The sequence below is a fragment of the Camelus dromedarius genome, chromosome 15, assembly GCF_036321535.1.
Source record: "Camelus dromedarius isolate mCamDro1 chromosome 15, mCamDro1.pat, whole genome shotgun sequence".
Taxonomy (NCBI): Eukaryota; Metazoa; Chordata; class Mammalia; order Artiodactyla; family Camelidae; genus Camelus; species Camelus dromedarius.
In genome coordinates this window covers 17157207-17301385 of record NC_087450.1, presented here as the reverse complement: position 1 = coordinate 17301385, position 144179 = coordinate 17157207, and the positions used below count along the sequence as shown (strand labels likewise).

General features: G+C 43.3%; 3 protein-coding genes and 1 long non-coding RNA gene across 10 annotated transcripts; 2 read left to right on the top strand and 2 right to left on the bottom strand.

The window, feature by feature from the left end:
- Positions 1-11722: 11722 nt before the first annotated feature.
- LOC116157500 (uncharacterized) lies at positions 11723-25332 on the bottom strand. The gene is made up of 3 exons (XR_004141613.2): positions 25200-25332; positions 24486-24618; positions 11723-12061 (listed from the first exon to the last, which is right to left on the bottom strand). It is a non-coding gene; the product is annotated as an uncharacterized LOC116157500 (long non-coding RNA).
- A 12534-nt stretch (positions 25333-37866) lies between these two features.
- SLC1A4 (solute carrier family 1 member 4) lies at positions 37867-65798 on the top strand. The gene is made up of 8 exons (XM_010979922.3): positions 37867-38691; positions 48903-48945; positions 50756-50818; positions 52309-52475; positions 56785-57018; positions 58226-58420; positions 58683-58817; positions 60613-65798. The coding sequence occupies exons 1-8, from the start codon at positions 37874-37876 to the stop codon at positions 60839-60841; spliced, it is 1884 nt and encodes a 627-aa protein (XP_010978224.3). The 5' UTR covers positions 37867-37873; the 3' UTR covers positions 60842-65798.
- Positions 65799-71754: 5956 nt separating this feature from the next.
- CEP68 (centrosomal protein 68) lies at positions 71755-111673 on the top strand. Of its 7 annotated transcripts, XM_064494442.1 has the most exons (9): positions 71794-72065; positions 76124-76240; positions 95962-96357; positions 97353-98882; positions 100835-100957; positions 103536-103632; positions 106981-107153; positions 108100-108169; positions 110285-111673. In XM_064494442.1, exons 2-8 carry the CDS (start codon positions 76220-76222, stop codon positions 108121-108123), a joined length of 2364 nt encoding a protein of 787 aa, XP_064350512.1. In that variant the 5' UTR covers positions 71794-72065; positions 76124-76219; the 3' UTR covers positions 108124-108169; positions 110285-111673. The 7 variants fall into 7 exon arrangements, with proteins under 7 accessions (XP_064350514.1, XP_064350513.1, XP_031323009.1 ...); XM_064494443.1 differs by lacking the exon at positions 108100-108169 and having other exon boundaries at positions 71792-72065; XM_064494441.1 differs by having other exon boundaries at positions 108100-111673.
- RAB1A (RAB1A, member RAS oncogene family) lies at positions 111508-138752 on the bottom strand. The gene is made up of 6 exons (XM_031467156.2): positions 138517-138752; positions 124408-124480; positions 120113-120208; positions 115439-115534; positions 113602-113733; positions 111508-113340 (listed from the first exon to the last, which is right to left on the bottom strand). Exons 1-6 carry the CDS (start codon positions 138537-138539, stop codon positions 113143-113145), a joined length of 618 nt encoding a protein of 205 aa, XP_031323016.1. The 5' UTR covers positions 138540-138752; the 3' UTR covers positions 111508-113142.
- Between the last annotated feature and the right edge of the window lie 5427 nt (positions 138753-144179).

Here is a 144179-nt window from a genome sequence, read left to right as displayed (position 1 = left end):
AGGGATGGTGGAACAGCCTTCTGATTGGCTATAAGTGAGGTAAGGGGCTTTGGTATATGAGAGGATGGTGGATTTATGACTCCAGTAAGATGGAGACGTGGGCTGACACAAGCAAGGTAGGAGAATTTATGATTCCAATAAGGAGGAGACATGGCTTGAGACAAGTCAGCCTGAGCTGCGGTGAGACTAGCCATTTCCCAGGGCTGTTCATTCTGCTCAGGCAAACACGTTAGGAAAGGGTGTACTTTATTTTTTTGAGGGATTGCAGATGGACACCTGAGAGCCCAGGAATGGGGTCGCAGGCTTTGGCAGGCACCAGTTGGCACTACAGAGATCAGGGAAGGCTTCTTGGCAGAAGGTAACATTTGAGCGGAGTCCTGAGTCAGTGAGAGAATAAGTCATGCCTGTATTTGGGGGATGATCTTACCAGCTAGGGAAGAGCATTCCAGACAGCGGGAGGGAGGCTGCTGGGGTTTGGGAATATCAGCTCTGGGCCAGGTGCTGCTCCTATGTGCTCCTGCAGCACCCCCCGCCTCCCTGGCAGAGTACATGTGTACCAGTTAATGCATATGGGTTAACTTGTCTGCCTCCCCTGCAGGCAGTAATTCTGAGGGCAGGGCCAGCGCTTGCCAGGCTAACAGTCTAGCACTGTATCCCCCACCCTGGCCCGGTGTTGGGCACTCAGCAAGTACTGACAGCAAATGTGTCACTATGGTCATAGCTGTCAGCAGTTGAGTACTTAAGTGTGCTGGCTCTGTGCTAAAGGCTTTACTGGTATTTTTTTTTTCACTTAATATTCCTAAAAGCAAAGTAGGTGGCATTACCATCCCCGGTGAATGGGGCCACAACGGGCCCCATCACGTTTTCTTGGCAGGCATGAGGAAACAGGCACAGAGCATTTAAGTCGCCATGGCTATATGGCTGGAAATGCATAAAATATGTATTACCAAGCAGAGTGTTCAGCCAGCAGCCCTGACAGCCTCTCCCATTTATGACATGAGGCAGTGCTGGAAAAGCGCACCAAGGCACTCAGCTCGGAGGCAGGGAGCACCCCTAGCTTGGAGTGATTTCCAAGACTGGGTTCTAACCAGAGGCTCCTAGAACCACAGGATCAAGAGGAACCTTTAGAAGATCCGCCCCGCCCTTCACATACAAGGAGGCTGAACCGGAGGGCTCAAGGCCACCTTGCTGTTTGCTCTTTCTTGCTGTCTAGCCCAAGCTCAAGCTTGACAGTGAGGAATTGCAAAAGCCATTTGATCAGAGGTCTGGCGATCAGAGGCCTGGCACCACCCAACTGGGGAAACAAATTGCCGTGAAGATGGTTATGTAAAGAGAGGATGTGGTTCTTGGCCTGGCCCTGCCCTCGCCCGGCTGGAGCCCTGCCGTGGTGACTTCAGCAGCCTGTCCACACAGGCGAGCCTGGCTGGGCTTGCTTGCCCTTTGCCTCAGCATTGCTGTTCTGCTTGCTGGGATGCCAACTGGCTCCCGGGTGCCCACCACTCCCTGCCACCTTGGCAGTCTTTCTGATGCTCTTGGCGGTGCCAGGCACTCAGCCGTGGTACAAAGGACACAGAGGCCCTGCAGTGGGAGAGGCTATGTCCAGCCCTATCATTTTACAGAAGTGGAAACTGAGTCCCAAAGGGATGCTGTGACTTGCCCGCAGTCCCAAGGCTAGTTGGTGGCTGAGCCTAAGCAAGACCCCTTTGTCCGTGGTTCCTTCCTCCTTATCTGACTGCTGCCTCCTACCTGGCTCCCTTCTCCAGTGCTCTTCCATGCTGCTGCCCACTCCAGACCTGGGAGCCATGTCCCTTTGCTAAGGTCCCAGCACTAGCCCTGCCTACCCTTGCTCATGCTCAGCCACCACAGCGACCTCGCAGATGCCTCTCAGCCTCCACTCCTGCCCCCTCCAATCCATTGTCCATCCTGAAGCCAGAGGGACCTTTCCAAAAACCAAGTCAAGTTATGCCACTGCCTTATTAAAACCCCTGATAATTCCTGTGTACTTGGTGGCTAGATCCTTAGCGTGGTATCTGGTCCTCTCCAGCCCAGTCCCCACCTCCCCTGCAGAGTCGTTCCCAATGCATTCCTAATGCACACTTGCCCTCCTAGCCACACAGCTCACCTAACTCAAAGCTGCTGCGAGAATTAAATACCAGCTGGTGTGCGCAGCACCTGGAACATACGAATTGCTCAGCAAACCTGGGCTGCCCTGGTAGGCTGGGCACGTCCCCTCCAGGCTGGCTTCTAGAGCCCACCGGTGCTACTAATGGGTGAGCTCTGCTCTGCCCTGAGAGCCAGGGGCATGTCCTTGGCTGTGACCACAGCCAGGCCCTCAACTCCCCAGATCCAGGTTATACCCCACAATAAAATGGTAAAATGAGGAACTCCTGCCCTGCCAACTATTTCTCAGGGACTTTTTTTTTTTTTTGAGGGAAAAAGATGAGATGGTGCATTTGGAATGGGCATACACACACAGTTCATTATTATCTCCTATCCCCTGAGAGCAGAGGAGCCACTGTCCCCTTGGCTCAGGACCGGGGAAGGACCCTGTGCCAAGGGAAATAATCAGTAGCATGTTCTTTTTGTGTTCTAAGTACTTATTACCACATGTAGGTTCTTGTAGTCTGACAGGCAAAAGCACAAGGGCCAGGTTTCATGAGTGCATTCTATTACATCCAGAGGGGAGCAGTGAGCAGTCCAACAGCCTCAGGGGACCACCTCTGTAAGCCTTCACGATGAAGGCAGATTTCAACTTTTGCCAAGAACCTGGCAGCCATAGGTTCATTGGGTTGTCTGCCCAGCCAGCCACCCATCCATCCATCCATCCACTTACCTGGAGGACATTAATTTTGCTTCTCCCCCTTGTTTGTTGCCTAAAAAGACACTGTTGAAGAATACTATGAACTGAATGTTTGTGTCCCCCCATATGTTGAAGCCCCAATCCTCAATATGAGGGTATCAGAAGCGGGCCTTTGGGAAGTAACTAGGTTTAGAGGGGGTCATGAAGGTGGAGCCCCAAGGTAGGATTAGTGCCCTTATAAGAAGAGCTTATGGTAGGGTGGTGGCCCTCTGCAAACCAGGAGGGGGACCCTCACCAGACGAAGACACTTCTGGCACCTTGATTTTGGACTTCCCAGCCTCCAGATGGTGAGAAATAAATATTTGTTGTTTATGCCCATCAGTCTATGGTATTTTGTTATAATAGCCCAAACTAACTAAGGCAAAGAACAAGGAAAGTCAGAAAACAAACTAGCTCTCCCAAACTCATTGTGACCCTTCTTTCCTCCTTCCTTCCCCTCTTTCTTGTACCTGAAGGGTGTATAGGGAATCGCTAAGATGATAAGTTACAAATAAGGTAAACTCAGTCCTTTTTCCTTTGATTGCAGTTCATTTTTCAGCTTATGAAGTATTTCAAACATATGGAAAATTACAGAGAGTAATGTTAAGTCACCCAAGTACCCATCCCCCACTCTAATAAACATTAACCTTTCGCCGTATTTACTTTGAGATTTTTTTCTTTTTTCTTTTTTTAAGATGCCACAGATCCAATTTAAGTGTTTGGGCAGGTTTGGGGCTTTTACTATCTAGGTATAGCTCCATAAACAAGGCATAGTTTTTGTAGTTTCGGATTTTATACGGATGATATCATACTGCATGCATCCTTTTGAAATTTGCTTTTTAATTTTATTGGATTTTTAAAAAATTATATATGTAATACATGCTGGTTGTAACAAGTCAAGTAACACAGACATGGATAAAGAAGTTTAATCATCTCCATCTGCCCCCTCCCACCACACTGCTTGAGGTAACTACTGTTAATAGGTGACCGTCTTTCTGCAACTTTGCTTTCTCTCTCACAACACACACAGGGGCTCTGATGCTGAGGGAAGAGTCAGGAAAGGTTCAGGACAGGCTGGAGCAGCCAGGGGTGCCACAGGAGCGGACCCTGTGCTGTAGTGCAAGGGGAAGGCTGGCAGAGGCTGCGGAGGGAGGTGTGCAACTTCCCTGGCCGTTAGCCCACAGCCTGCTGGTTTCACCACCCACATTGTATCACGCGAGGCATCCAGGGTTGGTTAACGAGCAGTGTCTTTCTATTAAGTGTCCTTAGGCTGGGACAGGGGGAGGGTCTCCCGCTGTCCAGCTGAGTGACTAGCAAGCCGTGTAACCTCTCTGACGCAGGGATAAGACCTCTGCAGCCCTTTCCGACTGATGATGGTCACCCAGATTGCTCTAGCCCAGCACTGACCTGCCTGTGGGTCCAAGATGTTGAAGAAGCCTTTGGGAGGCCAAGCTGGCTTTCGCTGTAACCAAGAAGGCGTTCACAGATATGTGTTTTCTGACTGTTCCATGAACCTAGAATGAGGACACAGAATGCCAAGAAAGTTTCCAAGTTTTTTGTTGCTGTTGTTGTTTTTTTTTTAATCTTTTTAAAAGTAAATATTAGCAGACATGTTATGCTCAGAGCTGGACTGGAATTTTTTTTTTCCTTGCCAAAAAAAAAGAAGAAGCCCATAATTAGCGCTTACATTTTTTTGTTTTGGTTTGGTTTTCAAAATGAGTTTCATGTCACGGCAAAGCAGTAAGAGAACCCGCACATGAGACTTGACCCATCTCCATTGTGACGGCCTGCTCAGCTTTTCTGCCCTGGAGCTGCAGCAGTTTGAAGAGAGGCACAAACGTTGCTGGGGCTTATAAAGTGGGATTTGAGATTTTTTTTTTGTTCCCATTCATTCATCCAACACATTTTTCTGAGTGCCTGCTGTGTGTCAGCCATTGTTACCAGGACTGGGGTATCAGTGGGAGATCAGACAGACCCCTGTCCTCATGGAGCTCAGAGCTCCTTACGAACAACCTCAAAACACAAAGACTTCCACTCTGTGTCAGTATTCATTCACTCATCTTTCAAAGTAAATTTATTCCCACACACCCTCATGCTAGGTCTTCCCAGCCTCATTTTCCAAATGGGCAGCCCAAGCTCTGATAAATAGGAAAGAAGAGCTTCATCGTGAACACTGCAGCCTTTAAGGAAACACAGAGGTGGAACAGCCCCGATTTCACTTCCTAGAACCTCTGTCTAGCTCTTCTCACCTGCTGGGAAAACTTGAAAGTGCACATCTTCTGAATTAATCCCAAGAAGAAATCTTAGTTTCCAGACCTGACTCCAGAGCAGTTGGTGAATTCTGGAAAATGATACTTGAGTAAGAGAGGCGAGGATTCCTGACTCCCTGAGCAAAACAATGCTCCCTAACTCTGCTCCATTTCTCCAAAATGTTTGAATCCCCATTTGACATCCTAAAAGCTGGATATGACCATCTCTTTCATTCTTTTCTTTCTCTCCTTTTCCCTGGCCTCGTGTGGGCCCCAGTGACACCAACTGGCAGCACCCATCCAGGCTGGGGCACTGTGCGTCCTCAGGCCCCATGAAGGGCCATGTGGTCATGCATCCAACAGCTGAGCCAGTGTTAAATTGCCCAGTGGGGTTTTTATAGGGCACTTAACAACTTACCATGGTTCCCCTAGCTCCAGACTCCCGGCCAAGTTTTCCAAATTGTTTTCATTGGCGACGAAAGGCCTTCTTAGCCTTGCAGCGGAATACGGCGGCTCTTCTCTCTTCTCCTTGCAGGGCTGGGAAGTCCCTCTCAGGCTGCTCTTCTCTCCCAGCAGAGATCACCCATCAGAAAGTGTCCAGTCCCATTTGTGGATCTGCTGGGTGAGAGGGTGGTTCCCAACAAACTCCCCAGGAGGCTTCAAGATGATCTGAATGTATTCTGTTCCTAAAAAATGCACTAGAGATTTTAGGGTGGCAAGTGTCTATATTTCGTTAGTTAAAATGGGGAAAACGATAATGCATTCTCAGCCTAACCAAAATCCCCAACCAATAGCCTCTCAATACACAAAACACTCAAATACTTAAAAATAATCCACTGAGGAGTTCTAAATAATACAAATCAGTGCTCTCTCAAGTGCGGTCTCCGTCCAGGACTCATCGGCATCACATGGGAACTTAAAAATGTAAATTCTCAGACCCCATCCTAAACCTACCAAATCAGAAACTCTGGGATGGGGTCCAGCACTCTGAGTTTTAGGGGATTTTGATGCCTGTTAAGGTCTAGGATCCACTGGTGTGAAGCATTTAATGATGAATTATTTAACATTTAATGAACTCATCAGTGTACCTTTGTGTGCAAGACAATACTGGATTGGATTATTAATATGAATTACATTTTACCTCTTCATCACAACAAGGTAATATAAACTAATAATGAAATGACTTGTTTAAGATTCAAAATTAATGGGTCAAATGCACAGAAATAAACTGCACACATGATCGATGGGATATGTGCCTGGCTATGTTTATGTCTCTTATATTTTCACCTCTCACAATGTACTTTATCACATCTCAGCTTCTTCTAAGTTATGGGTTTTTTAGATTTCTTAGGCTCAACTACTTAATTCCCAGGCTTTTCCTTTCTTACAAGACATCTTCATAATATGTATGAACAATGCAGTCAAGAGAGTGCTTCTGCCAGGCGAAGAGCTGAGATGTGTCTGCGGCACACCCTCCACCTGGGATTCTGGAAACCTCAGCAACATTGTTGGAGCAACAATGATTATAAATGGAATAATTTTTTTTTATTCACATAGTGAATTTTGAGTAAAAATGTTGCCAAGTCTTTATTGCAAACACTTGAGATGGATAGCTTACGATGGAGAGAAACACTGGGTCTCCATTGTATACATTTACACTGGCCTCAATTCCAGTCCTGCCCGGGGTCCAACAGGCTCATTTCAGGAGCTCACGCCATACTCCCTGGAAGGGTTACAGACACTCCCAACCCATTTATTCACGGAATCTCCCTGGCAGTTGTGACACTCTATCCTCATTTCAGACACAAACATCACAAGTGCTTCCTCCCCACAGGTCTGCAGGGAAATGGCAGGCAAGGGTTTTATCTTTTATCTTGACTTGGACACTAAAATGAAGTCAATTCACCGAGTCATTATGGAGTCCTGTAGTGTCTGAGTGTGGGAGGAAAGAGGCAATTAACACTGGGGTCGCTGACATTTGTGGGCTTACACTTTTGAGAAGTTGGAATAGAAAATTTGAAAAATCAAGTCTTTTGTCTCCTGGGGAAGGCTGTACCCACTATACAATGCCTCTCATTTATTATGAGTTAAAACAAATGATAAATATGATTTAAAATTTAATCACCATAATCATTATAAAGAATGCACTGCATTCTTAGAACGCTTTTGCTTTGTCCAAAAATCTCCCACGTTCACCACTTCCCATAGGAAGCTGCATGGTGAGGAGGTCCTCACCCTGACACTGCTGCTGTCAGGAGACCTCTGGGGGTGAGGTTGTCTGTGGGCTCTCCTCATTCGCCGTCTGTGGTCTGTGATCTAAGTGGATGCCTTTCTCTCCTTTTTAGGTGGGAAAACTCTGAGAGGTTGTGCAAATGAGTGGCACATTTCTCGGCAGCTTCTCCCTCTCTCTTTTTTTTAAAATGAGGGAGCGGTAATTGGGTTTATGTATTTATTTATATGTAGAGGAGATACTGAGGATTGAACCCAGGACCCCATGCATGCTAAGCATGTGCTTCCCCACTTGAGCTATACCCTCCTGCCATTGGCAGCTTCTCTTGATAAGGAAATCAATGGTTTTCAGTTTCCAAGGCTCATTGTGGAGTAAATTGTACCCACCTTTCTGCTTGCCCCCAGCCCCATACCTACATCGTGGAGCTTTTCTTGCCTCGTGGGACAGTTAATAGGCCTTGCCTTTCTTTTCTTTTTCTCTTTTCTTTTTCTCTTTTCTTTTTCTCTTTCTTTCTTTCTTTCTTTCTTTCTCTCTTTCTCTCTCTCTCTCTTTCTTTCTTTCTTTCTTTCTTTCTTCCTTCTTTCTTTCTTTCTTTCTTTCTTTCTTTCTTTCTTTCTTTCTTTCTTTCTTTCTTTCTTTCTTTCTTTCTTTCTTTCTTCTACAGTAGATGTATTTAGAGAGATGTACACGAGGTGGGGTGTTTGCTTACAGTAAAGGTTACAGTAAAGGTAGATACACACTCCATAGACCGAGTGCGAGGTAGACCTTTATTTTCCAAAGCTCAGGGACAGGTAACAGTGGGGTGAGGTGAAGCCATAAAGATTAAAGCGGGTGGGGTGCGATTTGACCTTAACAGAGGACAGACAAGTGCTCTGGAGATGGGAGAACTCTGGGGAGGAGGGGATGCCACAGTAGTGAGGCCTGCATGCACCCCCTACAGAGCCCTGGGGACCTCAGGATCTGGGGGAGGTTCGTTGTGAGGCCCATAAGTTGTGAAAGTCTGCTGGTGCCGTGTGGAGTCTGTGAGATTCAGAGAGAGTGGGGCAAGCGGCCAGGGCTGTGGACTGACGACTTACTGAGCTCGTGAGGGTCAAACATGGAGCATCTACTGTCCCCCAGGGCTGGAGCTCGACAGAGGGCTGAGCTGGAAACAAAACACTCCAAGAAGACCACCCACTTCTTCAGACACTGTGATTGAGGTAACAGGCTCTCTCATGACCGAGAATTTGGCTGTAGAGGAGGAAGAAGTGACCCTGACTCATCTACTGACCACATAGTTCATATCACTAAACTGTTCACTAAACTGAATGTAACTGGGTGCCAAGAGCTTGAGGGAAGAAGGTTATCTGGTTTAGTGTGATGGATATTCCCAAATGTTAAGACACTGTTTGAGGTTTATGCTCAGCCCTGCTTCTCTCAGAATTAGCCATGTTTGCACCGCTCCTTGAGCACTGATTGGACTAGGGGAGGTCACCTGACCCAGGACAGGCCTATTGGCTTTCCTTTCTTGGGAATATGGAATTGGGAGTGAGAGACTGCAAGTCATTCTTAGCATGGGAGTATAACATGTCAGGTAAACATGGGAGCCATGGAGAGAGGAAGGCAGTGAACGTATTCCATCCTGCTGGCCACAGAGACAGAGAAATCGGGTTGTAGAGAGAATGAGGATGAAATAGAATCACAGAGAACAGCGGAAACAAGGGAGGGACCCAGTGACCTTCCAGTTCCTGGCTGTAGTCCTCCAAGATCTCTTAGCATTCCTGCCCTTGGGTTCTGGGATGCACCCATGCATTCCTGCAATTTTCCTTTTTTTTCCCCTGAAGCTAGCTGTTATTGGTTTTATATCTTAGACCCAAAGAGTCTTAACTAACTCTGGGAATAATACATATCAAACCAAGAATGTTATTGACTCATCATATTCTTTTTTTAAAATCATGGTCAAACATACATAAAATGTATCATTTTAGCCATTTAAGTGTATAGTTCTATGGCATTAAGTGCCTTCAGTCTGTTCTACAATTATCACCACCATCCATCTCCAGAACTTCTTGCCATTTTCTTAATCAGGGTTCTCGTGATGTAAGTGTTGATCACTGGTTGCAGTTGACAAGCATGGGCTGAGGTGGTGATATACGCCAGCACTGTGAGGTGGCTTTGAGTTTCACTCATTTCAGTTAATTCCTAATTTGAGTTTATTGCCAGGGGACTTGCTTTTCCCCATAATTTTAGAGTTTAGAAAAAAAAAATGTGATTACTTGAGGGTGCTGGATAACCTAGTGTTCATTATAAAAATTTTGGTGGTGGTTTGATAAAATTCGTTGACAATTGCTTTGATTTAATATCCTTTTGCTAAACATCATAAATAGCCTTATACCTAGATCTATACCCAAGTGACCCCCATTTTACATAATACCTTCTTTCAAAGGAGTTTATAGGCAGTCCCTTAATTTTATCCTCCTTAAAACTATGCTAAAATATACAAAATTTATGTATTTCCAGGGATTTCAAAAGTATATACAAAAATAACAAATATTCCCAAAGATTTTTAAAGTATGTCTCTTGTCTTTTGAACATAACTTTGGAGATACATTTTCACCATGTGTGATGGTTAATTTTATGTGACAACTTGGCTGGGCCATGGTGTCTGGATATGTCATCAGAAGTTGTGCTGGGCTTTTCTGTGAGGGTATTGTTGGATGAGATTAAAACTGAAATCTGTGGACTTTAAGTAAAGCAGATGTGGGTGCGCCTCATCTAATCAGTTGAAAGTCTGACTAGAACAAAAGATTGAATTTCCTTGAACAAGAGGGAATCCTGCCAGCAGATGGCCTTCAGATTTGAACTGCAATATTGGCTTTTTCCTGGGTGTCCAGCCTGACAGCCTTCAAAGTTGAACTGCAGATTTTAGACTTGCCAGTCTCCATGATCTCATTAGCCATTTCTTAAAATAAATCTCTCTCTCTCTACACACATCCCATTGGTTCTGTTTCTCTGGAGAACCCTGACTAATATACTATGTTATACATGGGGGTTTTTTTCCCCCATTTTTTTCTTTTCCTTCTCAGTTAAACCCAAAAGTTAACTACCATAAATAAAACAAATATCCAAAGCAAGGTTAACTATTCTTAGCGTTCAGCATACCTAACAATCTCCATCTTTGTTGTAACTGAATCAAGTTTGAGCTCTTCATTATTTATCAGCAGGATGAACATTTTCATTTTTCCACTTTATATTTGTGTTATAAAATAAGCATTGCAAATATAATAAAATATTTAAATAATTGTCCCCAAACTGCCATGCTGACAAAAACGGTGAAACAGCAGAATGGAGCTGTTGGCTGGGAAACAGCTTTGCTGAGTGGCAGCTGGAGATATTTTTTTTTTATCAGCTGATGCACACAGTTCTGAATTTGGCATGTAACTCTCAGTTTGGGATTGTTGGTTAGAATATAAAAAGAGTTTAAGTTGTTCTAAAACCTAGCCATTAATGTGGAGAACAACCTATGCTCTGTCGTGAAGTATAATAAGTACACCGTTAACTCTAAAGCTGAATTTGACAAGTGACCGAAAGACAAGGAAGAACAGTGAGAGGCCAGAGCAAGGTCAGCTTATGTCTGCTTTCAGGGGAGAGGTCCTAGGGGTGACGTCTGGAATGGGCCTTACAGGATGGAGGAGAAAACTTTGACCCAGATAAGGATTATTGGGGTTTTAGGAAATCAAAGAAATAATATCCCTCCCCACCCCACCAAGTTTTGAACTATTTAAGATGCTGACATAGGAGTCTGGTAGATGGAAATGAAAATAATCACTCTATAAAGCCATTAAGATAACATGGCTACGGTCTGTGGCCAGTGGGTTTACGAAGGCTTAACCTCTAAATTAGACGTATTCCCCAGTCTGGGGCCCAGTTGGGTGAATGCTTTATACTGCACAGCAGACATGTGGAGCAGAACATAGGCCTCGCCCAAAAGGGGAAGGGGTGGTGCCAGCCTCCCCAGATGTCACTTGTGAAAAGGAGGCTGAGGGAGGTAGAAAGGCTGGGAGTGTGCCTCTAGGGAGATGCTTTCATAGGAAATATGAGTGGGGAATAGGGGCTTCCGTAACAGTATCCAGCTGTTTCTTCTCCCAATGCCTTGGGTTTCTTGATCAAGTCTGCCATCAACTAGGGATGTGACAACCTCCTGCAGGAAAGAAGAAATGGCAAACTAGCTAGATGGCCTTGCTCCACCTCCGATGCTGAGCATCCTTCCAGGACTGCTGACAGGCAGTGTACGTTTTACCCCCAAAGTCTCTGGAACGGATCAGGTGAATACTTCAAGTCAACCATGTTCTAGTTATCTGTTGCTCCATAATAAAGCACTCCAAATTGAGTGTCAAAAACCAACAATCTATTACTATTCTCTCCCACGGTTCTGAGCTGACGAGGCTCAGCAGGCAGCGCTCCCTGGGGGTCCCTCACACAGACGTCGCTCAGACAGCAGCTGGGGCCAGAGGCATCTCAAAGGCTTCCTCACTCCCACGTCTGGCATCTGCACTGGGAAGACACAGCTGGGGCTCCTTGGGCACCTCTCTCTGTCTCTGCATGTCCTCCCCACATGGTCTCTCCCGCAGGTGGCTTCTGCCCCGCTCAGGGCCATGCAGCTGCGTGTCGAAATAAACAGAAACCAGGCAGAGGCTGTACCCTCTTATGGCCGAGTCTTGGAAGTCACACAGCATCACTTCTGCTGTCCTCTGCAAGCCAAGGCTGTCAAAAGAGCAGTCATAAGACAGAACACAAAAAAGTTCAAGGAGCGGACGTGTAGACTCCTCCTCTTAATGGGAGAGTGACAAGGTTCTGAAAAAGCACATGGGACTAGAAATAGTGCTATAGGATGATTTTCTTTCCTTTTGTTTAATTGTGGTAAAATAGACATAACGTAAAATTTAGCTTTTGGATCACTTTTAAGAGTACAATTAGCGGCATTAAGTACATTCACATCGTTGTGGAACCATCACTACCATCCATATTCAGAACTTCTTCATCTTTCCCAAATTGAAACTGCACCCATTAAACAATAACTCCCCATACTCTCCTCCTCCCAGCCCCTGGTAACCTCTCTTCTACTCAGTGTCCATATAAATTTAACTATTTTGGGTAGCTCATATAAGTGGAATCATACAATATTTGTCCTTTTGTGTTTGGCTTACTTTGCCGTGGGGTCATTTTTATAAAATATGATCTGCCATGTGCTCCAAAGTCAAGTTGTATCCACAGCCTGAAAACTTTGACCCACCAAAGTTCGATTCCCCATCTATTCTATTTCCCATCTAAAATTAGGTCCAGCCACGCTGTCTAATACTGTCTATCAGTTTCTGCAATGAAATTAAATAATCATAAAAAGATGCTGCAATAATTAAATGCCAAAAAATAGAGAGAGCCCAAATTTGAATTAAACCTTCCTGGCATTATTCATTTCCTGGGTAAAAATAATTCCCTTTTAATTTTTAAATTAATTCATTTAATTCAGTCCAATGAACCTAAGTCTAAAATTAAGTTAAATTCTAATGGAATTAGAGTCTAAAATCAAATCATTGTGCCCTTGTGAATTAAAGTCCAAAATCCTTAAATGAAATCAAAGTTCATATAACTCTCTCCTCACTTTTACATTCTGCTCAGAGTCATTCAAAGAGGTCCTTGATGCCTAGATAAAGCTGAGGTTTCTTTGGTCACTCCAGACACAGATGTCTCTCCCAAGAATGGACCCTTAGAAGTTAATAAGACACAGAGGATTATTCCAGGACCACCTGTAACACTTTGGGTTTTCAAAAATGATCCCAGGCAGAACCCTCCTACACTGCTGGTGTGAATGCAGTTTGGTGCAGCCACTGTGGAAAACAATATAGAGACTCCTCAAAAGGCTAGGAATAGACTTACCATGTGACCCAGGAATCCCACTCCTGGGCATATATCCAGAAGGAACCCTGCTTCAGAAAGACACCTGCACCCCAATGTTCATAGCACTATTTACAATAGCCAAGACATGGAAACAGCCTAAATGTCCATCAACAGATGACTGGATGAAGAAGATGTGGTATATTTATACAAGGGAATACTATTCAGCCATAAAAACAACAACATAGCGCCATTTGCAGCAACATGGATGTCCCTGGAGAATGTCATTTTACATGAAGGAAGCCAGAAAGAGAAAGAAAAATACCATATGAGATCAAAACAGAAATAGACTCATAGACATAGAATACAAACTTGTGGTTTCCAAGGTGGAGTGGGGTGGGAAGGGATAGACTGGGAGTTCAAAATTTGTAGGTGCTAACAGGCATATGTAGAATAGATAAACAAGATTATACTGTATAGCACAGGGAAATACATTCAAAATCTTGTGGTAGCCCACAGCAAAAAAAAAAAAAATGTGACAATGAATGTATGTATGTCCATGAATAACTGAAAAATTGTGCTCTACACTGGAATTTGACACAACATTGTAAAATGACTACAACTCAATAAAAAATGTTTAAAAAAATGTTCCCAGGCAGAATGATGTTCCCAGTACCCAATATTTGGTAGAATTTACTCAACTACTTTGTCAAAGGCTAGGGCAGAAACTCAAGGTGTTCTGGGGAAGAAGGGTAAACACGGAGAAGGCCTTCTTGGGTCAGCCTTGCCAGGATGACCCTCAGTCATCCTGGACACTGATACCCCATAGACGGCAGTGGCCAGACTGTTAAGTCAAATTATTTTCTTTAGATACCTGCAATCAAGTATCTATAGACAGCAAGGCTCTGGGTGATATATTTGATGCCATAGATTATTTTAATAAAATAAGGAGTATAATGCTTCTAACTGGGTTGGAAAACATAGTGAAAGAACATGATGAGCTTAGGACTACAAATTCCCAGCTCAAGGTCTACATAAAGGACCTGGAAGCTCCAATGACTGGCCCTACAGAAGTCCTGATCTCCTGTGGCCAAGAAACTAAATCCAAAATCTAATCCCATGGGTGGCTCAGTTACAACACCAATTGAATTCCCAACAATGTAGTTCCTCTTTCGTTAAAGTGAGGCATTGACTGGGATGGAATGGGGCCCTGAGAACTGGGATGGGGGATATATGAGCACATTCCAGTGAACCCGGGGATCTTGAACCCCAAGATTCTGCAGAGCCTTCTTTGCCCTAGTAGCAGTTTTTCCACCATCTGAAAGGTTAACCCCCTGTTGCCTGAAGATCCTGCAATAATCCTCCCAAAAACCTATCCTCCACCTTTCCTTCCTATACTGATAACTACACTGTAGTCCCCCAAAGCCCCAGAAAGTGAGGCACAAATTATGATCTATGAGGATGTATGATACACAACAACAGAACTGCATGATTTTGCCAATTTATACTGACAGAAATCTAGGGGAAATGTGTGGCAATGGATCTTAAGGGTGTGGGATCAGAGTGGAAGGAGTATATAGTGGAATCGGGTTGAGTTTATTGATATGGGCTCAATATATAGAGATTCCAAATTCAGTATTAGCTCGAGGGGCTGGGAATAGCATTAACAATTTGCTTCATTGGCTGACTGAAATATGGACTAAACTGTTGCCTACACAAAATAGGTTGAAATGGCAGAACTTCCTTGGTATGGTTTAAAACAGGGATAGGCAAACTTTTTTTTTTTAATAAAGGGCTTGTTAATAAATATTTAAGCTTTGGGGCTAAGAGGCAAAATTGAGTATATTGTGCAGGTACTGATATAACAAGAGAGCAAATTCCTGTCCAGCCCTTTTGGTTTGCCTGGGGTGAGCCATCTCAGTGGTGAGCAGTTTTATGCCCTTTGCCTGTTCATTCAACAAAGACATTCTTGGGAAGAAGAGCTGCTGGCCCAGGAGGAGGAGTGTGCAGCTGCTGCCTTGTCAGTTTCACTCTGCCGCAGATCCCTGCCTCTCCCGGAGCCTGGCTTTGTCACCTGGGGCACCTCGCTGGAGATGAGGCGACTTGCCGAGTCACTGACTCCTGAACTGAAATTCTACTGCTTCTTGCCCAGTAATTACCAACAATAGAGTCCCCAGTATATAGGTGGTGATCAGAGGGCCCCTGGGTAGCAAAGTGTGGCCACCAGCCAGAGGGGCAGACTCTGGGAGTAGAGGGGGAGCAGGAGCAGGGACGGATGCTGTGCTCATTGGCTCCAGCAGCCTCCACTGGTGAGGACAAGATTTGGCACATGGGCTGCAGTTTGCTGTGATTTGAACAAGTTAATTAATCTCTCTAAGACTCAGTTTTCCCACCTGTAACATGATGATTATAAAGGTGTCTGTCACATGGGATTGTTGAGAAAATTAGGGCATATAAAACTTGATTCCAGCAAGGAGGGTATAGCACAGTGGTAGAGTGTGTGCTTTAGCATGCTTGAGGTCCTGGGTTCAATCCCCAGTACCTCAATTTAAAAATAAATAAATAGACCTAACTACCTACTCACCCCCACCAAGAAAAGGGGGAAGGGGGTGCAGGAGGGGAAAGGAGAGAGACAAAAGTTAAATGGCAAAATGTTTATTGTGGTTGAATCACACTCAGGGGTTCAAAACTCTCTTAAAAATAAAAAACTTGATTCCTTGTACATTGTAAGGACCTGATGAAAGCTGGTCATTATTATTAATAATTTTGATATATGGGCCATGTTGGAAAAATGGTTAAGGGTTTGCTGTTTTAGGGACACATGAAATAGCAAATGTGGTAAAATAACTAAATAACAAAGAGAAATAGGTTAAGATGGACCTTTAGTCAAATCTTCTTAAATTATTATGGATAATAATCGGATAATAGTTGAAAAATATTTAAGAAATGGTTCAGTTGAGATTCCTCAGGGGGACTAAGAACCAAATATCAATAATGGAATTCAGAAAATTATTGGCTAAAAATGCCATCAGCATTTTGCTGCTGCTAAGTAAGGAAATATAAGTAAGGCCTGGTCACCATAATACTCCACTTGGACTCACATCCCCTCATCAGAGAGGCTGATATTATTAATGATGACACTTTATATGAAAAGGAACAAAATACAAAGATTTCTCTCCGTTCCTGCACAAAGCCCCCTACCCCAGTGCAAGCTGCTTCTACGTGGGCCAGGAAGCCACACAAGCATCTGGAACAGACAGCCGCAGAGCACTGGGGCTGAAGCAAGAGCTTGCTAAGCCTTGAACCCCAAACTAGACTGAACTCACTGGTGGGCTGAACCCCGAAGCCCACCGCAACCCCACCATGCCTCATTTGCCTCTCATTTGGGGAGGGGATGTGATGTGAGATGTAATTTGGATAGTCGAGTTTACTCCTCGCAAAGCCCTGAAGCTTAAAAAGAAAATTCAATCATTTGGATGAGTTTTTTGCCCCTAAAATGTCTTGCTTATTTTCTTGCCATTTAAACACACCGTAAGACGCCTATTCACTTTCTCGCTGGTGTGGATGCATTGTCACCTAGAACGTCTGTGCTGTCAGTATAGGAGGTGAGATTATTAAGCTGTTTCCCCATACATGAAGTGGCCAGAGGACTGCTGGTTCAGACACCCTTTTCCTTTGCTTGTGCTTCTTACCATTTTACTGGTGCTTCTTTTGCTGCCACCCACCAGTTATTATTTCCTAACCTAACCAATACTCTGGCTCTCACTCCATCCTATCCTCATATTTCAATAAAATGGTGACATCTTGTTTTATTCCTATTCATTGAAGATGCATTTTCAGGATCACGACAGACTCCTTGATCCTGATGTAGAAGTGAGATTTGTTCCCTACCTCCATCCCCATGATTGCGGCTGTGTGACGTTTGTTAGCTGTTTACTGTTTGCCTTTTTGTCAAGTTTTGACATGGAAGGGTATCTGAGGCTCCCAAACATCTTTTTTGCCTGGGTTGCAATGACAGTCTTTCCCTGTATTAGTTTCCAGTTGCTGCTGTGACAAATTACCACAAATGTAGTAGCTTAAAAGAACACAAATACGTTATCCTACAGTTCCAGAGGTCCAAAGTCCAAAATGGGTCTCAGCGGGCTAAAACCAAGGTGCTGGCAGGGCCACATTTCCTTCTGGAAGCTTAAGGAGAGAATCTGCAGTTTCTAGAAGTGCCTGCATTTCTTGCCTTGTGACACCTGTCCAGCTTCAAAGCTAGCAATGACCAGTCCAGTCCTGTGCACAGGACATCACTCTGACACTGTCTTCTGCCTCCCTATTCCACATGAAAGGACCCTTGTGATTACATTGGGTCCACCTGGACAATCTAGGCTAATCTCCCTATTTTAAGGTGATCTGATTAGCAACCTAATTCCATCTGCTACAATTCCCCTTTGTCATGTAATATATTCACCGGTTCTGGGGATTTGAATTCAGACATATTTGGGAGCAATTATTCAGCTGACTGCAGTCTTCTTATTTTATGATAAACATCTTAAATGTGAATCTTTTTTCTTTTAAACTAGAAAATACAGTGATGGCCAAGTGGAGGGGAACAATGATGAAACTCACATCATACTCCAGTGGCCCTCATTCTTTGTGGCATCTGAAATAGATCTGATTTCCATGAGGCACATTTGCCCACCATCTCTTGGAATGCACTTGAAAACAACAAGATGCCTATAAGCCACTGCACACTTTCTAATTTGCTAGTTTGATCTGGTTTGGAAACCAGATAATTTATTTTGGAATTGTATCAAAAATGAGAATAACAAATATTTACACAAGGCTCACTAAGTGCCAGGAGTTTTTCTAGGTGCTTTCATGCATCATTTCCAGTCCTTCTAACACCTCTAGAGGGTAGGTTTATTCAGCCCATTTTATAGATAAGGAAACTGAGGCTTTGAGAGATACTGCTACCAAATAGTGAGGTTTTTTTTTCAAGAATTAATAACCATGCCAAAATAATTTTTTTAAAGAAGAATCTCCCAATAATCCCATTCAAACCAAAACCATAAACCATAATATAACTAATACACCACTTGAGGGAGTCCCCAGTTCGCTATATATAACCCAATACAGTTTGAGAAGCTGTTCTATCTTTGGCAGACACTATTGGTGCCCACCCTAAAGCCCATCTCCACCCTCACAAGGCAGTTTCCGCCCCACCACTTGATTTTGTTCACCCTTCTTCCAGTGGCTGGGAATGGTTCTCAGTTGGTTTGAGCTTATTATAGCTGACTCAGTCCTGGGTTTCTAAGTGATTGTTTAGACAAACACATGGATGTGATGGGGGCTAATAAGTCATGAGGGCAGTCTGCAAGAGTATTTTGGGAAAGGTTTTTTTAACTTTCAAAAAGGAACAGACGATAGGGACATTTCCTTTTTCTGTCTTGGGATGCTATTCTGTAAGTATGTGATGCTGCAGTCATCTTGTAACCATGAGAAGGCAAGCTTGAAAATAAGAGCCAATCACTGAGCATGGCAGAGCAAAAGACGGAGAGATCCTGGGCCCTTGACGGTGTCACCAAACTTCTGAACTAAGCTCAGGACTACCCCTACCTCCAGACTTCTTGATAACATGAGAGAATAATCAAGATCCTATTTGAAAGCCAATTTTCAATGGGTTTCCTATTTCTTATGGTGAAAATGATCCTAACATCATCCAACCTTCCAAAAGAAAAATGTCTTTCAAGGGTAGTCTTGAAAATTTTCTGACCCAGAAATGTTCTTGACACAAAAACATTCTTGATCGAATCATTACCCAGAAATTTGGTTTGTTCTGCCACCTTATGCTTCAAAATTAGGTAAAACCTAGATTCCATCCAATTTATTTCAAGTTTGAAAGACTAGAAGCATTTATCTGGAGCAAAATGCAAGACTGGAGAACGTTCATGGTGACATCAGCAAATTCTTTCAAACTTGGGAGTCCATGAGGAGGGAACAAATGGAAGAGAAAGTAATAAGTGGAATGAAAAAGGCAGGCACAGGACAATTCCATTTAGGGGGACTGAGGCATAAGCAGCAAGTTAAAACATGACACAGTGCCTTGGCTGTTTTTTGTTTGCTTTATGGATTCTGTTGCCTACTCGCAGATCACTTTTATTGTAAAATCTTAGAAGCAAAGAAAAAAAGAGTTGAGAACTGGGTGGTTATATGACTCTTCTTTAAAAACTAATAGGGAACAATATTACTGACAAAAGAATGGGAAAGAGTAATTTAGAAGTATTTTAGTGAAATGACCCATTCAGAGGAATTCTAAATCACCCCCAAATCAATAACGTAGCTGTTTATATATTGACATGGAAATATATGCAGGATATACTAAGTGGGAAAAAAAAGTTGCAGAAGTATTTATAATGTAGGGTGACCAGTGGTCCAGGTTTTCTAGGGCCTGAAGTGGTTCCTGGGATGTAGGACTTTAACTTTGAAGACCTGGAAAGCCCTGTGCAAATGAAGACAAGATGATCAACCTTGATAAAGAGATTCCATTTCTATAATAATAACAAAAATATCTAGTTTGTCAATTATGATGTCTTCAGCTGCAAAACACAGAAACCCCTGGCTTATATGACTTAAACCATGAGGACATTTGCCATCATGCCCTTATGAGAAGTCCTTGATCCTCTGGCTCAGTCCCTCATGGACACAGTGGCCGTGGTTCTGGACATCCAACTCAGGTTAAGCTACATCCACCGGAAGAAGGAGTTCCCTCTGCCTGGTAATGTGAGGAGTCTTTCCCAGAAACCCCCAGCCAACTTCTTCTCAAGTCTCATTGGCCAGAATTGCATCATATGCCCTTTCTTGATTGAAAGGCTTGAATAAGAGCTTGAATTTCTTCAACAAAATGGAGTTGTTTAGAGAAGAACAAGAGTGGATGTTGTGTAGACAGTCAACAATATCTTCTGTATGTACATTTTTACATGTTAAAAGTATATATGCATTCAAAAACTCTGCAAGAATGTAAATAATGTTAACAGCTATCTGTGAGAGGGAACTTTTGCCAGCTAAGCTGTAAATATTTGTGATTTTTTTTTTACAATGAGCTTGTATTTTTTTCATAACAGGTATTATTTTTACACTTAAAAATGAAGTCATTCAGAATTGAGTGCATGAAAGAAGGATTAATTTCACTTAGGAAGTGAACCAGTGTCAGTAGAAAGAGTAAAAGAAGACTTTGTGACAGTGGCAGGAAGAGGTGCCAAAACAAGGAAGCAGATACTAGAAGGATTCAGATTAACAAGTGTACAATATTGTTTCTAGAAGAGTTATCCAGGAAGTGTACAATGTGTTACTGTTTATCCGTTTGGAATTTGGAAATGAAAATTTGTAGTCTTAGTAGGAAACAGTAAGTTTGGTGCAGAGATACTTACAACAGCTTTTAAAATCTTAGTTAAATTAAGAATTTTTTTTAATCAAGAGAGGAGACGCTTTTAAAAAATCTTGAGGTTTTGGGTTTTCTTAATGTAAAATATATATCGTTTGGAATAAGTTATTTCTATGACTTAAGCCCAGAAATCTCTAAACTGTGCTCTGAAGAAATTTAATGTGTCCCATGAAAATACTTGATGCTGATGCTATTTTTTCCACAAAAATTTATTCTAGAAAAACATATGTAAAAAATCAACTAAATAAATATCATTTTAATTATGTAGTAAGCTGCCTTTAGCAGAAACAGCTGGAGCAGTTCCTAGAGGACATTTGCTCTGTGCTTTGATGCAGGGGAAGCATTTACCAACTGACTTTTAATCTCCTGGTGGCCGACCCTGAAATTGCTTACACAACATCCACTTGCCTTGCCTTCCTTACCAGTAGAAACCTGGCTTTGTTCAGGGTGCCCAAGGCCCAGGCACAAAACTTGACTTTTACCATCTCCTTCACAACTAGTAGTGGCCATGAGATGTAAGTCTGCTAAATGGACTCCCTGGTGAAAAGGAAAGACTCGGATGCTTTGCACATTTTATCTTTTGTCCTTGTTGTCTTTTCTTCTGACTAGACGTCTGGAGCTGCAGCAGCCAACTTGTGACCAAGAGGACAAAAGTCACATGCTAGGACAGTGACCTAAGAAGCCAGACAAATTTGGGGATCTTGATGACATCATAGAGTCATCAGGTCTGGTCTGCTTACCTCCAAATTCCTTGTTATAGGGGGGAAAAACTAGTTAAACCATTGTTGTCAGATTTCTGTTACATGCAGGCAAATGCAATCCTATTGCACACCCGTGTACATCTTTTGACTGATTACCATACATGTCACATACCTAGTCACATAATTTTAGCATACATTCATGATATTAAGCAATATTTATTCAATAGTAAACAATCATACAACACTAAAATGTTCTCTCTAGATCTATGGCTAAAATAAGAAAGCTTTAAATGAAAAGAAGTTCTTGGGGTTCTAAATGGTATCTGGACTGACACAAATTTAGAATACTTTAAAGCGAAGATAAGTAATCTGATTTTTAACTTTCTGAAAGAAAAAAAAAATCTAAATATGTGTTGCCTAAGATGAAACAATGAACACTATATGGAGTAGCCTAACTTAAGAGGACAGATATCACATAGCAGATAGCTCATATCCTTTGCCCATTTGCTTTAGCATCTGGGCAAGTGGGACTTCTCACTGCACAATGCACTGGAAGAGTAGACGGGGGGCTGTGTCTGATGTAGCTCTCAGTCACAATAGAGAGAGAGGTGACTTTAAAAAAGACACAAAATATATTAAAATTGTAAATACAAATATACAAAAGAAGAAGATATATAAAAACTATTTTTAAAGCTTTACAAAACATGTTAAATAAAAAGATGTTTTGCTTTAATTTTTTTCCTTAAGGGAATTCATCTGTGAGACCCTGCCTTCTTTCAAACCAGCTTGCACTGTAGTCGATACAAGCCTGCTGGCGTTCTGTCAATACACTATCATTATAAAGTACTCCATGGTCAAGGTTAATTAAGTTTGGGGATCACCATCCTAGGATAGATCTCTAGTCTCACCAAACAAAAGTTTAAAAATCAGAGTCCAAGAATCAGAGTTGGCATGGCCCAGGAATTCCAGGTTAACATTCATAAGGAGAGCCTACTAATTCTTACTTCTATTCAGCTTTCTGTTGTACTTTTTTATTCATAAAAAAAATCAGATTATGAAAGTAGGTCATGTCCGTTGAGAGAAATTCCAACAGTGTGTAAATGCATCAAGTCGAAGTACACAAAGTCCTTCCTGCTAGACTGTAAACTCTGCCAGAGCAAGCCATGCCTGGTGTCTCTACCTCAGTCTCTCCCATCCCTAACCCTGCACACAGCAGGTGTTCAGAGTGGCAGCACCCCTTCCCCCTGGTTCACAGGCTAAGGTGTTGCACTGCAGAGCTCTCCTATGCAGAGTTTTTAAAATAAGCCTTTTATTTTAGAATAGTCTCGGATTGACAGAAAAATCATGACGGTAATACAGAGAGTTTCCATTTACCCACACCCACTTTCCCCTGTTTTTAACATCTTTCTTTAGTATGGTACATTTGTCACAATTAATGACCCAATACTGACACTGTATTCCGAATTCCTTACTTTTTACCTAATGTCCTTTTCTGTTCAGGATCCCATCCAGGAAACTGCACTACACTTAGTCATCACGTCTCTTTAGGCTCTTCTCAGCTGTGACAGCTTCTCAGAATTTCCTTGTTTTGGGTAATGCTGGCAGTTTTGAGGATTACTGGTCAGGTATCTTGTAGGATGCTCCTTTAGTGGGATTTGTCTGATGTTCTTCTCATGATGAGACAGGGGTTGTGAGTTTTTAAGAGGAAAACCATAAAAGTTAAGCGCCATCCTCATCCCATCATATTAAAGGCATGTGTTATCAGTATGACTTATCGCTGTTGCTGTTAACCTTGGCTGCTGTGCAGACTTAATCATCCCTCACATCCTGCTCAATGGAATGCTGCTGCCTTTCACAGCAAGACAGGGATGAGATTCCAGTTCATAGCAGTCAGTGTCCCCAGTTAGCTTGGACTTGGGCAGCCTAAACACTGAAATGATTCACAAGAGAAATGTATGACCTTCACACTGGCTCTGAGCACGGGAGGAGGGTGCAAGGTGGAAAGCAGTCAGGATGACCTGCCTACTTCTATGACATGCCAAACCCACGGAGGAGGCTTGCCAAGGGCCAAGGTCAGCTGCCAAGCAGGGCCAAGTGCCCAGTCCTTTTCCTGTCCCCTTTCATGGTGTAGCTTGGACTTTTCAACCCTCTCTCCTCTGCAACTGCCTCACTCCCTAGCACTCTCAGCGGCAGTAAGAGTCCAGGAAAGCCAGGCCATAATATGAGGGGAGGAGAAAAGAACACAAGGAATTAGATCTTCACCAGAAAATGTCTAACCTGGTCCTCTGTTACACTGCAAGACTTTGCTGGATTCCTCCTTGCATTATTCAAACATATCATGAACAAGTATTCAAATTCTTTTTCATGTGATGGAATTGGGACTTGGAGTGTTGTTTTTCCTCTCCCTCTTTATTCTGACACATTAACTAGTTCAAGTAACTGAACTAGATCACACAAAATAATAATAAGAGTATGTAATGTAACTATTATTTTAGTTAACATGTATTAAGCATTTTACAGTGCATCAGGAACTGTGCTAGTTATTTTGTAGTATGTACCTCATTCAGTTCTCAGCAACACAATGAGGTTGTTAGCCCCATATTCTAGAGGATAAAATGAGGCACAGAAAAGTTAAGTAACTTGCCCAATTACTTATTATTATACAGCTAATAAGTGGCCAGGAGGGATGACCCCTCACTCTGTATTCCTACACAGTTGAACAAACCACCATGCCATACTACTATACCATTCAAGAATAACTATGCCACCACTACACAATTGAACTAATCATCCACCATATTGCTCCTCTGCTCAGTGAACCCCTATACTATACAGTAGTGTCTACAATGCTCCCAGCAACTTGCAAGGTGCCAGGAGTAGGAAGATGAATAAAACAGGGTCCTGGCCAGAAGGATCTTATTGTTGGATCACTTATCCCCAGAAGTGCAGGGGATCCAGAAGCTCCCAAATGTCCATGAGCAGACTCAGTGGGACCAGGAGAGCTGGCTATCTAGAGAAGACCTGGATATCAGGATAAAGGATTCAGCATGTGATGGCTTTGAGACCAGAGGAAATGGCGTGGAAGATAAGCACAATCCCAAAAAACTAACAATATTCAAAATGTTGAAAAGTTGTTCAGTCCCAGCCCATCAGAAAAGATACATACCCATCATGATGCAGGATGGGCCAATCAGAACAGTGGCAGCTATGGAGGGGCTGGGATGGGCTGGATGTTAGCCTGAGACAACATGGAGATGGAGAAACAGGGCCCCTCAAGCATGTCAGTCACCTAGGAGCCCCTCCATGCCATCAGGAGGAGAACCAGAAGGAGGAGGAGGGTTAGTTAGGTTTTCAGCATCCACAAGATATTACTGTGCACTAGATGATACTCATGTTTTCATTAATATTGTATTAGCTTATAAACCTATAACCTAATTTTTTCCTAAAGACTCTAAGCTCAACATACAGATTTTTTAATTTATAAATTTAGTAATTTTTGTGTTGAAATTAAAAAAACTTACTTTCTTTTTCTTTGATTTATTCTCAGTAAGCTTTGACATTTGACAGATCAATTTCTCCCTAAACATTTACAAACCTGATTAATTAAATTCCTTTAAAGATTTCAAACCAGAGTCACAAATATGACAGGTCTGATTCTGTCAAGAACTTCAAACACTGAACAGCAGACTTATAAATCTAAAAAGTAAAATCTTCCTAATAAATAAAAACAGATTTTTGTTCATAAATAAAAATAAATAAATCAAAACAGATTTACAAATTTAATAAATAAATCAAATTATCTTAATCACTTAACGCATCATAAAGAACAGACCATACACAAGCAGCACACAGTTTTAGAAGCTTTTGCTCTTGTACTTACTGAAGCACACGTGACATTAAAGCATCAATGCTGTTGATTCATTACTTCATCCTGGAGTTACAAATTTACACACATAACCAAGGTGAACACAGTGGCCATCCTAGGCTTGTATTGACTGAGGTTGTGGACTCAGGATGTTGGAGGTCCCCAGGTCTCAGCGCTGGGACTTCTCATGTTCCCTGTCTGCTTTCACTTCCTGGTCATCTCATTCAGTCCTGTGGTTTTGAATGCCATCTGTGAGCCAATGACTCCCTATTGTATTTCTCCTCTCTAGTGGGCATTAACATTGCTCACCCATTATTTCTGGTTCTTTTCTTTCTGGGAACACAGGAGAACTGCACTTCATCTTCCCTTTGCAGTTAACTGTGGCCATGAGACTTGGCCCAGGAAACGTGCGTGGAGGTATGGGCCCCTTCGAGGCAGAAGCGTTTTGTTACTGGTGTGAGACTCAGAAGCTCTTTTTTCCCTCTTGCCACAGCAGTCGTCCAGGTGGTGGGGCCTGTATTAGTCTGAATTCCAGAGTGAAAATGACATGATGCAGAGCCCTACACATAAGACAACAACTTTTGTTGTGTTGATCTAGTGAGATTTTGCAATTGTTTGTAACTGCAGCCTAGCTTTGCCCATCCCGAGTAATATTTATCCTGCCACACCTCTCTCCTGAACACCAGACACAGATTCCAGCTCCTCTGAGATGTGGAGACAGACATTTCAAACCTAACAGGCCCACAAATGAATTCCTTATCTTCTCCCCTAAAAACCCTGCTGCACTCATGCTTCCCCACCTCAGTGGGGATGTCAATGCCATCCGTATAATTGAGTAGGCTAGAAACCTCAGAGACATCCTATATCCAATCCATTAGCAAATACCTTTGTCACTATCTTCAAAGTATACTCAGAATTGAACCATTTCTCACCACCTCCTGTACCACCACCCTGACCTAAGTCCACCATCATCTCTCACTTGGATACTTACAACTGCCTCCCAATTGGTCTTGCCTCTTCTAATCTAGTACCTCCTTACAGTCTTATTATTAACACAGCAAGTCATTTTAAACCATTCAAATCATGCCCCAAACTCCACAGCAGCTCTCCATTTCACTGACAACAAAAGCCAAAGCCTTTATAATGACCTACAAGTCCTTGCTCAGTGTGGTCCTCTTGACACCTCTCTGAACACAGCTCCCATCACTCTCCCATTTATTCATTTCATGCCAACCACACTGGCCTCCTTGCTATTCCTTGAACACACCAGGTCCATTTCCAAGTTAGGACTTCTGCTCCAGCTGTTCTCCATGCCTTAAATATTCTTCCCCCAGATATCTGCTTGGTAAACCTCATCTCCTCCAAGTTTTTCTGAAACCTCGCTTTCACCATGAGGCCTACCTATTTAATACTGCTAACTACCCACCTCAGGGTCTCCTCCTCCTTTTTACTTTTACTTTTTCTTTTCTCCATAGCATTTCCCACACGCTAACCTATGATGTAGTCTATTTCTTCATTACGCTTACTGAGTACTGATCTCTCTTAGCTAAAATGGAAGCTTCATGAGGACAGATTTTTATTGTATGTGTGGGTTTTTTTCCCCCTTCATTGTTGTGTCCTAGGTTCCTGGCATAGTGCACATACTAGGCACCCAATAAATATTTATTAAAATAATTGGTTGAATACTGAGTATATGAATTACTGTTTGGGCCTGGAACACAGGATTAGAGTCTTTTTCTAGGATGATCTTGCTGCAAGCATTCTGGGGGCTAAATTGAATTGTTACTTCCTGGATTTTACTGGGAGTACTTAAGTGCTAACTAAATCTGACTGTGGTGTGCGTGTATTAGTATTAGAATAAAGGTCATTTTCTGCACTCTCTGAAACTCATAATTGTATTTCTTTGAAGGTACTATGTTTTAGTTACTTCTTTTGAGTATCACTATGTATTTATTTATTTATTTATTTTCAATGCTTAGGTTGTCACAGTCTGGCCAATGGGAGTCCCAGAGATCTTTGCAAGCAGTTTTGTTTTTCACAACAGTAAGATTTTCTAATCCATTTCTACTTTCTCTGCCCCAAACAGAATAATAGAGTCAACTACTAGTGGAAAGTAGTATGAGAGACTGAAATCTGACTGCTTTAAGGGATGAATACCAGATTGTTCCATCACTTCCAGGCCACTTTATTGTCAGGTAGATGTGATGTTTCTTTAAAAGATTTGGCATCTGCCCGGGGTTAGAGTGGAAGCCCAAAGCACGAGGGGGTCGCAGGGCCGCGCCGGCCACCCAGCGTGCGCAAGTGCGTGCACCGCGGTGCTGAGAGACCCAGGCTCGGCTCCCCGCCTCTGGAGACGCGGTCACAGAAGTTCCGTTCGCTTGGCGCCCAAGGTGGAGCATTTCGCGCTGCAGTGAGGCCACGCGTGGAGGACGCAGCGAAGCCAGTCCTGAGCCCCTGCCGCGTGGTCGCCGTAGGCTCAGCGCCCCAGTGGCCTGAGGAAAGCCAGCCCTGGCGGTTCCGCTGTGGGGTCCCACCCCGTCGGCCTGAGGGGCTGCCCGCTCTCCGCTGTGGCCCCGCCCCCTTCTAGAAAAGTCCGAGCGCGAGCTCCTCCCACAGCGAGCCGCCCCGGGATGCGTCAGGGTGGAGAGCGGGCGCTTGTGAGCGAGGGTCCCAGTGGGAGTAAGGCGTTATTGTGAAGTATTTTTATGTATCTGTGTTCTCAGCTCTGGTTGTGGAGTTGAACTATTCAGACTGGAATTAAAAAGAAAAAAAAGATTTCATTAATCAGGATCCAGTCAGGAAGACAGAAATCTTGCTAGGAATTTCCAGTGGGAGCGATATAATACAGGCAGTTAATTACAGAAATGTTACGTAGCTGGGGGGAAAAGTGAAAAAGGAATGCTGAGATAAACCGGAGATTAATAACCGAGGGTGCAGCTGCCCCTGGGCTTGGGAGCAGAAGGGAAGAGAAACCAGAGCTTCGCAGGAGGCGGGGCGGGCCTGACCCCCAGACCTTCCCCACACGTGCGCGCCTGGTCCTGCACGAAGGCGCAGGTGGGTGGGACTCCGGATGACGTGACGAGGAAGGTGTGGCCCTGCTGCTGGCGGTGCCTCCGAGAGGCTGCGCAAGGCTGGCGTTGGGACGGCAGAGAGAAGCCAGCGGCCGGAGATAGGGCTGTCCGCGGCTGCTGGTCATCGCGTGGCAGAGGTAGGAGCAGGAAAACAGCCCTCCTTTCCGCTCTTCCGCTCTCCCAGTGCCCACCAGTGCCTTTAGCACCGTGGGAAGGCTGGCGAGGGAAAGCGGGAAATGTGGCTCAGCCCCAGCGTCACGGAGAGAAGTGTGGCCTGGGGTGGGGGGGACAGTGGTGGGTAACCAGCACAAAGGTCATGAGGTCACCTGAACCTTCCAATTCAACTTCACCTTAAGTCCTATTTTATAAAAAAAAAAAAAAAAAAAATCTTGGTATTACTTCCTGAATTACTAGTTTCTCCAAGGGTCATATCATTTCTTATCAGTTTTAATATATCAAATAGATACGTATACATATTCATATAAACCTATGTATTTAAATATCAATATAACATTAATGGACACTATTACTCACTAGTATCCATTAATATTTTACTCAAGAGTCTGACCCCGGGCTGGAATTACATTCCCTTTCTCTCTCTCTCTCTTATTGTGTTAAAATGGACATAATATAAAATTTACCATCTTAACCATTTTTAAGTGTACAGTTCAATGGTGTTGGGTACATTCACATTGTTGTGCAACCAATCTCCAGAACTCTTTCCATCTTGCAAAACTGAAACAGTATACTCACTAAACAATAACTCACACTTACCCCTTCCCTCAGTCCCTGGCAACCACCCTTCTACTTTTCTGGCTCTCCACATTTGCCTGTTCTCATATAAATGGAATCATACAATATTTGTCCTTTTGTGTCTGGCTTATTTCATGTAGCAAAATGTCTAAAAGGCGTGTCCATGTTGTAGCACATGTCAATTTCCTTCCTTTTAAAGGCTTTTAAATATTCTATTTTATATATATATTTACACACATGAAGACACACACACCACATTTTGTTTATCCATTCGTCAGTGGACATAGGTTGCTTCCTCCTTTTTTGGCTATTGTGAATAGTGCTGCTATGAACACGAGTGTACAGTTCTCTTTTTTTATAGTCCTTTTTTAGACCCTCATCCTGTAGGAGTGGTTCTTGTCCATGTCAGACCTAGCACCTTCTCCTAAAATGAAGTTCATAAGTAATATAGCCTGTCTATCATGTAATTTCAGGAAAATCAATATAATAAAATGATATGTATTTCATTCTGAGTAAATACTTGGGAATAATCACACACGGCACAGAATGAAATAGTTAAATGTTTGCACATTGCTCACGGTGGCCACAGCTGCAAATATAGCCTGTCTCAGGACTTTGTGTTGATGATTCAAGCACCATAGGGCATGCTGCTTGGTGGCATGATTTTGTAACATGGGTAACCAGTACAGTAAAATCGGAAACAAAGCAATCTTTTTTTCAATGTCACAACAGTTGTAGTCTTAGAAATGCAGTGCATATTTATGGTGGGCAAGAAATATTTGATGTTTCTGTGTAAAACAGAATCAGGTCCTTGGATCAGATCATTTTAAACAGATTTTCCCCTTGTGGATATCACAGAGAGCATTGAAAACTGATGAAGAACACACAGGATGTGCAGAATGGTCCAGTGATTCGCAAGACATCTAGCATCTTTGGCCCACACCCACTAAATGCCAGTAGTACCCCCTCAGTCATGATGACACCCAAGAAATGCCCCTGGACATTTATTTACAAAATGCCCCCTAGGAGGCAGGACCACCCACATTAAGAACAGCTGTTCTACAAGTAAGTGGAGTCTCTGTGCCTCTATCAGTTAACTCTTAACCACTAAAGCTGTGTAACCGTGGCAGCCATGAGGAAAAAACCTTGAAGACTTACTAGTCTAATTGGCAAATTAGTGTACTCTGAAACCCACTGCCAAGTTTATGCCAAGGCCATGTGTCCCACAGGTTGCTCCAGCCAATGGCTGAGTGCAGACGGGATGCTAAGGCCAACCTGTTCTCAGAAGTCTTGAGACACCTCTGACAGCTGACTTTGCCTCAAGGCTCCCCAGTAAAGCTTTGCTGACCTTTCTTGGCTGAATGATAGTCTAGAATGTTTCTACCCATCCTTCCTTCCTTCTTTCGTTCACTTGGGGTCAGACTTGCATTGCCCTCTGGCAGTCTGCTAGTTCCTCTCCCTCCCTCTTTTCTCTCGTAGGTATCTCCCAAATAAAATCCTTGTACATTTTATCCCATGTTGGCATATGCTTCTTAGAGGACTTGGAATACACAGTGACAAAGAACCACAAACCCTCCATGGCACACAACAATAAGTATTTATTGCTCATGTTTTTGGTGGATGGGGGAGCTGACTAGACAGCTCTGCTGGTCTTGAGTGGGCTTGCTCACATATTTGAGGTTGACCAGCTGGTGGTGGATCTAGGATGACCTGCACTGTGATGCCTGGGGACTCAGCTGTGCTCCACATCTCCGATCCTTCAGCAGGCTAGCCCAGGCACATTCTGATGGCTGTGGCACAGACTCAAGAGAAAAGCCCAGTATATAAGCCTATTTCAAACCTGTGCTTGCCTTGGGTCAGCTGTATCTACTGGCTAAAGAAACTCATACGGCTGAGCCCAGACGGAGTTGGAGGACCCCGAGAAGTAACATGACAGAGGGGCGGATTACAAGGAGAGGTGAAGAATGGGACTGTCCTTGTAACCTACCATAATGCCCATGCGTCTTTTCTTATTAGTGAAGCACCACTCTTCAGTGTTTTTAAAAAATTGTAACCACTCTTAGAATTGTCTATAATCACACCATTGTAGAGTCACTTATTGATAGAAAGGAAGTCTGAAATACAAGTATTTACCAAAAGACTCTGAGTTATCCACATGAGGCTATTTAAACTGGAAAAGACTTCCATTATATTCACTGTTAAGTTAAAGCCATTTTCTCCTCCCTACAATGACCCAGTGCTGTGACTGCCCGTGACAAAGATTAGATCAGTTACAGGTAGCAAATAATCTACATTTTCTTTGCCCTTCAGAGTGATTTATTGAATTTCCAAACCCCTTCCACACAAAAGTAGGGAAGTTCAGACATTTTTTTTCCAGTTTTTTTTTTTAATTTTTTTGGAGGGGTTAGGTAATTAGATCTATTTAATTATTTGTTTAATGGCAGTACTGGGGGTTGAACCCAGGACCTTGTTCATGCTGAGCATACACTTTACCACTTGAGCTGACACCCTCCCCCTACACATTTTTAAAATAAATTTGAGTGAATTCAAAATTATCCCTAAGATAATATCACTTATTTGCAATCCAACATTCTTTCTTAAGTAGGAAGAAAATCTGTTGTGTTACAGGTCAGTAGCTAGGAATTATATCTCAGCTTAGGTCCACCGGTGGCTGTGGGTGCTGTGTGTAAGCATCATTTGTCATGTGTGTCGTAGCAGAAAATGAGTGGAGAACCACAGCCTTAGACTACAATGACCTCTCAGCTCCAAGCTCCTGTAACCCATACCTTCCTACTAAGGTTGCTTAATCTGTTGTGCAACAGAACCAAAGGTGGAGCCTTTCCCTCCCATCGTTTATTCTCTCTTGTAAAAAATTTAATGTTTTGTAATTTTGAAAAAAAATTTTATCCTACTGAAAAGTTTCAAGAACAAAACAGTGAGCATCCATGTGTTCCTCGCCTAGCTGTACCAGCCATTAACCTCTTGCCTCCCCTACGACATTGCTCTCTCTATAGTTACACCTGTTTCCCCTATACCAAGCCATCCCAAGAGAGGTGTGCAAACACCTGACACTTCATCCCTAAATGATTCTCCATCCTTTCCCAAGAACGAGGCCATTATCGAGAACACCATTGCCACACCTCAGAAACTCAACATTAAGTTCAACATACAGTTCACGTGAAATTTCCCTAATTGTCTCAATATTATGCTATAGGTATCTTTTAATCCTGATCCCATTGCATATGGTTGTTACATCTCATTAATCTATGAATAGGAAGAACAGCAACAAAAAGATGCCTGGGTCTTACTCTTAGAGCTACAAAAACAAAATTTCCAGAGTTGGAGTCCTTTTTAATCTCTTCCTAGATGACTCTGATGAGAGTCAAGGTTGGGGAGTGCTGAATTCTACATGAAAGATTAACTATCTTTTCAACAGTCCACTGCTGTTTCCCAAACAGACGTCCGTGAATTCTTGTGCCAGGCATAATAAATTATTGGGAGAACTATAACTCATTCTAATTTATTTCCATTTCTTGTCTACCCTAGCCAATGCCCCTCCCCTCTAATGCTACCTGCTTCTCATATCTTAGTACTATACCCAGTAAGAAGGACTTGAGTGGAAGGTTTTGAAGGCCTAGCCCTAGACTTTATCTTGGACTTCTTTTTAATTCTAAACTCTGTTCATTCAATGCCCTTGTAAATACCTTTTGATTGAATAATCTGGGATAGGAGTGGGGAGATGTGTGAGAGGATTGGCTTGTTGAAATACAGATTCCTAGGCCCTCCTCGAGGCTTGGGAATATGCATTTCAGTCTGCTCCCCAAGTAGTCCATATTCCACCCCCCCCCCTTTTTTTTGTATTTTACTCTATGGGCCTTGCAGAGTGATTTACTTACAGTAAGCAACCTCTGGTTGTGTCATTGAATTAAACCCCTACACTTATAATCCTTGCCCACAAAACACAGACACCAAATGAACTTGTCTTCCCATCTTTAACTCATCTCTTTCAGTGCTCCTATTTCACCAGTCCTCTCTCAGAAGAAAATCTCCATTCACAGAGCCTTAACTTTTCCCTACAACCATAGAAACAGGCATCTTATTTCTGTTTCACCCTGCTTTTTACTTCCACTCGGACCAAATTCCCTTTTAGTGTTGACTCAAACTGTTTATCTGAGTCTGTACCTGACCTTTTGGTTCTAGGGACATCTTTATGGCCCTTTCCCCCACTTTTTTTCCTTTTGGTAGGTAGAGATGATATGGGGGGAGCCTAGAGTAAGGATTATAGATTATAAAGTCACCCACACTCTGATTCTGTATGCTACTTTGTGCTAAGTTGTCTGTCATGTGAGAAAAAGAACTTACTTGTTATTTTGGATTTTCACCTTGCTTACTCTGTTTGCTGAGTAATCTGATCTATTTGAAAAGCAAATAATCTTTTTTTTTTTTAAATCACATTGCATTTTCTACAAAGCTGGGTTTTGCTAGCATGGGAAGAATTAAACTGAAGTTTCATCTTTTTAGTATAGTTGTTAAACTATCTGGTGTCTCTCAGTAAAGATAAAGAAGCACTCCGGACCCAAGTTTGCTTGTGATGAAGGATATAATTATCTTTTTTCAGTCCATTTATGGCAGAAAATAATTCCTGCCTTGTGATGTGATTCTAGTGATGCTACTAGCAATTCTTGTGAAATAATGTGGAAAATACAAAACTGTCATCACATGTGAAGTTAGAACTGAGATAACATCTTTACCAGCAGATACCAGCATGTGCGTATAAGACAAATTATTCATTGACACTCAAATGTATTGGGAGTGATAAACAGTTATTTTGACAAAGTAGGAAAAATACCATTCTTTGACTGCATAAGTAAAAAATCCACACCATTGCTTTAATGAGGGAAATTGATTCTTCTTTACAATGGATGAGATACAGAGCCTGCCCCAGCTGTTCTAGCCACACTAGCCCAGGTGCCAGTAATGTGAATGAACAAGTCATATTGGACATTCCAGCCTCAGTAGATGCAATGTGTAAAAAAACCCAAGGATCCCAGCAGATAGCCAGAACTGAGGCCACAGGCATATGGCCTCAGTCGGTAGCCATGAGGCCACCCCTGCTGAGGCTGCAGACATCATGGAGCAGAGATGAGACACCCCCACACACACCTGCTATGTTCTCTCTGAATTTCTAGCCTACAAATATGATCATAAGAAAATGGTTGTCATTTTATGCCACTCTATTTTGGAGTGGTTTGTTTTAGTAATAGATAACTGGAACAGATGTTGAAGAGAGGATTTGTATTACTTGGCTATTGCCACAATAATGCATGACTCAAAAACTCAGTGGGTTTCAACACCAGAATTTATTTTGTTTAGGATGTGAGGGAGCTGGGCCTGCTCAAGGCTGTGGGCTGGATTCAGACACACTCCTGTGTCTTTGTTCTGGTGCCAGGCTGAAGGCGAAGCATCTACCTGGGGCATGCTGGGTCACAGGTATGCAGAAGTCCAAGTGCAACTCTGCAAAAACATTTGGACTCCTCTGCTGATTTCATTGGCCAGGTAGGTCACATGGTCAAGCTCAGAGTCAAAGGGGTGAGTAAGTACACTCCCATCCAAATGGGAGGAAGAGGAGAGGAAATACTTGGGAGAACCATACTCCAACCTATTGAGAGATTCAAGCATCAGATGATGGTGGTGGTGATGGTGAGTGGTGTCAGACTGGACCACTTTTAAGGTATTTTAGTAATTTGGTACTTACACATCTAGAATCCAGAGAGAACACTTACGGGTGTTGTGAGGGACAGTGTCTAAATACAGGAATCAATAACTTTTATTTATTATTTTATAAATATATTTCTATTAATAATATACATATTATTTATCAATTTATGTTGGTTTATTGATACTAAATTTCTACAAGCAAGAAGCATGTAAAATTATGAAAAGACAAAAAAATTTAATGAACAAAAGGAGAGAGATTAAAAAAAAGAAAAAAAGAAGGCAGAAATTGAAACCCTTTACCAGCTGTTGGGGACGCCAGGAGTGGACACCTGTTTCTTGGTTTGCCCCATTGTTAGGCCCCATATGTAGGCAGAACTGCTACAGGGCAGCCAGTCTCTGAAAGAAGTCCCAAGAGCCTAGCTCCTCCTTAAGGGGTGGTTTTGCTAGTTCAATGACAGATGTATTCAGTGTGGCATGAGGCACCCCTAAACACTGCTCTCCCACTCAACAGTGCAGGGAGTTCACTACTCTCAATTGAGGGTTAACTATTAACACAGCTGTGAGGTACAGGGGAACAAGACAAAAAGCAATTGGCAGCAAGCAGAGTTAGAGCAAGGGGTTAAGAGTTAAGAAGGGCTTTGGGAGAGAAGTGGTATCTGAACTGGGACTGGCGGCAGAGGCAAGAAAATGTGGAAGCATCAGACAGTCTCATTTTTGTTGCATGCATGGAGGGCACAAGGCTAGAGAGTAAGCCAAGGCCAGATCATGGTAGGTTGGTCTTGAATGTCAGGTTGAAGAGCATATTCTTAAGTCAGTGGGAGCCACTGAGAGCTTTTGAATAAGAAGTGATATGAAGGATTTGCTCACCAATATCATTCTTTCCTGCTTCTTGAGTTAACAGAAGCCCCAAATTTTAACTGGGTTTACGCCGGTGCAAATTAAGATTAGATTTCTTAACTTCTCTTGCAGCTAGATGTGGTCACGTGACTAAATTCTGGTTAATGAAATATAAAGGAAATATGTGTGCAACCTTTAGGAAGTCTTCTCAAGGGAAAAGGCACTGTTCCTTTTTTTTTTTTTTTTTTTTCTGTTGGATGGAAGCTGAACCTAATCCTAACATGCATACGATTCATTAGGAAGATTGGCCTGAGGCAAGGCAAAATATAGGATGGTTGGAATAAGAGGAGCATTGGAGATGGGAAGACTAATTAGGAGACACTTTGACAGTGGAGATAAGAAAGTGAAGAAATAAGTATGGCAGTTTTGCGAATGGATAGGAGGGATGGGTGTGATAAACACTGTGAAAGAAGTGTCTGCAGGACTTGGCAGTTGGTCAGTTTAGAGGAGACACTAGGAAGAATCAAAGGTCATTGTGAGGTTTGTAGCAGAGGTAACTGGGAAGTCAATGATGCTGGTAACAGAAATAGGGCAGTCAGCAGGATGAGCAGTCTTGAGGAAGGCAGCCAGGAGTTTGGTCTCCCAGATGTTGAGTTAGGATGCCTGCAGGATATCCAGGTGGAGATGTAAAGTAGGCAATTGGAAATTCTTTTCAGGAGCATGATTTGAGAATCCTTTGCATAAAAGTGGTGTTCAAAACAAAGGGAGAGGCTGGTTGGCAAAATAGAGTGAGGCTGTAGAAATTCCTCTTTCTTCAGTGCCTGTGGAGAAATAAACTCTGCTCTACAAAACCGTATAAAAATATGTAAACTCTTCACCTGATATGTACCCCTTTCCCTCAACCCCCCCCCCCAAACAAACAAAAAACCCCCACAACCTTACAAGCTCCAGTCAGTGCCTGGCTGGCTTATTTAAAGCAAAAAACAAACAAACAAACAAAAACCTCGCTGTCTCAAAATATGGACAGCTCCTTAAATTTCCTTACTAAGGCATTTTAATTTGCCCAGATATCTGTGCTGACGTGTTTTAAGATGACCCCTTTTCAGCAAGGAATCTATAGTAAATTGTCTTCTTCCTTAATTCAGGTTAGCCACAGGTAAGACTTCACTTTCACAGAAGTCTTAAAAGAACTATTCCTTTCAAAAGCAGATTGAGAAAATATGAAAAGCTAATAAACAGTGAAACAACTCTGCAGCAGTTTCTCTCATATCTGCCGTGACCAGAGCAGATTTTAAATAAAAGTTGAAATAAAAAGGAAACGAATCTAATGGGAACATTAAGGAACCACCTTTGAAGGCTGCTAAACCACTGTCTGCACTATTCTGCGGTGGCTGGGGGGCCAGGGGATGGAAGAGGTTAAAATCCAGTAGCTTGTGTGTTTCACCTGAGGTTACAAGGGAGAAACGCAACTGGAAGTGGTGAGAGGTCTGTTTATTCTAGAAGAGTTTTGCGCCTTCAGTTTATACCGCAGACAGCTGCCTGGAGACCCAGGGCCTATCCCGGCGGCGCGCAGTGGCGGGGCCTAGGTACTGGATTACGAATTTAAGAGTGAAGCTTTATCAGAGCCCTTAATGAGCGTGTGATAAGGCTTTTCTAATGTATTCTTCCACCCACCCATCCATCCATCCATCCACCCACCATTTGTCTCCGGACCAGGGCCTGCGCTGGGCACCCCGGAGAGCTTTATCACTCGCAACCCCATGGGACTAGCGAAGGGGACTTTACGCCAAAGGAGGACGCGGCTGGAGGACCATCCAAGATCCCTCATCGCGCGCGGCCCCTTCGAAAAAGAGGCGGACAAGCTCTCCGCCGACCGTCGGCCGCGCGGGGGCGACAGCACCAACCCTGTTGAGAACCCCTCCCCTCCCCCAATCCCCAGGACAAGGAACGCAGCCGCGTTCCAGATTCTCCCCGACCCTCTGACCTCGAGGGCCCAGACCCCGGCCGGCCCGAGAGGCCTCGGCAGGTGCCAGCGAGCCCGGGCCGTCCCTCAGGCCGCGCCCTTCCGCGGTCACCGGGAGTGGGCCTCGGTTAGCCGGGCCGAGGCGGGTGCGGGCGCCGGGACTGACCGGCTCCTTTAGCACCCCAGCAGCCTCAGGCGGCGCCCCCGGCCTGCGGCAGCCCCTCCCTCCGCGCGGGTGGCGGGGAGCAGGGCAAGGAGGCGCGCGGCGGCGACTCTCGGGCGCTGATTGGTCGGAGCCTTGGGGGGCGGGGCGGTGGGTGTGAAGTGGGTGTCTCCTTCGCTTTTGCATGTCCCTCATTGCATCATCTTCTGTCCGTCGCGGTTCTGAAAGGCTGGGCTCGGCGCGATCCACGATCCACTCAGCCCGGGACAACAGCCTGCTCTCCTGTGTCTCTCCTGGCCCTCCCCGCACCTCCTCCAGCGCCCAGGCCAGGAGACCCCCGCGGGCCGGCTCCCAGAACCCGCTGTGCACAGCTAGCAGACTTCGCCAGTTCCGCCTGATCCGTTCATTGAGAGCCGTGTCTTTTCCCCGAGCCCAAGTCCCCAGCGTCCTCCAGCTCGGAGCCGCAGGCAGTGCCATGGAGAAGAGCAGCGAGACCAACGGCTACCTAGACAGCGCCCAGGCGGGGCCTGCAGCAGGGCCTGGCTCACCCGGGACCACTGCGGGACGCGCGAGGCGCTGCGCCTGCTTCCTGCGGCGCCACGCGCTGGTGCTGCTCACAGTATCTGGGGTGGTGGCGGGTGCTGGCCTGGGCGCGGCCCTGCGGGGGCTCAGGCTGAACCGCACTCAGATCACCTACCTGGCCTTTCCGGGTGAGATGCTGCTCCGCATGCTGCGCATGATCATCCTGCCGCTGGTGGTCTGCAGCCTGGTGTCGGGCGCCGCCTCCCTAGACGCCAGCTCTCTCGGGCGCCTAGGCGGCATAGCCATCGCCTACTTTGGCCTCACCACGCTAGGTGCCTCCGCTCTCGCTGTCGCTTTGGCGTTCATCATCAAGCCTGGATCTGGCGCGCAGACCCTTCAGTCCAGCGACTTGGGTCTGGAGGAGTCGGGACCTCCTCCGATCCCGAAAGAAACAGTGGACTCTTTCCTAGACCTGGCCAGGTAACGCCCCCTTCCCCCTTACCTCGCCAAGTGCACAGTGGGGGACGCCAGCTTTCTAACGCACTCCAGTTCATACACACACACCCTCCTATACTCATAAGAGTTAATTCCTAACTAGCTGCTGGTGGCCTTTAACGTTTTTAAAATATCAAAATAACGTCCGGAGTCTTTGCATGCTGACCACACCTTTACAAACGGCAGGCAGCGGGGGCGCACCGGACATTCTCAAGCAGGGCTGCATCTTTTAGCAAGAACCAGTCCTGCTGTTAGATGGGAGTGTTAGGGAAGAGACGGCCATCTCACCTGTACTTTACTCCTTATACTCTCTAGCTGCCCTCATTGGGTAAAACGTTCCAACCATGCCCCAATATTCTCACCCAGTTTTTCTCCCCAAGGTGCCCAAAAGCTTCTTGGAGCATTGGTTAAATTTGTCTGTTAGGTCATTCTTGCCTGTAATCTGTGGCCTCTGTTTCAACCCTTTGGCTGGGAGGAAGCTGGCAATTTTTTGAAGAGTTGTCCATAGACCCAAGGATAACAAGAGTGGGGTTAGTTGTGTGAGGGTCATTGCCCAGAAATATGCCTCTCTTGGGGGCTTGGGACAGGTTACTGTCCACCCCCATAGTCATGTCCACTGTAGGGTATTGTGAGTTTCAAGGGGCTCTATTTGTGGGAAGGTGTGAATTCTAGAGAGGAGGGAGAAAGAAATATCTTCATTTAACTTTGCCTGCTTTTTATGGCTCTTAGAAGTTGCATTTCATTCCTTGCAATGTAGTGTAGTTTTTGTGGGTTATCCAAAGCCCCAGCCCCTTTTGGTTTCTCCATTAGCCCAGAGTTCACAGATGGGAAAACTGCAGTCTAGAGTCATTTACTGATGTGGCCAGGTTCAGCTGAGTGGGGAGCTGAGCTGGCTCCCCCTCCAGATTCCCAATAATTCTGGATTCACAGCCTTGGACGTGTTTTGTCTTGAGTCACCAAGGCAAAGCTCCTCATTGCTGAGGTGGTGAAAAACAGCAAACTCTGGGCCAAGTGACTTGACTTCCTGATGTTTCCATTTTTTCTGGAAAATATGATGACTGTCTGCCACTTAAGAGAGAGTGTGTTCATTTAAAACTACTACAACAAAAAAAGTCCAAGGCATTTACATTGAAAAAAGAAAAAAGCCTCTTTGATGAGTGGGACCAAAAAGTTCTTACCAAAACTTCATATCAAGAAGACAGGTGGAGGTGGCCCATCAAAACTTTGACGAGATACAGCCTTTGCCCTAGTGTCTGGCAGCTTGATATTTGGAGTCTTTAGAGATCCTTAAGGTTTTGATACTAACTTTTAGATGGGTACTGAAAACAAAGTATATTGAGGTTAAGAGTGTCTTTGGCTTATTACCTTCAGTGTATCAGTCAAGGAGGCTAGTTTTTTAGGGGTTAAGGTGTCTTTTGTGGGGGGGGTTGCAGGGATCAGTGGCTCAGGGAGGGAATGTGGCTGCCCAGTTCTAACCTGCTCATGGTACCCCACAGGGAGGCTAGTAGCTTTTTTTTTTTTATCTCCAAGAGAGAGGCAGTGGCCAAAGAACAGGGGCAGGGAATGAGGTAAGGGGTTACTTTATTACCACCAGCCCCAGAAGGGACTTTTTATTTCCTGATCAGGATTTTCTGGTTTTACATCCAAGCCCCTTCAGCTCCTGCTTCTGAAGCAAATGACCCAGCATCATGGCTTAGTGGTCAGTATAGGTGCAGACTTTTGGTGACTGAGGCCACAGATACAGGGAAAGACCAAGAGAACCTTTGTTGTGGCTTGTTGGGAATAGGTGGCACTTCATAATGCTTCCAATAGCCAACCTTATTTAATCCAGCCGCTCATGGATAAAGATAGGGGAGGTGGTATGATCCTATTTTACCACGTAAGAAACTGAGACAGAGATTAAGTGATTTGTTCAAGGCCATATTGTGGTTTATCAAAAAAGGGATTAGAAGAACTATGGGTCTCGTGCCCCCATGTTCAGGCTCTACTTTTCCCACTCTTCCCTCCTCAGAGTCAACAAGCCATAGTGATGGTGCCATGCTGCTGGTCTAGTCCCGACTCAGAAATGATGCAATGTTGGCCAAAAGAGGAACCAGGAACCAGAATGGTTGTGTCGAGAATTCGCTTACTACTTGTAAGCAGAGGAGTTGAGCCCCTTCAGTGAAGGAAAGCAAGTGGGCAGGTTGGATTTGGCTTTGTCATTGAGCAGCTTGTGAGGGGAAACAGAGTCCTGAGGCATGTGGAAATGTTTCCCGGGTCTGGGGAGTCTCTGGGTAAAAATCTGAAGTTGCTTCCTCCAAAGAAACCTCACCAATGCTGATTTTATGTGACTCTGAGCATGTTCTTTGGCAGAGTCAGGGTATAGTTCACTCTGCCTGTAGGCAAGAGCAGGAAATGAGACTCTACCAGCAAACACTTCAGTTATCCCGCAGGTCTGCACCTGGTAACTGCCTAAAATTTAAAGACTTTGAGGGAGTGGGAAAAGCCTCAGGTGATCTAGTACAGTGGCTACCAAGGTTTTGCTCAAGTCCATGACCTTTCCTGATGGTAGAGTGCCCCCAAACTCCCACCAGCTCTCTCTGCTATGATTTCTATTTTATTTTTTCAAGGTGGAAAAACTGGCAGATGAGTAAATCACAGTATCCCCTCGAGCAACTCCAGAGCTCTGGGTTTGGAACCTGGAAGAGTACAGGAGTCTCAGAACTGGGTGTGACCCAACGTGACTTTTAAGTAGGTCTTCAGGAACTCAGTGCAGCTTTTTGGTCCCTAACAGTGCTTACTGATGATGGATCCTAGGACATGTCCATAACTTTCTGTGCCTTGGCTTCCTCATCTTTATAATAGGGATCATGAAAGTGCCTACCTCGCAGGATTGTGTTGAGAGATAAATGAGTTATGTCTGTAAAGCTCTAAGAATAGGGCTGACCTAGGAGATGCTTGCTCTTGTTATAAATGGAGCCATATTACAGAGCAATTGGGTTTTTCTGGTTTGCATGAGCTAATGGGATTGGCCCTCTTTTCATAGTCTGAAATAAATGAGAGTGAGTGGGAAGAAAAGGAGTGTTTGGGGAGCTCAAGATGACCTGAAGCTAATGTAGCCTTTAGGTATATTGGGACCACATGGAGCCTGGAGGAAAAGGAGTGTTCTGGGCTACTGGAGTCAACACTGTGGGAAATTTGGAAAATGGAGAAAATCAAAACGAAACTTAGAAGAGCCTTCCATTCTGAAATGGGGCAGAAATCTCACATGTCCTCCCTGACATCTCAGTTGCTTTTTCCCCCCACATTACATGTCTCCAAAATTGGCCTTGGGTTTTCTTCACCTGAAAATGGAAAGGATCAAGGCAGCTGACTTCTGACATTCCTCTGGGTGCTAATATTGGTGGTTTTCAAATGGAAAACCGGAGGATTATCTGCCAAGGAGGCAGGTAGTTACTGGACCCAGGGCACTGTCTGCACTGGCAGCCAGGAGAGTGGCCTTGGGCCACTGTCTCGCAGAAGTGTCGCAGGGGGCTGCTGCATGCCTGGTAAAGACACCTGAGATTTTGCCTGTTGCTTGGTTTTTTAGGCTTTATTGCTTTTCTTGTGTTCATTTTCTTAACAGTGGACAGTGCGGGGAGCCTCCCCCTTCACAGAGGGAGGCATGAGGGACTTGCTTTCCATTTGGAGAACTGGGTGAATATGATGCCTCTCAGGCTGCAAAGAACACATTTCTTCAATAGGTGTGAATAAACCTATCAGAGACTGAGATCTAACATTAGCCCCCAGATCATAGTCAAGGGCCTGAACAGGGAATCTTTTATTTTAAATGTTGACATGGCAGATTATTTGACCTATCCCTCTTTCTTCTGTAGGCAAGATGAAGGCTCTTAGCATATCTAACAAGGATCCAAATTAATGGAGGTTTCACAGCCTGACTAGTCACTAAAAATGGCAGGTTGTAATTAAAAAAAAATTTTTTTTAGCTTGACACGGCGCCTTCTACTGCCCAGGAGAATATCTGAATAGTTTAGAAAAGAACATAAACCCTACGAGGCAGTATGGATAGTGATTAAAAACAGACACCAGGTTTGAATCCAGCTCTACCACTTACTAGCTGTATGAACAAGTCATTTAGTGTCTCTGTACCTTAGTTTCCTTAACTTATAGTTTCCTGTAAAATGAGGCTAGTAATAGTGTAGCTAGTACCTAGACTTGTTATGAGGATGAAGTGAGTTAATATTCTTGCTAATACTCCAGTGTGTCCCAGCCTCTCAGGGACAGCTGAGGGCTATTTGATACAGAGTACATGCTGCTCTTAGCCTTATTTCCTCAAATGTCCCCCACCCCAGGGGCCCAGCCTTAGCCTTTCCGGCTGGAATCTAAAACTGGATGTGGGCCTTAAAAAGATGGTACATTACTCCCCCACCCCCACTGTCTCCATAGTGTAAGTCCATCACCCCAGCCCTTCCTCTGCTCCCAGCCTTGTAGGGGGTACCAAGATCTGAAGGAGCACATCTCGGTTAACTGACTCTGTAACAATAAGCACTAAGAATAATAAATATTTATCAGGTGTACCTACAGTGTTATATCCTGTTCTGAAGAGTCTTTGAAATTTTCATAAATTCAGTAAAGAGTTTTTGAACTTAAATAAAAGGAAGTACTTCTGGAACAAAAAACAGACCTAAGCAAAAGTAAATTGTTTTACATTCTTCTCATATGGAACAGGGAAATGCATATCACCCTTGACAATAGGATCAGAAGGACAAACAGCACCAGATATATAAAGAAGGAACAATTTTGAAGTTTTTCATGGTGTGAGCTGTTCAAGTCTGTACAGTACCACTCACAGAAGTTCTGCTTTCTCCAGTTCAACCTTGGTTTATAGCGGGTTTTCTGTTTGTTTTAAGTCCAAAGGTTCCTTTAGCACTGGGAAGGCTTGTCCATTCATTCTCTCCCAGTTTGGTCTGACCTGGGTCTCTGGATTTAGTAGTACGGTCTTGGCATTTTTGCAAATTTTTTTTACTTAGACCCAGTATGAGAAATACATTTTAAATGTTGGCGTCTATACACAGACATCCCGACCCCCACATAAGCAACCTGAAACACAAGTTCCACAAAACAACATTTTAAGTGTGATACATGCTGATATTTTGTATTCTGTCTAATTTATTACATCTTTTATAAAATGCTGGTTACAGCCAGTAAATTGATTTCATGGCCTCCTGATGTTTGAGAAACTTTGGTCTAATGTATATCTGGTGTTAATGTAATTCAGGGAAATTTCTCAGGGTCAAATAACAGAAAGAGAAAGTAGTTGAGAATTTAAAATAAGATGAAGAGCTCAGTGGATGGAAGCACCCTGCTAACGCCCAGGGAAACTGAGTGCCATGCAGAGGTAAGCATGAGAAGACCATTTGATCCTGCTGATTTCCAGATTCTAAATCTCACAACTCCAGGTCTGTACTGTCCAGTAGGATAGACGCTAGCCACAAGTGGCTATTTAAATTTAATGGTTTAGATGTAAATAAAATAAAAAAATTCAGACCCTCAGTAGCACTAGCCATATTTTGAGGGCTCAATAGCCACATGACTACCACATTGGACAGCATAAATATGGAACGCTCTGTTGAACATTGCTGGTCTAGGTGGAACATGAATGGGAGAGGTAGCAACTTGATGTCTCTGGGTGCAAAATGAAGGGGTTGAATTTGATCACCTCTAAGATCCCTTCCAGCTCAAATGTCCTTCATTTGAAAGCCCAAGAAGTTACTCTTTCAATATGAGGAGCTGGGAGAAGTGCCTGGAGACAGAGCTCTAGGGGGCAAAACTGCTCAGCAGCTGATCCCTGAATACAGGAGAGCTCAGGAACAAGAAAAAGCCCAAGTCCACAGCAGCATCTGTGTTGAAAAGCCAAAGGAAAGAAGAGTGAGAAGAATGCAGAGAGAAGAACAAAGTCAGAGGACCGACACAACCGACTGTAAAACTTACTACAAAGCTACAGTAATCAAGACAATGTGTTGGCAAGAGAATAGACAAATAGATCAACGGAACAGAATAGAGAGCCCAGAAATAGACCCACATAAATATAGTCAACTGATCTTTGACAAAAGAGTAATGGCACAAGAGTAATGTTTTCAACAAATGGAGCTGGAACAGCTGGACATCCACATGGAAAAAAATGAATCTAGACAGCCCTTGCACCATTCACAAAAGTGGACTCAAAATGGGTCACAGACCTAAATGTAAAATGCAAAACTAGAAAACGCCTGGAAGATGACATAAGATGACCTCTGGTATGGCAATGACCAAAAGCATGAGCCATGAAGGGTGGAGAAGAATGTTTCATTTTACTCCTGCAGCCTCACAGTCTTGTCCCTTGATGGGAGGGAGGGGGGATCCTGCTCCTGTCCTCTGGCAACCAGGGAAACTACAGGAAAGGAGTATGATTCTGTGGGTTCACCTCACTACCCGTAGGCGATTCCTTCCATGGGATTAATATTTGAAAGCTGAGCCATATAATCTAAAAAGAATTCCATCATCCCATTGAATATATGTATTTTGTTTTTTTGGTTATCTAATTGCCTTTGCAGTTAGCACTGTGTCTATTGTTCTAACTTTTTAAGCAGTTTTGAGATATGATTTACATACAAAAGATGCACCCATTTTAGGTGTACAGTTCAATGAGTTTTGACAAATAGATAAACCGTTTAGCCACCACCACAATCCAGACACTGAACATTTCCATTTCCCATAGCCCTTCTCAGCAATTCCCACTCTCCACCCCTGGCCCGAGGCTGTTTTGGATAGAAAGTTTTGCTTTCTCTCACTATGGATTAGTTTTGCTTTTTCTAGAGTTCCATAGCAATGGAATCACTCAGCATGTGCTTTTCTTTGGCTCCTTTTGCTCAGCACAATGTTGTTGAGATTACCCATGTTGTGTCTACTAGTGGTTGATTCCTTTGGTTGCCAGGTAGGATTCCATCGCATGGATTTATCAAAATCTGTCCATTCATCAATGGATGGACATTTCAGTTTTGAGCTATTAGGAATAATGCTGTTATACATACAGATCCTTCTTGCAGACATATACTTCCATTTCTCTTTGGTAAACATCTAGGAGTAGAATTGCCAGGTCATATGGTAAGTGTATGTTTACCTTTATAAGAAACTGCCAAAAAAAATCATATTCTCCTCAGGAACTTGATTTTTTTGGCAGGAGTTGCCATTTTGCCTCTAGTATTGAATGTACCCCTCTGTTCCCATTGGACTTTGTAGACTAGATATAGTGGACTGTCTGAAAACAGGTTGGTGTGTCAGTGGCTATTTGGTCTAGAAGTTCTGGCTTAGGGTCAGGGTCCGTTCTGGGTGACAGTATTGGGTTATTGCTTATGCTAAAGACACCAGGCAGGCCAGATAGAAGGGTTTAAACAAACAGTCTGTGCTCTTTGGAAGAGAGTGTGTTTCAAGGCTGTGGAAGAGGCTGCGTTTGCATCAAGTGAGGGAACGACTCATTTCTGAAGGATGCAAAGTATTTGCAGGGGAAATTGCCCCCCATGGGGAAGATAGAGGACTTCTAACCCAGCTCTTTCCTTAACTTCCCTGTCCTGTTAGGGAGAGAAGCCGGTAGCCAGCTCAGCCTGGGAACTACTGTGGTGGATTTGGAACATTGAAACCTTGGCTCAGGGCCTGTTTGGGCTTCTAACTAGTATAGCAAATGGAAATGGGATACGAAACCGACCCTACAAGACTGAGAAAGGTGCTTTGTAATGGAAATAATAGGCAAATGTAAGTTGCTATTCATCTATTACACTGAAGAATAGCCAATACAAATTCCTGGTCTGTTTCTACCTTTTTTTGATTTTAAAGTAAATATGCTTGTGATAGGCATCAAATTTCTGATCACCATTTTGCAGCAGTAATTCGACCGAAGATCGCATTTTGTTTGTTTACATACACGTGTGTACTTACAAGTATTCTCTAAGTATGTTAAAAGCGATTCAGGTTTTATAGACAAGCTGGTTTGGGAAATCCCACGTTGCAGTCTCTATGTGTCCTGTAGAAGCACCCTGAGTGTTCTAACGCAGTCATTTTTGCACCTTGTTGGTGGGTGTATTTATTATCTATTTTTGTATAACAAATAACCACCAATTTAGCAGCTTAAAATCACACACACATATTTATTATCCCACAGTATCTGTGGTGTCAGGAATCCTAGCATGACTTAGCTGGGTCTTCTGCTTTAGTCTCTCACAAGGCTGCAATCAAGATGTTGGCCACAACTGGGGTCTTGTCTGAAGGCTCGGCTGGGGAAGGTTTCACTTCTGAGGCTGCATGGTTGTTGGCAGAATTCAGTTCCTTGAAGCTCAGATGGGGAGCCTCAATTCCTAGTTGGCTATTGGCCAGAGGCCACCCTCAGTATCTTGCCATATGGGTTTTCCCAACATGGCAACTTATTTCATCAAATATGCAAGCCCACAAAGCAATAAAGAGTGCCTTCTAGGAGGATGGAAGCCACAAGTTTGTGTAACAAAATCTCAAAAGTGACATCCCATTACCTTTGCTGTATTCTTTTGGCTAGAAGCAAGTCATGCCCACTCCCAGCACACACACTCAAGTGTACACAAAGGTGTGACTACCAGAAGGCCTCTTAGATGCTGCTTGCTAGGCTGGGCTGCAGTCAAAACTGCCTACATCTGAAACCAAATGCACTGCAAATAGTTGCCAAGATATTCTAGTGCTATGAACAGCTCAACCGCAGAAGTAAGAATTCGTGGATAAGTTTGGCACAAATTGCAAAGGATGATCTTTTACTCTTCTAGACTTATTCTTATGGGAAGTGGGCAGAATAAGTGGACCATCAGTGGGATTTTCTTGTATGTCATGACCAGCATCTATACAGAAGCTGACCCAAGGAGGCCCTCAATAAACATAAAATATTCATGTTTGCATGAATAGATTTTGGCTTCAAAATCTAGTTTAACTGGATCAGTCCTATTGCCCTCCTTTGATAACAAATATTTGATAATATCCTTCATCCTGAAATGAGATCCATAAATAGAATTTACCTAGACACATAATTTCAAACATCAGTGTGATTTAACTGTAATATAAAAACCCACCAGATTGATGGTTGCCAGAGGCAGGGGGTAGGGAGTGGAGAAGTGTGTAGAAGGAGGTATTAAATACTTTTAAAAATAGAAACAAAAATTAAAGTATGCTGTAAAAAAATGTTTTCAAAAGAGAAAAAGAAAAAATGCCAAAGGAGAGTGATTTCTAATAAAAATAATGTGTTTCAGGATGTAAATGCTCTTAAGGCAAAGTGGCTAGGTGCTTGCTTCTGAATTTAGATTCACTTCTAATGAGACAGCTTTAAATGCAGACTGGTAGTCGATACAGGGGTGTGTAATTAAGGACCCAGTTCCTACAGTTCTCCATTGGTGATATGATTTTCCAGAAAAGTGAACAGTTCTTGGAATCATTCTGAACAAAACAAAAAATCATCCTGCATTTTACACAGGAATTTCAGTCCTAGAAAATTCAGCGTACGTTCCAATGGGACAAAAAATACCTTGTTTTGAAGTTAGTTTTAAGCTCAAGTAATTTATACATAAGGTTTTCATCTGTAAGTGTGTCATACAGGGCGTTGGAAAGCATGAGGGCCTTGAGACCATTTATTATACAGGACTTTGCCACACTTAGCAGAACAAATGGCTGGGACCTGGCACTTCCCCCTAAATACACTCCCCCAAGTCCAGGATGCCCCCTGCAATTATTGTAATGACGAAACAGTCCCTTGGATTTCACTAGCGGGCAGCACCACTCCCCAGGCTAAGCATCACTGCAACAGGGCGTAGCCTCTAGGGGAAGGGAAAGTGATGCAGTTATTCTGGTTTGGTTGGACACAGGTAAGCCTAAGTATCAAGGGGCACCACGAGGGAGACGAGGATAGAGATCCGTGCACCCAAAGCGTCTATTGTGGCCTGGTGTTCCATTCTCAGGAATGGGCATCTTAAGATGACATTTAGTGGGGAGGTGATTAGGTTTATTTATTTATTTTAATAGAGGTACTGGGGATGGAACCCAGGACCTTGTGCATGCTGAGCATGTGCTCTACCACTTGAGCTCTACCCGCTCCACAGGAATGGGCATCTTAAAGCGGACAGACACTTTGCTGAATTTTAAGAATACTGATGAAATGCTTTCTTTTCCAACAGAAACCTGTTTCCTTCAAATCTTGTGGTTGCAGCTTTCCGTACGGTAAGGCTTGATGCTTTGCTAAAAATGTGAAACTTTGATTGGGGGAAGGGGGGATGTATAGATTCCTGCTGTGGAGTTAGGTAAAGTAAAACAGGGGAGGGATAGTGTTGTTAACAAACTCAGTAACATTAGCCTAGATTTTTATAGATGGGCCTCCTAGAGTGAGAACAAATGAGCCAAACAACAAAAACGCCAAGATTTTTCCAAAATATCCCAATAGGTCCAGCATCTTTTCACATCACCTGAGAAATACTTTCAGATCACAGTTTGAGGGGCTCTTAAATATTTTAGCATTTAAAAAAATACATTTTAATCTTTTTTTTTCTGATTACAAACATAATGTATGCTCATTGTGGGAAAAAAAAGTACAAAAAGGTGGAAGAAAATAAAAATCACCCATAATCACCACCTAGAGCTAGCCATTGCCAGTTTGGTATGCATCCTTCAGATATCTTTTTTCTATGCATGTGTACACACACATATGATTTTAAAATAATTATGCTACACACATTGCTAGAATGTACACATACTACACATATTGTTTGGTAACCTGCTCTTACTGTGAACATTTTCTTACATCGGTAAACCTCCTGCAGAAGTTACGGGTTGTATTGCACTGTGTGAGCGCACCGTAATTTTACTCAATGAGTTCCTTGCTGATGGGCATTCAGGTTGTTTCTAGTTTTTCCCTGACTTTAGCAATGCTGTAAATAACGCCCTTGTGGGCATGCTTTACACAGAGAAGGACTATAAAGGTCTAGATTAGATGGATTAATATGATTGCCCTTTTTAAGCAAAGACTTTACTGTTTCTACTAATAGCCTCTCTCTCTTAAAAAAATCTCATATAAACGCAACTCTGGCTTGTATATATAATGTGAAATAGGAGAAAAATAAAAGGTTTGTGGGGCTTTCAGTGCCTGCCACAGATGTAGGGTGGGTTTTGTTTCCCCTGCCACCCTTGATCACGGGACAACTGAACACCTCTGCCTGTCTGAAAGCTTGATAAGTTAAAGCTGAGAGAGACCAGAGCTCCCTAAAGGCGGGTTCAAAGCAGGCCTCCAGGTCTGAACCCGCTAATGGGCTCCTCTTGGCAGTCCAGAAGCCAGGTGTCCTTAAAAGGGTCAGGAAGATGTTTTATAACAGAGTCCACCCGACAATAGTGCACACTGCCCCAGGGAGACACCTGTGCACATCGGGCAGAAGTGTGTAAAGTCAACCTCAGGACCAAAGTCGGGCGGACATTTCACCTCCCATAAGAGGGTTTCCCAGAAGACTCAGCCAGAACACACTGTCCTGCCTCCCATCCTTTGCTTTGGAGAGTGGGGGCTCAAAACAGATTAGAAACAGATGCTGAAAAGCAGTCCCACTCAAATAAGTTCTGGAACAAGTTGGAGCTTAATAAATAAATGAATGAAAATAAAATGACACATCCGAAAAGTGAGATTTGGCATTGTGGAATGAATATCCAGTTTCTCCAAGTAATACGGACTCTCAGCTGTGTGAGATACCAGACTATCAGCTTGAAATTGTGTGGACCTTCTCCTCCAGACCAGTGTCCAAGGGACATAGGAAATCATCCCTGTTTCCCTGGGTCCTAAATAACCAGAGGCCTCCTGGAGTGCACACTGCCTTGATCTTAAGTTACTTGTACATCCTCAGAGGCACTTGTTGGGCCAACCAAGTGGGGAATGCCCAGAGCACTCGGGGTGAAGAACAACGGAGCAGCAAGAGGCCCAGCAGTCCTCTTGGTTCCTCCAGGGGGTCTTAGGCTGTGCACTGACAGGGGTTTTTCTTTCTCTTGTTCACAGTATGCAACTGACTATAGAGAGGTGACCCACAACACGAGCACTGGAAACATAACCCTTGAAAAGGTAAAGCTCTTCGTGAGATCACTTGTGGCAAATACTTACCAAGCAAGTAATGTTTCTTGATTGAAGGGGCATACACAATGCATGCAGGGCTGAAAACTCTGGGGTCTGACTGAGCCGTCTGAATCACACAGGCTAGATTTGCTCCTTTTTTTACCAACATGGCCAAAGACCGGTGTGTGTAGCACTGGAATCTTCAGCTGATCAGTTTCATTGACTTGGAACTAATGCTCCCTTTCTTAAAAAAAAAAATTACAACATCCCTTCTGCTATTCTGAAATAGAATTAATAGGTGATTTAACCTGCCTCTGCACATTGAACTTGTCTCAGGGGCTTAACTCACTATAGCTGTCATTAAGTTCTATTTATTTTTTGAGTACGTGTTGTTTATCAGACAGCGGACTGAGTCCCAGCCTTCATTGCTAGAGCTGGAAGGGACAAGGGACCTCAAGGATTATTCAGTCTAGCCTCAGAGCTACCATGAAGGGGAGGAGGTACTTTGCCCTTCCCCTACCCCCTAATACACCTCCCCAGGGCTGAGTGGCTCTGGGTTTTACAGGCCTTTCTTGGATTAAAGGAAAAGTTCTACTTTAAAAAAAAAAGTTGAAAGCTACTAACTTAGTCCATTTCACTTCATCTTGCAGTTGAAGCACCTGAGCTCAAAGAAATTATCTAATATCAGAGTTGGGACTAGGACTCAGACTAGAACAATGATAAAAATGCTCTTTTGGTTTTTACTGTGCTGACCTCTTTCCTGTTCAGAACTTCATAATGTGTTGTGATGGAATAAAATGTTTGTCTAATATATGCTTGCAGTTATGAGGTTCAGCACTGCTGGAAAAATTAAAAATATATTATTTCTATCTATTTTAAGTCAGTGGTTTAGGAAAGGATATCCTGAAAATACCCATGTTGATTCTGAACATGTTTTGAAATTTGTCAGCGAGGAGACCATGGTAGGAGCCCAGCGACAAAGAATTTGTTGACATTAGGAGGCAAAGTTACAATCATTGATTCGCAATCTGAAGGACCTTTTCACCAATCAGCTCTTCTTTTAAACAACCCTTTGCAGTGATTGTCTAACCTCTAGTTGAATGTACCAAGTGACAGGGAGCTCACTACCTTCTGCCCATTCTGAACAGCTTTCAGAGTTAACAACTAGGTGAAATTTTTGTTTGTTGATTTTCTGTGTCCTCAGACTCCATCTCCCTTTTAGTTTCCTTCTTGATTTGTGAGATCGCTGAGGGTTAAACAAAATTTGAGCCTTTTTTCATTCCAGGCACAGTGCTTCAGCCTGGTGGAGACACCAAGCAAATGCATCTTTCTTTTTTTTTTCCTCATTAAACTGTTGTTGATTTACAATGTTGTGTTAATTTAGTTTCAGGTGTACAACTTCAGATTCTTTTCCATTATAGGCTATTACAAGCAAATGTATCTTTAATTCTCACTCATCTGTTGTACACTGAGATCCTCTGTCCCCTCTGATCCTACAGATTCCCATTGGCACTGAGATTGAAGGGATGAACATTTTGGGATTGGTCCTTTTTGCCCTGGTGTTAGGAGTGGCCCTGAAGAAACTCGGCTCCGAAGGAGAAGAGCTCATTCGTTTTTTCAATGCCTTTAATGAGGCGACAATGGTGCTGGTGTCATGGATTATGTGGTGAGTGTCACTCTGCCAGCTACCTACTCTCTCTCTCATTTCTCCTGCCATCCTAAAAAGAACCCAGCTCAGCTGTTCTAGGTCACTCATGTGGGGCCACCTGGCCCAGTGCTCTGTATGTGGTTGGTGCACCATAGGCCAGTCTTGGTACCTGGGGTGAAGGACCTCAGAGAAACAGGTGTGTGCCACCATTACCAGTCCTCTCCTTGACACCCACAGTGACCTGTAGGATTCTATCGTTGGTGATTTATTTATGAATCTCACCATCTTTCTGTATCACATGGGATGCACATGTCATCTAGGGGGCAATGAATTCCATAAGTTTGCTACCTGCTGCATAAAATAAGGCTGATTTATCTTAAAACAAAAGACTTCAGGCTTCAGAAGGGCCCCTTACTAGAGGGTTTTACACCAGGAAGGACAAATCCATTTCCACCACATATATAAACTTGGAATGGTCTTTCCATCACATAAATGTCTCTTTATGTAATATCAGTGAAAGGTAATTGTTTAATAAAAACCATTAGATTGATTTCTGGCTAACAAGGAAAAATTTGACAAGATCTCTCAAAGTAACTTCTCAGAAATCATACCGAGTCCAGTGTCAAGGCCTCATAAAGTTTATCCTGCTGTTTTATTCAAGCCAGGATTTTAGCTTCTGTCCATTTGTTGTTGAGAAACTACACGCACAAAGCATTTTCCTTATTGTCAACTCTTAAATATCCCAGAACTCCTTTCTCTTAGATGGCATTGGTGGGGGAGGTAGAGGTGGAGAGACAGCAGGACTGATTTTAGGAGAGTAGCCTGGAATTTGGTAGGAAAGTTTGGAATTGGGTGGGAAGCCAAGTCTGGAGCCCCCACTGGTGGTGTTTGTCTTACTCAATCAGATTTTCTTGCTCAACCCGAAATTCCAGATTCTGACTCTAGATTGTAAACATGACACTTCATATGACTGCTGTTGTTCTGGGGAGAAAAATATTTCCAAAAAGGAAAAAGTGTTTTCATCACGTCAAGTTCTTTTCCTGGCTTATTTTTTTTTTTTTAAGTCTAAAACCCTCCCAAAGGTTGGATTAAGGGAAACTCTGAGCAAGAAAGTAATGTTTCTGTGTTAACACATTTGTTTTGTTTTCAATCTGGAAACCAAATTCCTTCAGTGAGATGCATTAGTTATAGAAGCAGATATTTGGTAGGGCAGACCCAGCTGACTGGCTAAATGCAGTGGGAGATCTATTGCCCAGTAAGAGCATCCCACATGGAATTGGGGTTTCAGATGCCTTAACAGGTTAAAGGATCTCCATCAGGTGTGGGAGGGATCTTTGGTAGTGGCTCTTCCTACTTTCTTTCCTTCGCTAGTTCTCTACTCGAATATCGAAGCACCTGCCTAGCCTGCACTGTTCACAGAAATAACTTCTCAATGGACTGAATACAGGGTCAGCAAACCTTGCAGGCCATGTGATATCTGCCGTGACGGCCAATGCTGCCCTCGTAGGACAAAAGCAACAACCACAGACAGTTTATAAATGAATGAGCGTGGCTGTGTTCCAGTAACACTCATGGTGCCAAGCCAGGCATTAACCTATCCAGGCAGGAAGGAAGAAAGAGGAAAGGGAGTCCTTTAAAAGTATTAGAAGAAAGTACTGGGGTAGAGGAAGTCTTCCTACACAAAATGCAGAAAGTAAAACCCATAAAAAGCTGCTAAACTTGACAACAAAATACAAAATGTTTGCATGCAAAAGATACCTTGGACAAAGTTAAAAGACAAGACACTTATTGAAAAAAATTGATATATACTTAACACATAGTCTGTATGTGTACACAAACACACACACACACGCTCTCTCTCTCTCTCTCAAAGCATTAGTATAAAAAGGACTAGTACCAGTTCACAAAATATTTATCTGTCTGCAGTGAAATTTATAGGGAAATTGAGAATAAGTGTTTAGAAACTTCTACAGCAATTTCATATTACTTCAACATCCAAGCACATGATCTTTTTTTAGTGTTTTATTTTCTTGTGTGTTTTAGAAGAGTACTGGTCCATGATCAACTGGATAGAAATAAACCAGTCTTGCGGGGAGGGTATAGCTCCGTGGTAGGGTTTGTGCTTAGCATGCACGATGTCCTGGGTTCAATCCCCAGTACTTACATTAAAAAAAAAAAGAAAGAAAGAAACAAGCCTTTCACCGAAGATAGTTTGAGAAGCACTAATATAAAGAGTTCTGACTACTGAAAAGGAAAAAAAGACTGAATAAACTATTAGCAAAAGGACAAGTTGTGAGCAGATATTCATAGAAGAGGAAACGTAAATGACCAGTAAACATTTTAAGGGATGCCCAATTTATTAGAAACCAGGGAAATGAAAAGTTTGGTTTTATCAGGCATTGATAAGGGTGGGGAAAGGGTTTCTCAATAGCAGTGCTATTGTTTTTTCCTTCAGAATTTCAGGAATTTTAATTTTCATTTTCCTGCTTTTTTTTGCATTTTCCAACTTTTTATAGTAAAAATCTGCTGCATTTTTAAAATTGGGATATAGTTGATTTACAGTATTATATTAATTTCAAGTGTCCAGCATAGTGATGCAAAAATTTTATAGATTTTACCCCATTAATGGTTATTATGAAATACTGGCTACATTCCCTGTGCTGTACAGTATATCCTTGTATTAGCAGCACTATTGACCTTTGGGGCTGGACCATCTCTGTTGTGGGGGGCTGTCTTGTGCACTGCAGGATGTTTTGCAGTATCCTTGGCCTCCAGCCCCTAGATGCCAGTAACACCATCCCTCCCATCAAAGTTGTAACAAACAAAAATATCTCCAGATATGGCTTAATGTCCCCTGGGGGCAAAGTCATCCTTGGATGAGAACCAGTGGTACAGGGAAAGGATTATTCTCCTCAGCAGCTGGAGGGAACCAAACTGAGCCAAAGCTGAATTGGAGTAGCCACTTTGGAGAACAGTTTGTCAGGATCTACAAAAATTTAAAACATGCACACCCCATGACTCTGTGGTCCCACTGTGGTCTAGGTGGGTCGAGGTGCCGGTGGGTCTAGGTGGTGTCTCTACCTGGAGAACACAAGCACAAGGGCACAAAGAGGCCCGTTTGCAGTGTACTTTGCAATGATGAAAACCTGGGAATAATTTAAATGCCCATCAGCATGGCAATGGCAACATAATCTGTAGTACAGTTCTGAGGATGATATTTAAAAAGAATGAGGTAAAAGTGGAATCAACCCAAATGTCCATTGACAGAGATCTCCAAGATGTAATGGGGGGTTAAAAATAAATGGGCAGATTTAAACACATACCTGTGTACCTAAATGCATAAGAAGTGGGAGTGGTTATCAGAGGAGGGGTCTGGCTTGAGGATGGTGCTTAAAGATTTTGGCCTAATCTGTAATGTTTTAATTTTTTGAAAGGAGAAGGTATTCCTGTATTACTATGAGACTTATAAAAAATACTATTGCTTAGAGTATCTCTGGGAAGAAAACTCAAGAAACCAGTAACATTGGCTGCCTCCTTGGAAGGAAACTGGGTGCTTGAGGGACAGAGATGGGAGGGAGACTTTACACAATTCACACTATTGTACCCTTTGAATTTTGAACTATGTGATGTTATTATCTATATAATTAACATTGACAAAGTCAACAGTTATAAAATTCTTCCTCAATTTCTACTGAATTCAAAACAACAGACTCTTGTTCTTTGTAGCTCCTGTAGTCCATTTCTTCCCTTCCTTCTTCCCATCCTGCCATTAAAAAAATCTTCACGCTCCAAGAGTGTTCCCAGAGGGTCATTGTTAATGACTTTTTCCCACGGAATCATGTTTTTCAAAACACAAAGAATTTAAAACTTCACAAAAGTCTCAGCTTTGGCTCAATTCGGTATCACAGCAATTCTGCAAAATAGGTGTTAGCCTTTTGTGTTTCTGAGTTCTCGGAACAAGCCTGAGCAAAGCTGAAAGTCAAGCTTAGCCCCAGAGGCTTGGATCGTGAAGAGTTCTTTGCCTTTCCACTTGGGAGCCCATGTGGTTGGTAGTATCAGCTGTTAAGGATGGACTGTATCCAACAGGAAAGAAGTCTGAGTCCTGGTCCTGACTCCATCACCCACAATGAACAATCACGTTCATTTTACTCAGTTTCATGGCCTGTAAAATCGGTACGGTATACGCCCCTCCTTTTCTAAGCCTCAGGATCACCCTAGGGAGAGATGAAGACCGCCTGGTTGAGAGTCCCTGCATTCTGTATCAGGAAGGGCCTGCAGTCCCAGCACCACCACCCTTACTGACAGGTGCCCTGTGCTCATGCCCTAGGTACGTACCTGTGGGCATCATGTTCCTGGTTGGAAGTAAGATTGTGGAAATGAAGGACATCATCGTGCTGGTGACCAGTCTGGGGAAATATATCTTCACATCTATATTGGGCCATTTCATTCACGGAGGAATTGTCCTGCCACTTATTTATTTTGTTTTCACAAGAAAAAACCCATTCAGGTTCCTCCTGGGCCTCGTCACACCATTTGCAACAGCATTTGCTACCTGTTCCAGGTGAGTGGGTTTTGGGTGCCCTTGGCTGCTCTGACCTGTGTTGATATGGGGCCTGGTGAGCCTCAGGTGGTGTACAGCCAGCATCTCAAGATATTTTAATTCCTTGAAAACTTTAAATTGGACTTACCTGATTTTTTTGTACTACCAGCCCCACAGCTCTTATGGAAGTAGATTTCTGGAATTGCCAGAATGAGGTATTGTCTCGTTCTCTTCTGCTTCTTGCTCTTTAGAGGTCAGTCGGAGCATTATTTAGCCCAACTGTGGGTCCTCACCCTAATTAGTAAGCCCTTTGTGTAAAAGAAGGCAACCACTTAACTCAAAACAGCATTGCAGGGAAGCTTCTAGAATGTCATCTGCCCAATTCTCCCTCTGGACAGGTGAATTAGGAAATAAGACCAAGGCATGATGGTGAGGGGTACATGCTCAGCTCTCTAGGAGTCCACAGGATTGTGGGATTATCTCATTTAGCACGAAGGATGCACCTTGTCATTACTGGAAATCCTTCCCCCTCAAAACTAGGCTTTCCAAATACATTAAAGTCAACTTGCAAAGGATGGTAGCACATCGTTGCATTCACATATGGAGTTTTTGCCTCCCGAGTTTTTGCATGTTTCCTTCCATCCCGAATGGCTGTGCGTATGACAGGGTGGTGGTGGGAAAAGAATGAGGGAGGTGAGTTTCTCCAGCTTCGACGGAAACCAGCCTCCTTCTCAGCGGTGTCAGCCGCCCTGTGCAGAGCCCGCTGGAGAGGGCATGCCTTGTCCTACCAGTGATCCAGGAACACAGTTACTCTTTCCAAACTCTCAGAGCCATTTCTGCTTCTTAAAAAAAAAGATCATTTTTACTTTTTTAGGGGAAAAAACATTCAAGAGAGGAGATGCACCTATAGAGTAAATAGTTCTTTGTTCTCTTGAGAACATTTTGCACCACGAGGCAAGGCATGGTTCTTGAGAAATCTGTAACTGGTGTGTCCAGGTAAAACTATAACAGGTAAATCTAGAGAGTCCCATTTTGAATCCTTTGGGAGCTGTCAAACCCCCACGTGTGACAGAAACTCTGAGAAAATTCTGATTTCTCTCTTGTTTCAAGGGGAGAGTGCCGGAAACTCGGATGGGGCTAATTGCTCTGTTCCTGGGTCAGAGCTGAGTGACACATTGGCCTGGCTGGGAGGGACTGTTCTCATGGTTGGTTGTTCTTGCGTGTCCAGCTCAGCAACCCTTCCCTCCATGATGAAGTGCATTGAAGAAAATAATGGTGTAGACAAGAGGATCAGCAGGTTCATTCTCCCTATCGGGGCCACTGTGAACATGGACGGCGCAGCCATCTTCCAGTGCGTGGCCGCAGTGTTCATCGCCCAGCTCAACAACATCGAGCTGAAGGCAGGACAGATTTTCACCATTCTGTAAGTTCTTTACTCTTTCTGTCATCTGTAGGCCTGGTTCATAACTTGAGGGCCTCACCGTGACTCAGGCATCTCATTTATGAAATGAGGACAGCGTGAACTCATTCCTAGAAGAGAATGGGTCCTCGCTCGAGGGCGCAGCTGACAGAATCTAGGGTTGTGTGGTTTTCAGTTTTTAAGCTGTGGCTGCCATGCTCTGCCTGACTCTGTGTCCCCCTCCATGTTCTGGGCTAACAGCTGTCCTTGCTGTACTATCCCCTAGAGTCACGGCTACGGCGTCCAGTGTCGGAGCAGCGGGCGTGCCAGCTGGAGGGGTCCTCACCATCGCCATTATCCTGGAGGCCATTGGGCTGCCCACTCAGGACCTCTCTCTGATCCTGGCTGTGGACTGGATTGTGTAAGTAGCAGGTCCTAAGGGCACAGAATAAAAGTCTGTATTGAGTTCCCTAGGAGCGTGGCACTGGCCCAGGGCATGCAGAGAAACTTAAAACATGTCATTACCGAGAACTTGCTTAAAACATCCGAGAAAGCTGGGGGTCCGAGGGTCTATGGAGATTGTTGGCTGCATAGGAGTCATAGCCATTGGAGCAGTGAGCCCTTGGGAGTAATTGTCCTTGGCCTGGAACATCCTAGGGGTGATTTCTGCAAGAGGAGAGGTGAACCCAGCTAATGCGAGAGCCCTGACTTGGGCTCCACGGTGGGGAATGAGGAAGGAGGTGTAATCCAGACGGCCGTCACCAGGGCTGCTGTGAAGATGCAGAACAGTTTCTGAGTGTTGCTGCCTTGAGTCATCTAATACTCTTCTCAGACACAAATAATATTTGTTTTATAAGGAAGGTCAGCTGAAATAACTGATGCAGAGTGACAAAGCAAGTGAATAAGAAACAAGCCCTGGTGCCCAGGTATCTGGGTTCAAATCCCAGCTTTACCATTTACTAGTTGTGTGATATGAACTGTCCATGCTTCGGTCTGCCCAGCTGTCGTATGTGAATAATGCAGACCCCACACCAGAGTAGTGGTGGAGATTAAATGAGCTAGCACATACACAGCATGGAGGAGAGTTCTGGGCACATGGAAGCGCCTTCTGCAAACATTGGGGAAGAAGGACACTCCTGGCCAGGCTCGCCAGAGAGGGGCATGGGATACCCTAAACGCGGGAGCCTGGCACTGGGCTCGGGGCTCTGCCCACAGTGGTTAGGAATGGTGGTTTCCAACCTTTTTTTTTTAAGCCCTGGAAACTTGAAGGGGCTTCTCGGAATCCCTAGGGCTCCTCGGGGGCGAAATGTGCAGTGGAAACCTGCATTGTCCAGACAGCAGTTCTGAGGGAACTCAGGCCCTGCAGTGATGGGTTGGATAGGACAAGAGCAGAGGGTCGGCAGCCCTACCTCCTTCCTCACCCAGCCGCCGCCTCTTCGTAGGGAAGGTGCTTAGCTGGGACTAGGGAGGTAGGACGCCACTGGGCTGCCCAGGAGAGACCTGCAGTCACATGAACCCTCCACCACCCGTGACCTCTGATCCACAGCCCTCAGCTTCCCCAGTGCCTCAGGCGAGTTCACATTTTCCCCTCGCTCCTGAATGGGCACTGTACTTCCTTATTCTGAGCCCCAGGGATGGGGGATGGTCATTGGACTAATCTATGGGAAGACAAGCTTCTGGAAAGGACAGTGCTGTTTTCTGTGAGATGGTGTTTGCCAACAGCCTTAGAGAGCATATGAAGGTTACAGTTCAGTAGAGACGCAGGGTCAAAATGAGTAAAGAAGGGAGGTTCCCTGCAGCAGAACCATGAGTGGGAGGGGAGCTGGACACAGAACCAAAGCTATGCTGTCATCCCAGTTCCCTGTAGCTTTTATTCGATGGGGTCTCTTACACGTGAAAGCATGCATAGGAAGATTTCTGGAAGAAAATCCAAATGTCAATACTGATTCAGGGTTGTGGAGTATGGGGGGTGGTGACTGGTTTTCTTCTTTGTACTTCTCTTTTTCCCTGGTTTTCTACAGTGAGGGTCTGTTACTTTCATCAGGACAAAAATACCTGAAGAAAAGCGGTTTGGCATCAAGTGAGGCCTCATGCCCTTGTAACCCGCTCTCCCTCAGGTCACAGCCTCTCGGTGGCTCAGCCCGCGGTGACACCCGCGCCCCCTGGTGGCTTCTAGCGGCATCGGCTGTAATGCCCTCCCGTTCTCTCTTCCTCAGGGACCGCACCACCACGGTGGTGAACGTGGAGGGCGATGCCCTGGGTGCGGGCATTCTCCACCACCTGAACCAGAAGGCGATGAAGAGAGGGGAGCAGGAGCTGAGCGAGGTGAAAGTGGAGGCCGTCCCCAACTGCAAGTCGGAGGAGGAGACGTCGCCCCTGGTGACACACCAGAACCCCGCAGGCCCTGCGGCCAGCGCCCCCGAGTCCAAGGAGTCGGTTCTGTGATGGGGCTGGGCTTCCAGCTCACCGCCAGGCGTGCCCGCCCCCTCAGTCCCGCCGCTGGGCCCCAGTCACTGCCCTCGCCGACTTTTAGCCTCCCGAGCAATGCTTTGGCCCAGTCACCAGTTTGAGGATTACTTCTCGGTGCAGACATTGGGCTTCCTAGCAGGAACTGGTTCCCGAGGACCAGGACTCTCTGACATTTGGTTTGACCGTGTCCAGGTGCAACTGTGTGCACCCAGGCTCTGTTCAGAAACACACCCTCAAGCTGTCAGGCTGCGGGAATAACAGGCTCACAGGTACCTGGGGGTTAAAGCTTGGAAAATGCACATGTTATTCACTGCACCTAAGAAAGCTCAGCATCAGGTGTTTTCCGGGCAGACCTGGCGGGTGGCAGTCGTCTGTCGCTTTGCCTCGTGAGCTGTAGTAATTGGAAAAATTCCCAGATTCTTAGCCTTGGCTGAAATTCACTGAGCTGGGACTCAAGGTGTTTAGAGTCCATGCTACAACTAGGTGTGGCTGGCTTCTGGGTCACTGGGCTGGAGGCGCTGCACGTCATCAAGTTAGAAATACTCCATGGTGTTAGCACTGCTGGGGTTTCTGGTCAGTGGCATTAAGTAAACAACTACTTTCTGAGGTCAAAGAAAGGAGGGGAGTACCACCTGCAGGGGGAGGGAGGCACACAACAGGACACACACGCACACATGCTGATGCCCCCATTCTCACCCCAGCCCTGGGCAGGTTTTCTGCTTCCACGACCTGGGCCTCTGACAATGCTGTGGCTTTATCCCTGCCTGCTGTGATTTGGTAACAGGCCAGAGAGGGGCCTCCTCCGGGGAGGTGATGCGGTCATCACATTCAGGACCCTTGTTGGTTTAGCAAGATATTTAATCCAACTAGACCCTCCCTGAAAGGCTGCATTGCAGCAAAAACAAAACAGAAAATTTGTTAAAACCACAAATTAGGGGGTGGGGTACCCGCATTCCCAGGTCCCCCAATCCCCTGGCTTTGGCTGATTTCTAGGGTCTTGGCTTCCTTTACCTCTAGTACATCAGAGTTTAAAATTATAAGCCTAACAGTCCGTACAATACCTGCTGACTCGGTCTGAACCTAGGAGAGGGGGCTTTATAGAGAAGACCAGTGTTGCCAGTGGTGGCGGTGGGGGACCTACAAGGCACAAGACTGCTGTCTCATTGTGGCTGATGGCATGTGTCCATGGGGTGACCTGCAGCAAGTCCTGGGACCTCACTTTACCCCATTTGTAAAATGGGGCTGATGTCACCTGCCTCTTACCTACCTCAGAGGGGTTTGGTGAGGCGAACTGAGTGAATCCATGAAAACGACCGTTTGGCATTTCACTTACGGGGTATCAAGCGTTAACGCCCCCAGTTCTCCTTACTGTTGCTTAGGCGATACCTACGCTCTCCAGGAGCCTCCTCCTCCTGGGGAGGACACTTTTATGAGCAGGCTTGCGTGCTGTGAGCAACTTTTAGGTTGTGCAGGAGCAACTTTTATCAGGTCAATTGTTCTCTTGGTATTTTCTCATTAGCATCAGATGCAGCCTCTTCCTAAGGTCCTTCAGTTTTTCATGAATTCACTACCCCGCCTCCCACCACACTTTGGGTACCTGACCTCCCTGTGACTCCCAGAGCCAGACACTGGTTCTGCCGTCCCACACCAGCCATTAAAGCTCCCAAACTTTCAGCCTCGCTCATTCCCTTGTTTCTCCCACTGCTGTCACCCAGGCCCTGCAGAAGCAGAGCACATTATTGTGATGCGGGTCCCATCACAAGTACAACGGGTGGGAGGGACAGAAATAGTGAAATTCTCCCATTTTAAAATTGGGGTGGGGGATGTGCCTGAGTGAAAGGGATGGAGAAAAGCCAAGGGGTCCAGAGCAGACTCGGCCCACGGGCAGGCCCCGCTCCCTCCAGCCCTCTTTAACGCAGCTAAGGCACTCCTGTCTCCTGTGAAGCAGGAGTGACCAGGAACTGAGCTGAGAGGTGCCTGGAAACCTTGACCCTCCGGCTTGTTGCTGACACCTTCTGTTTTCCAAGGGGAAACAATTGCACTGTTGGATTCCAAACTGCAGATGAACATTTCAGGCTTCAGTAGATCTCTTCCCTTCTTCCACATGTGTATTGCACACATACATGTGTGTAGCATCTGTGTGTGTGCGGGTGGGTGTACATGTGTGTAGCATTTATGTGTGTGCGTGTGTATGTTGTGGCTTCAATCTAAGTAAGTTTGAATTGGGACAGAGGTGAACCAATTGCAGGCTCTCTGGCTGATTTTCCTGTTTCTAAAGGTGAATTTCACAAGACGTGGAAACTAGATCAGACCCAGGAACTGTACATCCTCTATCCTGGACCTGGAAAGGCAGTGAGGGGAGTGCAGTGGCCTGGAGAAGGGTGCTTCCTTGTAAAATCCCGATGATGACCCCTCCCCTTCTCCTGGGTTTCTCTCTGTTTTTCGATCCACAAAAGGGATCAGACTAGGAACAACCGGCTGGGGAAAACCATGCTGTCTCATTGTCTGAAGATGTCTCCCCGCTCTTCTAGTCTAACATGTCGTAAATACTGTTCATCTCTGACTGTTTTGTATGTGTGACACTTGCCTTAAAACGTAGCAGGCCTCAAAAAAGAATACAGCCTTTCTAGTAGGATCTGCATGTTCCTTTATTCCCTTCTTGTGTTTGGAAGTGGCATTTACTGGTGGAGCTCTTCTCGGGGGTGGCCTGCGGGTGATGGAATTGATTTTTTTTCCAGCTGCTTCTAGCCAACATGACCCCTGGGGCAGGGTGGGCTGCTGGGGTGGGCAGTGACTGGTGTGGCTTGTGGCAGTGAGAGCTGAGACTCCCAGGCGCCTCCCACTCAACACTGGCAGGGCTCTTGCAAAAAGTGAGTGGTTTGGCCACATACCTCCATAAAGTTGTCTTGTTAGGACAACAGGCCTTCATGGACCTCTACTGTAAGCCCAGAGCCAAGTGGGAGAATGCCCCAGCAGTAAAATGGCTGAGGACGTCCCTGCATGACACATGGCCCACGCCCCTACCATCCTCAGCACCACACTTGCCGTTTCTTTTCTGGCATCTCGTTCTCAGTGACCCCACATTCCAGCACAATTAGGGAACTTAGAGGCCTCTTAGGATGGGATTATCCCGCAGGTTCACGCTGGAAGTCTTAGTTTCCGGACCCTGGGGCCTCTGAAGGGAGAGATCCCTGTTTTCACCAGGACATTTCCAGCCCTTCAGATAATAAGGAAACTAGTTTTACTTTCTGGGCAAGGTCCAAAGGGATGGGAAGAGAGTCTGCACAGACCCAGGGTCTGATGGGACCTGTTACTAATGACAATTTAAATCCCCACCTTGGAGTGCGGCTGCCTTGATTCTTTGTTGTGGAGAGTGTTTGGAGGCTGACGTTAGTATTCAGTGACTCAGCTTTTCAATGTAGTCAAATCAAGAGGGGCAATTCCATAAGCCACCTCTTACCAGGGGAGCAGGAAGAGTGCTGATCTATCTGCTGGGTCCCCTTAGCCCGCCCAGAGGCACACTGGTGATGATGTCCGTGAACGGCATAGATGGTGGAGTGAGGAGGAGCATGCACGGTCTGGGTCCAGTCCCAGCTCTGCCGCTTGCATGCTGTGTGACCCTGGGCCCAATACCCTCTCTGTGCCTCAGGCTGCCCATCTTTAAAATGGGGATAATAAAACGACTGGTGGCATAGGCGTGTGAATATGTGAAATGCTCAGAAGAGCGCCTGGCACAGGGAAGGTTCTTGGTCAGTGCTGGCTCTCAGATCAGACACAGGGTGGCAGGAAAGCTTCCCAACCAGCCTGTGGCCCTTTGCAATGGGCCCGATGAGTGATGTGCTCACGTTTAATCCTTTTCCCCTTGGAGAGACAGAGAGGAAGGCCTATTTCAGCTTGTAGGCCCCTCTGCGGATCTGCCGTGCCTATGTGGGATGGGAGCATGCCCGTTTTGAACATTTGTCCTAAAAATATTTGGATAACTGCTTAAAAGGAACCAGGCCTTGCAAACAATTGTGAGGCTGCCCTCAAATGTTCCTGATTCACAACAGAAGCCCTCTACTCACCTCTCCGCTCTTCAGCTACGTCCTCCCAAGTTGTACTCCGGATGCAGGTAGCTCCTCTGCCTTCTAGACAGGAATTTGCTCTCCTGGCCCAAGCTCCACCCCTTTTCCTCATGTTGGTGGCAGGGTGGGCAGAGGCAGGCTTCTGCTCTGCCTCCCAGTGTCAGGGCCTTCAACCTGCAGGCCCCCCTACTTGGGGGTCTCAGTGGGTGAGTGAGCACATAGCAAGAGGGACACCTTAAGTCATTTGAAAGAAAACTTCCCCTTCTCCAAGGAAGACAGCCAGGAGTTCCCGCTAGTTTTTCATTTTTTCAAAGGGTTGGAAATGAGTATCCTAAAATTTCTCAAATCAGAGTCTCAAACCCGAGTTATTTCTTAGGAGCAATACACACAAGAATGTTGGACCAGATTTTCTAGCAGATTTAGGATTATTTGGAGTAAGACACGAGACTGAGATGATAGTCTTGGGATTCTTAGGGTGCTTTGTACAGATGAATTTTATTGAAATATAATCCACACACCATAAAATTCACCCCTTTAAATAAGTGTACAATTCAGTCGTTTTTAGTATATTGACAACATTGTATAACCATCACCACAATCTAATTCCAGAAGATTTTTCATCAGCCCAAAAAAGAAACCCGGGACCTCTGACAATTGCTAATCTACTTTCTGTCTTTATGGATTTGCCTATTCTGGATATTTTGTGTATGTAGATAGAGATGTTTTCTTTTACAGATGCATCCCAGATAAAAAGAGAATTGATGTTCAAAATGTAATCACTGCCCACCTTCCCTCTACTCCCTTTCTCCCCCAACGCACCCACAAAAGATCCTGTAAGATCTTCTTAATCATTAAATACTGATTCAATCGTCTTAGCCTATTGGGGCAAAAAAAAAAAAAAAACTAGTTCTGGTTAATGGGTAACCAGTATACAGAACTAATCTGAAGAACTTTTCCCCAAACATGTATACCTGATAAAGGTCTATGTATGCAGACTACATGCTTAGTTAAAATGTGGTCTGGATCCAGGCAACGGAGTCTGCTAACCTGCTCCCTGCACTGCGTGCTTCCACGCTCAGCACCCTTCACATCACACCCTGTGTAAATGATGCTCCCCAGAGATGTGCCGTGCACAGACTTCATGGTTATACAGGGCTGCCCTGAACTCGGGAGATGAGTTGAAGTTAAAAATGTTGACTCATGCTCAAATGTAAAGCATATTGAATATGTCTGTTCTGTAAAAAAAAATTCTTTTTAATAAGTAGTGGCTAATGAGTCTCAGAGGCAATGAGGCTTTGGTTAAGAAGAGCCTCCTTTATCAACTTTCTGGGTCAGGCTGGCTTTCCTGTTAGCGTGCCTGTCACGAGGAGCCTGCGTTTGTTGCTAGGCACTTTGTAGCATCAATGTACATTTTCTCTCTCTCTAGTCCACAGAGCACCCTGGGCTGGCTGGCTGGCTTGCTCATAGGTCCTCCTCACCTCCAGCTGAGTTCGTGGAAGAGAACCAATCTCAGGACAGTAGGATCTTGCGAGTGGCAGTCCACTCTATTCAGTCCTTCCGGAAGCACAAGAGCAACAATGGCCAGGACTGAAAGAGGTCAGACATGAGAGAGTACAGTGCTCTCTGTGGCATTATTCAATTTATACCAACAAAACTGACCTACAAGGTTAGACGTCAGTGGAGTGGCCTTCTTCAGGTGGGGAGAGGGCAGTGATTGGAGGGGGACTAGAGGGACCCTCTCGAAGAGCTGGCAGTGGTCTGTTTATTGATCTGGATGGGCATCTGCTTTGTGACAGTGCATTAAGTTGACCGCATTTATTTTATATACTTTTCCATAGGTGAGTAAGGGTTTATTAAGAAAAATAATAGGGGTAGGGGCAGGACCTGGCAGGAGATCCAACTCTCTGTAGTGGTTCCCAGTCACTGCAGGTGACCATGTCTTTTCTTAGGTGTCCTGTGGCCCGTGGGAAATTCTCTCAGTTAACTGGATCCTGGTCGTCTAGTGCAGGGGTCAGCCAACCAGGGCCCCCATGTCAAATCCTACTGCTTCTTGTTTTTGTGTGGCCCTCGAGCACTGCACCAATAGATGAGTGTGGTGAGCCATGGAGACCAAGCTTGGGGGGCTCCCTCCACCTGTGTCAGGCCGACTCACCCACTAGGCACAGTACACACAGGGCCTAGGATCCACAAGACTTTAAGGGGCCCATACGAATATTTTAACTTAATTTAACATCTGAAGGAAAGCATGTAGTCCAGCCTGGATTTTATTTGTCTTTATACCAACACAGTTATAGAATATAATCTTTAAGATGTGTTTATGGTGGAAGTGCTCATGAAGGTAAAAGTGCCAAGGGCCCATGAAAGTCATAAGTGGCCCTGGTCCCTGTTCCCCTTTCTACTCCCGGCACCAGACTCCCTGGCTGGTGGCCACATCTTACTTCTGCCCACACTGGTCACCACTTGCATGCTGGAGACTTTGCTGTTAACAAATGCTGGGACCAAGCAGTAGAATCCCAGTCCAGGTGTCGGCAACTTGGCGAATTGCCTCCCCTCTGACCAGTGGCCCAAGCTGAGATGACTATGTTCCAGGGTCTAGGTGACACTGGCAGAGTGAAACCAACTGTGGCAGCCAACCCCCACCCCCACTCCCCTGTCCCTCAAACCTCTCCTCATCAGGCCAGTGGCTCTTTGTCCTGAAAATGTCTCCAAGCTGATGGCACCTGAGCATCAAGTTGTCCACTGCTGGGAATGGCCCACCCCAGGCAGCGGTGGGGCAGGCGTTTTCTCTTCTGTTATATAAGAACCTACATGATAATCTCTAATTTGGCCCTTGTCCCAGAAAGCCTAAATCACTGGTCCTTTATGGAAAAAGTTTGCCAATTTCTGCTCTAAGGAAAATATGTCCCCTCTCTCCTGGACCATTTGCCACTGGTATGATTTGGTGGAAATTGGAAAATGTGCTACGGTGTTCAGCTCAGGAAAAAGGGCTTAGCCATCCCAACCCTAGGACAATGGCCTGAGGTTTGTTGGTTGCCAGGTTAGAATTTTTACTAGCTGGAAGACAAACGAAGGCACCTATCTCGGTGACATTCCAAGTTGGCCCCAGTCATCCCTGCCTGCAATTACTCACACCCTGGTGGAGCTCCCATCCACACCAGACAGGCCTCATTTGTGTAAGAGTCTTTGAACTGGAAGTTGGCCTCCAGACACAAATGCTACTTACTATTAAAATCTATGTGGTTACTTTATCTTAAATCCTCAGGCGCCTATAGAGAGAGGAGAGAAAGGCACATGCACGAGATAAAAGAGGCAAAGTAGAAACTTCCACCTGGTTGTTCTCATCAGAATCACTTGAGCTTAATCAATGCTTGAGCCCCACCCCCAAAGAGTCTGATTCGATTGGTCTAGGTTTGGACTTGACTAATTTACATTTTTTTAAAGTCCCAGGTGATTCTAATGGGTGGCCAAGGCTGCAAATTTCTGGGCTAGGGATTTATAAGAAATATATATTTGGTCATTCAGGTGACCAAAGTATACTTCTCATATATATTTGGTCTTCAATTGCAGTTCCCGGCTCACAGTTCCCCAAACACTTGGGATTTCCTGAGCACTAAGAGCAGTGGGATCATCTTTTGTCATGATGTTTGGTCTCTTGTCCTCAGTTCCTGAAATTGTTTCAGAGCCATGAAGGTGAAATGAGTGTCCTGTTGTTCATAACCAGCCTCTTCCCACTACAACTTGGTTTGTTAATGAGATGACTTTTGGAATGCACCTAAGGATGGAGGCTGGTTGCCAGGGGAACCAACCAGGTCATTAGACCCACCCCCTGACTTCCGGGGAAGGAAGAGAAGCTGGAGGTTGACTTGATCACCAGGGGCCAATGATTTAATCAATCATGCCTACTTAATGAAGCCTCCATAAAAACCCAAAGGACGGGGTTCAGAGAGCTTCTGGGTTGGTGAACACATGGAGATTTGGAGGGAGGGTGGCACGCTCGAGCACAGAAGCTCTGCACCCCTTCCAATGTACATGCTCCAAGCATCTCTCCCACCTGGCTGTTCTTGAGTTATATCCTTTTATAATAAACCTGTAATCTAGTAAGTAAATATTTTCCTGAGTTCTGGGAGCCCTAGCAAATTAGTCAAACCCAAGGAGGATGCTGTGGGAACCCCTGATTTATAACCAGTCAGTGAGAAGCACAGGTCTTGCTTCTGGACTTGCAGTTGGCATCTGAAGTCAGGACACTCTTGCGGACTGAGAATCTGGAGATAGAACTGAGTTGAATTTTAGGACACCCAGCTGGTGTTGGAGAATTGATTGGTGATGTGAGGGGAGACAACCCTCCCCACCCCAAACACACTAGAATTGGTGTTAGAGTTGGAATTAGACACTTCCTTAGCACAGGGGCCTTCTCCCACTGTGTAGTCAGTGCTATTGACATGAAGTCTCTCTAGGTGGCTTTCGGTCCCTATATGCAACTTCCCTGCCATCTGTCTTTTTGTGCAATAAAAGTATACTACATTTAGCATTGTTCTATGCAAAGCTGATGGTGCTGTTCACATGAGGAATTACAGTATTGAAGAATAAGATTAACATAGGTTTTCTTTCTCTCTCTCGTGTTTTTAAACCATACCCATTAACAAGTAGACAGAGTATTATACGCCCTCGGCTGTGAGCTCTCGTGGCATGCTGTACTGTAAGCCTTGGATCAATGAGCACTCGTGATTTGTTTTTTCATTTTGAGTTATGAAGGTCACTGTGTTCATTTCCCCACGGTGTTCATGTTCTCATGGCAATAGCTGTCAAAAACCATGCAAGTGACAGTGCTGGAGGTGCCACAAAAGTGCCAGGGGAGAGTGTCAGCTGGCTTTCAAAATAAACATCTGCAAGGAACTGGATGAGGAAACGGCAGAATCCACAGTCAAGTAGGGAATGCTAGAACCTCTCTGACTGATAAGCATCAGAGCACACGGGAGGAAGAAATTAAAACTGAATGGTAATTAGAGGAAACTGTAACCGGAGATTTGTCTCAATTTCAGGGGATTTAAAGAGAATGATGTCATAACACACCTCCTTGAGCCCAGTCTGAATTGCTTTGATTTAGATAGTGTAACCTAATGGTAAGGATTCCAAGTTGCAGACAGCAGAATCCATTGTTGTTACTAAAAGCAGAAATACGTTGATTACAGGGTATTTGTAAGGAGCATACAGAACTTCTGAGAAGTACAAGGAAACAGATGGGTTGCTAGTAGCCAGGAACAATGCGGCTAAGAGTTCTGAGTTCTAGAAGAACTGTTCTAACAGAACGGTTGCCACTGCCCACCACCCCACACTCTGGACACAGGAAACCAGGCAGTAGAACCCCATTCCCAGCTACTGGAACCCGACTTCCCAATACAGCTCTGCCCTGTATCCCTCACTCCCACCTTCCCAGGCTCATCTTCTGTTTCACACAGGTGCCTCTGTTTGGCAGAGCTTCAAGGAAGTCTGGGAAAGTGGTTTCTAGTTTTTCAGGCCTTACACCTGAGGGAATGAGGGGCCAATGGGCAGGGTCTGCCACAGCTCCATTTCCAGGACACATCCCCCCTATTCCAGAGAAGATCTGGATTCCCCTAAATGCCTGTTAAATGACACATGTTGATTTCAGGAATGAACGAATACTTCAAAACCCCTCGCAGTGCTCTGTTTCTGTGGTGTCACCATCTTTGTTCGGCAATATTTGTTTTACAACTATTTGAATTTGTACTTCCCCTTGTTATTTTTTTTCACCTTAAATGAGTAGAACACAGAGAAAGGAGAGTAATGATATTTGTGATAAGAAGCATAGGTCTCATAAAACTGAAAAAAGCCCAAGAATACCACTAAACAGTAAGGACATTCCTTAAAAAACTAAGAGTTACCATGTGATCCAGCAATCCCACTCCTGGGCATATATCTGGAGAAAACTCTTAATTTGAAAAGATACATGCACCCCAATGTTCATAGCAGCACTATTTACAATAGCCAAGACAAGGAAGTAACTTAAATGTCCATCAACAGATGATTGGATGAAAATGATGTGATATATATGTGTGTGTACACACACACACACACACACACACACACACACTGGACTACTACTCAGTTATTAAAAAGAATGAAATAATGCCATTTGTAACAACAGGAATGGACATACAGATTATCGTACAAAGTAGAGTATGTCAGACAAAGACAAATACCATATGATATCACTTATATGTGGAATCTAAAAAAAAATGATACAGGTGAACTTATTTACAAAGCAGAAACCGACTCACAGACATAGGAAACAAACTATGGTTACCAAAGGAGAAAGTGAGATGGGGGAAGGAATAAATCAGAAGTTTGGGATTAGTAGATGCACACACTACTATATATAAAATAGATAAATAACAAAGACCTACTGTACAGCACAGGGAATTATACTCAATAGCTTGCAATAACCTATAATGAAATAGAACATATATGTATAACTGAATCAGTATCCTGTACACCAGAAACTAATACAACATTGTAAATCACTCATACTTCAATTAAGAAAAGATTACCAGTAGTCCCCAAGGCAGTCAGCCTACAGCCTCAATGAGCCCCTTATTGGGACAAAAAGATCAACTGCCTAGCCACATGTAAAGAACATATTTAAACTGCCGAAACTATATCATTGAAGAACATGTCTAATGAACAAAATGTCCTTAGGAGTTTTACGGTCTAGTTTACATTCCTGGGAACGGAAACCCCCTTGTAAGATGGAGGGCTGGTTTTAACTTTTGCACATGCTCACTTGGATGCCTTTTCCAGGCTCCATTAACGTCTGAAATGCACGCACGTTCCAGTCTACAGAGGAGAAGGAAGAGAACAGGTGTGCCGGGGAGGAGAGGGCGGAGCCGTCCCCTGAGTGCCCCGCCCCGCGCCCCCCACGTCGGCCCATCAGCTGCCGGCCCAGCCCCTCCGGAGGTACCGGGGCCTCGCCCAGGACGCGGATACGCCCACGCCCTCAATCCTCCGTCCTTTTTTCCTACCCCTGCTGGTCCCAGGGCCCCCCTGGCTGGCTGGGAGTGAGGTGAAGACGCCGGGGAAGGGCATCTGGCCGCTGAGCGGAAGGCGCCGTCCTCACCACGGTAAGGAGGGGGTTGGAGGGGTATGCGGGGCGGGAGAGGCCTCGGCGTGGCTACGGCGTGCAGGGCGCCACGGGCTACCCAGAGCTGGACGTCTGCCCTGTGTGTGCCCCTTCCTTGTTGGCTACGACGAAACCTCTTTCCATTTATGATGTAGTGCCTTCTCATACTTATAAACCAATTTTCCCCCGTGTCATTTCCATTTGAAGGACAGTAGTGATTTCTAACAGAGCATGGAATCTTACATTGCTGTGGAAGCCACCATCATGCCCCATGAGAAAGACCTTTGTGAACAGCAAACTACTGGCTCTACAGCTAAATTCTTTTTTTTTTTTTTAAAGAAGTTGTTGGGAACTTCTCCAAATAACAAAAAGTGTTTTAATTGGGGGCCAATGGAGTCATTACTGGGGCTAGAGGGCCAGCCTGTGGCTAACTGTCAAAAAATGAGGTCCTTCCTGCAATTAATCTTTTCATCCAAAGAGCAGACAGGAACACCAGGGCAAATTTTGCCAAATATCTGCTCAGAATGTTCAGTTGGCCTTCCAGGCTGGATTATTTAAGTATCATCAGCGTCACCTGGGAACTTACTAGAAATGCAGATTTTTAGACCCACCCCAGATCTATTGAATCCCAAACTCTGGGGGTGAGGCTAACCACTGGAGTTTTAACAAGCCCTCCAGGTGATTCTGATACCAGGTAAAATCTGAGGACCACCAGACTAGACCAGTTAGGTAAGAGAGCATCCCTGGGCTGGGCTAACATACAGTTTGTACTAATTGCTATTGATTATAATTAATCATAGAATTCACTTATTAATTCATGCAGCAACTATTGTATTTCATTCATTCAACAAAGATTTATTGCATGTTTAAAGGGCAGCAACAAAGCTCATGTCATTGGAGCAGAGTAGTCGAGGGGGAGAGTGGAAGAAATGAGTTCCAAGGCAGGCAGGGGCTGGCTGTGTAGACAGCAGACCTTGATGAAGCATGGTGTGTCATGGGAGCCACTGGAAGGTACGGAGCAGAGAAGAGATACGTAAGACTGTTTTCATATAAACAATCAACTCCAGCTACAGATCCGAGAACAGACAGTGGTGGAGTAGGGGACAGATAAGGAGCTAAAACAAAGCTCAGCAGAGGGAGAGTGGTGATCTGGACTGGGATGTAGCGGTGAAGGTGTCCAGATGGCTGGATCCTGGATTTTGGAGGTACAGTCAGCAGGATTTATAGATGGGTTGGATGTAAGATAAGACCAAGGAAAATCTAGGATGACTCCAAGGTTTTGTGCCTGAGCAAAACTATGTTTAGTGAGAAATAATTAAGTGCCTACTAAAGATACACTTAAGATGTATCTCACAGTTAAAGATCAAATGTTTTAGTGGCAAAGACCAATTAAATGAAGATTATGGGTTGTTTTTCCTTCCACACAATTTACCTAATTGTTTGTTTTAGTCAAAATATTTCATTTTCTTTTATAAAAAAATGTGTTTCAATTTCAACAAGTAGCTTGGAATTTCAGACAATACTTTCGTACACCGGTATCTCCAATGAAGGTGGGGTTGTACTTGAGGTAATCAAGGGCTATTCTTCATATTAGAGGTAGAAATAGAACTCCTCCTTTATCAATTTGCCACTTTTGTGCTCTCTGCAGTACCAATTAGCAGCAATTATGTGCGCCTGCAAACATACATTTTAATATGTAACAGAGCCATGTCCCCGCCCCCACCCCCACTTAATTCAGCAGCCAGACTCCTGGCATCCCCTCAAGCATTTGGAACTCAGGTATGAATTCCCAGACTACACTCAGCAGCTTAAGTGATGTGTCTAAAATTAAAGTTAATGAGTTAATAGGCTTAATTATTTGACTTCCTCTGGCAACCTTCCATTCTTCCCAGGTTTAATGTAGTTCAGTGAATGGCTATTGGGTGCTTACTACAAACAGGGCACCCGGTGAAGCGGTAGCAGAGAACAGACCACAGTTCCATGTGGGGGTGTGGGGAGCCGACATGCTGACTGTAGCCAGGAGGGGGAAGCGGGAGAATCACCATCTCAGAAGGCTCAGAGCTTTTGAATTAACGCTAATAACAGCAGGTAATTAAATAGCCCCCTAGGCTAGATTACAGACAGCACCTGCCGGTGTCTGAGGTTTCCTGACAATGATTCTGAGTCATAAAATTAAAAAAAGTTGTTAGTAACTCAATTTCCTATGACGGAATTATATGACATTTTAGAAAAAGTTTAATCAAAATAATTAGGATTGAACATAAAGGCGTTGTTTTTAGTTACCTGAATGATTAATTAAATCTAGACTATCTTGTTTCCTTAAGAATTAATAGGATGTTATTACAAATGTGCCTGGAAAGTTCTATTAAGGAAGAATTTGAAAACTGACTGGCCAAATGGATGTCTAGTCTTTGAGTCTTTTGGATCTTTTCACATTAATGGGCTCTAGGCTAGTCAGAGGTGTAGATGTGGAAATAGAGTAATTGCTAACTTTTTGTTATCATTACCTTGCATTTTTAAAAAATTTTGACTATGGAAACTTTTTAATACATACAAAAGCAGCAGAATAGCGTAAAGAACCTTTATGTACTCATCACCCCCTGACCAATCCCGTTTCATCTATTCCCACCCACACCCTCTCCTGCATTATTTTGAAGCAAATCTCAGACATCACATAATTAATCATAAATGTATCAGTATATATATCTAACAAGTAAGGACTCTTAAAAAAAAAAGTCCCCCAAATTCCATTATCATATCTAAAAAATTAACAATTCTTTAATCAAACTTCTAGTCAGAGTTCAAATTTCCAATCGCTTCATAAAGTTATAACTTTTAAAAGGTTTATTTAATAGAATTAGGCTCTATATTGGGTCCCCACCGATATTGATATGTCCACATGTCCCTCTCCCTGTCACCTCTGCCCTATTCAGTACTTTTTAATTGAAATGAATTTGTTGAGTGCAGCGGGCCTTTTGGCCTGGAGAGTCTCCCCCAGTCTAGGTCTTGCTGATTACAGCTCTCCAGTTGTATTGTGCATCTTGTATTGTGTTTCAGCTCTCCTTTGAATTTCTTATAAATTGGTTGTTGGAACTACAGGCTGGTTCAGATTCAGGTTCAGTGTTTTTGCAAGACAATTTCCCAAGTAGTGGTGTATTCGAGCAGGAGGCTCTTCATGTCTGACTGTCTCTCTTTTTGTTGTGACAAGAGGTGTTGACTCTCAATACCTAGATCCTTTGATACATTAAGGTTTATCAAATGGTGGTAGTTTGATTCCACCATTCCTTAAACTGCACTGAAACAAAGAAAACGCCCTTCATTTACTATTTGCTTAATCAATGGTTGAGTTCAGACAGAAAAGCAGGGTAAATGCTTGATTCTTTTCCTTTATTTACTGGTTTTCGAAATACTGGGTTGACTTCCTCGCATCCTCCAAACAGGAACATTATTACATTTCTTTTTGGTAACACTGTTAATTCGTGGTTTTAAATATATGTGATGTGTTTTAATCCATTGGAGTTTTTATCTTTATTGATGCTGAGATCATTCCGTCTTTGACCAGTGGGAGGCTTCTCAAGTTGGGTCTCGAGTCCTTTTGGGATGACCCAAGTCATCTTTGAAAGCATCCTTACTCTCTACTATGACAAGATCTTCCAGGCTCATCTCATCTATTTCCTGGAGCCAACAATTTCTCCAAGGACTACTGACTCCTTTTACTGGGAAATGGTATCTTGAGATCTATTAATTATGTATTCATTTTATGATGTTTTGACATCTTGGGGAGCCTTGCTGACTGGGAGGAGACTGCTTCTCCTAGGGCTAGTTAATTCCTAAAGTAACGACTCACCTGCAGAATTACCTTCATATGCAAACCAACCAGCCCTGAGCCTATACCCTCAGCCACCTTCTATATATAACTCACATACCAAACCAATATTACCCCTGCCCTAAATCAACCCGGGGCCAAGTATCAGACAACTCAAGACCACCCCGTAGCCAAGAGCCCACCAACATTATTCAGACTATCCAGTCCTAAACTGTTTCTGCCTTTTCCCACAGAAAACACAGTAAAGGCTCTGGACCGTGCTCTCTCCTCACTCCTGATGCCTTTTGACCAAACCTGGTGCTTCCCCACGTGGCCCAGCATGGTGTGGCATGCCCCTGCTCTTGGAAAATGTGAGTAATCAATTCTTCTTTCAATGGCATTACCTCTCTGTGTTATCACTCAGTCACCTCCATAAATTAATATTCTAGGGGTCTGTTTTAACACGTGAGACCACAGTCTGGAGGCTTGGAATGCTCATTGGTTCAGAGTTGGCCATTATTTCCAGGTCTTTGCCAAGGACAGAGCTAAGAAATACATTCTGAATTCATCCTGATAGTTCCCATTCAAAATCGGAACCATAGGGGTTTTACTAGACCTCTGCTGTCCTACACTTTCCTCCGTTACTCTGCGAGTGGAGAATTACAGTGTCACGTGTTGTATCGCTTTATCAAACCACAGCACACACACGACAATCTCAGAATAACAATTCTGCCTGCAAAAATAGGAATACATAGCTTAATACTTGGCACTTCTTTTCTGTCCTCAGGGTATATCCAACCAGGGATGTGCACTGAATTTACCGGGTTTACAGCCACTTAGTGGAGTTCCTTCTTTGGGCAGTTATTCTCAAAACGGATTTATTTTATTTTTTACTTTTGAAGATGACTTTAACATTTTTGAATGTTATTTTACAATTATGTAAATTATTTACATGGCTCTAAAGTCAAATTTACAAATGAAGTTATGGGCTGAGACGCCTGGCTTTTCTCCCTGTCTTCCTCCTCCCCTGTGACTCTGTGCCCTCTGACCCCATAGGTAGCCATTATTTAATGTTATTGGTTATTCTTCCATTATTTGGTTTTTAATACAGGTATATATGTTTAATATTTTATATATTTAATATGGTTGCACACTCTTTACACCTTTCTCTATATTGCTTTTCTCACTTCACGGTGCACGGTGGGGGTCTCTCCGCGGGAGCATTTGGAGATCTTCTTTATTCCTCTCATGTAGAAAACCGCCAACCGTGATTGAGTGCTTGGTTTACCATGCGCCAGGCACTGTGCTAAGTGGCTTGCACAGGTTACCCCATGTAATCCTCAGAACAACCCAGTGAGGTTGGCACTATTACAATCCCCATTTTACGAACAAGCAATTAAAGGTTAAGTAATTTGTCCAATGTCACCCAGCTGAAAAGCAGTGAATAATCTTTTAAGATAGAGGTAGAAAAAATTTTTTATTGAAGGCTAGTTGATTTACAGTATTGTATTAGTTTCTAGTGTACAGCATAGTGATTCAGTTATATATATATTCTTTCATATTCTTTTTCACTACAGGTTATTATAAGATATGGATAAATTTTATGTCTACATTACACGTGTATTTCTTTCTCTCTGGTTGGACATAGAGATAGAGAAGCCATTTATACCAGTGAATTAGTAAACATCGGTGCCCCAGAAAACTCAGAAGCCCTAAACCGTGTATAAACAAGGACTCACAGAGACGTTTCCATGGATGCAGAGGGCTTATCAAGTAGGCAGAGAATTTACACAGTCCCATAAAATAACTTGAAAACCATTTTTAAAAGTTATTCTAGCATGTGGGGAAAAAAAAATCACTGTGTAGATTAATTATGTGTACAGATGACTAGGTAACTTGGAATCAGTGAGAAATCAAAGTAGACACAAGTCATCTTGGGATGGTCAGTTCTTTGGACACAGAACCAGAAACATGTCTGTAGACATACTCCGTCTGTTTCTCCATCTTGTTGTTGTTCTTTTTGTTTGTTCTCTCACAACAGAGTCTTTCTGCCATCGGCTGCAGCTGGCCGCTACCCCAGGGTGGGTGGCCAGGCTGTAGAGAAAGGGGACTGGATGGCTGGTGAGCTGGGAAGACACCCCAAAGAGTACCCATCGCAGGCTTTATATTCTAGTTATTTGTATCTATATTTTCACCTTTTCAAAAGATTGTTAGCAAATTTAGGCAGGCCCTCCTACATGCATTCCTGTAAACCTTTTCTCATCTCAGCGTAGCTAATGGACCAGGAGGGCACTTGACCCAAAGGGAGCCAATCACACTCTTCTGTCGGAATTTGCAGTTAGGACCAGAGATGCGGAGTGGCCTCTGCTGGACACTCCTGATTCCTTCCCCCACCGACACGACTCAGTAACAGACCAGCAACTGAGCAGTTCCTCTCCTTTCTTCTTTTACCTCCTACCCAGTTTCCTCCTGATCAGTAGATTTACTGCAGATCATGCTTTTTTTTACTTCTAAAATAGACCTCAGGTTTGGCTTGATATCTCCATCCCACAGCTGGCATCTGTGTGGTCTCTGCTGTCTTTCACCTGGACGCCTGCAGCAAGTTCCAAATTAGTGCCACTTTTTCTAGAGTGATCTTAAGATGTGAATTGGAGTAAGGCTCATCCCTGATTAAAATGTTCTAGGAGTTCACCCACTCCTGAACCAATCACTATGGTGGTGGTGGTGATGGTGGTGAGAATGGAAATGTGTTGATCCACCTAGATGAATAAGAATATCGAGATGTTTGCTGGGCTTATAAGCAAGAAGCTTTGTCCTCCTTCTATTGAAGCAGCTGAATGAGAACTCCTCCTTCCCTTGAGCTGTACGCTGTGAAAGTGTGTGATTTGGGACTGCTGCAAACCATTTTGCTACCATGTAAGGGGAAAGCCTGCTGTATCAGTCGAGATTCCAACAGGAAACAGAAGGCACACTCAAATAGGGCCGTTTGAGGAGCAATTAGTTTTGACAAAGGTAGGAGCAAGGTATAGGGAAAACTCAGAATAGTGAATTATCTTGGGGCCCACAGAGGGTGGTTAATTGGAATGCAGGGACAGTGAGTGCTGGATGGAGGACATCCCTCCTCACTGGGAAGGATGAAGGCAATCTGTGGTGTGCCCCAAGAAAGACAGAGATTTAATAAACACCCTAACCATCCTCTGAGTTCTTGCTGGTCCCAGATTGGCCAAACCCAGATGGAAGTCAGAGAGCAGAGGAGCCCATGAATGTAATCCAAGTCAGCCTCCAAGGGCACTGAGCAGCATGGAAAAGCTTCTGGAAGGCGAGTCCAGAACAGGGAAGATGCTCCTTGGATGTTTGGCAGATGAAGGCTGCACTTGCTTTTTGCAACATAATGGACTCCATCTTGTGGTCATACTTGAGAACTGCACTGCTGCCCAAGGGCAGCAGGACCACCACCCACTCTTTCCTAGTCCTTCCCACACCTCTAGGTCTCTTAAAAAAGAAAAGTATACCAAGATAAAGTCTACCCCACAGACTCTCAGGAAGACCTCTTAAGCCCAGTTTCTCTCAAACCACGTATATTCTTTATTCTCCAAGTCTCTACACCCTCTTTTATCCATATTATCAGTTCTCTTTACTTTCTTCAAAGCCACAATAGGCCAGGTGCTTTAAAAACATTTTCACATTCAGTCCTTACAGTAACCCGGAGACTGACAGATGTTACTCTGGCCATTTCAACAAGTGAGGAAAATCATGGCAAATAGGCTCAAAGCATTTCAGTAACTTGCCCAAGGCCATGCGGCTAATTAGTTGGGCGTGGTGGGATTTCTAGGATTTGAACTAGGTCGATTAGATCCACAACACAGGCTTTTTCCAGCAAACCTCACTACCGCTTGGTTGACAGGAGGTTCATCTATTCAGGTTTTGAAGCTGGAAACTAGTGGGGTGCTGTTGGTTACTCTCTCCCCTTCACCGACAGGCAGAGATGGTTCACTGATGTCACCTCCTAAATGACACTGGAATTTGTCCCTTCTTCTTTGCCCACTGCCATGATCTTACTTTGGCCCATCCTCATGTCGCAGGTGAAATACTGCACTAGCCTCCTAATAGGTTTCCAGTCTCTCCCCCACCCACTCCACTGAAGAGAGGTCCTCGTTTTCAAATCCAAATCTGAAAAGGCACAGCCCACCCAGAGGACATCTAGGCCACGTGGATCCAGAGCCTTAAAAATGTCTACATCCTTTCAATCAGTAATTCTCCTACTTCTGTGAATCTATCTTCAAAAAAGAATCCCATATACAGAAAAAGCCAAGTGTAGAGAGATGGTCAGGGCAGTATTACTGAGGTCGTAAATTCATCCCCTACAACTTTTTTAAAAATCCAGTATGGAGTAAATTATCTAAGTCAAGTTAATTTCAACTCCAAACCAAGAGGAAAGTCTGTCTCAGACCATCCTTGGGAAGTCCTTGGAAGACCCTGCACTGAAGGGTCATCCCTGGTCACTGCCAGGGCCCCCATTGTCTCGGTTTACCTGCTTCCCTCAGTTCTAATAGCCACTAGCTTATCTGCAACCCTTGGGACATGTGGCTACTTGGTGAGGTTGGGGGTCCCTCACTGTTCCCTCTGAGGTCCAGCCACACTGTGGGAGCAGGACACAGGTCCTGGCTGCAGAGGCGCCTCGGCCCTTCCCCCAGCCAGAGGACTTCTTTTAGGCTGGGGGAAGCCCAGCAGCGCTTCTGCTCAGGTTTCCCTCAGAGCCATTTCCTGTCTCCTCTCCCCATTGCACACTCAGCCACCCAAGGGGGTTTCAACTTCTGAAAACAAAGCCAGGAAGGGAATGTTTTGTAGGCAACTTCTTTTTTCATCTTGCCACAAACCTCCTCTGAGAAAGTAAACACGGAGCCTGCTACCTGCTTGAGGAGGGGGAAGAGGTGAAAAGTGGTTGAAGGAATAGCTATATTAATACAGCAGTGGCCTTGGCTTTCCCAGCTTTCCTGTCTCTTCCATGCCTATGGAAATCTCTTTCCTGTGTGTGGCTTTCCCTATCATGTCAGTTGATTTAAATCAAATGAACTGCCAGATATTTCTTTAGCAAAGACGGGTTTATTCAAGATCAGCCGAAAACTGCAACTCAGGGTCTGCAACCAGGGGCAAGTTCCCCGCGGCAAGGGAAGGAGAACTCTGTTGTAGAGGGGAAAGGAAGTTAGGAGGGCCGCAGACAAACAGTCCATGGCTTTTCACTGCCGAGTCCCTGCCGGGAGAGGAGTCTTTCTTCTTCCTGTTGGGCTCCACTGTTATCACAGGGCATGAGAGCTCTGCCTTCTGGTCTCCTGACTATTTAACTGAGGTTTCTGTTTTTAATTTTTTACATGTCTACATGACCAGCTATCCCCTCTTCCCCTCCGGCCCTGACTTTGAACTACAGCCCCATGTCTCCCACTGACCACAGTCATCACCTAGACATCTCACTTTGACTTACGTCCCAAATCAGCCTTTAGCCCAAGTCAGCTTCCTCTGTGCATACCTTACTTCTATCAGTGAGACCGAGGTGAATAGGCCAAGCAAAGTTCCTTTCTTGACACTTCAGAAGCTTCAGGATGTCTGCCAAAGCCCCCAGTTGAGGGGCTCTTTTGCAGAAGTCGTCCTGTCTGGCATCACCTCAGAGGCACATGAATGGACTGGGAGGGGGCCAACTAAAAACTGTCACTCACTGTCTGGTTCTATGAGAATGAAGCCACTGAGCCACTGCAGTTGCTGGCCTTCAATACACCCTGAGAGGCGTTTAGGGCAGAGATCAGGCATAAATGCTTTCTGTGCTCTGGGAAAAACTGGTAGAACAGGCCTTCAGAGAGTTAGCTGTTTTCAGAAGGAGATTCTATGAGCCCAACTTATTACATCTTCTCATATCTAGAAAAGCACTAAAATCATTAATGGAGACATCTGCTCCTCGTGGCTAGCAGCAGCCTTCTGCCAAAATGTGTGCTTGACTGCACATATCCCCCTTCACTAAAATCACATGTATACTGACCTTCCTTCCTGCTTCTTCAGAGCAGTTCCTCAGAGCTATCTGAGAGGCTGTCTCTCGGGCTATAGTCCTCATTTTGCCCTGAATAAAACTTAACTCGCAGCTCTCATGTGCATTTTTTTTTCCAGTCCGTGAGAGAGATCAGTCCCATTGTATGCTAGTGGCCAGACTAGCCCTTCTGAAGTAGCTTAAAGTGAAAACAGTGACCAGCAAGAACATCCTCTATTAAGATCATCTCTCTGGGGGCTTTAAAGAGACACAGACAGATGGGACCGAAACTGACAGGAGAGTAAAAGTTGAAATGGAGATATAGAAAGTAGTTGAACTACTATAGTGATGTCAACTGAAAAAAATGCACAGCCTGAAAGTTGAGAATTATGTTTTATCGATGGAATTACTGAGGACTTAAGCCCGGGATATAGCTTCAGGGACTCTTCTGAAGAGCCCTTCCTCTGTTTTATGTCCAAAATCAACTTTTACGCCAAGCCAGCTTCTCCCTTAGAGAAAACTCTAAGGGAGGAGATTTTGCAAAAACAAAAACAAATGAACAAAACCACCCAGGTAGATGTAACATAAAAGATTACTGCTAATTAAAGAAAACCAGACATCTGAAGTTAATGAATTTAGTACCTTCCTGTGTATAGGAAGATGAGAGTCTGGGCTTATTGAAATTACTCTTTTGACATGCACCTTAACTGTCCAGGGCCAGTATCTTGGTTTTTCTCCATCGTGTGTCCCCTCAGGGTAAATCTTATGGGGGTGATGAACTTGTCTAAGTATCCACTGTACTTCCTGTAAGCAGGAAGTTAGGTTAAATATTTCTGGAAAGAATACTTTTTAGGAGGCATGTGTTTGATAGTCCCATTATTACTGACTTTGACCCCTTGGTTATGATGGTGACTGCTTGATTTCTCCTTTATAAATGCATAACTTTCTCCTTGTAATTAGCAAGTAGCCAGTGGGGTGAAGCTTAGAATCTGTGTGAATATCCTTTTCCCTGACAGTCTTTCTCCCAATAGTTAAGCATCTGTTAATAATCCTTGACTTGGTTAATTATGATATTGGCGTTGCAAATGGTAATGTCTAATCTTTCATTCCCTGTACATTTGTCATTCTGTAAAGGTGAAATTTTCTTTTTCTCCCTTTTTTCCTTATGATTTGCTTGGAAATTGTGATGGACTCATTTTTAAAATCATTATAATCAATTAACATTATTCTTTTGGATGTACAGATTGTCCCAAATTTGTCCAGTGAGAAACTCTTTCATGCTGACTCCTGTATCCATTTTTTAAGCTTTATTGAGATATAATTCATCTACCATATGTACCGATTTACAGTGTGCAATTCCATGGTTTTTAGTTTACTCACAGAGTTGGGTAACTATCATCATCATCAATTTAAAGACATTTCATCACCCCTCAAAGAAGCTGGTTACCCGTTAGTGGTCACTCCCCACTATCACCAACTCCCCCAGCCCTAGGCAACTGTTAGTCTGCTCTCTGCCTCTATAGTCTTGTCTGTTCTGGATATGTCACATACATGGAATCATAATATGTGATCTTTTCTTTTCCTCAGCATTATATTTTCAAGGTTCATTTATGTTGTGTAGCATGCATCAGTATTTCATTCCTTTTTATTGCCTAGTAACATTCCATTTTATGGATATACCATATTTCTATTTATCCATTCACCAGTTGATGGGCATTTGAGTTGTGCCCACTTTTTGCCTATTATGAAAAATACTGCTGTGAATATTCATGTACAAGTGTTTGTGGGAACATGTGTTTTAATCTTTCTTGGGTATATACCTAGGAGTAGAATTGCTGAGTCATATGGTAAATCTATATTTAACCTTTTGAGGAGCTGCCAGACTGTTTTCCAAAGTGGCCGCACAATTTCACATTCCTACTAGCAATGTGTGAGGTCCAATTTCTTTACATCCTTGCCAACACTTGTCATTACCTATCTGTTGTAGCCATTGTATCTCATTGTGGTTTTGACTTGCATTTCCCTGACACTGATGATATCGAGTCCATTTTCCCCAGGTAACTTTGGTTCCTTTCAAGAATTCACATATTTTATTTCTAGAAAATTTCCTTGTGTTATAGCTTTGTTTTGTTGTTATATTTTTCTTCTTTGGGGGCTGTGGTGTTACGGAAATTGATGCGGTCTCCTTAGGCCACTGGAGGTTACAGTGTTGTCTGGTGACTGGTCCTGACTATCAAGGGGATAGAGGCAGGAGGACTATGACTGGAACCCATGAGGTGTCTCCTGGGGCACCTCATCACTCCCGTGCGCAGGGATGCAAGTTAATGGAAAGGTACTGTGCTACCTCCAGGCAGATCCTCAAGAATGAAAGTTTGGTTAACCTCACCAAGAAAGACTGGCCTGCTTGAAGGTCATGGGAAACCTGGAATAGGTACTGAAAATGGGAAATCATAAATGCCAATGAAGCCTCATTACCAGTTTCAAAAATGAGGATTTTAGCCTCTATTGATATTTCCTTTCTTATTGTATCATGTATAAACCTAGAGTTTCTAGCAATGTCCTTTTCTTTCATCTCCATTCTCTTCATAACAGTATTTAAAGTTTATCAGTGATAGTTAACTCTGAAATTTGGTCAAATTGCAATACTTGAGATAGGATGATGGTGAAACTTAGAGGAAGAATGGACCATCACCTACAGATTTGGACTTGGGGCCAGATACAATATCTGATGAGACTGAGCTGCCCTCCTTTGGGGAGGCATGAGTGCACTGTTGTTGTAGGAAAGATGGTTGCATTGGGCAGCCTAAGAGATGGACTATAGTGCAGTTTCTTTTTACTCCCCAGCATCTGAATATCTTCTAACTTGGAGGGAGCCTCCCTATTTTGAGTCTTGGAAGGAGGCTGGGCCCCTCCTCCCACAATAGAAGCCAACAGGTCTAGTAGAATCCACAGTAGAATCCTTAAATTGCCTTGCCTGTTGATAGCTAGAACCCAGGCTCATGACCTAGAGCTGGACAAGCCAGTGGTCCTGCCCAAAACTTGAATCTTGAGTGAATACCTAATATCACAGAAGTGTTTAAAAATAATTCTTGGTGGCACTAAAAGTGCAGGCATACAACCTAACTGGAACAGCATGAATGTTAGAACAGCATGGCTTTGGCTGAGTCTCCTGCTGCTTGACCTTCCTGGGTTTCTACCATTTCCAGACCGGGTCCCCCTAGCTTTTCTAGTAAAAGGAGTAAAACCATACACAGCTCTAGGCTTACTTTGTTTAAACTGAGAGACACCAGAGGAAAGAAAGAAACTCTCTCCCAGCCTCATTCTCTGCAATCCCAGACAAGTGTTGAAACCATCTCAGGTTGGCTTACATCTCTGAGGAGAGGAGGAGGAGACTACAGTTGGCCAGGCCTGGGCTCGATGCCTCCTCCTTCTCCATCCTTCCTGCCTTGGGAGGCCAGGGGAGTGTGATGCCCCTAAAGAATCATCTGATCCAGGGGGTTTCAGGCAATTCCTCAAAGGAAAGATTACTTGTCAGGCAAAAGCAAAAGATGCTCACCACACAAAATCACAGAATGTCAGGGCTGAAAGGAACCTCAGGTGTCATCCATCCTGTGCCCTCTTACAGATGAGAAGACCGTACAGGGTAGAAAATTATCAATGCTACACAGAGTTCAAAGGAGGGAGAGTGTGCAGCTGGTTGAGGAGATCAGGGTGGGATTTGACCCAAGACCTGACATACAGCAGGTAGACTGGGCTGGTTTTTTGCTGTGATCAGTACTTTTCTGCTCATAGTCTTTTTACCTCAAATTCTACCTCCCATAACTTCCTTGGCTTTTAGAGGCCTTATTCATTTGGCCTTGTTATTTTTCAAGTTCCCTTCACTTGGATGTGGTGCCCTGGTTTTATGCTCGACCTGGTTACCTGTTTGGACTTGGTCTCATTCTCTGTCCAGCTGGTTGTCTTGACTGGTAAAGGCCCAAGTCTCAGCCAGTGGAATTAGATGACTCCCCGAGAGGTCTTCTGTGTGTTCAGAGAAGACCAGGGGTCACAAATGCAAATACCTTCCAGCGTCAGGCAGGTAACAAATGTGTGAAGTGGCTGGCTGTTACTTAATAAAGAAGTGGTGTTTGTGGGATTTAAATTCTTATTTAAAAAGCAGAAGCGAAAAAAATCGATGTGCTGCCCAAATAAACCCATCTGCTAGTTTCTGCTCTTGCTGTCAGTTTGTGACTCTTGGGTTAGACACAACCTCCAGCTATCACAACAGGTTCTGGAAAACCTTTATCTCCTAAACTGCCTGGGGCCCATGAACTCCACAGTAAAGAATTTGTACGCTGGAATTCAGGCTGCCCACAGCAGGCATTCAGACATTTATAGACCTGTTTTACGAACTGGTGAGGCATTTAATGGAGGCCAGATTGCTGAAAGTGCCACAGGGCAAAAGCATCAGCATGCAGGAACAGCCTCTCTTCTCCACCCCAGCCTGGTGGTAGTTCTACGCCCCAGGATTCCGCTAAGCAGTAGGACCTGTGTCATTAAGCTCTTAGGCCTCATGCTGGCGAGAGCAGAGGGGAAGAGGTTGTCGTGAAAGGGTATGTGCATCATGGTTTCCCACAGGTTGGATCCCACTTCCCCTCGGATTCTATCGCCGGTTTCCCATTAGACCAGGCTGCTCAGAGAGTCGCTAAGCAGCTCTCAGCTCATCTATCTACACCTCTCCCATCCTTTCCTAGCCCGCGTAAGTTCCGCCTGTCCCCTAAAGCTGTCTTCAACCCCTGGCCCGGGGAACCTTGCCCTCCTCTGGTGCTCCTGCCCGGTGGCACCTGTTCAGGCTTCTGGCACTCGCCTGGTTATTTATATGCGAACGTAAACAGACGCACAAAGACTGTGGGTCCGCCTACCCGGAGGGTCCGCCTACCCGGAGGGTCCGCCTACCCGGCAGCTCCTCACCGGAAACATAGCCGTGCGCCCCACGCAAATGAATGAATGCATGGTTTTCCAGAAGTCAGGGTGCGGTCTACACACAAGGAGAAGGCGCCGCAGGGCACCCACCCCACCCTCCTCGCCGCCCAGGACTACACGCCCTAGCGTGACCCCGCGCGCCCAGAAAAAGCGAACGTGATCCGAGAGCGCGGAAGGCGAGGGAGGACAGCCTCCCAAAGAAGGTCCGGGCCCCCCCATAGGCTAAGACGGTGCCAGGGGTGGGCTCTTCTTGCAGCAGCGGGTTGCGCATTGGTTGAGCTTCCGTACCGGGGGCTGGGATTGGTCGTGCTGCTCTAAGGGCGCCCTCCGCGCAGAGGCGGAGTGGACCTGAAGGGCGTGGCCGGCGCTGGGTCCCGCCCCAGGCGTTCCGGACTCCCGCAGGAGGGCCGCTGTATCCACCTGGGACCCCCGCCGCGGGGCTGCCGCATGGGCCTGTTGAGGCCGCGGGCACCGCCGCAGGCCCGGTCCGAGAGTCCGAAGCGTTCGAGGTGCGGTAGGTAGCGGCCGGGGCGCGGGCACGGGGCTTGGGGGTCCGCGGCGCCGGCGGCTGCGGCCCGGCCCCTTCTACCCTGAGGTCTGCGGGGTCCGGCCGGGTGGGCCGCGGGGCCTAGTGTCCCTCGCCAGAAAGGGCACAAAGGCTTCGCGGGGACGAGGGCGCCTCGTGCGAGCGCCTCCATTTTGCAGGCAGAACGGCGGGTGCGGGTCGCGGCCGGGAGGCGAGGCGCGGAGGCGGCGTTGGAATAGCCGGAGCGCCGCGAGGCGGGGCCGAGGGAGCGCATCCTCTCAGCCGGGCAGCTGCGCCGCGGGTCTGCCGCGCCGCGGGGGGACTCGCTTTCCCTCGCTGCCTCGCCCCGGGCTTGTCCTATTTACCCTGCGCGCTCGCCGGGAGTGAGGGGCCCGTGCTGCTCCCGGACCCGGGCTATCGCAGGACCCTCTCTCACCAGCTCAGGGTCATTCCAACTGTTAAGACGGAGACAAATGATGCATTCTGGTCGCCTTGAATGCAGCAGTCCCCGCTGCCTGGGGGAAAAAACAATTTCTCACTTTTTACGCCTAGAATGGCCACCCTTTCCAACTGTCATCGGTAGAACAGTTCTCAGCCTAGGGGCACAAGTCCAAAACCTATTTCAGGCCTTTTATAATTATGAGATTGGGTTCGGTATATTGTTTGTAATAAAAATTAACGGAAACCTACCAGTGCCAGAGCAGATTTGGATCTCACTGGGAATTAATTGCGGGCTGGGGGAAGGCAGGCAGGGAGATAGGTGGCAGTCGTAAATACCCTTACGTTCCAAGATCTGGGGTATGAAGGATGTTGGTAAGATGCGTGACGAAATGTGTTGGGTCAAGGAGTCAACAGTCCAGGGCTTCGTTAAAAGAACTAGAGGTTAGCCTTCTCATCTTTGTTTCCTTCACCACCTGAGTCAGTCAGTTCAGGGCCACTCAGTAGAGAAGAGAGTAAATAACTCAGGAAGGCTTTTTAAAGCTCTTCCCCCACCCCACAACTAATTGTCACTCCTTCCTTTGAGCTACCTTCCGTTGCCTCTGTTTTTATACATCACACTGTATTGTGGTTTCCCCAGCCCCTAGCACAGTGCTTGGAATAGAGAAGGCCCTCAGTGATTGAAGGAAGCCAAAAGAAAACAAAAAATCAGCAGTGTAGTCAAACGTTGACAAAATAAAAACTTTAATTCCTTTAACTCGTTGGGCCAGTTATTCTTACAGGTGAGGGAGATAGTTTAGCTCTGGCTCTCTTAAGTCAAATCAGACTTTAGCTTTGCCAAGTTACCAGCTCTGGACAATTTATTTAACTTCTGTATGCCTCTGTTTCCTCTAAAATGGGAGTTAGAATAGTACCTACTCCATGGCTTCTGAAGGTTAAATAAAATACTGACATAAAGTGCTTAGCATAGTTGCTGGCACAAAGAAAATGTTCAGGAGCTGGTGGCAGTTGTTAGGATAAAAATAAACAGATACTTGAACAGATTCACTAATACTAAATGTCTGTATAGTATTTGACCCTTTGGAGTCTGCCTGCCTTTTGGTCCTTATAAGTTCCTTGATTTAAAAAAAAAATCCCTTATTCCAGATTTCCCCACCCCCGAGTAAAAGTATTCTGTGGAAGTTTACTTGTTTATGCATTTAGAGTATCACCACCCACTGGACATTGATGGAGTGGCCAAGTGTTACAGTAGTATTGGATAAAGTCTTCATGTGGTCTGTTAATCAAAATGGTCGTGTAAAAGCAGGGAAGTGAAACAGATGGGGCCTGATGAAAAGTCTTTAGGATGGTAGGTTCCAGTGGAGGTGGACTTGTGGTAGCTTCTCTCCTTTTAACTTAAATCTGTTCTCTTGAAGAAACTCTCCTGTCTTTAAAGTTGTTCACAAACATTGTGAACAGTGGAAGAAGTTTTCCTGTTAGCTCTAAACCTATTTGCCAAACCTTGAGGTGGCAGATACACCCCCTGTGGGGATATTGCCTCACTTCCAGGTTTTCCTGTACCACATTTTGGTAGCAGGAAACAGGCTAAGTTGTACATTTCCTTCCAGCTGTAGGTCCCCTTGGCATGTCAGTTTCCCTTAAATTATTTGGAGTCTCCAAAACAAAGACCATACTACTTTTCATTTGTAACCATCACAGGAGAATTCTGGTCCCTGATTCTGCTTTTAGTGTAGCCACATGAATCTTGAATCCTTTCTAGGGAATACTATTCTTTCTGAAGGTACCCTTCCAGTTGTGACAATCCATAATTAGCCATTAAAAACCTGCCACAAGGTATTGAGCTTTTTCTCATTCCTGTTGGAAACACGTTATGGACAAGGACCATAAATTTCCTTCTCTTGTATGCTTTGCATAAAGTAGGCACTCAGTGAGTGGTTATAAAGCCATTGTAGTTCCTTTCCCGGGTGCTACAGCAGGCTTACTAACCTGGTGGTTCTGAAACATTGTTGTGCTTGCCAACCACCTGGAGCTCTTGCTAAAATGCAGATTCTGATTCCAAAGGTCTGGGGTGGGTGGTGCTTGAGAACCTGCATTCCCAACAAGCTGTGAGGTGATGCGAATGCTGCTTTTCCAAGGACAGCACTTTGAGTAGAAAGGTACTAACTTTAAGTATCTACATTTGCTTTTTAGATGTACTGGTAAATAGGCTTGGTTTTCTTCTGGTATTGGGATGAAGTCTTGGATTTAGGAGCCTTTTTTTTTTTTTCTATTATTTTATTCTGTTTTTTAATAGTTCCTCTATTTTGTTCCAAAAAATGATTTGAGGAATTTTTCCAAAATGCTTTCAGTGTAACAAGATTTTTAATAAAAGTGATTAAAGAAGATAGGGTAAAAGAAAATTAAGAGAAGTCAAGGGTAAGAGTAGAACAAAAGGGGAGGGCCTCTCTGTGCTATACATTTTACTTGGATGGGACTACAGATTTGGTCCTGAGCTTCCTAGCAGCCAAAGCAAAGAAGAAAAAAAAATTTATTAGTTTTGGCAACATCTCCATTACCTCTAAAGTAAAAACAGGCTGACTACTCAGTGAAACAGCCGTTTCTATTACTGAGCTCAGAGAATTCTTCTCCCACAGATTCTCCAAAGAGGACACTTTGATATAGTGAGTGATGGTCTTAATAGCACCTCCAGAAAATCAGTAAGATTCATCAGTCTTCATACACGTAGCCTGATGGACACAGAGAACTGTCAGTACAGTAAAAGCAATGGCCTGTGGAACTGCAACCATGTGGTCCAGGGCCGGCCTCTGCAGACAGTCGGAACGATTTTTGTTACAGGGGAACTGTGTTTCTTCCTTGCTCTTTGATGGGAACAAGAGGGGCTGGCTGATTGACATGTTCAGTCCCCGTCACCCTCATACTTTGAGCTTTGTTGGACGGCAATAATCTCCTGACTGTTGAGGGGGCCAGAGAGTTTGGGGTTGAGGGAAGGGGTGGCTGGAAACTCGGTTAAGCGCCTTGTAGATGTGGCAGCTGCATCTCCTTAGAGGCTGTGTAAAGATCTCTCATTGACAAGTTAGAAGATCAGCCTTGATGTGAGGTTCCCGGTGGTCCCAGTCAGCCAGCTGGTGAGTGAGCGAGAGAAAGTGAGGGGAGAGCAGCCTGTGACAGCCTTCCCACCACTCTGATTAGAGGGTCGCACTGGCTCCTGCTAGGGCCCTGGAGGACTCTGACTATAAGCAGGAGGTAGGGAAGCAGCCCTGCGGAAGGAAAGGGAGTGCTGGGGCCAAGGTTCCTGAAGATGTCATCAGCCTATTGCCAAGCCGTGGGACACACCTCTGCCCCTTCATAGCTCTGAACCTCTTCCTTTTTGCTTGGCTTTGCTTTGCTTCACCTGCAAAGGAGGAGGGCAGAGCACTCAGGGTGACCTGCCCCACAGGGAGAGATGGCCTGTGTAGAGAGAGGACTGAGGGGCATCAGGGTTGTGCAGCCAGGGAAGGAGCAAGTGGAATGGCAGGCGCCCTTAGCCAGTGGCCTCCCAGTCTCAAACCTCCAGCCACAGCGTTCCTGGCACCCGCCCCACCCCGAGGCCGGCCTGGGCCTCTTGTGACTGCCCCTTTTGTTGGCCTCCCTCACATATGTCTTTACCCGCTTTCATGCTGCCTCCCACGCCTGGACTGGCTTCTGCCTTTAAACTCATTTCTCACACCAGTCTAGTTCCCCCAGAAGCCTTCCAGCAACCTGACGATGCTGGGTCCTACCCCACAGCCCTGCTTCCCTTGTGGGCAGCTTCATGTCCTTCGAGAAAAAGCAGCGCTGAGAGCCTCTTTGTCCAGTTCTCTGGCCAGGTTCTGCCTCTGTGTGTGCGTGGTATTTGCCTCCTGCGAAAACAGCAAGGAGTGTCAAGGCTTGGGCCCCTGAACTGGTAGGGCTGGCTCTGTCGAGCAGCACCTGGCCTTCGTGGCTGGTACGGCTGCTGTCTGTGCGCTCAGGTTCAGAGACGGGCCCTGCCCAGAACCCAGCTTCCCGGGCAAGGTTGATATAAATCAGATTGTTTGAAAGGGAGTTTGATTTAGAGAATCCTGGGGAAAGTCCTTTTTTGATCAAAAGAGGGTTGCCCCCTAAGTTGATAATTTATATTTTTGAATGGTTTAGTTAAGAGGAACATTACCTCCCCCACTAACTACCCCAAACCCCAGTCCTCTGTTCTCCATCCTGGACGGGCGTGGTAGGAGGAAGCCCTGGCAGCTGTGACCAGACTGCACGAGGGTGGTGCAGCAGATACCAGGAAGGGTCAGATGGCCAGGCTTCCGAGTTAGTGTTATCCCGTGCATGATATGTGAGCATATTTTTACTGTAGAGCAAGAGTAAGCCAAGTCTGCATCACTCCTAATTATATCTGGTAGGTCATACACCTCTGCAGGTCCTGGAAACTAATGGAGAATTTTAATACTAAAGTTCAGGTGGTCCCTGGCATATCCTGAAGCTTCTGTGGCTTGTCTCTTGGTTTGGCCAAGCACAGGGCAGAGCTGGTGTGTGCAGACCTTTCTCAGGTGGGAGGGTTGAATTCATTGTCTGTACTCTGAGCCCTCCAGTCACTCAGTCCAACTTCCTGTTGCTTCCCTGTTAGGAAGGAGGCTGACTGAGGCCTCTGTCCCCCACAGAGCTGCCAGCCTCCAGGCACACTGTACACGTGTGATTAGAGAGCAGGAGGGACCCATGTAGATTAGTAGGTTTTTTAAAGCTACTGACAGCAGAGCAAGTCATTTTCATCTGAGCAGCCCATTGGGCACTTTGAAAAGGAGTAAGCTGTCTCTCATTGGAAGGGCCCAAGCAGATCCCCACCTCTTTCCTCACCCTCAGAGGATTACAAGGAATGATGATGTGTAAAGTCTAGACTCTGGAAATGAGGGCTGGACTTTCATGCATTGTTACGGATGCCCACCTGGCAAGTGCAGAGAGTCAAGCCCTAGAAATCCAAAGCTTGTGCATTGGCTGGGCTGATGTTTTCTTCCACATTATTGATGTTTTAAAAATGGTTTGTCTTCAGCAGTCATTACTTCAAGGAGTTTTTCCTGATTATCTCTATCCTGGTCGATTTCTCCCTTTCTTTGTGTTCTGTAGTACTTTACATAGAATTTGGAATGAACACTCACAGACTTTTTCTATCACATATATCTTAGTTCTCATCAAAAATTTATGTGGCACAGGGAAAATACAGCATGATTTCTTAGGCAGATTAATAAGTAAGATTATGAAAGGACTGTGTATCCAGACTGAGAAAATAACCACCCATAATTTGTCTTTTCAGAAGTACCATTTCTGTGAAAACATTGAATTTCAGACCTTTCCTGGTTGCTGAAGGGCCTCTGGCAACAGGTTAACCTAGTTCAGTTTTGTATGTGTACTTAAAAGAGTCACCTAGAGGTATCTCCTGAATAGTTTATAATTCTAGCTCACTACCCCCTGCCTGCCCCCCCAACCCCGGGATGAATGGATACCTTCTTTTTTGAATAATAAGATCCAGGCAAGACAGATCATTTGTTTGCACCCCTCTGTTGCCCCAGCATGGTCTTATTCCAGTGCCCTGTCTCCAGACCACACTCTTTAGTTAGCCACCCATCACGGCCTGACTCTGGCCATTGAGAGTTTCTAGGAATGCAGCAAGTGGCAGAAATTGGGGGTCATAGGCTAGGTTCAGCCTTCACCCTAATTTTTCCAGCTCAAGGACTCAGCTTATTCCCATAATTGTGAAAACACAGTTTGCCTGTGTCTTCACGTGCAGTTTCTTAAAGAGCCACCAGGTGAGGATGTGGCTCCATGAGACTCTTTATCAGCAGAAGTTGGTCACCATCTTCCTGTCCCCCTGCCAGTCTCCCCACCTTCCACCCTGGGTGCCTTTCTGGTAACTTGTTCCCCAGTTGGTTCATAAGGAACTTGGGTTCTGAGTCACACAGACCTGGATTTGACTCTGAGTGGCTTACCTTCTGTGAAGTGAGGATAGGAGAACCTGGCTCCCCTGGGAAACAGGTGCTCTCTCAGGCTGCTGGTGGGGATGGAAATCTATGCCACCTGTAGAGGTGGAACGTAAGCCAGAAGTACACTTGCAGGTCACCTTCACCCCAGCGGTTGTCATTCTGACTCTGCTGTGAGTGTGCTGGCACGTGTGCAGTGGGGCATGCACGTGGTTCTTCACACAGCCTTGTTTGCAATAGCAAAAGATTGGAAGTGATGTAAATATCCACTAGGAGTGGACCAGGGAAGTAAACTAAGGTGCATCCTTACAGCGGAGTGCAGTGCTGGGCAGTGGTGAAAAAAGAGGATGCTGTCTGTGTATTGCTGAAGAGAGATCTCCAAAGTATTTCATTAAAAAAAAAAGAAAAGTTCTAAACAGTGTGTTCTGTCCAGTTTGCTACTTTGTTGTAAAAATAGAGGGAAGGATGGAGTAGATTTTTGTGTTTGCATTACACATCAAGAGATGAGATGCACACAAACTTAGATTATTTACCTGTTTTTGTGGGAGTATCTAGTAGGAAATATTTTAATTGATTTATATGAAAATCTGGCTGCTTTTTCTTCCTCTGTTGGACTCCTTTGTTCCTTGCAAGTGACTTGTTAACCTGATTCTTTCCCTCCCCTCCGCCCTGTGACACTAGAGCACCAGTGGAGACTGGCACTGTGCACCGGGCACTGTCATCACGCCCTGTGAGCACTAGCTTGTGTGGGTGAGGAACGGGGTCGGGAGTGGAGGGAGACTCACACTTGAGGGTAGTTTATATTTGAAACACAGACGACCTGTCCAACAGCTATTCTGATTAGTCCCTGTGCACGTGGTGGCCGTGGGGTGATGAGAGAACCATGTGATGTGTGTGCTCTCCTCTCGGCTCACCTCTGATTGTCTGGAGCCTGGCCGGGTGGCCGGGAGGGCAGGCGGCTCTGGTTTCCTCGGCTCGCTGCCTGTGGTAGTGCCCCCGGTGGTGTCCGTGGTGGTGGTCCGGGTATGCGGCGGGGCATGAGGGAGGAGCCCACACCCACTCCACTGCCTCCTCCACCTTCTCAGGTTTCCCTGGTGCCCCCAGCACCTCCTCTTGCCATCACCCCGCCCTCTTATCTCTGAGGAAGCAAGGCTATTTCTGGCCAGGTTTGGGTTTTGAGCTTGGCCCAGTGCACTGCAGGGCCTCTGAAATCCTGCAGTGCTCTTCCCTTGCTTCCCACTCCAAATCCTCCTGGATCTGTTCTTCTGCCATTCAGCCCATCCCCATTGCTCCCGTCAGAGCCCTTGCCTGCACACTCAGGCCGAGGGGGCTCCCTTTGTATCCCTGAAGCTCCTATTGGAACAGTTCTGTTTTCAGACCCAGCTCCGAGACTCTTCCCTCTTTCCGCCCTGAGAGCTCACCCCGGTTCTCCCCCACCTGCCTGCCGCCTGCCTGGTGTAATTCTCTCTCTCACTGTCTGTGTGCGGGTGCTCATGCCATTACCACTGTCGCCCACCTGGATTTCCACTGTTTCTCTCAGGTACAGATTAATCGTAACCCAAGCCAGCAGTTGCTGCTCTGTCTTTGGTTGCCGGCCCTCATTGGCATGAGAAGGGTCTGTCGGCTTCACAGCCCAGTTTCTGTGCTTTGAGAGGGTCCTGCCTCCTCTGCTGGCAGAGCAGGCTCTGGGCTCAGCCTCAGCCTGGGCGTGCTGGGACCTGTTGTTCTCTGGACTTGAGCTGCCAGGGCCAGGCTGGAACCGCCTGCTGTTGGGGGTGTTGTGACAGCTGCTGTGGGGCTGGCACAAGGAGGGTCCCAGGCCAGGCCCCTTCCCCAATGGGGCTGGGCAGAAGAGACAGGGACAGAACAGTGACCTTAGGCAGGACCAAGCGTTGACTCTGGGTCTGCATTGACCCTCCTGGGCATCTGCTGCCAGGGCCACTCCCAGCCACATAAAAGCAGAGGACAAAATGATGTGCTCCTGTGTGCCCTTTGGAAGGGTCTGGGGCCGAGGAAAAGCCAGACCTCTCTTTTTCTCTGAGGAAGTTGCCATCATTTGTTCTTTTTTTTTTTTTATTTGGCCAAAAAATGTTTGTCTAAGTCATTAAAAAGTGAAAAGCAAGGTTTCCTGGATATAGATACAGAAAATTTATTTTTTTCTCTTCCTTTCCCATTTTGTAGGGAGCCAGCACTTCAGCGGGACTCTGGCCTAGGGACATCCCAATGGCTCTGGGAGAAGAAAAGGTAGAGGTGGCAGCATCTGCAGACACAAAGGCCCCGTCCTGTGGGAGGTGGAGCTGCAGGGAGCAGGAGGCGGACAGTCCGGGGCCCATGGACAGGGAGCAGCTGCCACGCCTGGAAGCTGAGGGGGGGCTTGCCTCCCCTGTCGCGGGCACCGAGGGGCTCCCTGCCCTTGCCTGCTGTGGAGGGACTGACCCTGGCCCCTCTGGAGCCTCCCAGCCACAGGCCAGCAGGGCCAGCCAGGAGCCGGTAGCGGGTGGGTCTCAGCCTGCTCTTGGTTGCCTGCTTCCTCCTGCTGGCCTGGGGACCAGAGACCTGCACTCCGTGGGGAGCCAGGTGAGTACGACGGCAGATGGGACTGTAGGTGTACTTGATGCCATCCTCTGAGTGCCCCAGCACTGTCTCACTGTCTTACGTGCCTTCCCCGCCCCCTGTCCACGGTGGGGTAGTTGGGGAGCCTGGGTGATGACTTCTGTTTTATAGGTTCAGGTGGAGAGTTGGGCCTTGTGGCCAGCAGGGGGCTCTGTCCACAGCATCTGCTGTTCCTCAAGAGTGTGACTGGTGACCTTTTGAGGACCCAGCATGCTATGGGCAAGACTTCTGCCCAGAGGGCTAGGCCAGGGAGCTGTGATGGAGGAGCCATGTCCTGTTGTTGACTTGGTGCTGTGGAGGCTCTAGGGGTCCCCTGAGGAGACTTGGGGAAGGAGGGTCCAGGAAATGGTCCTGTCACCACCCCTACTTTGCAGGTGAGGGAAGTGAGGCTCACAGTGGTACATCTGGAAGCTGGCGGTTAGGGGTTGGCATCAGATCTGTCTGCTTCTAAAGCGCACGCCCTGAACCACTTAGGGGCTGGTTCGTCATCGAGCAGATTAACAATCTGAAGTGAAGAGGCTGAAGAGGAGGACTCATTTGTCACTGTTCAGTCACCACTGGGTGTGAGCTGAGCAGCGTGGGGCCTGGTGGATTGCCTGACTGCCGGGTTTGGGTGTGCCTCCTGTCAGTGACAGAATGATTGAGGCTCCGTCTGCTTCTCAAAGGTTAGGCGGTGTGTTCCAGCTTCAGCACGACAGAGTGGCTTGAGTTCTGCTCACCCACAAACTGGGCATCTTTGGAGGAAGAACTTTTGAAAGGACTGAGGGTGGGATCGGTTTGGGGAAGACAGGCTGCTCCCCGGAGCTGGCCACCAGCAGCACACACTCTCCATCTGATTCTTGTCGCCTCTTCCTTTCCTCAGTATCATCTGGGCCCCCAAAGAGAACTCCCGAGTTGTCACCGAGGACAGAAGTTTGGCTGGCTTATTCTCACCGTTTCCTTCCCTCCTGTTGTTACAGATGGAGGAGACTGGGCTTCCTGCCTCTAAGGAGCTACCTCAGACTCGCCCCATCCCCAGAGTCTCCACTTTTAGCTCAGGACACGATGCTGATACGGAAGATGACCCGTCCCCAGTTGAGTTGCCACAGGTGCTGGACCTCAGTCCGCAGTCTCGCATCTCAGGCCTGCCATTCCGGTCAAGGGGAAGGTCTGCCATGAACCCGGGGGCCCTTGCTCCTCAGTCCTCCAGCTGCAGCGGCTCTGCTGCGTCCCTCAGCAGCAGCCTTCAGGGTCACCAGGAAAAGGTGGCGTCTCAGGGTTGCTCCCTGGCCCAGGTCTCCTCCTCCCTGGAGCTGGTCGTCCCGCCCTCAGGCCCCTCGGGGGTGGGGCCAGGGCCTCGGCTCCAGTGGTCGCCCCAGCCTGTGTCCTCTGGGGGCGATGCTTCCGCGCTGGGCGGGAGGCGTCTATCCTTCCAGGCTGAGTACTGGGCCTGCGTGCTGCCAGATTCCCTGCCTCCCTCCCCCGACCGCCGCTCCCCGCTCTGGAACCCAAATAAAGAGTACGAAGACCTACTGGACTATACTTACCCACTCAGGCCCGGCCCTCGGCTCCCAAAGCACCTTGACAGCCACGTGCTGGCTGACCCTGTTTTGCAGGACTCAGGCATAGACCTGGATAGCTTCTCCATCTCCCCAGCAAGCACCCTAAAGTCACCTACTAATGTCTCCCACAGTTGCCCACCAGCAGAGGCGACTGCCTTGCCATTCTCTGGGCCCAGAGAGCCAGGCCTTAAGCAGCGGCCCTCTGGAATACCCCAGAATCAGGGCAGTGTGGGGTTGGCATCTTGTAGCCATCTCACATCTACGCCCAGAGCCCCAGGCAGCAGGGACACTCCTTGGGAGAGGAGAGAGCCTACCTTGAATGGTGTGAAGGACTGGCCACCCGTGGACAAGCACCTTGAGCTGGGCTCTCCCCATCTAAGGACAAGGGACAGAGAGTGGCCTTCACCCAGGCTGGAAGGAGAGAAAGGGGCCAGCCAGGGCTTCCGGCGCCTGGCCTGCACGGAGTCCAGATGGAGGTCAGAAGAGGAGGTGGAAAGTGACGACGAGTACCTGGCCCTGCCCCCTCGGCTGACACAAGTTTCTAGCTTGTTTTCGTATCTGACTTCCATTCCCACCTTGGTGCCCCTGCTCACTGGCACTGCTGAAGGACAGAGCTCTCTGGATGTGTCGGACAGTGATGGGCCAGCTTCCCTCCCATCAGACTCCAGCCAAAGCCAGCTTCCCTCTGGGGCTGCTCTCAGAGGGTCCGGGAGCCCTGGGGGCCAGAACCACAGTTTGCTGCGCTCCTTCCTCCCTGCGAGGGGCTCTGCGGGGGAGGGCAGTCTGGTGAGCAACCAGGCCCCAGGGGTCTCCTCTGGACCACTGAGAACACGCGCCTCCTTGCCGTCTGTGTGGGACCGGCGGGCATTCTTGGATCCAGATGCTGAAGGGCAGCCTCCCAGGACAGGAAGAGAGCAGGGGAAAGAGTCACTCGTGCAGTGTGTGAAGGTAAAGTCAGCATTCAGAGGCTTTACGTCCAGTTGTCTGGTCTCTTCTTCCCGCAGGCCACTCACCTCTGGGGAACCTGTTAACACTGAGCACGTGTGCACCAGGCATCATGCTGCACCTCATCTTATTTAATCCTCACAGCTCTACTGCTGTTCTCATTTCACAGTTGGGGGAAAAGGCAGCAAGAGGTTAGGTAACCTGCCCCTTCACGGTTAGCAAGGCCCAGACCCTGAGCTGCCAGCCGCTACCCCAGGCTGCTCCCCACGGCCCTTGACCTTGGGGATTAAGAGGTATAAGAAGGACCTGTGCTCAGATGCCTCTGGGGAATAAGGGCTCTACACAAGTGTTTTCTTGGCTGCAGGACTTCTCAGAGTTCCAGTTTGAGGAAGTGGTATAATTGCAGAGTTATGGCCACTGAACCTTGTGGACCACCCAAGACTGGAGATACAGCTAATACTCCCTGGAAGAATATTTGGGTTCAGTCTTTTTTTTTCTTAAATTGAAGTATAGTTGATTTACAGAGTTGTTTAGTTTCAGGTGTACAGCAAAGTGATTTAGTTACACATAGATATACAAACATTTTCTTTTTCAAATTCTCTTCCATTTTAGGTTATTAAAAGATACTGAATATAGTTCTCTGTGCTATACAGTGGATCCTTGTTTATCTATTTTATATATAGTGGTGTGTGTCTTAATCCCAAATTCCTGAGTTGTCTCTCCCCCTCCTTTCCTGTTTGGTAACCACAGTTTGTTTTCTGTTTCTACGAGTCTATTTCTGTTTTGTAAATAAGTTCGTTTATCGTTCAGATTCCACATATAAGTGATATCTTAAGATATTTGTCTTTCTCTGTCTGACTTACTTTACTTACTATGATAATTTTGAGGTCCATCCATGTTGCTGCAAATGGTATTTCCTTTTTATGGCTGAGTAATATTCCATTGTATGTCTATACCACAATCTTTTTTATCCAGTCATCTGTTAATGGGCATTTAGGCTGCTTCCATGTCTTCGCTATTGTAAATAGTGCTGCTGTGAACACCAGGGTGCATTTCCAATTAGAGGTTTCATCTTTTTCCAGATGTATTCGGCTCTGTCTCTTGAGTTTGCTTGTTTGTAGAATGTGGAGCTTTGTCTCTTTGGAATGTTGTGTGGATTAATTGAAATAATTCATGTCGAGGGCCTTGCGCAGTCCCTGACACAAGGATCTTCAGGAAGGTGGCTGTCCACACACTCGGAGAGCCCACAGTCTGCTTCCTGGGCGAGCACCCAGACACCATGTCCACACGGATGCAGGGCAGCCAGCCTGAGGGGTGGGTTTAACTTGCCCTGTGATATCCCATGAGTGACTCTCTGTCCTGTGATGTAGGTAGGACCAGTGTTAGCATGTGCTCTGCTTTGGGATGAAAGATTGCTAGACCGTGAGGTAAAGTGCTTGGCTCACAGCTACCCCCAAGTGAGGGGCTGGAGGGAGGCTAGGGACCTGGCTTCCTGGGCAGGATGGGGGCAGAACAGGGATAAGCAGTTTTAATTCAGTCGTTTCTAGGCGTAGAATCACATCTGTCATGATTTGTGGTCATGTATTGTGTGTTCATGTTTTCCCCAGGAGTGTTTCTAGAGTTGGCAGTAGTGCTGACCCAAGAACTGGTTTCTGTCAAGCAGGCCTCTTCTGGGCTGTCCCTGTCCCTGCCCTCTCCTGAGCTCCTCCATCCTCACCCACAGGGCTGGCCTTTCCCAGCCTGAGTGGGGGACAGAAGCAAGGTGGGGTTCTTTATATGTCCTGGCGGAGGTCTGGAGTCATGGCGGTGGGGCAGAGAGGAGACCAGCGCCTCAGTGAGGGGAGGCTCTGGAAAGGCGATGAGACTGTATCCTGGGATCCCCAGGTATTTTTAACCTCTGAAAATGTGAACAGCGGTTCCATGGATAACACCACGTGTTCTGTTTGTCTACACAGACGTTTTGCTGTCAGCTGGAAGAGCTGATCCGCTGGCTGTACAACGTAGCAGACGTTACCGACCACCTGACTCCGCCCAAGTCCAGTCTCATAAGCCTCAAGTCTTCTCTGCAGCTTTACCGGGTAATACGTGGTCCTGGCCTCTGGCCATTCACTCATGAGAGCAGTGGCTAAATTACTTGATTAGAAAGTAAAAGTTCAAATAACTGATGCTCGGTATGTTGTGGCTCAGTTGACTTTTACTTGAAATCGAATTCGAGGTTCTTTTCAAATTCTTCATGCTGAAAAACTGTAAAATGTATGAGTAACTTCCCAGGCCAAGTAGAGTTTGAAGAAAGTACATTTTATTTATCCTCAATCAAAACTGCTTAAGGGTGATTCGCAGTGAAATTTTTCAAATGTCTCAGGTATTGGTAAGCATAGATCTGCACTGTTAAGAAGTCACGAGTCACATGTAGCTATTAAAGTAAAATTAAAAATGAGATTTTTCAGTTTTTCTAGCAAATTCCAAGTATTTAGTCATCACATTTGTCTTGTGGCTGCCATATTGAACAGAGCAGGTAGAACGTGCCCTTCATCACAGAAAGTGCTGTTGGACAGCACTGACTGCTATTTAAAGATTTGAGCTGAAATTGTACTGAGTCTAGAATATACACAAAGCATTTTAATGGTATTTAAACAAAAATATGACTCAGTTTGCTTTGCAGGGTATTTTGGGGGGTTGGGAGCTATCTCTTTCTAGATTTTGTTATGTTAAAAATCTCTGGGTTCTGGTTAACTTGACTAGGTCAAGTGTGTCTAGATGACAGTTTGTGCTGTTCTGGCATAACTATCAGTAGGTCCCCCCTTCATTCTCAGAAGTATTGTGGATTGGATGATAAGGTATCAAGTTACCCTAAGTATAAACATTAACTTTGACTGAACTACCCGCTGGCTTCTAGCACGTACATTTGGTCAGGCCTCTTTAACCTCGTCTGAAGGAGCAGAGGTGGTGTTTGTGGTCTGAACTTGATGCTAGTCTGGAAAGGGTTTGCTGGGACGGTTCACTGAGCAGAAGAGGCTGTGATTTATGAGTGCCTGAGCCAGGGCGGCACCACCCAACTCAGAGCTCCCACCACGCCCAGGCAGGAGGAAGAGCATTTATTTTCTAACTTGGAGCCAACTAAAATTTAGGGGAGGGGCCTGGCCTGGTGGGCCAGCTGCCCTACCCTAGTGGGAAGCTTTTTCCTGCTGTGTGGAGAGAGGTTGCCATGAGTTTCTTGCCCAGAGTACACTGAGAAAGGAGAGGAAGGCTGAGTGTGATGGTCCCCTGTGCGCAGCTCTTGAGAGCATGTGCAGCTGTGCGGGGACTGCTCCCAGAGGGCCCAGGGGCAGCACCACCGCAGGGAGAGGAAATTGCCTGGAAATTGCCCTAGTCTGACCTACCTGGGTGGCCTTTCCAGGTAGCCTCAGCCCTGTTCCCATCCGAGCAGATGTCAAGTAGAACAGCTCCATTCCCCCCCTTTTATCCCTCATTCTGTGACCTGAGCCTCCCCTTACAGGCTAGCCAGAGGCAACTGTCTTGCTTTGTGGGTAGAGCTGAGATCTGAGCTGGGAGTTATCCCTGCAGGTCATTGAAGCCTAACCCACTTGTCACCCACACAACTGTGTCCCAAAGTGGGACCACACTGTCAGCCCCTCCCCACACAAAATGGCACATGGCTCATGCATATGTATGAGCTACCTTGACCTCCACTTAAATACCTAATAGAGGCATGTGCATTTGTGCTCACATGTTTTCACTGTGATTCTGTCTCATATACGTTGTCTTAATAACACAGTGGGTTTGTGGCATTATATAAACTACAGACAGGACTGAGGAATAAAATAAAAAGTGCAGGAGAGAGGTATAGCTGAGTGGTAGAGCACATGCTTAGCATACACAAGGTCCTGGGTTCAATCCGCAGTACCTCCTCTAAAAATAAATCAGTAAACAATACCTCTCCCCCCCAAAAAAAAGAAAAAAAACAAGTGCAGGTATTAGGGCACAGGAAGAGTGAAGACAGGAGTATAGTAAATCCAAAAGTAAAATTACAGCTTCAAAATGTGAACCACCAGTTCCTGCACCCTGTATTAAAGGTGGTCGTGGATTTGACTTTACATCTTAGCAGGTAAAGGAACATCAGAAACAGCTACAAGGCTGGCTACTGAGAGGAAGAAAGAGGTCAGCTACTTAGGGGACTCAGCTTCCCTGATGCCTTCCCGAGGCCTAAGGTCCACAGACAGCAGGACACTGAGGGGGAGTGGGGTGGAGGCAGCAGTTCCCTGTGGTCAGGTTAACGGCACCTCTCTTGTGGCTCTTACTAGGCCTGTTGGTATAGACGACTGTGTGTGTGAGACTCTCATAGCCCTGTGAGTTTACAGAGAGCCCTGTGAGCTGTAGCATGAGCAGGAAACCCTGACTCCAGGCTGTTCATGAGCCAGGCTCTGCCAGAGAAGAGAAAATGCTCCTTTTGTCCAACTGTAAGCAGAAAAGAGGATTGACTCTGTTGGCCTTGGGCTCAAAGAAGGTGAAGTTAAACTATTGTACTGTTTACTTGGGGAATTTTCAGGACTGGACGGTTAAAGGGAAATCCATTTACCATGCAAGGGATCATTTCCATTAACTTTGAAAAAATGATAGTGATGAAGTTTCTCTTCTTTTTTCCTGATATGCTTTAAGCAATTTAAGAAAGAAATAGATGAACACCAGTCTCTGACGGAGAGTGTCTTACAGAAAGGGGAGATTCTTCTTCAGTGCCTGTTGGATAATACTCCAGGTGAGATGCTTTTTGGGTTTTTTGTTTTTTGTTTTTAATTCTTTTGGGGGGGGGTGAATTTAGCCAGTTTAATCCCTCTCAGGGTGAGTCCGGAGACCCATACTGTCCCTGGGAAGGAGCCAGTGGTGGAAGACCCCCTCCCATCTGCACCCACTGCCTTAGGATGCCTGCAACTGTCCACAGCCCCTCACATCACGGCCCCTCAATCACAATGAGGCAGTTGCAGGCCTGCACGTGCAGGGAGAAGTCAGGCGTTGCGCCTGTAGGACTGACACTGCTTTTGTCTTTCCCTGGTGGTGTCTAGGGTGGGAATGCTGGCTTGGTTTTCACGTAGGGTGTTCACAGTGGGGAGCCCCAGGGGTCTCCTCTCCCAGTGCAGGTTAGACCCCTCTCTGGTTATCTGCTCTGAGGAGGAATTTGTTCCAGGATCCAAAAGTGGTTGGTCTATTCTCCGGGAACAGACTGAAGGAAGAAGTCAACTGATGGGAGGGGACAGGTGGATGATGGTGCACAAACTAAGCTCGAGCCCTTGTTACAGGATGGGTTCCCAGCTTAGAGAAGTGTGGAGATCACGGTCTTGGGGAGTACATCTCAGCATACAGGGTGCAGGGCTTTCCCATTGGCCTTGTCCTTGCTGGGGGCAGATATGATATGGAGAATGAGCTAGGAGAGTGCTAGGTTAAAGCAGTGAACTGATGGACCCCCCAAAGCAGCCCCTTATTTCCTGTAAGACGGAACAACCAAGTGCGGAAAGAGCTCACCTATTTTTTGCCTGGGTTTTGGGATGAAGTGAGGTTTACGCTGGAAGCAAACAATATAAGCAAAACTGGGCAGGACCCACTGGCTAGAGAGGCGGTAAGGTGGCGCTTTCCTGAACAGCAGTGGGCGGGTGCATGGTAGGGAGGTGGTATGGAGTTCCCCTGAGCACTCTGGACATTTTGGGCCCTATAATGCTTTGTTGTGAGGGAGGTGGTTCTGTTATTGCAGGACATTTAGCAACAGCCCTGGCCTCTACCCACTAGAGGCCAGTAGCACCTCCCCAGTTGTGACAGCCCTGAGTATCTCCAGACATTGCCAGCATCCCGTGGGAGGAAAAAAACACCAGGATTGAGAACTGAACAGACAGAGGGGTTCTGATGGGACGAGGAGCCACTGAAGGGATTTCAGCAGGGCATGAATTATCCAGTCTGAACTATGTGAGCCCTTTGCAGTCTCTGCAGGAGGCCTTTGCGTTGGCTCTTACGTTCTCTTGCATTAGGGTTTTTTGGGTTTTACTGGGACAGAAATTCAGTATGCGGAGCTCCTTTGCCACTTGTGACTACACCAGCATTTTACTGAACACTGTGTGTCAGGCACTGTGCTGAAGGAGTTGACATACCACGTTTTTTTTTCCATTTAATCGAAGCCCTGTGAGGTGGATGCTGTTACTCCCTCACTTCACAGAGCTGTGAGTTTTCCTTGGGCCACACAAGGAGTGGCCGCCAGACTCCAGCCCCTGTGTGCGGGCTCCCGGGCTGCTGGGGGGAGCAGGAGCCTGAGCAGGAAGGAAGCTTCCTGGAGGCCACATGTAGCAGTGGGCCTTTTAAAAGTACAGCTTTTTTGACCTTCATTTAAAAATCAATTCAGTAATATTTCTCAGGACTTAATCTGTAATAATTTATCCTTATTTTGCCCTTCTCTCCAAAGGAGTCTAGAGGTATTTTACTGCCCAAGTAAGAGGTTTTTGGGTTTTCTGTGGTTTTCAGATCTGTATCCAGGCTCGCTGAGATTGACACCCTGCCCCTCCTGATCCTCTGCTTAGGACAGTCAGGAACTTGGCAGTTTTGTGAAAATCACGAGTTCCCCTTGACATTCACAGGGTCTCTCCAATTAGGTGCACAACCGTTCTCTCTTGAGAGGTTCTCAGAGTCAGTAGAGCCTGAGCAGATGGACTCCCTTCCAGCTTCTTCAGAGCCTGCTTTCCTCCTCGGCCACAAGTATAACCTGAGGGGCAGGAAGCCACGTTAATCCCTTCATGATGGATGCCCCCATCTCCGCCTCCAGCCAGAGGTGTCCCTGTGGCCACGTGGCAGGTTTTCACTACATTTTGACCCAGTTACTTTGGTGCATGAGTTGACAGTCCTGTCCGACACCCCAAATTCTCATTATACTGGATCAAATGACTGGACCCTACTGACATGAATTGAACCAGCCCCCTGTATACATTTTTCAATTAAAAACATCAAAGTCTTACTGGGAAAGATAATCTCATCCCTGTTCCCGACTTGCCTTTTATTTGGCCCCAACCAACCATTCTAACATTCTAAAATGAAAGTTCAGAAGATAAGGTCCCCTGAATTCCACTGACCATGCACAGGAAGACTGAGCAAAGGTCTGGTGAACGTGTCGGGGAGAACCCAGCCATTCTCCTTTTCTGGCGAGCAGAACCATGCAGCCTGGCCGCACTCCCCAGCCTGCCTTGCCACCTCTTGGGAGTTGTCGGGATGGTACTGTGCCCTGCTGCTGCTGCACGGGTGTGGCTTCCCTAGGGCTGACCTCCACACAGCCGACCCGTGCCTTCTGCTGCCCCTCTGTCAGCATCCTCCGCAGATAACGCAGCTTCCCCTCTCCCTTCCGCTGCCAGCAGATGTTGCAGCTGTGGCAGGAAACTAGGGAGAGTGTGAACACAGCTGATAAAGGCGCAGGAAGCGAAAGCAGCCTTTGTGTTTAACAAAGGAAATAAAGTTTTTAAGAGAAAAAAAACAAGCCTGCTGTGTGTGATGCACTCTAAAATCTAGCCCGTCCCTTCCTCAGATGGACACTTGGCCTCAGATGAATGGAACCTTGGCCTCACTAACCCTTGTCTTAGCTTGCTTTCAGGTAACTTTCTTTTGAAGTCTGTTCATTTAGGACCCACAAAAAAGGGTTCACAAGCATTCCCATGTTACCAGGTCATCTATACACATGTTAACTGACAGTCCCACAGCCAGCAGAAACGCACAGGACCTGGTAGCAGGATCCAGAGTCCTGACCTTGGCATACTGTTTTTATTTGTGCCCCGTGGGATCTGGGTGTGTGCCCTGTTTTATCTCTAGAAGTCAGATGATCCCAGTCACCAGACAACCATATCTCTGCCTTTTTGTGAATTATGTAATTTTGGAGTGGACCCAGTAAAAGTCTTGTCTCAGCTTTAGCCAGAAGTTAACAACTTAAGATCCTCCAGCGCAGTATGGTCCCTGGAGACTCACTGTCAAAAAAAGTGGACACTGAAACTTGTGTTCCCGTCTTGTATAAAGTGCTACACCCTTGTGTGTGCTTTTGAAAATGCATTGTTTCTTTGGCCTAATTGCCTTAAACCTCATTTGTTAGTGTTAAAGGATGTCCTCGGGAGAATCTCCAGGCAGCCCAGTGAGCTGGAGAGCCACGCAGATCACCTGTACGACACCATCTTATCCTCTCTGGACATGCTGGCTGGCTGCACCCTCCTCCCTGACAGCACGCCAGTGGCTCACAGTAGCACCAGCGTGAAGGGCATTAGCCTGGTAAGTGGAGCAACCCAAGAGAAGAGTCTGTTCCTGGACCCCAGTGCCAGGCTACGGTACCGAGCCCCTGCTCTGACAACTGACTGTTAGAACCTTACTGAGCTAAGAGCTGCTGAAATAAGTGAGATACTGGGAGAGCCCCGGGTCCTGAAAAAGGGAGATGCTCCATTGCCAGGAACAGGGTGGGGGAAGGGGGAACTCCTGTGGTGAGGAACGCTTACTGCGGTGGTCTCCGTTACTCAGTTTCACCTCTGTGCTTCCACTGTTTTTTTGGCAGATCTGTCACCCACCCCCAAATTTATCAATACCTGCTTTTTAATGCCTGCACACGTACGCTCCTCCAGTACAGAGCCATTAACAGGCTGCCTCTGCTCTGCAGTCCTCTCCCCCACCTCATTTGGTACTCCATCTCCGAGCAGCTCTGGACAGCAGCACGTGCCCACAGGGATCCAGAGTTACTGATAACTCCCCATACCTCCTTTTCCCAAAAAGGCTCTGCAAGTTTTCCATAGTCCCTTCCATAAAGGGCTAGGGGAGTAGATGGGAGTACCATACCTTGGAGATGCAACAGTACAATTTCCTTTTCATCTCTGAAAGGTCAAACAGGAATGATAAGAAAGGGGGTGCTAAGAGCAGAGGGGTTGGTGTCACTGGAGTTACCACTGCCCAACATGATTCCACAACAGGAGCATACTTTCTCTGAAACTTTCTCTCCTACAACCAAAATGTGCTGTTCAACTCAGGTTTTTCAGGTGAGAGTTCACTGTAGACAAGAGAGGGTAAAAGGATATAAATTCCTGGTGTGTCAGGAGCAGCAAGTCCCTGTATTTGTACCAAATAAATTTGAGCAGTGGTCATTTCAGTGCTAAAGTGAATGCAGGTGACTACTGTGTCATTTCTTCCTCTGCAGCATTCTGCCTGTAACAAGCTTCTCTTTCTCTTTCAGGCGTCTTCTCAGGCAGAGATGTAATCGGTCAGCCAAAACCTGGCTAGTAGGAAACTTGCAGGAAGTCCTTGTGAGAGCCATTTAACAATGAAATCAAGGGGGAAACCTAACTCTAATGTACTAGCTTTAAAATGCCTTTCTCTTCCCTGAAGTAAGGGCTATTGAGTTACTATTTTTATTTAAAATGAATCCTTCCAAACTAAGGTTTTCCTTTTGGTGCTTCTCTACATAGAGCACGTAGCTTTGCAGTTTTTGATAAATAATGCCAATGAGGCTTAAAGGTCTTTCCTCCTCCTATCCAGTTAAAAAGAGGAGACAGCTTCTGTAACTAGTCCACCTGCTGAGATCATTTAAAGAAGGCTGGCATGAGAAAGAAGGTACCAAATACTTGGTATCTGCAGGCACACAGGAGGATCCAGGAGACTGAAAAAAGTGAATGGTCGGCCAGGTACTTGGAACTTCACAAAATGAAGCTTAGGCTTTATTATAAATCCCTCTTTGAAGGTTACAGAAGAGACTTTAACTCTCCCAATTAATAGAAGTTTCTGAACAGATCTCTCTACAAATTATTTTGGGCTGTTAGCATACCTTTTATCATCTTAAGGGCCTAGGGCTCCATCTGCCTGCCTAGCTAATATCTCAAAGGAAAATGTGTCAGGGACTTAGGGAACTGCTGCTGAGCTTCCGCAGGGCTCTGGACTGACTGATCTACCTTAAGGGTACCTCTAGGAGGAGGCAGCCTCCATTCCTGCTCTCCCTTGGAGGAGTGGTCAGGTCAGGGAAGGCCGTGGACAGAATCACACAGTCCGGTTAACTATAGAAACTAAGGCTGTCAAAAGTGAAGGAAAAAAGGGAATTCTTTGTTGCTTTGGGAGTTGACATGTAAGTACCTCAGAGAAAAAAATCTGATCAACCACTTAAAGCCAATTCTATGGCTTTTTAAAGAAAAATGATCAGCTATTGCTAGGAACCACAGATTTTGCATAAAACTAAGAAAAAAAAAGGCACTTAAAAAAAAAGTTCTGTTGGGCCATGAATGAATATGGAAGGAGGAAGCACTTTTTCCCCCGTGTATTTTCAGCACTACAGTGGGCTAATAAGCCTTAAGGAAGGGGTTCTTCACACTTAAATACCTTTTTTCAAACTCCAGATTCACATTCAAGGAGGGCGCTTAAGAAAGGAAGATCTTTTAAGTTTATACAGAAATGAACAAGTCATCTGAACCCAGAGCAAGTGACATTAGAACAATTATTTTCATAAAGCAGACTGTCTCTCAGGACAAAATATTTAATACAAAATTACCCTTGTTAAAAGAAGTTTAGAGGAAGAAGTGGTAGAGCGCATGCTTAGCATGCACAAGGTCCTGGGTTCAGTCCCCAGAACCACTTCTAGAAATAAACAAACCTGATTCCCCCCCCAACCAAAACAAAAGGACTTTTAGGGCTTTAGTTTTGGGGGCTGAACCACATAATCTTAACATCATCTCATCCACCTCCATATGCAGTAAAATCCTATCATTAAATGTGACTTCCCCGCTTTAAAATTTCTCAGACTTTATACTGGAAAATAAGCTGTTAAATTCTAATACTTAACAATTAAGGAAAAAATATAAAATTCAACAGTAGCTGTATAAAGTGCAGTGTTTCAGGTGCCTCTGCTATTCTGGGATGACTTACCATAATGCTTAAGGGCATGATCAGAACTAAGCTGCGTATTAGGATTCTGCCAGCTCCACTGTAATCTTGGTTCCGTACATAGTGAGATTTAGAAAGAACACCTTAGCATATCATTATATATGTAAAATCCTCTTAAAAGCCTAGAACTGGTTAAAAAGACATGTCTAATGGCCTCTGTTCTTAAATTGATGTATTTCACCTTCTCTTAGAGCTATCAATTGGTACATGTCTTTCCACTGAGTATGTTACAGGATAGCCCTTGGGAGTATTTACTAACATTTGATAGACAAGAAAATAAGTCTCTTACTTAGCAAAAACTGAAGATGACAACCCTTTATAATAATGAATAGCTGAACATGCCATTCTGCCATTCAACCTAATAATTATAATCAGCTTCAACTGACAGAAATTTTCAGAGTATTTTACTTCAGAGTACCCTGTTTCCCAAGAAAGTACTACTTTACCTAGAGATGACCTAAGATATTTTTGTTCACTTCCTTTGAAATAAGGTGTGACTGAAGGGTGCCTACTCTGGACCTGGTTGTGAATGCCGCTGAAGAGTATCAGTACAACTTAATGTCATCTTCGGCAGCGCTGTAAGAAGTTTAAGACCTCCCTTAAAAAACTCAAGCTGAAACGGTTTCCGCCTCGGAAGATGCTGCCAGCAGCATTCCACGAGCAAACGTGGCCAGGCTAGATTCAAACAGCCTGGCTGGCCAGTGTGCTGTGGTACACGTTAGCCTTGACAGCAGTGGCTTACAGTGACATAACGTGGTTACGAAATTCCAACTTTACTTGCAGCAAATTTTCTTAGTAGTTCCCTTTAAATTAATAGAACTTAAGTCCACTGGAATCTGGCAGTACTAGAACCTGGGCTGGCAGTTTGAAAACCTGGGTTCTTGTCACAGCTCCCTGGTTAAGCTGATCTGCAAATAGGAGACAGTGTCAATACAGGACTGTTTTAAAGCTTAAATGGGATCATAAAGAAGGGCTGATATAAAATACAATGCAATGGTAACATATATGCTAAAGGAGGTTTGGTCCAAGGTCAAAGAACAAGTAGTTACTACTCAGACCAGAACAGCTATCATTCTGCAAGGATTTTCCAGAGACTGCTTAGATTTAGAAAACTCTTCACATCTGTAAGGTAACTCATGGTAGCCACTTACATTTAAAATATAGCAAAGCATTAATTTCATTTATTGAGTGAACAGACTATTAAAGCCCATAGTAGCTTGAAGTGTTTGTACTTGAAAATGGGGATAGGAATGGGAATACATTTTTTTTTTCAAAACTGCATTTATGGGTAAATTCATAAAAGCAGATAGCGAAGCATGGCAAGACATCTTGCAGTAAGCCCCAGTCTCGACTGCCATGGGGGAAGGAACACTGGAATTTTCAAAACTCAGTAAGTATGTAAATATGCCCACATCTTAAATTCATGTAATGTTTTTTGCTAACTCACAAGAATAAGCTGACAGTTTGAACAACTTGCTGTATTAAAAAACCAAAGTGTATCACACTAACATTTGTATCACTCATCTACTTTAAAAAATAGTTTCTGAATTCTTTTCCCCTTTATACTATATTGATAAGGCAAAAAAACCCAAAAAAACCCCAAAACCCAAACCTTTTGAAGCATTAATAAAAAATTTCACCCAAATAACTACTGGTAACTTGAGAAATTTTTCAGTTGCCTTATGTGAGGATGAATAGATCCAACAAGCACATCTATAATACAAAGTAAACTGTGATTTTATTGTGAAATTCTCATAGATGGAAAATTAAATTGAATATTTATTCTGTCCATTTCATTTTACAATAATCTTAACCACTTATTTTTGTACCATGTATTTCAATTGCCTGTTTAGTGAAAATAAAGAAACCTATAATTTTTGGCTTGTTTTTAGTTTAAATTTTATCACTGAATTAAAGACCCCCACCATAAAATGTGTTGCCAACAGCCACATCCCAAGCCCCCAAGTAAAGAATGTTTTGGCTGCTACTTCAACCCCAAGGAAACAATCTTTGACTTCTATTACCTTAAAATGCCAGTGCTAGCAAAAGATTTTTGTTCCCCACAATAAAAACCAACCCTAGGATCGTTAAGGTCCTAGTTAACAAAATTTCACATGTGCAAAATTCCACTGAAATAAATATATTTCTCTCATTTATCATTCCCACCCAGCATTTGTGTTTTCAGCTAATTTAAAGGGATATAATTTCTAAAATTAGGGCAAATAGTTCATTTTCTGCTTTCTACTTCAATGCCTTAACTCTCCTCCAACCTAAGTTACATAGTTGTGGAGGATGGCTGACATCTGACTCCAGGCATGGAAGAAACAGTACTAGCACACCTGTTAGTCTAATCATCTGCCAGTTAAGAAAGGTGTGCTGCTTTCCACCTTTATCACAGAAGAATTAGCAAAATGTTGATCAACGAAGCCATTTCCAATGGTTTTAGCGAAGGATCAGAGATAATAAGCTAGACTGCATACGTTCTAAACTTATTTTCATACAATTTATGTAATCTCCCTGAACCACTAAGCTTGGTTAAATCCCTATACAGCACAGAAGCCTCCCTAGGTCATTTATTGGGTATATTATCTGGAAAGCATATTGGATGCTGCTCTAAGATAGGTCTACAGTGCCCTGGTTGCACACACAAATGGCTGTTTTGAGTATAATGCAAGGCTCTATTTCCCTTTAGCCATAAGAATTAAAACAATACTTATCACCATACAGTTTGATATTACTTCCAATAAGTACAATATTTATTAAACATATCTTCAGTTGTTTTGTTACATAGTGTGCAACAAATTACAATATTCTGCAGCCACAAATTATATGCAGAGTATGAAGAAACTATTAATCAGATAGTGTAATCTTTCCGTTTATAACTCTACAAGGAAGAACTAGCAAATCAGATCTTACATAGAACATCTCACTAAACTTTATGCATGGAAAGTGACAGACACTGGTTGTGCTGTTTGATACAAAATGGCTGAACTTCATCTTCAGAAGACTAAACCTGACATCTAAACATGCCAATATAAACATCAAAACAAAATATATTCTAACCAACCACAGGAAACAGTCTGGTATCAGGAAAGCAACAAGGATTACACACATTATTTTATAAACCAGCACACAAAGGTTTAAAACAGTTCTGAAAATGAAGTTAGCTGTCTTGAGTCAAGGGAATAAAAAAAAAGTCAGTATTGACCATTTACAATCTCTGACCTTTGTGGAGACGGTAAGAATCTGTTGTAGTGCAGCTACATACAGTACAATTCAGGCAATTTTGTTTTTTCACTTGGGTTCAGATTGCAAATTCATTGCTGTGAGAAAAGGACGGAGGCAAATTTTAGCAGCAACCTCCACCTGACTGCTTGACCGGAGTGCTCTGAATTTTAACATTGGACTTCTCTGCACCACCAGCTGTTGCTCCAGGACCCATTCGCTTTTTAATCTCAGCTGCCATCGTCATGAAAGACTGTTCTACATTTGTTGCATTCTTAGCACTGGTTTCCAAAAATGGAATTCCAAGGGAATCAGCAAATTCCTAAGAATATAAGGCACAATTAAATTAACACTGGAAAACCTTTTTCACTTAGTGCGTATTTCATCATCTGAACCAGGAAGTGATAAAGGACTAAGTTTACTGAATCCAAAAAGACTGCACGAATTATCAGAGGATTCTAGTGCACGATTTTTAAAGCTAAGGTGGTCGTGGCCATTATGAAACTCCATACCCAAACATTGAATTCAAACTCAAATTCACCATCTCCCAATTCAGTTTGAAAAATCAAACTTTTAAACATACCTTTGCTGTTGTGTAGTCTACTACTTTTTTTGTGGTCAGATCACATTTGTTCCCTACCAACAACTTGTTGACGTTTTCACTGGCATAACGATCTATTTCCTGTAGCCACTGTTTAACATTATTGAAGGACTCCTAAAAAGATAGACATCTTAAAGAATGGCAATACAGTTCTGGATACAACGGTCCTAATGAAGCAAGTAATAAACAGCAGTATCTGCTGACCATGAGACAACCCTAGCTACAAAATAACTAGTGCTGGGAAAGACGTGAACATAATAAAATAATGATACATGCCTATATGAGTAAGAAATTAGAATCTGAAGACTTGAAAATGCCTATTTGAGAGGGAAATACAGCTCAACATTAAACTGCAGTTCAGGCAAATCCAGTTGTTTTGGAATATGCAATTTAAATATATGCATTAAAATGCTACAAAACCTGGTTTTTGAAACTTGACAAACTTTTGGTTTATAAGTAAGATAGCCTAAATGTTGCTACCAGAGATGTCAAAGTTATTAAATAAATGAGTCCAAGGTAAAGCAGCTTGTTTTCTTTTCCAGTCATACTTAAAAGAGGAAAATTTTCACTTTTAAATATTACATGGTAATAAGATTTCTGAAATTAGCAACATTTTTTTCCCTCATGTTGATTATCACTCACCCATTACTTCTAATGGCACTGAATGTGAAGTCTATAGTTCTAGTCATCTCCTAATTTGCTATGATTTCATAGCTGAGGTGAGATTTAACATTTGCTACAAGAATTATAAATTCTAGGTGGTTGAATTTGCTCCTACCATGTCTTCTCAAAAGACTTTCAGGATCAAGTGACTCCTGGCCAAGAAACAAAAGCAGAATCATCCCATTCCCCAATGGATTCAAATGAAACTGATAATAAAATCAGGTACAACTCCAAGAGAAGACACTGGAGAAGATCAAGCTGAGTCTATAAGGAGCCCAGGAAATGAGGTGCCACACATACTCATGCTGTGTCCAGGTCACCTGCGTCTTTCCATATCACTCTGAAAATACCACTATTACCTGAACAGCTGGATATATTTAATTGGGAAAATGATTTTTCTCCGTGTCAGTGTTTCTGCACTAGTGCTTTGTTTGGCTCAGTAATAAATATGTGAGCTTTTTGTTGGAAAAAGAATTACAAATTCTAACTTTCAAAGTTCATCTTTCATTCTTTTGACAGGAAAAAAAACAGGACCCTGAAATTTTCTAACTTTCTGATCAAAAGAATGGCCCTTAGACCACATTCTTCACACTATGTCCACATCCCCCTACCTTCCTTTCAACAGCAAATCTTTACTCTCCTCTATAAGCTCACCCTATTTCTGAACTACATCCTATATACAGGCAGAAACCCCTAATTTTACTTTTGGCAATGCTGACAGGTCTAATTACCAGGCAAATTCCTATTAATACTTAGCACCAAGGACACAGTATAAACCAAGCAACCCCAGTTCCCTACAAACTTGCCAAAACAATCAGTTATTTAGCTGATAATAGATATAACTGGTCCCTTAAAAGCAAATGTAAAACCAATTACTAAAATTCCTATTTACTAAAGGAAAATAATAATAAATTTTGGTTGACCAATTCACTATGTATTTCAATGATGTAGGGGAGAAAAATAACAATGCATCTGTTCTTAAAAGATTATTGGTTTAAAACATGGTTTTTATGTGATTCACTCATTTAGGGGTAGACGAAGTCTTCTGCCATATAAATAATATTGATAGCTTATACGCAAAGTAAAAGAATCTGATATTTATCAATTAGTAACTTCCTACTTTGTGAGTATAACACCATTTTCTCTTGGAACTTACCTGATCTGTCACATCATACACAACTATGATGCCATGGGCTCCTCTGTAGTAACTGGAGGTGATTGTTCGAAATCTTTCTTGGCCTGCTGTGTCCCACTATCATAAAACAATTAAGAAATCCAAACAATTGCATTAAAATACAGTTGGAGAAAAGGAAAGGAGGAGGGAGAACAGTTTAATTTACACAGTTGTCAAGATTTTGACATGGAAACATTAGCTCTCCATGCTCACACTACTAAACTGCACAGTAACTGTCAAATACCTGAAGGTCCAGAAAAGAAGGTAGTACCTACAATTTAGCTTGTAGTAATGCTACCAGTACTGTAATTATAAGCTCTTTGAGATGAGGAGCTATGTCATACTCTTTATATCCCCTACAGCCTTCAGCACTGTACAAGGCTAGTATGAATGCAAAGACAGGTTGACTTGGTATTAGGAAAAGCTCCTGGTCTAATGCCTCTTTAAACACAGTACACTCTTACACATAAGAGAAAATCACCTGCAAGACATTTTATCATCAGGGAAACCACTGAAAGGACCTAATTCAGATTACTACCAGTCAAGACAGCACTTTAACCATCTCAGGAACATTTATCTTAGTCCTAGGGAAAACAGTATAAGGAAGATGACCCCAAGTACTTCTATAAAATTAATCTTAAGAACAGTTTACCACATCTCAACTACTTAGGCTCCAATGCTGAAAAACACATCGTTACATTAAAGTTCTGGGTTTTAAAAAACTAATTTTTAAAAATACCAGGAAAGCTCAATTGTTAGATTTTAAAAGCCTTGCTTTTAACAAGGGCAGTAAGAATTTTGCTTAAATTGCTCCTAGACAATGACCTTTTCTTTTAAAAAAAATTTGTATCATCAAAATAGCTACCTACCCCACTAAAAGATACTGGTAAAAGATAACATCTTGATGGATATAGGGTAATAAAGAGTGGTTGCTTAATGCTTACCATTGAAAAAAAACAAAACAAAAGATGGACTTTAAGCCTAAAGCAAGTGGAGATTAAGCTGCACCAGCCTTTAGGGGGAAGGAATTATAAAGTTTTGGAATATGTCTGCGAGCTTGGTGTTGATCCCCACCAGCATCTTAAATGGCAAAAAAAAAAAAAAAGAAAGAAAGAAAGAAAAAAGGTCAGGAACACTCAGTGGAATCACTTCCTTTTCTAAGACCCAGCCAACCTCTGATTGTTAAAAGTAAGTTGCAATTTTGGGGAAATTCGAATACAGACCAGATACTAGATAGTATTAAGGCATTAGTGTCAATTTTGTTAGATGTGATAATGGTAGTTACACAGTAAAATAGAGATGAATAATTAGTATTTTTGGAGCAAAATATCATAATATCTATAATTTACTTTAACAAACTCCAGAGGAAAAAGAATGAAGCAAATAAGGTAAAATGTTAACTGTAAATCTAAAACCGACAAAAACAAGCCACGACAGCTTCATTACTTTGTTCACCCAAAGTATCAGCCTGAGAGTCAGAAGACTTTTTAGATCTACTGTATCAGTCAGGAGCCTTGAAGAATTTCAGGTATCTGGAAAAGCACGAGCTCTGGAGGCAAACCAATGTGACTTCAAAGCATCCAATCTAGGTTCCTGGTTATTTACTGTAGGAAGAGTCACCTAACAGCATCTATAAATCCCAGATAACACCCTCTTAAATGAACTGTGTTTGTAAAATGCCTAGCACAATGCTTGATTATAGAAGCTGCTCAATAAAATTTCAGTTCTCCTCTCTTCTCCACCCACCAACTCCTTTCACAAAGATAGTATAAGAAAAAGACAGTTTCTGAATAAATGTTAACAAAGAATTGTGGCTAACTAAGCAATGGCATCCAGAGGGTAAAATTTCTGATGTCTCCCTGCCACTCTGAAAACTCCCCTGACTCTACATCCTAACAGTACCTTCCTCTATAACTGATCACCCTTTAGGTATCTAATCCTTATTACCCCTCATACTCACAGGGGAACTGATTTTCCCATGTTTGTCTCTCCCACTGAAATGGGATCTCCTCCCATGGGGCTATGTTTCATTCATCCCTGTAACCTTGAATCTATCTGAATGCCTGGTGTGATGTAAGCATTTCCATAAAGCTTCATGAAGGAACAATCACAGAAAGAGGCCTTCCATTGTATGGGACTGGACTCTGTACATGCCCTGCACTGCTTAATGTTTCATAATCACTAACTCTGATAAAGACCCAGATGGCAACTTGAACAGAAAAAGCTAACCAAAATATAGATCAACCCAATCATTTTGGAAGACCCAGAAAACTTGGAAAGATAATTCAAGCCAGGCAAGATGAAATGTAACAGAGTTGAAAAAGTTAAATACTGCGTTTAGATTTTAAAAACACTAGTCACAAAATGTAAGATTAAAACAAAACAAAACTTAAGATCCAAATTGGTAGGCAATATGGTTGTTGAGACAGCAAATGTAGTAAACTCAGGCTTTATTTTTACGTCCTTGAATGGGTCAATGATGAGAAAATGGCTTGAGTCCCTGACATTCAAGAGAAAAAAAAATAGGAGTCCAAATCAATAGAGAATTTACCCCATGTAGCCCACACTGGCTGGACTATATCCTGTATTTGATTTTAGGAATCGTATTTTAATAAAAGGCACTTATAAAATGCAAGTGTATCCCAAATTGTAAAGGGTTCTGGAAATATGCTTTCAGAAAGGAATGACTGACTTCAGGGGTAGAAGGTTGTGATAAGATCAATCTAAATGGCAGGCTGCCAGCAGAAAAGGAATTAATCTCATTCTGGCAGCTGTAAAAAGCAAAGGAATACGAGACAGAAGTTAAAGGAAACTGGCTTCAGCTCAATATAAAGAATTAACAATTAGAGGTTATTTATAAGTAGAACCAGCTGCTTTGAAAAATGGTGGGCTTCCCAGAAATGTTCAAAAAAAGACACCAGATAGTGAAAGGAAACTGCTACTGAAGATGAAAGGACACTGAGTGACCTTTAAGATCCCTTCCAGTCATAGGAAAGTAACAATATATGGATATTTTACAAATATGTATCCAAATCTTACTGAGACCAATGATCACACACAACATAATCATTTCACATCAATAAGTTACAGGCTTGGGTGCATCCTTCTGAAATATTCTTTATGGTGCCAAGCTGGCACTCTACATGTAATGGGAAAAATCAATATGGAAGATAATCTGTTCACTGACTGAAAGTATTTAAAGCTATCTCTGATAACTATATGTTTGCAAGTCTTAATTTGGAGTTTCAAGTGTGTTTACTTGTGTCAAAATCCACAATTCTTTTGTAATGTACCTTTCTTTTCCTTATGACGGTCACATAAGAAAGGAAGCAGCTAAAAAAATAACCTATCAAATATTCACTTACCTAGGTATGTCACATCATTAGTAACATTTGTATATTGCCCAAAAGTTTGCAAAGGGCTTTCACATACATAATCATATACACATACACAGTTACAGATCTGGTTCTCACAACTACCTTATTAGTTAATAAATCAAGTATTATCAAACTTATTTTACAGATAAGAAACTGAGTCTCAGGGCAAAGGCTGAAGTTAAGTTAAACCCATGACTCTTTAATTAATAAATACCAAAATGAAGTCAATAAATCCAAGTTTTCTGACTCCAAATTCAGAACTCCTTACAGTTCTCAAGTGTGTTATCAATTCCATGAAAAGAACAGTTACTTGTTTTCTATGTTACCTCATACTAATAGCCAACTCTTAAAGATACCCAGAGATTACTATATATAAAATAGATAAAAAAAAATTTCTTCTGTATAGCACAGGATATTCAATATCTTGTAGTAACCTATAATGAAAAAGAATATGAAAACAAATATATGCATGTATATGTATGACTGAAACACTGTATGCTGTATACCAGAAATTGACACACTGTAACTGACTATACTTCAATTAAAAAAAAAAAAAAAAAACACTCAGAGATTAATTCTTTTCAAGACCACAGATATGTCCACATTGGTAGTGTGGTAGACCCATATTAAGTTTCTAATACAATTGCCTGTTATTAATTCAGGGTTGGGGATCTAAGGATTGATAAGGGGGTAAGGACGGCACAGGGTCACAAAACATTGAAAACAGAGCTATGGATCACTTGGTTCTGCTAATAACTGTAGGCAAGTCATTAAATCTCTTTAGCATCCATTTTCTGAGCTGTAAAACGTGAGAAAAGCTAAGTTCCTTTCTAATAAAATTCTACATTTCTACAGTGTTGGTACATACTATCTAATAAATACTCTTCAACTAAGCCACATATGAAGAAACTTCTCCTAGGTTTCTTTTAATGTTCCACAATATTCAGCACAATAAAAGACATACAAAACACGTGCAATATATTTCCGCTTTAAGACAAGGTAAACTTCAACTTAGACCCCACTAATAAAAAGCACAAGAAAAAGAACTAGGACCAAGTTTGACTTAAAACATGTATTTCTCTGCTTTATGAACCGGAAATTCAATGAGAAAGGTAATCTTAAGAGAAATCACTTTATTTTGAATCTAAATAATTCTTATTCTACCACTATCACAGATGCATAATTAAGCTACTTTAATTTTGTTCACATATTAAAAAAATAACACTCTAAATTTACCAAAATAATTTCCCAAAAACTTTCTAGTCCAAAAATTACTTACTATTTGAAGCTTGATTGTTTTCCCATCTAATTCTATAGTTCTTATCTTGAAATCCACACCAATTGTGCTGATGTAGCTTTCTGTGTATGTATCATCCTGAAGGGAAAACAAGTTAACAATTAAAATGAATGTTCAAATGTAAATAAGAAAATATAATGTTAACTTTTACCTACAAAGCTGGTAAGGTTTATAAGGCATAACATTTTGAGAACAGCCACTCCAACCTGCTACAGCACTGAGTTTCATGTTCTGAAGACAAAGTGCTATTTAACAGTGGTTTCTTCTTAAGATTTTTTCAATAGCTATTCTTTAATTTTTCCAAACATCTATTGGCAAATTCTTTACATACATCATACAGAAAAAGGTTTTATATTTTCAATGATTATGAATGATTTTTCTAACATGCTAATCAGCAAAACTCTTGCTCCCCCACCCTCCCATCCAATTTATTCACAAGGCAATGATCATGTCATTCTCTTCTAATGAACTTTTTTAGAAGTCAATTTTATTTCCTAGTTATCACTTTTAAAAACTGAGATGTAATTCACATACTGAAATATAATATTTATTTCTTAATGGAGATACTGGGGATTGGACCCAGGGCCTCGTGCATGCTAAGGATTCACTCTATCAGTGAGCTACTTTCCCAATTCATCCTTTTAAAATGTATAGTTCAGTGGTTTGCAGTATGTTCAGAAAGTTGTAAAACCATCACCACTATTTAATTCTAAAACATTTTCCTCACCCCAAAAGAAAACCCTACACCTAGTAGCAGTCACTCTCCATTTTCTCTTCTCCCCCGACTCTGGAAACTACTAATCTACTTTATGTCTCTATGGATTTGCCTGTTCTGGACATTTCACATGAATGGAATCATACAATGTGGCCTTTTGTGCCTCGCTTCTTTCACTCAGCATAAACTTTTCAAGGTTCAGCAATGTTACAGCATGAATCAGTACACTTCATTCCTTTTTATGGCTTATATTGCATGGATATACCAAAATTTGTTTATCCACTCATCAACTGGTGGACATTTGAGTGGTTTCTACTTTTGGGCTACTATAATTAATGCTGCTATGAGCATTTGTGTGCAAGTTTTTTGTGTGAACAATGTTTAACTCAAGGTTAAACCTTTAAAATTATACCTGTTTCTTTCTCAAGTGTCTGTTACAATATTTTACTCGTAATGGAAACAAAATTCAGTTTTTTTCTTTAAGTGAAAATGTTTGTGAAAAGATTTGTGAATGGAGAGATCAGGCTTTTACCACCTAAATTCAATGAGGAATCTTTTCAGGCACATAAAGCACCACCTAGGAAGTATTCCACCAATAAAGATGGGCCTAAATCTAATCAAGCCTCTATCTATCAAGAGCAGCACTGTCGAAAGAACTTTTTAGATGATGGAAAGGTTCCATAAACTGTCATAGTCAGTACAGTAGCCACTAGCCCCATGTGGCTAGTGAGAATAAGGAATTGAATTTTTTATTCTATTCAACTTTAATTTATATTTAAATAGTCATATGGGACTAACAGCTTCCATAAAGATAGCACAGCTCTGGGCCTTATTTCCAATTACAGAAACATGAGGGATAAGGGAACTAGTTTAAAGACACCACAGAAAAGCAAAGTGACAAGTCTAACATGTTGGGCAATCTGCAGGACAACTGCCCCAGTTTCTGCAAAAGGTAAATGGCATGAAAAATACATAAATAAAAAAGAGGGAGGATGGAAAAACTCTAAGAGACTGAGCAGGAAAACAGCCAAGTGGGATGTGTGAACCATGTCTGAATCATGATTTCAAACCAACTCTTAACACCACACTTCTTAGACAACCAGGGAAACTTACTTTGTAAGTTGATAAATGTATTTTATATGAAAATGTCCAGTTTTTAGAAGTGCATACTGAAGTATATAAAGGGAAAATGACACATTTGGGATCTACATTTGCTGCACTCCAACAAAGAGAAGAAAAAAAAGGATTAAATGAAGCCAGTGTGGGTGAGTCTTGATAATGCTGAATCCGTACATGGGACTGAAACAAAAGATGTCCAAGAGAAAACTGTAAAATGCGATCAGAAAGAGTTCCCAGTGCCTAGAGGTAGCTATGTTGACTTATCCTTCACATATATTCACATTTCTGCACACATGGAATCACTGGGTAAAAGGATATTTTTAAAGAACTGAATGTATTTGACAAAATGCTCTTTATCATTATTAGGTATTCACTTTTATAAAAATTTTAATATTTTAATAGAGACGTATCAGGTACTATAGAAAAGTAGAGAACAAAATGAATGCAATAAACATTAATTTTGCACTTCTTCATGCCAGGTGCTTTATTAGAAATATTTTATTAAATGCTTTGTTAGAATTCTTATAAATCCCTAAATGACTCACACTTAAATGCCTCTGAACCATTGCACTTGTTATCTCTTCTGTCCCAATTCTCAGTGCTTTGCTAGTACTTCCATGGTTTCATTTTAAACTATTATATATAATGAAATTATATATATGTTTATTTAAAAATAAGATTCATTAATATCACTCATTAGAAAAGTCATATTAGGTATCTGAGATGCTATCAAGCTTGCAGTAGTAAATTTAAATTTTCCAAAATTCTAATTTTCCCTTGAAAGCTTGAATTTATTACAGGCAGCAAATACTGTCAGATATTTTCCTTGAAGTGACAGTCTCTGCTCATCTGACAAAATGTGTACCCAATACTCAATTCTACATAACTATAGTTTGTTAGTTGTTCTTTCAAGTTAAAGAAAAAGAAGAAGAAAAGTTCTTCAATTAAAAAAAGCAATTAGTTTAGCTCACAATGCAAACTATACAAATGCTTTTCTTTCCCCTGAGACAACCAACATACTTCAGTCTACAGTAAAAGCACTTTTTGCACAGTACTCATTTCTTCACACAAAATATTTAAAAAATACACAAGAATCAAGATTTTTCAAAATTAATCATGTTTAAAAGCAACCTAATTGTCCATCAACAAATGAGTGGATAAAGAAGATATATACACACAAACATATCCTACTCAGCCATTAAAAAAAAAAATGAAATTCTGCCATGTGCAACAACATGGACAGACCTGGAGAGTATTATGCTAAGTGAAATAAGTCAGACAAAGAAAAATACTGAATGATATCATTTATATGTGGAATCTAAAAAAATAAATTGGTGAATATAACAAAAAAGAAACAGACTCACAGATATACAGAACAAACTAGTGGTTATCAGTGGGGAGATAGATGAGGGGAGGGGCAAGATAGGGATGGGGATTAAGAGGTACAAACTAGAATATGAAATTAAAAGCTACAAGGATCTATCATACAACACAGGGAATAGAGCCAATATTTTATAGTAACTATAAAAGGAATGTAACCTTTAAAAATTATGAATTACTGTTGTGCTGAAACTTATATAATATTGTACATCAACTATAACTCAATTAAAAAAAAAGATAGAAAAAAAATTAATCATTTTGTTTCACCAAAAACATTCTTAAGTGAAAATGGTGTCTCCCTGCCCTGTGAGTGAATAGAGGTAAATACCATGACTATGAGTATAGTTTAGGACTTACCAATACTTTGACATGGTGCTAATAAGGCACCAGCAGTTTTACCCACCATATCATCAGAGGGAAAGGTCAACAGAGTGAAAAAAGGCAAACGTTTTGTTAGTGCTATTTAGTAAATACTAACAGTTTAGCGTTACTAGGAAAGTAGCTTTGATCTCATGGACTCCACTGAGAGGGTCTTGCTAATCCCCATTGGCCCATACTCTTAAGAACCAACGATGAAGACAGTGAGAAGGAAAACACACTAAATTTAAAGGCAGCTGGTAAAGACTATGAAGGAGACTCTAGATTCTATTAGGTTGAAAGTCATTAATCAGTTTGTAAATTTCAGCATATAAAACCCTATGCCATTGTCCAAAAAAGTTTTTTTGATTCTACTAAAGTTGTACTTGAAGACTTGTTTTCCATCAAGTCACTTTCAACACAGGCCAGTTATTTTCCTCTTAACTCACAACTTTTGCTGGAATGAAACATGACCTCCAGGAAGAGTATTAGATCTGACTTTATAACCACATTTTGCTTAAATTTCTTCTAAGAGTAACAGCACTTCTATTTAAGAGTCTAGATATCAGTAGGGATGTACACTTGGAGGCTTTAAATATATAAGTTCTGGAAAATTAATATTCTGAATAAAATTGTTTAATGTTTTGTCTACCTGGAAAACATACACAGCATTAATTTCTTTAAAAGCATTTTAATTTCAACTTACCGCAAATCTAAGAAGGAGGCAAGACTTTCCAACCCCAGAGTCGCCAATCAGAAGTAACTTGAATAAATAATCACTGCAAAAAGGAAAAGAAAACCACATTAATGAAAAGCATATTGTACTGTAAGTTCTACAATGACAGAAATACAGCCAAGAATAACAGCTCACTGAGGAAGACTACAGCTCCTGAAAAGCCCATGAGTGACTTAACAGAAGTCAAAACTGCAACCAACAGTAGGAGCCCTTTTGATGAATCACTGAACATGAGAGAATTATGTAAATGTGAGATAGGCAACACCAGCCATGATCTCTAAGATCAGTGAACTTTCACTTCCAAGGAAAGAATGACAGGAAAGGTAAGTGGTAAGCATTCTTGGAGAGCCCAAGAGACTTATGCTAGAAAAAATCCCACTCTTCTGCAATATTAAAGCACAGGGAGTTAACTTTCCATTGTTGTTGCCAATGAAACAAATCTCTCCTTCAAATTTCAAGCTCAAATCATTTCACAGCAGTCCTCCAGCAAACGGCTTTTATGATCCTTCCCTAGCATCCACCTGGAATTCCTCCCTTAAGAGAGGGAGGAAGGGAGGGAAGAGGGAAGGAAGGAAGGAAGGAAATGGATCATTTAACTTCTGAAAGCCTGCATTATAAATATTTTAAACTGGAGATGCAGTAAAACCAAAGACTGTTTATAGAAACATACAACCATACCAACATTCAAAGCTTGCATAAAGCATTCTTCAGAAAACACTGAAGGCTCCGCTCTGTTTATGCACGTTTACCACTGCCAAGCCTAACTCAAAAACCATCCCCAGGGATTCCTCCATGGATCTGAAGACAACAGTCGGTCAGCCTATGGTCTCCAAAGGAATCCCTCATAGATTCTTCCTAACTCTATAAACAGTTTCATATGTTCTTTTAAAGCAATTTCAAAACAACAACAAAAAGATTCAGATTTTCAGATTTTTAAGATGATAATTCATGATTTTTAATGTTGTTCTTTGTGAGTTAGTTCTTAAAAAATGCTACCTACTTAAAGTGAAACCCAAATACCACTTGTAAATCAAATGTAGATTACAATTATCATATTTACATGTAAGGGAGATGTTTAAAAGTGATTATCTCTGTGAATATTCATCAATTGTTACCCAGGTGTTAAAACATCTTTCTGGTTTTATCAAGTTACCATAGTACACTTATTGTCTCTAATTATCTAAAGGAAAAACATTTTTTAAAAAATCCAAAGTACCTTAGCCAGCAGCAAAATAAAGGTCACAATAGGAAGTAAGCTTTTAAACATGTCATTAAGAAGGGTTGAATAGGATGAACTTAGTAACTAAACCCTTTTCAGTTTGAGATTTTAAAGAAAGAAAGGGGATAATGGGGATAATGATTATAAAAATTTACCCTTAATAAGTTATTGATAACTAATTCTAAACAACTTTTATTAGTATAGATGCTGACTGACTTTAGTACTATTGATAGCTTCCTCTTTAATTAAACCAAATGAATTCTTAAGACTGCTGAACACTGAACATTAGCAATAAGTACATCAAAAATTTTCATTTGTTAGCAAGAATAATCACACCATTGATACTACTACAATTATTTAATTTTTAACAGAAATTTTGACAAAACAAATGCCTTGAATTTACCAACTTCCCTAAGCACAGTGCCAGGTATTCAGTAAGTACTCAATAAACATTCTCTGAATCTGTGGTACTGGGTCCTGCTATAGTAAATGACAGCATTGGGCCACAGATGTTGCCTGTGGTATCATTCACTACCTTAGAGATCAATTTCTCTATTTCAGAATAACCATAAGGCTGGAAAAAACATGAATGCTTCCTAATTATATTACAAGTTATATTATGGTTCTTCCTCTAAACTTTTTCATGTCTACTTTACTATGACAATGACACTTCATACTTTCTCCCCATAAGTAATCTGGAGTCTATTTTTCCCTACTCTTATGTTTAACATGTCTATCCCTGTGAAAGTAAAATGACTTATTCATCCAAAATATAGCATTGTGACTTTTAGAAAGCACTGTGCTAAGAGATCAGAGAACATTTTAATGTTGCATTTTTAATCAGGTCTCTTTCATTGAGAGAAACAGCTAAAAGTATCTATAGCCATCCTTGATTAACATTTTGGTCAAAATACTAGAGAAAAAAATTTACAGGGACATGGCATGTTAAAAGGACATAGACACCAACTTAAAAGTTCTCTCAATGGTCAAGACAACAGTTTGAGCCACAAAGTAAATAACCATGTACTGAATTATAACCCAAAGAATTAAATAAGCATCTGTAATTCCACAGGTATAAATGATTAAACAAATAAATGGGAAAGAAAGGACAAATCTTTCTTACAGGAGGATTCCTAGTAATACATGAAGAAGGAATGAGAGAAGTTGAAAAAAAAATCACCAGTAGATTAACCTCTACAGGCAAGATCCATTAATGTATGCTAAAATTAGTAGGTGAAATGTTAAGAAGAATTAGGATATTTGTTATGTCCTCAAAGTATGTCCCCCCAAATATTTATTAGTGCAGTGGTTTTAACATATGCCCACAAATTTGTTGAATACTCCTCTCTCCAGGAGATGGAGCTTAATTCCCTCCCCTTTAGTATGGGTTCTTAATGACTGGTTTCTAACAGAGCATGGAAAGGGAAAAACAGTTACTTTACAATGGAGAAGCCTGACAGGCAGCAATTTTACTAAGTGACGATGGTGAACATAAACAGCAATAAGTCATGTTGCTGTCTTGTACCTTCTGGTACAAGAGTAGAGTAGATATGAGTAGAGTGCTTTACCTCTACGGTATCTCTCCCCAAATCCATAACCCCAGTCTAATCATGAGAAGACATCACACAAATGTAAACTGAGAGAAATTCCACAAAATACCTAAAAGTATTCTTCAAAAGTGTCAAGATTATGAAAATAAGACTGAGAAGCTCAGACTGAAAGAGATATAACAATTGTCATGATACAACACAATTAAATACATGGTATCTTGGATTAAATTCTGGAACAGAAAAAGGACATTAGTGGGAAAAACTGGAGAAACCGGAATAAAAGTCTTTAGTTTAGTTCATAGTGTACCAATGTTAATTTCCTAATTTTGATAAAGGTACCATGGTATGTACGATGTTAATATTAGGGGAAGCTGGGTGAAGGGTACACAAGAATTCTCTGTACTACTTTTACAACTCTTCTGTAAATCTAAATTTATTTCAAAATGAAAAGATTTTAGAAAAACACAACTATGAAGAAGTTAGTGAACTGAGTAGAATCTCTTTGAAAAGCTGGCCCTGGTATTTTTTTAAACACAAAAGAGAGATTTTGTGTTTTCTGAAGTTAGATCAACAATCATAAATCATGCTGGAATCCGTGAAATAAAAGCTTTGTTTTCAAGACACAAGTATTTTTATCATCAGAGAAAAATAAAGAGGAGACAATTCTGGGAAAAAGCTAAGACAGTTCATGTAAGATTGAAATAGATTAAGGATAGATGGAAAGGGGGAGATTCAGAGAAATTAACAGGCTTTTAACAAGTGGATAATGGGGTGTCAAAGATAATAGCAAGTGGAAAATTTTTTTTGCTATCAGTTTCTTCTCAGGTCAACTCATGGTCTACTTCAGCAATATTGTAATTCTCTACTTTCATTATTTATGATCTAAATATAATCTTGATACCGATGCCATTTTTAATGCAAGCATTAACATTTGCTATACCTTTTAAAAAGTCACTATTGTGAGAGCATGAAACAGTATTTTTTAAAAGTAACTAAAACTCATTTCAGCTCAAAATTCTATTCAGGTAAAATGTTTTCCTTTTCATGAAGCTACCAAACTGCATATATAAAATATGAAGTAGGTGATCAATCTGCTTGTTTCTAAATCTAAAACACTACTAGGAACTCTGAAATCTCAAAAGTGACTATTATGTGAAATACATTGTTATGTGAAAAGATTACAGAACATTTTGTTTAGTATAACCCATTTTTGTCAAAAAAAATTTGTACGCACAGAAGATTTGGGGGAAAAATGGACACTTCTAAGCTGTAGGATTACATTTGATATTTTCTTTATACTTTAAAACAACAGTCTGCAGTAAACCTGTATTACTTTTATAACCAGAAAAAAAACATTATTTGAAGGGAGGAAAAAATTTTAATCAGTGGGTTTATTCAATGACTGAACACCCTTGGCAAGTACTTTCAGCAAATCTGTCATAATACAAATGACTCCTAAGTAGGTACAGTAGTAGGTCAAGGTTGTAAGCAGACAGCATCGGCACATTCCCAATACAGTCACAAGCATATGAAGCCAACTTCTGGGATTAAATGAGAATTTTGGGATTAAACTTTTTTTCTTCTTTTATGAAATAAAATTTGGATTATCAGACATAGTTCACCTGTCAATGACTATTCTACAAGAGAAAGCTGACTGACATTAACACAATTTTCAACATACTGTTTGGAAACAGATATCAAGAAAGAAAAGACAAAAGTAAAACAGTGGAAAACTATAGTTGTTTTTATCCAAACAGTGCCCCTAAAATATATCAGCTATTACTGTAAGTTTACCTTAGAAAAGGCCTGCTATTTTAAAAAGTTCAACAGAACCCAAATTTGTTCTCTTTCATCTAGTACAAGTTCACCTGCCTGATAGAAATCATGTCATTTTACCTTTTTATAAAAGTCATACTCTAAAGTAGCCCTAAAACTAAGCTCACATAACAAATTTAAAACAAAATCATAATTACGATATTACAATATAGTGGCCAAATAAACTTTAATATACTATTAAAACTACACACTAGTCTATTAATTAAGCCTTGGGTACGGAATGATTAATATAACCTGCGCTGCAAGAATTGTCTGACATCAACTATTCTTCTTTACTCACTTTTATTGTGCTCCACAGAACACAACTCAAAATTAACCATCAAGCTAGACAAAAAGAGGTAAGAACTTTTAATTACTTAATATGCTCCTATATTATTGGAATTTTATAGAGCACATATTACTTTGTGATTAAATTAATAAAAAACTAAATAAACCTTCAGCTATGGACAAAAGTAAAAGTACCCTTTTAGTAAAACAGAGAGTCAATTACCAAGAATTTAAGAGCGCAAGTCTTTGTTCCTTCCGTATTTAGGAAAATAGCCAAGCAATTAAAAAAAAAAATACTCCCCATAATCGACCCCTAAAACTACATTTAAAAAAAAATTTAGAGACAATAGATTAATTTTCCAAGTTCCATCTTAGCGCTGTTTAAAACAGTGTTACAAAAACTCAAAGCTGGAATTCTGAAAATGAGGGAAACTGGTTGTTCTGAAGGAAGTGGTAAGCCATACAAGAAAGCAAAGGAGTAAATGCTTTTACAACATATATTACAGCAAACATTTGCTGAAAAATGCACCAATGTACCCGCTTATCTTTCAAAGCCTGCATGGGGTTTAGAGCTGGAAAGACCTACATTTGAATTCAGGCTCCATCACATAATAGCTACAAGATCTTGAGGCATGGCACTCATCTATCACCATGAGGCTCTATTTCCTCATCTGTAAAAAGGCTCAATTAGCACCCTCTACTACTCAGTTAGACTCTGGTCAATATTATAACTATTGCCTCTAAAACATTTAGCATGGTGTCCAGTACATTACAGGGGCACAGAAAGTGACAATTACTATTATTTTTCCTTCCTCCCTCCAAACCAGGAGGTAACCTGATGAAAAATTTCAAGAGCTACAGACAAAAACTTTGATGCCATTTACCCAAAATTTCTGTAGAGATGATGGGTGACAAAATATCATAGAAGTTTACCAGTACCATCTAAAGTAAAAAATTTTTAAATCTACATTTAAAAATTACCAGGTAGCAGTTATTAATACCATGATCACAATTCCCAAAGTCTGACAATGCATAAAACAGTAACATGGTCTCCAGCAAGTGTGCCTGTCTCTCCAGCAAGAGGAAGGCATTCTCTGCTTTACTTGCTTTACTCACAGAAAGACATCCATCACTTCAAAGGCCCCAAGTATAAATGTTCAAGAATAGTCATGAGGGTAGAAACACTGAGAATGGATACAATAATTAGCTTCAAGCCCAGAGAAGCTTCAAATATCAACCCAATGCAAGATGTGAAGAAAGTCAGAGGTCCATTCATAATATGCACCTCACAAACCCTTAACATTTTAAAAAAGACCTCTCCAATCACAAATTTTAAACGCAATTGACCACAATAATGTTAGCTGCTTAATTAACTGGCTTAAATTTTAAATTCCTAAAAGGTAACCACAAATAGTAAACTGGAAACAGCATACTTGAACTCTATCATCACAGGCCCTTGAGTCAAAAATCCAATTCTACTGCTTACTCTAAATGCCCTTGGGCAAGCCATTTAACTCTACTCTGCCTCTGATTCCTGTAAAATTAGGACACTATTTCTTCATACATTAGGGGAAATAAAGTACATATACAAAATTTCTGACTAGTAGTGGGAACTCAAATTGTTAGTTGTTGACCTTATCCCAAGACTAGCATCAAGGGTTCTAGAGAGTCCTCCTCAGTGCTCTGTTCCTCTTCAGCTAAACCAACAAAACTAAAGCTTTCTTTTAATAATAATTGAAATCACAGGCCCCTCCTCCAAATCTTTCGCACTATTATGCCATCCTATTCTTAAAAAGTATCACAAGATTTAAACTGTGTTAATATTGTTAAATTGATTATGCTTCTTTGAGCTTGAGTCATCTTCTTAACAAATTGGTAAGCACATGAGAGCAGAGTCCATGTTTTATAATCAAAAAAATAAAAACCCCTCAACTCCTAGCACAGTCTAACTGATGACAGTAAGAAAGGGCTGGCTGTTTTCTTTAGTAAGCTTTTTTCCCAGGGAAGTCAGATATGTATGCACATGTGCGCCCATGTATGTATACACATACATTCACTGGAAGACTTAAGAAATCTGTATTGAAAAAAAATTTTAAATAGACAAGGTCAGAGATCAATGTTTGATCATTAAATATGAGAGAAAAACTTCAAAATTGAAACCACCTGCCATTTATATATGTTCTAACATCCCTTACTAGGACACACATGTCAAACAACGCCTGCATAGAACTGTACAGTTTACTCCTGAGATTCAGAACTGGGGTGGTACTAATCACATTTTATAGATAAAGAAACAGGCTTAAAAGGGATAATTGACTTGTATGAAGTAAGTGGCAGTCTGAACTTAAGCCTAGGGTTTACAACTCTAAATGCTGTTATGTTTTGTTTTGTTTTGTTTTTGTATTTCACCATGTTCCCTTAAAGATGTATTTTATACACCCAGGTGACAAAAATGTCAGTAAACATGGTAAGTCCTACATATAAAACCTATCAGAATGAATCAAACCATCTATGAACTTGCACACAGAACCAAAATTTTTTAAGTATGATTCACTGCTTAAATTAACTTAGAACATCTTAGTAGAGAATAAGCTAGCTCAGCTCAAAAGACCATGGTAAATTTTGGAGTTTAGATTTCATTAGCTTTAGGAAGTGGTGAACCCAACTGCTCTTCACGAGGACAGATACCAGCCCCCAGTCTACACATAAAGCGCTAAATAATTATCCACAGTGTATATTTGACAACATGGCTTCAAATATCCTTTTTTAAATCTAGCTATTCAACTATTTTTATAAATTCCATCTAATTCACTCAAGACTATATTATGTATTACAGTTAGCTAAGTATTTATCCTAATCATACATATGAATTTTAAGATAGTAAAGATACTACAGAGATGACTTATTGCTCTTAATGAGAACACTAAAGTTCTGTGAACTTAATACGCCTTTGTTTCAAGAATCTTAGAAACACTTCATATGTTAGTAACTTAATGAGAAACAAAAAGGTAAGCATTTTTTAAAAGGGAGAAAAAAAGCAAAGCACAGACAAGGTCATCAAAATAAAGCCATGCCCAAACAAATCTCACATTTCAAAACTAATTAATTTAGGACACCAAATTTACAATTAAACTCTGTCAACTTTTGGATTTCCATATTTTGAAAGAATAGTAGTAAAGATTCTCTTTCCTGTTTTCAATCTCCTAAATCAGGCATTCTTAACTTGAGGTTCATGAACAGAGGTTCATGAAAAGGCTCAGGGAATGTGAACACCTTGCAACTTCATGCAAAATGTTATGAATTTGTATACACATAGGGAGCCAATCCACGGGGTTCACCAAATGCTCCTAGGGGTACATACATGACCACAAGTGGGTTAAGAATAACTGTCCTAAATCAAGTTACTGGAAAATTCATCTATAGGCAATATAGAAAGGACAAATAATAATTCCACTTAAATACTACTGTTACTCAAAGAAAATACATACAGACAATTTAAATTCATCATTATTCTTGGAAAACTTCAATTATATAATTCAGTCAATTTCATTTGTAAAGCTCACCAATTTGAGGCAATCACAGACTGCATAAAATATCCTGTGTAAAGACCCAGCCAAGTGGATCAAGCACTCGTTCAACAGAAGCTATTATGATTTTAAAAAATGTTTCCAGAGAGCAGTCCTCCTTGTGAGCAAAGGTAACACTACCTGTCAGAATTAGGAATCTATAAACATAGAACAGAGTAAACTTAACTGGAACCTATCATAACCTTGGATTTAATAAAGCAAAGTGTCCTGACCAATAGCCAACCAGTCACAAAAGTACCAAGGAAAACTCCACTTCCTACATGTCCTTTGTATTCCTCTTCTTCACTTGTTTAAGTCAGTCAACAAACCAACAAACACTTGTTTTCTGGATCCTTAGGGCCTCAGGAGTGTTTTCTTGCCCCAGACAACATTACAGCATTACCCCTTTATAATCTGAAACACTCACAGGGTGTTCCAAAGAAAAGCCAAGACCTAAGTTTTCTTCCTTAAATTCTATTCTAGACATAAAAGAAGCAATCTCAGCCCCACCTTCTACAAGAAAACAGTAGAATAGTCCGACTGCTCCCTCTCCCTGTAAAAAAAAAAAAAGTACGCATTTTGCCTAAATCTCTTAGTAAAACTCCAAAATATAGTTCAGACAAAGAGTGGTAAAAGCACATAAGCTACACATCTAAAATGTCTCATGCACTGGTATCCTTCACCCTTTTCAGTTTCTCTTCATCTTTAAGAGTCTCAAAACCTTAAAAGCACTTTAACCCTATTTTTATATATTAGGAAAGAGACAACTATCAAAAATGAAGACAACTATTACAACTTTAAGTAGTAAAACCATCAGATATGTAGTCACAAGCTGCCAAGGACAGAAAACACACATACAACAGCCAAAGGACTGTTAATATGATACGAATCTAACAAGATGCTAGCACACAGGTAAATCAGTAAGACTACTTTCAGAATAAAAAGACTGAAATATCAAAGAATAAAATTACTCAGAAAGCAAAATTCTCTTTAAAAGTCAGATAAAGAGTTGGCAAGAGAACACTTGATTCTGAGGCTCTTTCATCTTTAAGACAAACAAAAAACTGGAATATGTAAGAAACTGTCAACATCCTATACTTTAACCTAATTATAATGAAAAAGAAGACAAAAATTATAAATGCAAAATTTCAGTTTCTTTAAATGATCCTGCAAGATCATCCATTCACACAAAAAACTCTTAAGATGTATTTTGTGGAAAGTCTATATAGCTGGTAACTTACATTACCCAAAGAATTACATATGTTGATTCTGTACAGACATTAAGAAATCATATTCTGGATGAGAATACTTCTTTAAACTCTTCTGAATCTATCAAATCACTACATCACCAAAAAGTCATCAAGGCAACCAACAAAAAGAAAACCTATTTTTAGCTTTTTACAACCCGAGCCAGGCAGGATGGCTCCCAAAAGAAGGGTGGTGTGAAGAAGGGCCCACCTGCCATCAACAAGGTGGTGACCAGAGAATACACTATCAACATTCACAAGTGCATCCATGGAGTGGGTTTCAAGTGCGGGCCTTAGGCACTCAAAGAAATCCAGAAATATGCCATGAAGGAGATGGGAACTCCAGATGTGCACACTGACACCAGGCTCAACAAAGCTGTCTGAGCCAAAGGAATTAGGAACCCATACCATATCATATGCGATTGTCCAGAAAATGTAATGAAGATGAAGATTCAACAAAATAAGCTCTATACATTGGTCACCTATGTACCTGTCACCACTTTCATAAATCTACAGTTAATGCGGATGAGAACTGCTGATTGTCTATAAAGTTCTAGAACTGCCACAAAAAAAAAAAGAAAACATATTTTTAGTTGATTTCTGCTTCTTTCCTAATTAAAAAAATTCTAACTAAAAATTATGTAAAAGGTAGTAATGATATAATAATTAAGTTACATTCTGTCAGATAACAGAACTGATTAACTTATTTTTACTTTCAAGCTCTTAAGTTAAAAAACATTTATTCAAAGCACAGTGCTGGCAAAAAGAAAAGTTTAAGAGACTGATTAAATCTTAAGTTCTGAATGAAATTTTAAAAAGCTAAAAACAAGGTAAACTTTTTTTACAACATTTTCCTGCAACAAACTAGTCAATCCAGGTAGACTACTACATATAGTTCTTCCTTCCGTAGTTAACTGGTATATTCATGATAGGTATACATACTTTATTCTCAACACATTCCTTACAAATGAAGCAGCCAAAATGATTTTCTTGACACTAAAAAAAATATGCTAGAAGCTAATGGATTAGGAAAAATGTTTGTGGTATGAGAATAATGTTAAGTATTTCCTAACTAGTGTGCTGAAATAATCACTGCCTGCTTCACCACCTAACAAAATCTTTCTTGAAATCTCCAGAAAAAAAAAGAAAGCTCTGATCCTTTCCATCTACTTTTTCCACTGTTCAGATTCCACTTTTAGTTGCATTATGTTTTTGTCTGTAGTACTTGAAATTCAAATGAGTGGGTCATTACCCTCATGTACACTATAAAGATAACCTAGGGCCATCATTTCTTCCAAATCTCCAAATCACAAGGAAAGTAGTCAAAAAGACAGCTTAAAATTTAATCATGGATTGATGTATTTCTTATTCTCCTCACTCCTAAACCAAAAGTTTACAACTTAAGATCATAAAGTAAAAGCATTCAGTAGTAAATCTACCAAAAGGTAATCGCATGTCAACCTATATAAATCTGAAATTTCATTCATTCTGAAAACCAACTTTTTCTTTTGTCAAGAACCCATTTTCATTACCAAATTCAGCAGCACACATAAAGGAGATTTTAGAAGTTTCTAAAAGGAGTAAGATAAATAATAGATGATACATCAAAACAAGGAACATACGGGGTGCACCTGTAAACATTATCTAGTACACTGTTTTTTCACATTAGCATACAAAGTGTATGCTTATAACACACATGTATTAAAAGGTATAGTATTGCCCCTGGCATATAATTGGCCATAAATGTTAGCTATTAGGACAACATTGTGGAATTATGAAAGGTATTCATCCATTAAAAGTTTTAACTAAGAAAAAACAGGATTTTCAAGTTTAGAACAAGGTTTTAAAGCAAATGGACTTGTATTTGAGTGATTAAACTCTAACAGTTTCCTTCTTTTCTCTACTTTCCAATTTTTCTCTGATTACTTTTGGGATGGTAACAAACTTTATTAAAGATAAAAAAAAAAAAAAAGAAACTGCTGAAGTCAGACTGCTAAAAATCTGCTTGCTGGTTGACCTTGTGACCTTCCCTAATAAAATACCACCTCCTCTCAACTTAAGTAATTTTTACTAGTGCTTTTCCAAAGATTTTCCCAAATTCCTAGATTATTTTACTAGACACAGTCTAGACTATAAACACAGTAGTCCAGGTACTGGCATACTCGATGCCATGAAAATATAAAAATGATTTCTGGGTTTGATTCTGTTGAGACCCTTAATCTAGAGTCCTCAAAAGAAAGGGTGGTTTAGCACTGTATTTACTTAAGAATTACCATCCTTGCCATTTATTAACCATTCTTCTTTCTTTTCCCCCCTTGAAAAATCCTCCTCACTCCCTCTGCTTCTCCAAATTTACTGCTAATAATTCCCTTACTAGTTTGTTCTCTATAAGATCTTCCTGAACCCTATTAGCCAACCACAACCCTACACCTTCCTTTAAAATCTTGCTGCTCCAATCCATGCCACACATCTGGAATATGCCATGTCTACTGGTATTTAATATATATACAATCTGTTTTTTATATGCCATTATAAGCTCCTTGAGGGTAAAGATTAAATTTCTGAATCCCAGCAATACTAGAATGTCTTACATGATAATGATGTACACCACCCAGAGTAGTCTGCAGTTTTCCAAATTCTTTTACATATACTTGAGCCTCGAAACTACCTTGATAGGAATAAATACCATCGTCCAATTTTACAAAAGGAAAAACAAATTCAGTCTAAATCATTTGTCATGGTTCTGCTCAATTAATCTTCAAGATCTATTTACAGTACTAAATACATGTAGCAAACAGAAGAAACACTCTGAACAGAGGACAAACCTCCATATAATGGAAAATCCATGTACTTTACTGTTGCCAAGAAAACTACTAAACTAGGGACCTCAAGTTCAACTCTGCCCAAGTACGCAAAACCAACTTTGTCCTTGGAGACCTTGATAAAAAAAACCGCCAACATTGCAAATATAGCACTATTAGAACATTATCCTCAACTTCTTAAGGTATATAAAATTTTAATAAAATACTATGGCTTCTGCTTAGTACACAAAGGGGCATTTCAGCAACAAACCAAAGTATTACAAAACTTGAAGTCAGAATGCATTTTGCAAGAGCCATGTGACACACACATGACAATCAGCTAAACTGATGGGTGGACCTTTTAAGGGAAATGTTTAGCAGCAGCTGACCAAAGCAGCAAATAAACTCAACAATTAGGACAAATACCGATTTCTGCTTTAAAAAAGTTTTCCCCTCCCCCAAAGCCTTCTGACACCAAAGAGGAATACCAATTAAATCTCCTCCAATTATTCATTAATTTATATATGCAAACCATGGAAGGATGTTTTTAAGGGCCACTAAGGAGACCCCAACAAAATCTTCCCAAGGAAAGTGAACACCAGTTCCCAGGAAAGGTGCCAGGTGTGTCACATCTGCTGTGGTGACTTCTTTAGTAAGCAAGAAAAAGAAATGCATTAACTTTTCATGACACGTCATGGAACCTCATTCCCTATCTGCAAGCATTAAAGTAGGTAATCCAAAACCTACAGATCCACCATAGGACACATTCTTTTCTCCTTCAACTTGACAGCAAAGTCTTCCTTCAATTTGGTGATTAAGATATCCTCAGGTTTTAATGCTGGTGTTATGTTTTGTTTTTCCCTTGACCTACACAAAATGACTTCAGTGTCCTCCAAAAAAAAAAAATTCTCACAAATGCCCAGGTTTTTAGGAAGGAAATGGGCCCAGGGAGTGAGTGAACAACTCCAGGAAATAACTAAAAAAGACAACTAAAAATTTTAAATCGCTTCTCACCATCTACTCACTCCCCTCAATCCCACGCAGTTCTGTAAAGCATCCATATTACCTGCAACCTGGCGGGGAGGGTGGAAGAGAGAGCCAACAAGCTCAAGATTTACAAGTAAAGCTGGTTTCCACCCCGACGGTTCTGACAGCTCCGCAGGGTGCGGGCCCAGGGTCTGACAGTGCCCTCTAGGAGAGTTCTCCCACCTTATCCCTTCCCCTTAAAAACAAGTCCTCCTTCAAAAGCCACAGCCTCCAAGAGAAGCTACCCCTTCCCACCGCCCCACCACCGACTCCCAAACGCCGCAACCCCCTTAGTGGACTGTTCCTCCGCACCGGTCCAGCACTTACGCCCTCCAACCAGACCGGGTCCAGGCCCGGGAGGCTCACCCCTCGGCCCAACCCCTCCCCCCGACCGCCCCTCCTCCGTCAGACAATGGGGCCCGACACCCGGCCGCCAACCTCTCCCGCCCCATCACCCTCACCTCACCCCGGCCGAGGCCCCCACCCACGCCCCAGCCCTCCTCGCCCCCTCTAAGCTTTCCCAAGCTGGCCCACGGACCCAGCCGACCGGTGCTCTCCTGCACTCACTATTCGGGATTCATGCTGGACATGTCACTGCAGCTGCCGCCGCCGCCACCGCCGCACTTGCTGCTGCAGCCGCCGCCCTGACTCTCCGCGCCACGGGTAGTCGAAGGAGAGGAATGAGATAGGCTGTTCCGGGAGAGCAAACGTCTTCCCCGACTCCGTCCCCTTAGAACACAATCAGCAGCCGCCGCCACTCAGCTTTCGCTTCCACCCAAAATGGCCGCCGGCGAACCAGGAAATAGGAAAGCCTTAGATCGAGGGGCCTTTACACAGCCCAAAGGGCGGCCGCACCGCTTGGCATGCTGGGAAAGAGAGTTGCGAAAGAGGCTGCGGGCGCTGGAGACAGACGGTGCAACGCGGCGGCCAGGACTCAGCTTCCCGCCAAACACCGCGCCTCTGGCCCATGCGTACTTGAGGGATTGTCGCCCGACCCATTCCCCCCTCTCTCACCACCCCCCCCGCTCCGCCCCTCCCCGCTCCCCACCCCGCTGACTCGTTGGCTAGGACTTCGCTCGGACTCCCCCTAGCGGATTGGCTAAGACCGAGCTCCCTGGTGATGTCATCAGTGAGACGTGGCAGCCCGGCGAGTCAGCGCCCCAAGGGGGAGGGGGAGGGGAGGGACAGAGGGCGGTGCCGGCTGCTGGGTGAAGCGGGGGATGGGGACCTGGGGACCCGGAGGGATGAAGAGAGAGGTCGGAGCCGGAGGGACCGCCTGAGTGTCAAGGCGGAGGGACGAGGGTGCTGGAGGACACTCCTGGCCGGCCCTGCCTCCTGTGCGCCTTTTGCTGGTCTGACCAACTTGAGGCGAGCTTCCCGTTTCATTCCCAGGACGTCCGCTCGAAGGATGGGAGAATAGTCATGGGGCCTCTGCGGAAAACTTTGTGTCTCTGGAAAACATGAAACCGTTCTTTCAGTTCTCTTCCTCACTCACCCAACATCACTGGGTCTGGTCATCGTCCAGTGTTGGCCGCAGGCACTGCCATTTTCTTTTTTGCTTTCTTACCATTACTTTTCCAGCCCTGCTCTGATCGCCTCAGCCTGGATATTACCGCAGCCTCTAAGGGATCTAATCTGCTTCTGTCTCTTCTTTGCCCTAGACAATTTGCACCAACAGCTAGACATCTTCCTGAAACAACATTTCCATCTACTACCCCTACGCCTTTCAGTGCCTCCACATTGCATGAACGGGACATAGCCCGGAGCCAGACAAAAATTCCTGATCATCTTGCCCTGGTTCCAGCCTTTCAGGTTGAATTGTACTTATTTTTAGTTGTTATTTAATTCTGAGCCATTCTACAAGATTGAAAAATAATAAGCGATAGTGCAAATCATCACTATATGATGCCTGGAAACTCCAGGAATAATATCAACAGTAGAATTTTTTATTCCAAACCTTATGGTCTTAACAGCTCTCTTTAATCAGCTCAGGAATTTAAATCTCCGCTAAACTTTAACACATTATCTTGGGTTCCTTAATTACAAAGGGCATAGTTTAATACATTGTCCAAAGTTTATCTTCCAACTTGTTCTAAGAAACAGGAAAATTATCTCCAAAGACTGATTGCAAAATCACTTTAAATTTCTGTGACACCAAAATATGTACCCTTTACTGACTACAACACTTAAAGCACAAACTCCTGCATGTGCCTTAGTTGACAACCTCATCAAACAGTACACTAGAATTCCTTCTCATCGTGTTGGCATCAGAAATGAACATAGCTATCATATCAGAATTACCCTGAATGGATCAATGATGGACATCTAAAAGTGTTTATTACCTGGACTCTTGTCCCTTCCTGCTTATTATGATTTCACAGAAGAAAAACTAGGAAAAATCTCTGAAGAATTCATCCTGAGTTAAAGATAAAGATTTTAAACCTTTTTCTCCCTTTAGAGGTATACCTCTATACTTCCTATAATTATTTATTTCCTTTCCTAACGAATAACTAATAATTTTTCACCTAAGTGATACAGTAGTTGTGAGAATTAAATAAAACATGAAACAGAGTATAATGACTTTGGAGGCACTTGGTAAATAGTCATTCCCTTTCTCCCTGAGTTTTAAGTGTCCCTGCTGTATACCAAGGACAGAATACCTCATATCATAGTTGTGGTGTTGTAATATGCCAGGAGATCAGAAGCAACTTAACTTGGGATTGGTGGGTGCTTGTTTCCCACCCCCCAATACACTTTATATGTCACTTACATTAAGATTTCCTTACCAAAAAATCAGTTTTGCTGATTCAAACTTTAATATATTTTGTATTAGGTGTTTAAGAGTAGCTACTTTTATAGTTCAGATGAATAACTCAGAATAACTCATTCAACTAAGATGAGCCCTGTTGGTTTCCCTATTGTCGAATCAGAACTCTCCTAGGGCCCTTTGTCCATTTGTTCTTTGGCTCATTCTTTTCTTTCCTTCCTTCCTTCTTTTTCCTTCTTCTCTTTTTCTTTTATTAAATATTTATGAGCTGGCATGTAATAAATGTGTTTGGGACTTGTGCTTGGAGCCATAAGGAATAGAAAAGTGAATGATTACAACTCTCTGTCTGCAAAGTAACAACCCAGTGAGAGAAAGATGTGTACACAAACAAAGTCTAGAGGGAAAATGAAAAAAATAAATTTAAATGAGGTATATAGGGACAGAAATCAGATCAGTTATTGCCAGGAACTAGGAATGGAAGGAGGGCATTGTCTGCAAAGGAACTTTCGGGTTTGATGGAAATACTCTATTTCTTCACTGTGATGGTTAGTTACTCAACTGTATATGCTTGTCAAAACTCATAGAACTATACACCTAAAGGCTAATTTAACAGTATATAAGTTATACCTCAGTTATGAACCTGACCTTCAGAAAGTGATATGAGGTGGAAGTACAGAGGAGGGAATTCCAACTCAAACTGCTTCCACGAAGGAGGATGTATTTGAATTAGGCCTTGAAAAAACAATAAAATTTTGATCATTGGCAGAAATGGGAGCAAGGGAGCCATTTGTCCCAGAATGACAGAAGAATGTAAACACAACCCTAGAAATGTGCAGATACACTTATGTTTAAGGAATGGTGATCACAGGTTCCACGGGAAATGAGGTGGGAGACATTTAGGTTAAGGTGAGATAATGTGGCGCTCCACATACCTGCTAAGGAGATTCAACTTTATTCCCTAGGCAGTAGGGAGCCACGGAAGTTTCCAAGGAAAGTGAGGTGATCAGCTCAGTATGCTAAAAGGAGCACTTTGGAGTTCTGATGAGACTGGAAGTAGGGAGATTAGTTAAAAGGTAATTAGATTCATTTAGGCAAGAAATGATGTGTTCTGACCTAGGGGAGTTGCACCTAGAATGGAAAGGAGGGGCGGTTCCAGAGAGGGAGAGAGAGAATCTAAAGGTGTGAAGGGAAGGGAGAGGCTAAAAGTGCCCCAGAAATAGCCAGTTTACCTGCCAGCCTAGGAACAAGGCCCCATCCAAGTCAGAGAAGAGGGGAAGAGGAGGAGGAAGACAGGCAGTGCTATGTGGTTCGAAGTCAGAGCTAAAGCTGTGTTGCTGTGGCAGGACTGGAACTACCAGAAATTGTCCTCCTTCTGAATCAGCACAAAAAACAGAAGACTGCCAAAGATAGACCAAACCAGACACTAGTTAAAGTGGTAGGATAGACTTTATTCAGTAATAACTAAAGAGGGCCCAGTGGGAGCTGAACTCAACAGTTGCTGAAACAAAAGATAGGCTTTTTGAAAGCTGAACTGTGCTAAGGAAAAGGACTTGAGGGGTGTGAAGGGGGTTGGTTCGTGTGACTAGACCATCTGGATTTGTTAATTGGCACTTGTCCGGAAGACAAACTTTTTTTTAATTGTTTGTTTGTTTATTAAATAGTTTTGTCTTCTGTGACTTCTAACAGGCTGTGACTTCCTGGGGGCAGGTAGCTACCTTTACTCTGCTTTTGCCTCTCAAATTGTGGTGTTGTTATCTTTTTTCTTAATGGAGATACTGGGGACTGAACCCAGGACCTCCTGCATGCTAAGCATGCGCTTTATTTTACCACTGAGCTATAAGCACCCCCTAGCTGATTTATAATATTGTCTTAGTTTCAGGTGTAAAACATACCAATTCAGTATTTTTGCAGATTATATTACATTATAGGTTATTACAAGATAATGGGTATAGCTCCCTGTGCTGTACAGTATATTCTTGTTGCTTACCTATTTTATACATAGGTATGTTTGTATCTGTTAATCCCACATCCCTAATTTGTCTCCTCCCCTCCTCCCCTTTCCCCTTTGATAACCACAAGTCTTCCAATCCAAGAGCACAGGATATCTTTCCATTTCTTTGAATCATCTTCAGTTTCCTTCATCAATGTTTTTAGTTTTCAGAGTCTTTCACCTCCTTGGTCATTTATTCCCAGGTTTGTTTTTGTTTTGTTTTGATGTGGTTATAAATGGAATTTTTTTTTTTTTTAGTTTCTCTTTCTGTTATTTCATTATTAGTGTAGAGAAATGTTAATGACACAGGAGGAGTAGAACCCATCTGCGCCAACTCCCATTCTAGCGCTCTTCCCATTGCCCTTAAGTTTATTTGCTGAGTCCCCTGGAAAAGAAGCATCTGAGGGCACCAAAAAGAGAGAATTGCCTCATCAAACCCAACCATCTTTTTAACACAAGAGATGAGATGAAACCAGAAGAGGACTCTACTCTGTTCCATTTTTACTCTCCAGTACCCCCAGCAGTGCTCTGAAAATTCCCAGAATCTAGTACCGTCTTCCACTCATTCTGCTACCAGAATCCTACATATTCCTAGAACCCACCTATAATCACACCCCTTCCTGGAAGCCATCCCTGTCCACATCCACCTGAAGTGAGCAATCTTCATCCTCTTGTTTACCTCAGCTCATTCTTTTTTTAGCACTCATGTAATGCCTCATACAAAGCTGCCCAATTCAGAAGCCATGATCCATAGATGGCTATTTAAAATACTCAAAAATTAAGTTACAAATTCAATTCAATTCCTCAGTTGTACTATCCACATTTCAACAGCCACATATGGCTAGTGCCTACTGTATTAGACAATGCACATTATAGAATATTTCCATCATTGTGGAAAGTTCTACCAGGCAGCACTATGTACCATTAGTTGTAATATTTTATGTATATCTTTTATTTTTCTAGCTAGACTGTGAGCTCCACGAGGGCGGGGACCACACCTACAAACTGTATCCCTTCCCAACGGCACTGAGCACAGTACCTTATACCTAATAAACATCCAACATATTCATTGATTGGGTCCTCAGGAAAGCATTGGCCTATTAGTAAGCTCTAGGATTGTTTAAATCTTTTTACTTTATCCTCATATAAAACAAATAAAGCTCAGTCCATCTTCCCAGAGACAGGAACAATGCGTTGAAGCCAAACAGATAAGAAACTCCATCCCCCCCCAGCATGGTCAGCAGGAAGAAAGGGCAAAGGAAGGGACTGGCTACACATACTCTGGCTGCCATAGATACCAACCTCCAGGCCTTCAACCCTCTGAAGAGAACACTGTCTGAACACCTAGTTCCCTGACTTTCACCTCCTGTGGAGTTGTCTCCAGTTTGCAAAATTTTATGAGGTCAGGGTGCCACCAAGGCCACCACAGTGTTTAGCATCAGCAGGGCAGGCCACGGAATAAAATGTCAAATA

What these genes read in the sequence shown, in the direction of transcription:
- SLC1A4 (XM_010979922.3), top strand. Translation starts at nt 37,874, where the DNA reads ATGTCCCTCATTGCATCATCTTCTGTCCGTCGCGGTTCTGAAAGGCTG. An exon ending in GCATTTGCTACCTGTTCCAG is followed by an intron (nt 57,019 to 58,225) that starts GTGAGTGGGTTT and finishes TTGCGTGTCCAG; the next exon opens with CTCAGCAACCCTTCCCTCCA. An exon ending in CTGGCTGTGGACTGGATTGT is followed by an intron (nt 58,818 to 60,612) that starts GTAAGTAGCAGG and finishes TCTCTTCCTCAG; the next exon opens with GGACCGCACCACCACGGTGG.
- CEP68 (XM_031467149.2), top strand. Translation starts at nt 76,220, where the DNA reads ATGCCCCTGCTCTTGGAAAAT. An exon ending in CACTCGTGCAGTGTGTGAAG is followed by an intron (nt 98,883 to 100,834) that starts GTAAAGTCAGCA and finishes TTGTCTACACAG; the next exon opens with ACGTTTTGCTGTCAGCTGGA. An exon ending in CCTGTTGGATAATACTCCAG is followed by an intron (nt 103,633 to 106,980) that starts GTGAGATGCTTT and finishes CTCATTTGTTAG; the next exon opens with TGTTAAAGGATGTCCTCGGG.
- RAB1A (XM_031467156.2), bottom strand. Translation starts at nt 138,539, where the DNA reads ATGTCCAGCATGAATCCCGAATA. An exon ending in GCCTCCTTCTTAGATTTGCG is followed by an intron (nt 120,209 to 124,407) that starts GTAAGTTGAAAT and finishes TTTTCCCTTCAG; the next exon opens with GATGATACATACACAGAAAG. An exon ending in TAGACTACACAACAGCAAAG is followed by an intron (nt 113,341 to 113,601) that starts GTATGTTTAAAA and finishes TTATATTCTTAG; the next exon opens with GAATTTGCTGATTCCCTTGG.